At 41.1% G+C, this 144,179-nt stretch overlaps 4 protein-coding genes and 1 long non-coding RNA gene across 8 annotated transcripts; 4 read left to right on the forward strand and 1 right to left on the reverse strand.

Moving 5' to 3' along the window:
- Positions 1 to 13,212: 13,212 nt before the first annotated feature.
- TESPA1 (thymocyte expressed, positive selection associated 1) lies at positions 13,213 to 76,247 on the reverse strand. 3 transcript variants are annotated; one of them, XM_032493043.1, is made up of 11 exons: positions 76,157 to 76,247; positions 39,197 to 39,403; positions 38,242 to 38,284; positions 31,164 to 31,213; positions 30,234 to 30,287; positions 29,455 to 29,491; positions 29,080 to 29,178; positions 27,214 to 27,422; positions 24,654 to 25,477; positions 23,445 to 23,538; positions 13,213 to 14,000 (listed from the first exon to the last, which is right to left on the reverse strand). In XM_032493043.1, the coding sequence occupies exons 2-11, from the start codon at positions 39,357 to 39,359 to the stop codon at positions 13,792 to 13,794; spliced, it is 1,782 nt and encodes a 593-aa protein (XP_032348934.1). In that variant the 5' UTR covers positions 39,360 to 39,403; positions 76,157 to 76,247; the 3' UTR covers positions 13,213 to 13,791. The 3 variants fall into 3 exon arrangements, with proteins under 3 accessions (XP_032348934.1, XP_014412901.1, XP_032348935.1); XM_014557415.2 differs by lacking the exon at positions 76,157 to 76,247 and adding an exon at positions 48,319 to 48,562; XM_032493044.1 differs by lacking the exon at positions 76,157 to 76,247 and adding an exon at positions 48,319 to 48,562 and having other exon boundaries at positions 13,806 to 14,000; positions 23,445 to 23,606.
- On the forward strand, positions 53,014 to 61,412 carry LOC116667607. 2 transcript variants are annotated; one of them, XR_004324522.1, is made up of 3 exons: positions 53,014 to 53,217; positions 56,404 to 56,672; positions 61,269 to 61,412. It is a non-coding gene; the product is annotated as an uncharacterized LOC116667607 (long non-coding RNA). The 2 variants fall into 2 exon arrangements; XR_004324521.1 differs by lacking the exon at positions 61,269 to 61,412 and adding an exon at positions 57,347 to 57,629.
- Positions 76,248 to 83,848: 7,601 nt separating the features above from the next.
- NEUROD4 (neuronal differentiation 4) lies at positions 83,849 to 84,928 on the forward strand. Its single transcript, XM_032493842.1, has one exon. It carries the CDS (start codon positions 83,849 to 83,851, stop codon positions 84,842 to 84,844), a length of 996 nt encoding a protein of 331 aa, XP_032349733.1. The 3' UTR covers positions 84,845 to 84,928.
- A 39,783-nt stretch (positions 84,929 to 124,711) lies between these two features.
- Positions 124,712 to 125,882, forward strand: LOC102507166 (olfactory receptor 9K2). The gene has a single exon (XM_006182474.2). It carries the CDS (start codon positions 124,719 to 124,721, stop codon positions 125,652 to 125,654), a length of 936 nt encoding a protein of 311 aa, XP_006182536.2. The 5' UTR covers positions 124,712 to 124,718; the 3' UTR covers positions 125,655 to 125,882.
- A 13,231-nt stretch (positions 125,883 to 139,113) lies between these two features.
- Positions 139,114 to 141,305, forward strand: LOC102509987 (olfactory receptor 9K2). Its single transcript, XM_006182390.3, has one exon. The coding sequence runs from the start codon at positions 139,570 to 139,572 to the stop codon at positions 140,509 to 140,511; it is 942 nt and encodes a 313-aa protein (XP_006182452.2). The 5' UTR covers positions 139,114 to 139,569; the 3' UTR covers positions 140,512 to 141,305.
- Positions 141,306 to 144,179: the final 2,874 nt, after the last annotated feature.

A 144,179-nucleotide genomic window follows, 5' to 3' on the forward strand; every position in this document is an offset into this window, starting at 1 on the left:
TAGTCAATTCAAGTGACAGATACTTTGAATTGTACCTAGTTCTTCCTTGTGTTATTGTTAATAAATGAACTTCCTACATGGTTATCCGATTTTTTTAAAAACAAGACAGAATCCTTTGGTATACCACTCATGACATCAGCAAAGTCACTCATGACTAGAACTTTCTCTTATGTGAATGCACTAATCAACATTTCCTAGGTACAAATGTTCAGTTTGATTCCACCAGACTCTACTATTACCTGACCCATAATGATTCTCTTATCAGCAGTGACTTAGCAGGTGAGAAAAACAGAAGCATCTCCTGAGGTCTGGGAACCGGCCGGACACACGTGGGCTTCAGAATTGTTAGGGGTTGTCCTAGGCTCGTAGCTTGGAAGTGGTGCTCTCTTGTGGGACACAACTGATCTCACAAAATACCAACATCACTCAAGGCAGTCTGTGACTTTCAAAATTTTGATCAATTCATATTTTTGTTTCAGTGCAGACAAAAACAAGGTTAGTGCGCAAATCATAACAAATCAAATACCCCCTCTCCCAGACAATGAGCGAGTGCAGTTCACCACCTAGTGCAGCGTTAGCATCGCTCTAGTCCCTTCTCCTTCTAGATAAGGTTAGTTAAGCCGCCCATCACAGCATGACTCCTGCTCCCTGACAGCATCCAATCCAGCGCTGACGACTGTTTCCCTAAAGCATCCCGCAAATTGCTTCACACAGGCCAGATCCTGTAACGAGTCCTGTCTCTCAGCCCGGGACGAAGGCACCACGTCTCTGCGATTCCCTGTGGTTTACTTCTCCCCACTGCAGTGGGTACTAAACCCAGCCTTTTCCACTATTGCTGTCTTCCTCGTGGTTTTGGTTGGAGGGCTTTGACACCTGAACACATGATTCGGATGGACATTATATAAGAACAAGGTGTGGTACCTTTGCACTTCTCACTTTGGACATTTGCTAGGTTCAAATTTGCCCAGTTTTGAAAGTCTTGCTCATTGGGAACCTTTAAAATTGCCTGAGTTCTCACCAGCTGTATACAAAGCAGTTCAGAATTCAAGGAGAGCAACATTAATACTCTGATTAAGGAAATGACTGAGGTTGGAATTTGACACTTACTAAATCTTTTTTTTTCCTTTTTTAAAACAATTCTCTTAAATGCCACCTAATCACAGGTAGTGGAGACTATTAAGGCTAAACAAGGAGCGTCCCCCGAATATCTCAGCTGCATTTGATATGACACAGTCTATCTAGGAAGTGCAACAGACCACTACCGAGCCCAAGCTCTCACTGCTCGCTGCACAACAGGCCAGTCAGCGGAGAGATGAGGTGCTGGGGCAAGGAACAGTGGCTTATTCTGAAAGCCAGCGGACCGAGGAGATGGCCAACCGAAGTCCTAAAGAGCCATCTTGTCTGGGTTGTGATGCTAGTTTCTGGAGGGGATGTGTCCAAATTCTTCTTTCCTGCAGCCATTCACAGGTAGGCCAGGTCAGGATGTTTGCTCTGAGCAAAACAATGGAATTTTAGCTTCACGGTCAGGCATGGGGGGGGGGGGCAGGGTTCCCTAAGATGGGCCATGATGCCTGCTTTAAGCTATAGGCAGCCTCCCATTAGTGATTAACTTGCAGCAAAGGCAATTTAATACAAAGGTTAAAGTAAAAGAAACAAAGCCAATGTGAAGTTAGACGCTCTTTCTTATGACAGGATTGGCGAACCCTTACAGATTTAGGTAACACCTTCTTTTCCGTAATACTTTCTCAGTCCACACAGGCACAATTTGAATTTTCCTCGAAGGAATTCTACGTCCATTGCTTTGCCACAGGAATATTTGAGTAATTAGCACATTTCCATAATCTAGTCAGACAAGATTTAAAATTACTAACCATTAAGGGCAAATTAGTACATAGCATGATAATTGCTTCCTCAGAGGAATAACTTCAAAATGATTAAGGCCTTTACTATTCATATGATAACTAGAGGGTAGTGGTTTTCAGCTAATATTCAAGGCCTAATTCCACCTGTGAGATTCCTGGGAACCACGTGTGTTGGAAGAACCAGAGTCACTGCCCAAGCTCTGCAGCGTGTGGTCATGCTTTTTAGATCACGCTAGTAAGCGAGAAGGTCAGAGACCAGCAGGACTGTTCTGGTTTTGGCAAAATCATACTCCTGATCTAGGAATCCTGTTAGCCTCTTCGCACAAAATCACCAGGTAGACATTTGAATTTTATTAGGCCCTAATTAGAAACCTTTCAATTTACTGAGAACCGGTCCCAGGCATGAGCCCATAGGATCTGACTGTTCATGTGATAGAAGTTTCTACATTTCTTTTACTTTTTTTCTTGCCTATTGCACTGACTAAGACCCCCAGAAACATATTAGATAGAATTGATAAGAACAGAAATCCTTACTAAGTCTAATTCCTGATTTTAAGGGAAGGATTTCAGTTCTTCTCTATTATATATACCTTTAGTTGTACTATTTTGTAGATGACATACAGCAGACTGAAAAAATTATCTTCTGTTCCTGGTTTGCTGAGATTTTTTTCTTTTTTTTCAACATGACTAATATTTAAAAATCTTTTTATCGAAGTATTGTCGACTTACAATATTATTTTAGTTTCAGTTAAAGAACATAGTAATTCAATTATTTTTATAGATTATATGCCATGTAAGTTATTATTCAATATTGGGTATATTTCTTGTGCTGTACATTGGGTCCTTGTATCTCAACTTATTTTGTACTTAGTAGTTTGTACCTTTTAATCTTCTTCATCTGTTTTACTCCTTCCCCTACCTTTCTCCCTAATGGTAACCCCTAGTTTGTTCTCTGTTTCTGTGAGCCTTTTTCTGTTTTGTCATATTTTTCATTTATTTTATTTTTTAGATTGCACATTATAAGTGAAAACATACAGTATTTGCCTTGCTTTGACTCATTTCATTAAGCATAATCCCCTCCAGGCCCATCTATGTATTGCAAATGGCAAAATTTCATTCTTTTTATGGTTGAGTAATATTCCATTGCATAAATATAGCACATTTTCTTTATCCATTCAGCTGTTGATGAACACTTAGGTTCTTTCCGTATGTTTGCTACTGTAAATAATACTGCTATGAATATTGGGATACATAAATCTTTTCAAATTAGTATCTTCATTTTCTTCAGATATATACCCAGGAGTGGAATTCCTGGGTCATATGGTAGTTCTGGTTTTCATTTGTTGAGGAACCTCCATGCTGTTTTCCGTAACGGTTGTACCAAGTTACATTCCCACCAACAGTGTGCTATGGTTTCTTTTCTACACATCCTCGCCAACGCCTGTTATTTCTTGTCTTTTTGTCACTAGCTTTTCTCACAAATGCGAAGTGATGTCTCATTGTGGTTTTGATTTGCATTTCCTTGATAATTACTGATGTTGAGCATTTTCTTCATGTGCTTTTTGGCCATTGGTGTGTCTTCTTTGGGAAAATGTGTATCCAAGTCCTCTGCCCATTTTAAATTGAGTTGTTTGGTTTTTTAAATATTGTGTTGTATGAGTTTTCTTCTCAGACGTATAATTTGCAATTATCTTCTCCTATTCAGTAGATTGCCTTTTGTTTTGTTGATGGCTTCCCTCACTGTCCCAAAGCTTTAAGTTCAATTATGCCCCATTTGTTTATTTTTGTTTTTGTTTCCCTTGCAAGATCCAAAATAATACTGCCTATATCTATGTCAAAGAATGTTCTGCCTATGTTTTCTTCTAGGGGTTTTATGGTTAAAATCTTATATTTAGGTCCTTAATCCATTTTGATTTTATTTTTGTATATGGTATTAGAAAATGTTCTAATTTCATTCTTTTACATGTAGCTGTCCAGTTTTCCCAACGCCCTTTATTGAAGAGACTGTCTTTTCTCCATTGTATATTCTTGCCTCCTTTGTTGTAGATTAATTGAATATACATGTGTGGATTTACTTCTGGGATACTTTTGTGATATCTCTGTCTGGTTTGGTATCAGGGTGATGCTGGCTTCATTGGAAGCATTCCCTCCTCTGCAACTTTTTTGGAGTAGTTTGAGAAGGATAGGTGTTATTCGTATCTGAACGTTTGGTAAAATTCACCTGTGAAGCCATCCGTTCTGGATTTTGTTTGTTGGGAGTTTTAAAATTACTGATTCAACTTCATGATAGGTAATTGGTCTGTTCAAGTTCTCTGTTGCTTCCTGGTTCAGTCTTGGGGGGTTGTACATTTCTAAGAATTTGTCTGTTTCTTCTAGGTTGTCTGAATTGTTGAGTGGCAAGTGACCTAGGTTGAATCAATCAGACTGAAGCCCAAAACTTTCGTACTGAAATAGGGGAAAGAGATCTACTCTTCATGTCATATGTACTCGGGGAAGCATTCAGCCCAGGACTGAGTGGTAGCCATTTTTGGATTATGAAAGGCAAAACTCATTGAAAACAGAACCATCATAAAAGAAGCAGAGACAAGAAATGGAAAGAATAAACTGCTTTGGTCCCATCTTTTGAGCTGCAAACTCAAGCCTCACTTGAAGACACTTCTGCCTCTGTACTTTCTGGGCACATGAGACAATACATTTCCATTAATATTTTAGACAGTTTGAGATTTTTTGATACAATTAAAACCCTTTCTATGGTGTACAATGTTGTACAAACATAAGGCATTAAAAAAGCACTTACCAGCCTGTAGAATAGTGACTGGAATGTGGTAGAGGTATCTGTCTTGAAAATGTTTTTCTATTAGTAATAATAGTTAGTTATTATTATGTGTAACAGTAGTAAACATTACCAATGAAAATGATGATCATTTTTGTCTTCAGGTTGTGGATGAATGTGGGTGTGACCTAGGAGCCTGAGCATGGGTTCGAATGAGACTTAGCTGAGCTTTCTCTTTCCTACCTGCCTACAGCGCACCTCTTAATTGCCAGCACCTGCAAACACACATTTCATGTCTCAATGGAAGACCCCCCGGCTTCTTGACTGTGTCCCCTTTGACATTTAAACAACTGATGCTTCTCTCATGCCCCATAAAACCCTCTCTCATATTTCAGCTCCTGCATAGGCATCCTAAAGGGGTACAGCCACACTGAGGGAGCAAAGGGTTTCAATCAATTTCCTTTCTTGGATAAGACCTGGGAAATCAGTCATCTGGCATTAATTACCCCTTTCCACTTCCAATACTTCTCCCCGCCTACAAGCATCTACGATCTTTAAGGACATTTCTTAATTGCCATGAATCCTTAACGTTTCTCTGAGTTCACAGTCCTTTGAATTCTTTGGAGAATTTTTGTTTGTTTTTGTTTGCAAGGAGTTCCAGAGCAGAAGTTTATTGCAGCATCTTGCTAAGTCATCATTGCTATGTTGCTTTGTGGTTATTACTGACAGTTAGCCCCACCTTGGGTTTAGTCTTAACTTCGTTCTGCTGAAATCTTAGCTCATTTCTCTCCTATTCTTCAGCAGGGAAGAACAATTGGTCCCCATTCTCCACAGGTAGCAACGTGGCTTAGACATGTAAGAAATGACTCAGTTCTCACTCAGTCTTCTCTCTCTTCAGCTGAATCATCCTAATGCCCACTGGACACATTGAAACAGTTCAATTTATTTTAAAGGCACTTTTGGCAACAGGCAATTTAGAAAATTCATCTCACTCATCTCTCTGCATCTGCGCAGGATCACTTCCTGCCTTGAAGAACAATATTATTTCCTCCTTCTAAAGTATTAGGATCCTCAAGGAGACTTCCCTCATACTGTATCTTTAGATAGCCGCTAAAGTCCTACTTTCAAATTGTTTACCGTTTTCCTTTGCTTGTAGAGATGAAGAGAAGTTCCCAGTGCCTGTCTTCTGGTAGTTTTAACAGACATTGGGAGCCACTTCTGGTGTTAGAGCTAAGGTAGAATTTATTTGAATGTATGAGATGGGCTTTATATCTATCTAACCTGAACCTTCGTTGCTATTGTTAAGTTCATGAGATTGTAGAAATATTTATTACAGTTCATTTGGGGGAGGATGATACAAAGTGGAATGAAACCAAATGGTGAAATATATCATGACTAAGTCAAAGATTCAACAGTTGAGGTTTGCAGTCATTTAATCTGATCTCCTCTTTCCTCATTTTCTTGTTTATTTAAGAAAGAGTGACTCAGAAATCTGTTGCATTTCTATACACTAACAATGACATAGCAGAAAGATAAATAAAGTGAGCAACTTCATTTACCATCACATCAAAGAGAATAAAATACCTCAGAATAAACCTACCCAAGGAGGCAAAAGACCTGTACTCCAAGAACTATAAGATGCTGATGAAAGAAACTGAAAATGACATAAACAGATGGAAAGATATACCGTGTTCTTGTATTGGAAGAATCAATATTATTAAAATGGTCATACTATCAAAGGCCATATACAGATTCAGTGCAATCCTTATCAAATTACCAATGGCATTTTTCACAGAACTGGAGCAAAGAATTTTAAAATTTGTATGGAAATGCAAAAGACCCCGAATAGCCAAAAGAATCTTGAGAAAGAAGAATGGAGCTGCGGGAATCTTGCTTCCTGACTTCAGACTTTACTACAAAGCTACAGTAATCAGTAATACCCCCACAAAACAGACATGCAAATCAATGGAACAGGATAGAAAGTCCAGAAATAAACCCACGTACTTATGGTCAATTAACCTACAACAAAGGAGGCAAGAATATACAATGGAGAAAAGACAGTCTCTTCAATTAGTTGTGCCAGGAAAACTAGACAACATTTAAAAGAATGAAATTAGAATGTTCTCTAACACCGTATACAAAAATAAACTCAAAATGGATTAAAGACCTACATGTAAGACCAGATATTATAAAACTCCTAGAGGAAAACACAGGCAGAACACTCTTTGACATAAATCACAGCAATATTTTTTTGGATCCATCTCCTAGAGTAATGGAAATAAAAGCCAAAATAAACAAATGGGACCTAATTAAGCTTATAAGCTTTTGCACAGCAAAGGAAACCATAAACAAAATGAAAAGACAACCTATGGAATGGGAGAAAACATTTGCAAATGATGTGACCGATAAGGGATTAATTTCCAAAATATACAAGCAGCTTATTAAGCTCAATTTCAAAAAACAAACAGTGCAGTAAAAATAAATGGGCAGATGATCTAAATAGACATTTCTCCAAAGAAGACTAACAGATGACCAACAGGCACATGAAAACAAGCTCAACATTGTTAATTATGTGAGAAATGCAAATCAAAACTAAAATGAGGTATCACCTCACACCAGTCAGAATGGCCATCATTCAAAAGTCCACAAATGATAAATGCTGGAGAGGCCATGGAGAACAGGGAAAACTTCTACACTGTTGGTGGCAATGCAGTTTCGTGCAGCCATTATGGATAATAGTATGGGGATTCCCCAAAAAACTAAAAATAGATTTACCATATGATCCAGCAATCCCACTTCTGGGTATACATCCAAAGGAAACTCTAATGCAAAAAGATAAATGTACCCCAGTGTTCATAGCAGCACTATATACAATAGCCAAGACATGGAACCAACCTAAATGTCCATTGACAGATGACTGGATAAAGAAGTTGTGGTATATTTATATGATGGAATACTACCCTGCCATAAAAAAGAATAAAATAATGCCATTTGCAGCAACATGGGTGGACCTACAGACCGTCATTCTAAGTGAAGTAAGCCAGAAAGAGAAAGAAAAATACCACATGATATCATTCATATGTGGGATCTGAAAAAAAAAAAAAAAAAGGACATTATGAACTCATCTACAAAACAGAAACAGACTCACAGACATAGTAAACAATCTTATGGTTACTGGGGAAAGGGGGTGGCAGGGGATAAATTTGGGAGTTTGAGATTTACAAATGTTAGCCACTATATATAAAAATAGAATTAAAAAATAATTACAGCTGGAACAGATATAAATCAGGATTGACACAGGCCAAGTTGGCCAAGAAAGTGATGAATTATTGCCTGTTCCAAGTGTTACGAGTAGCATAGAGTTTCAAGAAGTGGTACTAGATGGGAAGAGTAATAAAACCTGTCCAGTAAAAAAAAAAAAACATACATGCACCCCAATGTTCATAAGCACTTTTTACAATAGCCAACACATGGAAGTAAACTCAATGTCCATCGACAGATGACTAGATAAAGAAAATGTGATATATATATATAATCAAACATTATTCGGCCATAGAAAGGAATGAAATAGTCATTGGCAGCAACATGGATGGATCTAGAGATTATCATACTAAGTGAAGTAAGTCAGACAGAGAAAAACAAATACCATACGATACCACTTATATGTGGAATCTAAAAAAATGACACACATGAACTTATTTACAAAACAGAAAGAGACTCACAGACATAGAAAATAAACTCATGATTACCAGAGGGGGAAGGGAGAAGGAGGGATAAATTGGGAGTTTGGGATTATCAGAAACAAACTACTATGTACAGAATAGATAAACAAGGTCTTATGGTATAGCACAGGGAACTATATTCAATGGCTTACAGTAACTGGTAATGAAAAAGAATATGTATATATTTATATACATAACTTAATTACTACGCTGTACACCACAGACTCACACAACATTGTAAATCAATTCTACTTCAATTTTAAAAAATGGGAAAAAATAGAGTGATTCTTATTCATCAGATGGTTTTCTAGACCCAAGGACAGCGCAGTGAATGAAACAGATGAAGTGTCTTCCTGCATGGAGCTTACACGTTGTTAAGGAAAAAGGGGCATTAAACAAATTAACTAAGTAAATATAGAATGCTAAATAGCATAAGTTCTGTACAGAAAAATTATGGCAGGAAAGGGGGATGTGGATTAAAGCGGCTACTACAGCGGTGATAGGAAGTGGATGAGGATTGTGAGCCTGAGAGGGAAAGAAACTTGTCCAGGGTCAGGCAGCAGCATAAACCTAGGATGAGGCACAAACCAAGGTTTCTCACTCTCAGTCCTGGGCCAAGTCCTCTATTCCCCGTGCATGTGCCAAGATCAGAAAATACTCTGATAAAGGTTACCGCGTCCTGACTCACACTGATGAGAGTCAGCAGGGAAAAATGCTGAACAATGCACCTTTCTTTAAATACTATAAATACAGTCACCTTGACTTTGAGTATAGTATAAAAGTTGACTTTACAGCTACATTTGGGAAGTGGTAGGATATAAAAAGGGAATAGCTGTGCCTTAAACTGCAACTTATGGAAAGAACTTAGTATATATATGATTTATAGTTTGCAACTGATGCTTTTAATTTTTCACCTGATCTTCACAACAACAACCTGAGAGGAAAGCAGCCTTCACATGATTCCCATTTTTAACAGATGAAGACATTGCGGTCCATAGAGAGTAAATGGTAAAGTTCACACAGCAGTAAGTAGCCTCTGTGGCTGGGACTAAGGAACTCACCCCTAACCAGTCTGATTGAGGGATGATGTGTGCACAAGGTAATGTGCCCAGGGGAATTGACACCTGCGGCCACGGTGCCCGTCTGCTTTCATGCATAGAAAACATCTGCTTGCATGTGATTGTTAACCAGTGACCAAGAACGGCCATAGTAGCGTGTATGGAGGGAGAAGGTTGTGTTGAGGAATGGTAACTATATCATGCACTAAACATCTGAGAAAGAAATGCTCTTAGATTAAAAGATCTTTACAAAACAGTGTCATTGGAATTTTCTGGAGCCATTTGCTATCCAAGCTCAGGTCTCCCATCATAGCCCTGAACGGAAGCACGTCCTCATGGAGACAGGACTGAGGAAGAATGGATGAAGCAGAGGTCTTCCTAGGATACCCTCATCCTACTATTTCCCATCCTCACACTAACAAAGAGGCGGGACTTGGGGAAATGGTGCCAGTCGGCTGATAACACAGCAGTCATTTTGGCTTTGATCTTAATAAGCACTGAACAATAGTCCTCTGCACCCCTAGAAGATTCACGTCACAAATTTGCTTTGGTTTATAAAGACTGTGGAGTCAGTTTATATTTCCCGAGACCTCAGGGCGTGTGCATGTGTTAGAACAGGCAGCAGAATGTGTGCAGACCCAGGGCAGGACAGTGACTGCAGACTGAGCGTTCACCTTGGGAAACTGCCTAAGTATACAAACCGACGCCAAGACTTATGGTTGTTTCATGAAAAAATTTTGTTTTCCTGTATTAAAGTCAGCATGTCCTAAAGAATGAACAAACCTCAGAAACGGAAGACATCTCAGACATCACTTAGAATAGTAATAATTTCAAACCCTTCTCTCATGAGTAATAAGTGAAGGCACTCTGCTCTGCTCTTACAAAGGAAAACTCATTTGATGCTCACAGCAAGCTTATGAAGTGAGCATTATTACTATTATGGAACAAGACGGCCTTAACGTCCCCTTCAGCTTAGCTAAGCTTTGGGCAGGCTTCTTCCTGACTCTAGGCTCCTGACCTCCACTTGGAGCATTTCCTCTAGAAAACTTGCCGTTGTGAATTATTCCTGTACCCCTTTGAGATGTAAATCTTCTCCCAGTCTCTTAGTTTTACAGCTCAGGGCTGTCTTTCACAAGGACCTGGGAGCCATCTCTTGGGAAAGGCTCATCAAAGCATGGAATCCTCAAAGCAGATTAGCACCCTGCCTGCCAGTAGCCTCAGTGGACACTTAGCCCCAAGTTGAAAACCTATCTCCTGTCACAAAGATGTGAGAGGGATTTTTCCTTTGGATAAAGCCAGTCCGGAAATTCAGATGGCCTATGACCACCTCCTGAGGTCGTCAGGTGCTTTTTCATTACCTCACTCCTCTCCTTAAAAACTGTCGATCCTGTTCCAGCAGTGTTGAGCTCAGGCTTAGTTCTGGCCTCTCTCCCCTATTGCAATGGCTACGAATAAAGTCTTTCTTGCCTGTTTAACTTTGATACAGTTTTTACTTTGACATTACCCACAATTTATTGATTAGGAATCTGAGGCACAGAAAAACTGAGTAACTTGTTTAAGGTCACACAGTGAGCGAGTGGCTAGATTCGAGTCCTGCCTCCTCAGGTTACGGCCATTTTGATGCTATGAGTCAGGGCGTTCTGTCTCATCAGACTCCTTCCTAGAATGAACACTGCTGTGTTAAAAACACTTTGATACCATTACTTTCCTTGCTCCAGTCCAATATACCAGACAGGACAGGTATTAGTATTGTAGCTTTAGAACTGGGAACTTAGGGAGGTTAAACTCCTTCACTACATCACATGGCGGCTGGCTAGCGAGTGGACCTAATAGACGAACGTCCCCGCCCTCGCCGTCGGGGAACCGGAGCTCCAGCCTGGGCTGCCAGTGCGTGATCTTGCTCATACATTCAGCTCCTTTTTCTGGGCCTTTTTTTCTTTACCGTCAGACAACTGGACTCATCCTTTCAAGCTGTGATCTTCTGACTCTCAGGCCTCAGTTTTGTCAGTGGGAATGGAGATCTTAACCCCTTTCCTGCTGGGCTCACAGGGCTGGAGCAGCTTGGCCGTCCTGATGAGGGGGGTGGCTTGTAAAGAGGAGTACAGCTGGGATCTGGGAGCACCACTGGGACTTCGATGGCTGTGCTCCATTAATGACCCACTGAATCACCACGAATTGCTACAAATTCCTTTCTCCTAAGTGCTGCGTTGGCTCTGCCCTCCACATCCCACCCCTCTCACCACTGTTTAGAGGCGACAACTGCAGACCAGCCTAGGGACAACTAGCAGGTCCATCTGGCTGCAACAAGCCTAGAAGTGTGAACCCCCGCTCCGCCCCCCGTCACCATCACGGCAGGGACGGCTTGTGGCTGAGGAGGCTGGGAGAGGGGCCTGATTCTCTTGTTTGCCAAAGGCAGGAGCTGGAGCCCAGGCAGACGCGGGAGAGAGCTAAGGCGTGAGAGGAGCAGGGGAAGCTTTGTTCCTGGGGTTAATAATAGAATCTTCCATAAATGATACTGATTCACCTTCCCAGTTCCTCAGAGTCTGCCTGGGAGGGAAAGGGGACGCTTCTCTTCCTCCCTCCGAGGTGTGGCCTGTGTGGATCTGTCAGTTACTCCAAGCTCTTGGGCCGTGTGGCCTGAGGGACCAGAGCCCCACGTGGCTCCAGGGAACAGAGAGGGTTATCCCATCCATACCCTGCCTCCAGAATCCTGTCCCCATGTCCCTCCAGACGAGCTCTCTAGAAGTCTTCAATTATTCATTCCTGATCCTAATGGCAGCTTCTGGCAAAGATGAATGTGAACATTGCCTTCTTCTGCAGCACCCAAGCCATTTCTTCAAGGAGATGGGGTCAAATATGCTTAGTCTCCTAAGCTCTTTAAATGAAATAATCTCAGATCCTTCAGGTCTCTCTCATAATCAAGGGCCTTACTATTCCCCTCAGCTTGATTAAACTTTGGACAGGTGTCTTCCTTCCTTAGGACCTGACCTCTCTTCTTAGGGCATTTATTTTAGAAAGCTTGTTATTGTAAATCTTTCTCTGTCCCCTTTGGGGTGGAAATCTTCTCCCAGCTTCATTCCACTCTCACAACCACATTCTCTATGACCTAAGAACCATTTCTCTGAAATGTCAGTGTCAAGGAAATTAGCACCCACATCTCCCAGGTTCTGTGGGAGGTAGGAGCCCAACTGAGGGGTGAGGAGGAGGAGGGCTGGCTCCAAGTCACAAAGCTACCTCATGTCAAGAAGATACCAGAAAAGTTTACTTTGCCATTGGGTAGGGCCAATTAGCAAATGTAGACGGCCTAAGATGGCTGCCACTCCAGCTCTTAAAAACTCTCCAGCCCTTTGTTTCCACTTGGCGAGGCAACCAGGCTGGCCTAGGCTCTAAGTGCTACTGCTGGCCACAGCAGCGAAATAAAACAGACCTCTGTTCACTCATCATGCCTGGTATGATGTTTTTCTTTAACACTCATGGCTATGCTTTCCCTCTAGTCCTTCTCTCCTGGTGTTGGCTGTTTTGCAATGTGTTAGGCAAGCAAGTTATACATTCCTGTAAATGTGTGTGTGTGTGCAATGTGTGTGTGTGTGAGAGAGAGAGAGAGACTGAGAGACCGCTCCCCCTCTACTGACATTTTCTTGGGGGTGGCATGTGTATAAGATTCTCTACACCACGTACTGCCTGGTAGAGCACTGTAGAGGCTTAAGCCCCACTGGTTGATGGGGCTTAATATTTTAAAAAATATTTTCCATCTGACCCAAATCACAACTGTTCATTCTCTCTTAAAAATGCCAAGGTTTAAAAACATATTTTTATTTGTATTGTTTTCTGCCAGCAGAAAATACTGTGAACTTTTTGCAGTGGCCAAGAGGAGGGACTGAATCCCATGCATCTATTTCACTGTGAAGATACAACATTTGGGACTGAGGGAGAAGCTGGCTTTAATGGGGGGGGGGTACATGTGAATTTCCTTGGATGAGGCCTCAAGAAGAAAAACAGGACTCTGATGTGGTGGAAGACTTTCTGGAATTTAACGGGAATATGTAGGGATGAGCAGAGGCTCAGAGGGAGTCCCAGGGAGTCCCACTGAGGTTGCACCAAGGTTTCAGAGTCTGAAAGCGGGTTTTGTCCTTTTTCACTTAGCTTGAGCATTTTGAGAATATTCCAGTTCCAAACCTTGTTCCTCAAACTGGATCATCCTTAAATCTTCTAACTGCCCTAGGCAGTGTCAAAGCTGCGGAGAAAATTAAGTCTTTGTTCAGTTTACACCGTCCACATCATGCAGAGCATGGAATCTAATACCCGCATAGTAGAAAAACCAAAGAAAGGAAGTGACTGTTTAAGGTCTGTCTCTGGGCCTGCCGTTCACGACAGCATCAGGACGCAGATTCCCAGTCTCCCACCCTGGTCTTCTGCCCAGTGCGCCACGCTGCTTTTCTCCTACTGAGATCGGGAGTCTGCAGGGCCAGGGAGCCGCAGCTGGATGTTGGAGGCTGTACAACCTCCTGCAAGAAGAGGTGGGAATTAGGCTCTTCTATGAAGCCACTGCTGTCAGAGCAGGTGCTGCTGTGGTGGTGGTGACAGCCTGCAATGGGAATTAGAAAGAACCACATCATGTTTTTTTTTTTTTTTTAATTATTGAAGCATAGTTGGTTTACAATGCTGTGTTAGTCTCTAGTGTACAGCATAGTGATTCAGTTATACATACATATATATTATTTTTCTTATTCTCTTTCATTATAGGTTATTATAAGACATTGAATACAGTGCTGTACAGTAGGACCTTGTTGTCTGTCTATTTTATACATAGTAGTTAGTATCTGCAAATCCCAAACTCCCAATTTATCCCTCCCTCCCCAGTTCCCCCCAGTAACCAAAAATTTGTTTTCTATGTCTGTGAGTCTGTTTTTGTTTTGTAAATAAGTTCATTTGTGTAATTTTTTTAAGATCCCACATGTAAGTGATATATGGTATTTGTCTTTCTCTTTCTGGCTTACTTCACTTAGTATGATAATCTCTAGGTCCATCCATGTTGCTGCAAATGGCATCATTTCATTTTTTATGGCTGAGTAGTATTCCACTGTATACATGTACCACTACTTCTTTACCCAGTCATCTGTTGATGGACATTTAGGTTGCTTCCATGTCTTGGCTATTGTAAATAGTGCTGCTATGAACACTGGGGCGCATGGATCTTTTCAAATTAGTGTTTCCTCCAGATATATGCCCAGGAATGGGATTGCTGGATTATATGGCAAGTCTATTTTTAGTTTTTTAAGGAATCTTCATACTATTTTCCATAGTGGCTGTATCAAACTACTGTGGTAGACTCTTTAATGATTTTCCTTATTCCACTGGCTCCATATTTAGTCCATCTCCCATACTTCTGCTAAAATATTCTTTCTAAAAGATAAATCTAATCATGTCACTTCCTTATAAATTTTTAACTGGTTTCCTATCTTCCTAGACTAAATTAAAACACTTAAAATAACACAGAAGGCTTTGTTTCATATTCTGATTTCTATTTATCTTTCCTATTCTTAATTTTGATCTCCCTTAGATCCCCTTTCTCCCACTAGGCACAAGGTGTAGTTTCTGAGATACAATATTGTGATATTCTGTTCCTCTTTGCCTTTGAACATATTTTCTCTCTACCTGGGATAGCAATGCCCTGTTTCTTCTTCTAAATCCCTCCCACCAGTGCCTTTCCCCTGTTCAACCTTTACTCATCTGTCCAGACTCACCTGGACACATTCTCTGGGAAGTTCATTCTTCTGTCCCCAGGGCATTTAATGAGATTAGATCAAAGTAATTATTGATTTTCCTTTCATGTCTTTCACTAACCTAGGAGCTCTAAGTATCCTGTGAGCATTCCTTCTTAACTGGCACAAAGCTCATCTTGCCAGTGAATTCATAAGAAGGCAAACAAAATTTAGTGGGACAAAGGTAGTCAGGTTATTGGTGCTTAGCTCAAAGGGTTAGGGCACACAGTTAATGATGGTCAGACCCAAGTGCAGGCAATGAGGCTTGCTCTGATCCACAGCTGCAGTCTGAACTTCCGCACACTCAGGGCAGAGTGCTCTGATGAAAAGAGCACTGGTTCAGGAGTCAGGAGACCTAGGCTTTCTTTCTGATTCTGATATTAACTAACTAGTTACATAATCTTGCTAAATAATTTTCCTTCTCTGAGTCTTAAGCATAAAATGGTTTCTGTTATCTGTATGGTTATAAGATGTATATGAGATAGTATCTCTGAAAATGCCATATAATCACTGGAGGTGATATCTACCTGAAGGGCTGGGTAAAATCGTGGGGATGGAGACAGGGACTCTGCTCTGCATATTTCTAGGAGCAATGCTTACCCTACAGTCTACGGGAATGTTGACACCTGAAGCTGTGTGGCTTGACACCCTTGGATATGGCCTTGGTAATCCACTGGAACATTTGAAATTTATAACTCAGAAAATGAACATTATGGGGTGCATATAGAAATTACTTTTCTACTTTCCACAGTGAGTGGAAATGGGCAGTACAGATAAAGGGAAAGCAAAAGAAGAGAGACAAAGATACCAAAAAATATAATGGCAAGTACAAATTCAAAAGAAGAAGTTTAAATTTCCCTGTTGAGAAATAGGCTTCACCTCCACCCCCACACTTTCTAAAGCATGTGTGTGTGTGTGTGTGTGTGTGTGTGTGTGTGTGTGTGTTTAGGGGAGGGTGACGAGAACTCTTAATATTTACTTTCTTAGCAACTTTCAAATTTGCAGTACAATATTATTAACTATAGTACCCATGCTGTACATTATACCCCCATAGCTTATTTATTTTATAAGTGAAGGTTTGTACCTCTTGATCCCCTTCACCCATTGCACTTACGCTCCAATCCCTCCCTACTCTGACCACCACCATCTGTTCTCTGTTTAATCAATTTTGCCTTGTTTTGTTTGCTTTGTTGTTTTGTTTTCAGATTCCACATATAAATGAAATCATATGGTATTTATCTTCTCTGTCAGACTCATTTCACTTAGCATAATAGTCTTGAGATCCATGCATGTTGTTGAAAATGGTAAGATTTCTTTTTTAATGGCTGAATAGTATTCCATTGATATACATATACCACATCTTCTTTATACATTTATTCACTGATGGACACTTACGTTGTTTCCATATCTTGGCTATTGAAAAAAATATTTTTATATATATAAATAATATATATATATATATTTTTAAGTTGATAGTAAGTTAAGTTTGAATGCATTCTAAACCCTAAATTAACCCCCATCCACATATTGTGTATGTATGTATATATGTATGTATGTATGTATGTATGTATGTATGTATTTATTTATTTATTTATTTATTTATTATTTATTTATTATTTTTAGTGGAGGTACTGGGGATTGAATTCAGGACCTTGTGCTTGCTAAGCTCATACTCGCTAAGCTCATACTCTATAGCTCCACTGGGCTATACCTTCTTCTTCAATTTTGTTTCTGATGTCACATTTTACATCTTTTTATTCTGTGTATCTCTTAACTAATTATTTTGACTACTTTTGTCTTTTAAACTTCATACTACCTTTAATACATATTTACCTTTACCAGTGAGATTTTTACTTTCGTCTGTTTTCCTGTTAGTAATTGGTGCCCCTTTTTTCGTCTTAAAGAAATTTCTGTAGCATTTATTGCATGGCCAGTTTAGTGGTGATGAACTCCTTTAGCTTTTGTTTGGCTGGAAAGCTCTTTATCTTTTTTTCAATTCTAAATGATTACCTTGCTGGGTAAAGTATTGCTTGGTTGGAAGTTGATTTCTTGGAGCACATGGACTATATCAAGCCTTCCAGTCTGCAAAGTTTTTGCTGAGAAATTGGCTGATAGTCTTATGGGGCTTGCTTATGCCTAACAAGTTGTTTTTCTCTTGCTACTTTTACTCTCTTCATCTTTAACTTTTGACATTTTTATAATAATCTTGGTGTGTGTCTCTTTGGGTTTGTCTTGTTTGGAACACTCTGGGCTTCCTGGATATGGATGTCTGTTTCCTTCCCCAAGTTAGGGGTAGTTTCAGCCATTATTTCTTCAAATTCTTCTGTATGTTGTCCCACAGATTCTTTAAGCTATCTTCACTTTTTAAAATTCTTTTTTCTTTTTGCTGCTCTGTTTGGGTGAGTTCCACTGTCATGTCTTCCAGCTCACCGATTCTTTCCTCTGCTTCATCTAGTCTGCTGTTGAGCATTGCCAGTGTACTTTTCAGTGCAGTTATTGTATTTATCATATCTGTGACTTCCTTTTTGTACTTTCTTTTTTTATTTATAACTTTGTTAAAGTTCTCATTGTGTTTATCCATTCTTCTCCTGTGTTTGGTGAACACTTAAAGGACCATTGCTTTGAACTCTTTATCAGGTAAATACCTTATCTCCATTTTATTGTTTTTTATCTCTGAGTCTTTATCTTATTCTTTCATTTGAAACATTCCTTTGTCTCCTCATTTTTGCTTGACCCTCTTTGTTTCTATGTATTAGGTGAAATAGCTGTATCTCCCAATCTTGAAGGAACAGCCTTGTGTAGGAGACGAACCTTATCATTTAACCTTGCCCTAGCTCTTGGTTGTGCCTCAAAACTTTGTGCTTGTCTGGATTTATTCTTGTTAGGTCCCAGTTGTTGAGGGTGTACCACAACCTGTGAGTATTCCAGAGGCAGGGATCTCAGTCAACACCTAATTTGGACTCACTGGAAGTTAGACCCTCAGGCCACAGCTTTCAAGATATGCAAATATATACAGTCCTAAAGGACTGCAATTATAGACACTGCTGGCTTCCAGACCAAGAACCTGGAGGTGTTCCCTTAGTGAATGTTGCAAAATTCTGGGCTCCAGATGATTGTGTAAGTACCTTTCTGGGAGGTATCGGTAGGCTGTAGCAAGGCCAAGTGAGAGTACAAAGACCAGGTAAAGTATGTTTCTATAGAAAACTTGTAAATTCTTTGTCTCTTTGAAATGTATGTAAATCTTTTTTAAAGGCCAAATAAAACTCTTATCATCTTTACAATTCAGAGATGTTTTTCTCAAGGATATGGAAGCCATTGCTTTGACATGTAATCATCAGGGATCACAGCATCCCTATCTCCCAGTCTCCATGGGAGGGTAGGGATCTAACTTAGGTGCCTGGCTCCAACTGCAAAACTACCATCTGACATAAAAATATGAGAGGTATTTATTATTTCTTTGATAAAGGCAATTAGCTAACACAGTTGGCCACCCCAGTTACCAGGTGAATCTAGGATGAACTTTGTGTGGAAAATGGTGCTGTCAAGTCCTCTTGCCTGAGGACTGGTTATTGTTTATTTTGACAACATGTATGTCAAGGGTTGTATCTCCTTGGCTACATGAGAGGGGATGATTTCTTCCTGCCTTTGCAGTCTCTTTAGTGAATTGCCTGTGACACACATCGTATTCTGTCTTGCTGCTTATTCAAAACCAAAACGGTTTTCTTTCTTATACCTTTCTGGAGAGGTTTTCTGGGGTGGCAGAAGATTTTGGTTTTAATTGTATTTCCCCAACAGACACAAACAACCTTGTTAAGAATTGTAAATGAGGCAGAAAAATAATCATCACATTCTCATCATGTCCTCTTTCCCTCTCCTCCCCCTCCATTTCCTGTCTCACTTCAGAATTTATTTGGTATAAAAATAGTTGTGCCCAGAGTCATCATCTAGAAAATAGGGAACAATAGAACAACTTACATCACAGGATTAAATGATTTAATTCCCATAAAGTGCTAAGGATAGTGTGGGACATGTAATTACCACTATATATAAGTATTTGTTATGGTTAATATTATCATATGGTAAAATCTTTCATTATAGAGCCAGTGTGTAGCTACCTGGCTCACAGAGGTTCCACTAAGTACAAACAGATAGTGTGTTGAGTTACCCACCATGTGGGATTATCTCAGACTAGTTTTCCTCTTTATCTCATGCTCTGCACCAGCCTCCCCACCTAATCTTTCCCATCTCTTCTCCCACTGCTGCCAATAGAGTTGCCCTCCCACTTCTAGATACGATCACTTCACAAATAGGCTACGTATGGGCCTGTGCCACCTCAGGTCTAGTAAAAGATACAACAGCAAAAAATAAAAGCTTTTTTCTTGGCCCTGCTTCTTATAAATGTGGTAAAGTTCAAATGATTTAAATTTCAGCAACAGGACCCCAATAAAAGGCCTGTGAATTTGAAAATCTTAAGCCTGGTGCACATTATGAGGAATGATGAGAGTCATTCTTTCCCAGGACTTTGGAGGAAGATCAAGACTTCTTCTCTGGCAGAGACTAAAATGATAGAGTGAGAGGGAAGAAAGCTCATAGCTGGGGACCAGATACTCTTCTAACAGAAAAGGAACTCTTGTGCTATTTACAGAAAGGCACTCACTTTTTGTAGATAAATTAGGAAAAAAAGAAAAAAAAAAAAAAGAAACTCCCTTTCAGAAGCCAAAGACCCTTGAGATTTTCGAAGACTGGATTCCAACCTCTATTTTCCTCTTCAGGTGAGGAGTGACTTTGTACATATGAGGACCTTGCAACTAGACGCGGTGGCCGGCTGGGTGATGCGACCACTTTCTGTCTGTGCTTGCACCTCTCCTATACCTGATAACAGGTGATAGGTTAACACCTGGGACTAGACACAGAGACCCCAGGAGACAATGAATCTCTGGGAGATAATTATAGATTCTGGAAGGGGCAGTAGATCTGAAAGACTGTCCCATCTAGTTCTGCCTTTGATGGTGGTGAGTGAGTTTCCCCACCGATGTTTCTCATACAGTCTTTAATCCTGGCCGTACTGAGCTGTTTTCATAGCTATTCCCCACTCCTTGTGATCTCTTAAAGGATGATGGAGGAGTGGATTGAGAGAGGTAGGTAACAGATTTGTGAAAAGATTATTAAACAAACTCATAGAACATTGGAATGATTTGGGAACCACTGTGACCCCCTCTCCCTGCCTCAGCTGAAGGCTGTGCCAGCAAAGAGATCTCATATTTTTCTAAGGAATCAGAAAAGGAAAACCTACAGAATCGCTTCCTCATTTCCCTGAGAGGATAAATGCATCCAATTTCTAAATTATTGTGTTTCATGGAATCTGATAAGCCATTGACTTACAATTATTTTATATTCCACTAAGGAGGCAAATATAAATATATATGTTATGTATACATATACATATATATGCAATTATATTGGCTGACATTGCCAATTGTTATACTAATTCTATTTTACAAATATAAAAATGAACATCTTACAGTAAGTGAAATATAGCATCTCTAACCACAGTAACTCCTGCTGTAATGAAATCCTGACACCCTGGGAGAAAATGGAATCTAGTTACTTATTTGAAATGTATGACTCCTGGAAACTTCCTCCCTGCAACTCAATTTCAGCCTTTCTGTATACTGACATTTAATCAAAGATGGGACAAATTTGTGAAAGGAAATGGTGTTCTGGGTATTACGTGGATTGTCCAGAAAGATATAATCATATGGATCCTGCACAACCTGCTTTGCTGGACATCCTGGCATTTTCTTGTGTGAGGCTGACATCTGCTGGACAAGTAACACTTGAGCAAAGCTTGGCATTTTAGAGTAAATTAAATTTGGGGGGAGGAAAATCTGGCTGTGGAGTATATACTCCACATTTTCCATTTGAATTTGAAGTCTAGCAGTTAATTTCCTTTCAAATTTTGTATGCTGTGGCTGAGTTTTAGTGAGCTTTAGGATGAGAGCTTACCCTCAAGGCATCTTTAATATGTGAGGATAAATCCCTTTAATTAAACTAGTCGTTCTTAACGCCATGGGGCACCAGAATCACTGTCTGTGATAGACTGTTTATAAAGATGGCCACAACAACCCTTCCTTTCCACATATCTTTTCACAGTGTGGCTTTGCCATTCCTATTACAAAAGTAAAGTTTGTTTTCCTTCCTTTTGAATCTGGGTTGGCTTTGTGACTTGATTTGACCAATAACATGTGGTAGAGGAGACATGTGCAACTTGCAGCGCATCCTTAAACAGAAGCATTGTGACTTGAGTTTTTGCTGAACACCCATGTAAGAAAGCCAAGAATGACTTACCACATGGAGAGAGCGCCCAGCTGACAGTCAGCACCAGGGTCAGCACCCGTAGGGGGAGCCCATTTTTGACCTTCTAGTCCAGCCCAGTCAACTAGCCAAAAGCAGCTGCGTAAGTGAACCCACATGAGACAAGTAGAAGAATCTAAGCAAATCTACAAAATAGTGAGGAATAGTAAATAAATTTCCCTTTAAGCCACTACATTTTGGTTGGTTTACTATGCAGCAATAGGAAACTGATGACACTGGGAAAGCTTTTACAGAAGAATAGATGGTAATATCCAAGTCCAAACCCAAGAGAGTTGTATTTAATTCTATTGGGTGGAGTTCAGGAAGTAGCAATTAAAAAAAAAAAAAAAGCTTGCAAGATTGGGAATCACTGATCTAAATATTTTATGCCCATGAATATGCTTTCTAAAGGCAGCAGCAGCAGCATCACAACAGTTATCCCAGTACGTTACATTACCTTCACGTGCTCCCTGGGAGGTTTCACAGGGACAAACAAAAGTGAAGTGATTTCCACAGGATTACTGAGCTAGTATGGGTAGATCATTTGACTTCATATCCTAAACTTTTCAACTACAAATAGTGCTTTGCCGCCTTCTGCTATTTACCTCTTTGGTGAGTGACTGAGACATGCCATCTATGTACTTGAAGATGAGTAAGGTAAGATAGATAAGAGAGAAAGAAGAGTGGTGAGAGCCCTAAAACCACAGATAACTAGAATGAAAGGAGTTAGAATCATAAAGACCTTTGTGATTCTGGACCAGTAACAATGAAATTCTGGTGTTAACCCAAAAGCTGTCAGGCCAGGAAGTACAGTAAATAGTATTAAGACATTTAAAATGGAGGGAACTCCAAGCAAGATGATTTGTTTATTCAAGAGGGATTTCAGTTCTTACTATCTTGCAAAAATTATTGACCCTGACGTCTTCTTCTCTGAGGTCCTGGAGGACAGGTGGTTAAAACACCAGGAGACTAATTTCTGCTTAGTCTAAATAATAAATCTTTAGCTAAAATGTTCAAAAAATAAAGGATACCTCTTAAAGAGTTAATACTCAAAATTCACATCTAGAAGAAAGACATTATAACTGCAGTAACTACCTATGTGAGATTCACTGTGCTTCTCTGAGGAGGGAAGGAGAGCCCTGTACATCAGACCACAGCTGCAGAAAGGAATTCAGAGCCTAAATGAGCATAGCCGGGAGAGACACTGAGACGTCTTCCCGAAGTCCCATGATGTGGGCTGATTAGAAAGTAGCTACAAGCAGGCGCAGGGGTATAAGCCTCCATGGTTGGTCCTCACTTGCTACAAAACTACGTTTCTCAAACTTCAATGTGCAAGTGTGTCACCTAAGGATCTTAATAAAATTATGATTCATCAGGGCAGGGGTGGGGAGGGGCTGGGATTCTGCCTTTCTAACAAAATCCTAAGTGATTGCTAATGTTGCTGGTCTGTAGATTGCATTTTGGAAATTAAAGTTATAGAGAATTTCCCCCAGAACAACAGCTCTCAGACTGTGATCGCCAGACCAGGAGCATGAACATCACCTGGGAACTTTTCAGAAACGCAGACTCTCAGGCCCTGTCCAGACCTCTTCAGGCAGAAACTCTGGGAGTTGTGGCCCAGCCATTTGAAGTTTCATGAGCCCTCCAGGTGATTTTGATACTAAAGTCTGAGAACTACTGATCTAGAGAAGTATTTATCCAGCCATAATAGAATCACCTTAGGAACTTAAAAACAAAATATCAGTCCCTGGTCTCCATGCCATACCAGTTAAAAGGGGGCAAGATGTGGGACTCTTTATTGTGAGTATTTTAAAAAATCTTTCCAGATGCTTATAATGTGCAGCCAGGTTTGAGGAGAGGGAGAGGGAGAGAGACAGAGAGAGAGAGAGAGAGAGAGAGAGAGATGCACTTACTTCTTGAGTCTTTGCCAGCAAAAGTCTGGTAGAGGTGGGGGGACCGGCATCTGCTGGGCCAGTGATTCTCTTCCTCCTCACAGTTGCTGTGCACCTGTAACCAAGACGCCGGCAGAACTCAGTCAGCACCAGTGGTGGGGGAAGGTGCAGGATGGCAGGGAGCTGTAGGAGAAAGAGGCTGAGTGTACTTGAGCGACTTGGCCTCTTCTCTTTGTGGTAGGAACCTGCTAGTGAAAAAGGCAGGAGCAGCTCGACATTCAATGACGGGTGACACACATGCAAATCATATTGCAAATCATCATGCCTGTCTTTGTGGCAAGGATTTGAGAGCTCTTCCTCGAGACACCAGCACTTGGTGGCAGTACTGTCTACAGACCCAGGCAAGAGGACTCCTGAGCTTTAGAGAGTCTGTGAGATAAAGAATTGGTGATGCTAGGGGATGTGTCCTCTTTGATCTTGCACCACCCCTCTAGACCATACCCAGAATCCCCCCAAATGCTATTCAAATGGCCCCAAGACTGCTTCGGGGAGATGTGCTGGCTTTGCCTGGTGTCTGTTCTCTTAAGGGCAGACCTTTCTCCTAGTGTATGCACTCTGAGGCCTGCATGATGACCAACGGATGGTTATTTGTGTGGGTAAGGTGTTACTGGCATTTGGATACACAGGCTGGGGTGTTCACACATGTTTGTGCAAAATCCCTCGTGGTGCAGGACAGATCTGGGCATGGGAAGAGAAGGGGACAGGCCAGGGGATGGGGAGTGGCTCTGCCCACACTGCCACGTTCTAACACTGAAGTCCTCTAAGAGTGAGAATTCTAGACCTGAATCTGCACTTCCAAGTCTCTCTGGTTACACACTTGTCAAGGTGGAAAAGATATTTTATTTAATAATGGTTCACTTCGTGTACAACTGACCTCTATCTGTACTCATGTGGATCGCAAAAATGACAGCGTGCTTGATGAGAAACTTCAGTGAAGATCAGGTTGGATGAGGAGTTAAAAAATAATGCTGGAAACCTGGACCTTCTTAAGAAAATGGGCCCATTTCTCTTTCTCTTTCCTTCTATATTAGCCCAGGCCCAAAGTTTTCTGAATGCAGTTAAAAGAGTTGGTATATCTGGAAGGGAAAGGGAGCCTGGATTTCCTTTACGCAAGGGCAAGAGCCCAGAGCCTTTCTCTGCCAGCCTCTCCCTCACCTCCAACCCACTCACCTCCTCCGAGTCAAGTGCGTCCTGAAGCTGCTGGGTGTAAGATCGGTGCAGTTCTGCTCTCCCTTGGCTCTGTTTCCATTTCTGTTGAATGGTGGACAGATCCAATGACTTAACCTTCCTGCCCAGGGGATTCTTCTGAAAGAGACTCTTTCTTGCTTTGCTCTTTCTTTTCCAGAAGATCTCGTCCTTGGCTGAATGGGCTTCCTTGTTGGTGGCCTGGAGACCCCACAGCTCTCTCTTTACCTGTGCAGAGTCTGTGCTCCACTGCCGATCTGCTCTGGGCAGAGGATGTGTGCAACAGGGTATCTTGAGGTTAGAATCCGGAGTTTCCAGAGTTTCCAGACTTTGTGATGGTGCCCAGGTAGCCATCCCCTGCTGTGTTTCTTCTTCAGGGCAGAGGACACATGGACAGGAAGAAGTGGGCAGTTTTGTACCCCTGAGAGGGGGCACAGGATATCCGTGTGGGCCTGGCCCAAACCCAGGGTCTTGCTGGAGGACCATCTTCTCTCCTCTCACTCTGTCCATCACTTCCCACACCACTTGGTCTAGACTGTTCCTTTTGGGGGTATCGTTGGGTGGTGACAGCCGATCTCGGGGGCATGTGTACAGGCACATTTTGGAGATGGCTTTCCGGAGGCGCTCTCTGGGTGAGTGAGGGTCAGGTTCAGGGGCCAGAATCTTGATGGATGGCACATCAGATGGGTTGCAATTCCAGAACATGTGGGATGGTGTGAACTTCTGGACAGGTGTCTTGGACACATAGGAGTAGAGACAGAAGAAAGCATCTGCAGTGACGGCCAGTGTTTGCACCTGCTTAAACCTGCCTGTATACAAGGGTTGAAGATGGTGAGTCTAGGGGTCATCAGCAAATTATTTCTTGAATCTTTCCCTTCAGTAGCCTCCCTGAAGCTCAACATTCAGAAAGAAGCTGCAGTGTCTCCACAAGTATTTCTCCCATTTAGATTTCTCCCACCCAGGATTCCCTTCCTTGACTTTTTGACTCCCGATCTCAAGTAGTTCAAACATTAATTCTATACAAGACTGAGAAACTTTCCTCTATCTTGGTTTAGCATATCCTTTCTGCTTCCAGTATACAACAGCCTCTCTCATTGTGTTTGCTTTGGGTGACAAACATGCCAAAAAGGGCAAAACTAGCATTATTTTCTTAGAAAGTAAGAGAACTTTAAGGTTACAGGAGCTTCTCATAGCAGCAAATTTGAGGGATGACAATTACTAGGCAATGGACAGGGGTAGAGAAATTTACACGGACTATATCATTTCTACTAGACTTTGCTTCTCAATGTGTGGTCAGTAGTCCAGTAGCATCGGCACCACTTGGGAACTTGCTATAAATGCAGAATCTCAGATTGTGTCCCAAGCATTTTAACGATACCCTTTGGTAATTCTTATGCACATCCATGTTTGAAAAGCACTGTGATAAACCACATGCCCATTAAACTGTAAGCGTCTTAAGGGCAAAAATCATGTTCCTGTTGTTTAGCTGCTGTTTTTTCAGAATGTAACATCTAATCATGTACCTGGCCCATAAAATAAATTCAATAAATCATCCTCAAGCTTTAGTGTGCATAAGATTCATCTAAAGTGCTTGTCAAAATACTCCAACTCAAAATCCTTGTTTCAGCAGGTGAAGCTCAGGAGGGTAGTGTTAACAAACTTTTAAGTTGAACTGATACAAAGAATCTGAAACAACACTGTCAAAAACACCATCATGTTAGGGGGCTGTAAAAGAATATAATTTGAAATATATTCTAACATATAGAATCAAAGAGTCTTTTACCCCCGATCCAGGTAGAGAAGCCTTCCCGTAGCTTTCCTTAGTGTATGGTCTAAGGATGTGGTCTAAGGATTACACATCAGAATCGTGGGTGTGCTTGTTTAAAATAAGTATTCCTGAGCCCCACCTTCTCTGGAAGAAAAGCCTATGAATATGAATGTTTTATAAACTCCTGCACAATTTAACAAACATATTTTTTAATTTTTGAACATTTAACTTATTTTTATTTATTTATTTTTTAAATTTAATTTAATTAAAACAATTTTGTTTGGGGGGAGGTAGTTGGGTTTACTTATTTATTTTAGTGGAGGGACTGGGGATTGAACCCAGGACCTCATGTGTGCTAGGCATGCACTCTACCACTGAGCTATACCCTCCCCAACAACTTAACATGTTTAACTAAGAACCACTGCCCTAAATGGAAATGATTTTAATGTAGTGGCTGTAAGTGGGGGACATTCAGTAATTCCAACTGAGAAACAGCAAATGGGGATAAGATTTAAGGACACTGTTACGATGTGATTCAGCTAAAGGAAAGAAGGCCTAAAAAAAAAGGTAACAGTGGTATGAGAGAGAGTCTTCAAGAGAGATAAGCAGAAATCAAAGTTCTCGGTCTTTACTGAAGACAACATAGGAAGAAATAGACCCGAGAGAAAGGATCGAGTGAAGCTGACCAAGAGGAGGTACGATTTAGAGCCAATGATCCCTCCCGTGAATGACTGGAGGCTGGGAGAGAGGCAGAGTATGGATCGTGGTAACACTCACTGGCCAGCATGAGGCATGGGTCCTCCATCTCAATCCTCCGCACCTGAGCCTTCAAGAAGAGCTGGAAATCAATGCCTTTGGCCTGAGAAGGGGTGGTGAAAAATCGGGCAGGAATCCGAGAAGTGTCTTTGTGGTCCTCGTGGCCAAAGCCCAGACTGAAGAGGACATCTTCTGCATCTTCTTGCACCTTGTCCAGAATCTCTGAGATGCTGAAAAGAGGGAGTTTGAGTAAACAGGGGCAACTTTGACGCACAGGGTAATCCAGAGTATCTAATCAAAGCGTCAGGAGACTGAGATACCTTTCTGGCCATTTCTCTCCCTTCCACTGTGACAGAGAAAAGCTTTTATTTCTCTGAACCTAAACTCTGTCTGAAACATAAGAATTATAATCTAGCCCTGGTTTAAAAATTGAATGAGAGTCTATCACAGTATTTTGAAAACTGATCACAGCGATTCCAGATGAATGAAAATTTGCTATGAGAGGGATCTGAAAAATCAAAAGCAGTATGAGTGCAAATAAATCTTGTGGTTGTATTATTAACCAGACAGTTCCCATTGGCACATACTATGACATGGCTGGCTTTTGCCAAGTGCTTTTGTAACTTGCTACGTAACTTGCACCAGCAGTTGTGTGGAACAATGAGGCCATGAGTGTGTAAGGGACATAAGCCATATGAAGATTAAAAGACAAAAAAATTGTAAAATCAACTATAACTAAAGTAAACAGTTAATGGGCACATATGAAGATGTAAAACATGACATCAAAAACACAGAATGCAGGGGAGGTAAAAAAATACATATTTTTGGAATGTGTTTGAACTTCAATGACTACCAGTTTAAAACAAGGAAATATAGTTATAGGTCAACATATATGAAGCCATGGTAACCACAAACCAAAAAACCTGTAATAGAGACACAGAAACTAGAGAGAAAGGAACACAAGTATACCAGTAAAAAAACAAAAACCAAAAAAAACAAAAAACCATCAAACCAAAAGGGAAGAAACTAAAAGAAGAAGAGAAGTACAGATAAGAACTACAAAAACCACCAGAAAGCAAGCAGCAAAATGGCAACAAGCACATATTTATCGATAATCACTTTAAATGTCAATGGACTAAATTCTCCAATGAAAAGACGTAGGGTGTCTTTTGAATCACCTTGGGGAGCATTAAAAAAATGCAGATATTTGAGTCTCATCTCCATAGGTTCTGTGTTAACTGAACTGAGGTGTGGCCAAGGCTAAGGCTCTGTGAGGACAAACCACTTGAGATAGTTAATAAGCTAATAAGCCTGAGAACAGGTCTCAAATTCAAACTTCGACTCCAAATTCCAAACGATTTTTCTTATATGACACTAGTTTTCATCACTTTCCATCTGGTTTAAAAGTTCTTTCTGTGTGTATTTTGTTCACTTAATAGGATTGTTGAGCTCCCAAGGGCAAGCTCTTTGCTTCACCTTTTCAAATTCCACGTAGTCATTGCCTGGTCTGCATTAGGGGATATAAAATTGATTGCATAAATCAATATTGTATTGTTTCAATCAATCAGTCAATCAATTAATCAATATACTTATTTATTGTTTACTGTGCACTTATTGTAAGTCCAGGAACTGTGATGGTACCAACCAACACTACACTTCCTTGGGTACAAGACTCAGCAGAGGGGACCACCTGTACTTTACATGTGGTATCCAGCTCTGAGCAGTAGATTCCTCTGCATCCCCTACTCTTCTTGAAGCAAATATGGCCATACTTGTCAAATATGTGACTGCATAAAAGCTCTAGTAAGATATCCCAGAAAAAAACCGGCAATGGTCAGTTCCATTCTCTCCTGCCTCTCATCTTCCCCACAATTACTCGATACCTACCTTGAACTAGTTTTGTTGGTCCCACCAGTCATGCTGCTGGAAGCCAAACTGCAGCCAAGATTGAATCGCTGGCCTGGCCGGGCTGTCTCCAGGAAACTCCTGCAGGGATCAGAGGTAAGTCATACTAACCTTGTAAGCAGTGTGCACCCTGGCTCCAAGACATGCCCTGCTGGGCATACGTACTCCCAGCCCGGTACCCTTGAACCATTTACTGTTAAAAACTCAATCTATGGTCTCATTCATGGTTGGAAAATTTCATTCTCTATTGTGACTCTTCAGTTCTCCGTTTTTAATCTCTTTGACCCTGACACCTACCCCAGTTCAGCAGCTCCTGAAGGAGTTATCATTCAGCATGGCTGAACCTACAACACTTACCTGGAGAAGAGTTTGCTGTTGGTGGCCAACAGTGTGGCTGGATAGGGAACAGAAAAGCAAAGGGAACATTAGAAGGGGAAATGAAAATCATCTCTTTCAAACTTAAAACTCAGCCCCTTCAGTTCCCCCCTGCCAGGTTCCTGAACCCCATGAACTCTGTCCTTTATGGATGTAACTAAAGATGATTAAACACAGACCTGGAAGGGGGACAGATATGGCAGAAAAAAACTGGCCCCGAGCCTCTGAACTTCTGAACCATGCCTGGTGTCTTGGTAAGAGTTTCTCTGTTCTGAGGAAGACAGTCGTTCAGCCCTCCAGGCTAGTGTTCCTGCCTCTCCCACCACACAAGTCTGTACAGGTCCCAGGGACACTGGTAGGTTGGGGCACCTCCATTCTTTATTCCAGCCATGATCTTCCTGCAATGCAGTCTCTCTCTTACACCCCGTACTCAGGCTGCTTTGCGCTTCCTCTTCAGAAAACCATTTCAAGGCTCTCTGGGAAGCCAGTGTTGTGGGGATTTTGTATGATATCTTCCTAGGGGCCAAAGGAAAGCTCCAGTGATGGACCCACAGATACTTTGATAGGCTAGTGAGGAAGTATTCCTAGGTAAGTGATGCTTTCTGAGTTTTACATGAGATCATGTGAGATTGCTCTTTCCCTACAGATAAGACGCTGGGGATAGACTGCCTTTCTGCAGTTCTCCCCTTCCAGTCCATCCTTAATTCATCCAATAGATGGCCTCTTCCTTGATCCTCACCTCACAGAGCTGTGCCACTTACCCTCTGCTCCAAGGGTCAAGTCATCTTCAAAGCTGGTTCCGTGGCTGGGGCACCCTGTCCAATAATAAGGCAAAGATCACAGAAAATCAGGCTTGGACACACACACACACACACACACCCATATGCACATCTACAATTGCACAGTCACATCATACATCCACATGTTTGCAAAACTACCCCCAGCTACACCTATACTACCTCAGAAATCACATTCATATTTTGATTCAGAAATAGTCACATAAACACTCATCTATAATTAGCCCATCCCCTATATCACACAGTCGTGGACACAATCCTCTGCCAAAGAATAAGCACAATGTAAATATGTAAACATACACATATAAACACACACTTTTTATTTATATATATATATATTTTTTTCTTCCTAGCTAGATTGAGATATAATAGACATATAACACTGTATAACTTTAAGATGCACCAGCATGATGATTTGCTACATGTATATAATGTGCAATGATGACCACAAAGTAAGGTGAGTTAAGACACCTCTGTCACCTCACGTAACTGTCATGTCTTTTGGCAATGGTAAGAACATTTCAGATCTACTCTCTTGGCAACTGCCAAGAATATAATACAGCGTTGCTAAGTATAGATAAACGCACACATTTTATGAAGCCCTTTTGCCACAGCCGTGGTTGTCAGCTGAGCAGCCACTAACAGAAGATACTCTTTGAGGACTAGTCAGCCTGTAGCTCTGAGCCAACGCTTACTCTATCTTCTGGGCCTCCCGGACTGTCTCATGGCCACGAATAAGGTCTTTTGCAGGAAGTTACAAGACAGTCAGCATCCTTATGCATATATACGTGTGTGCACGTACACACACACACACACACACACACACACACACACGAGTCATATCGCGATCTGAGGTAGAAGAACAATGGAAGAAAGAACAGCGCCTCAACTTACCATTGCAGATCGACTGTCCTGCTTCCTCAAAAAACCCTTCTTCAGAATATCTAAAAACCAAAAATAATGTCATAGGCTTAAATCACTAAATTTCCCAAGGAGCTTTTCTTCAAGTATCTCCCACAAATTCTCATAATTTTTCAGTGAGAGTTGGTAGTCTTTCAATTGCTTTTATGTAGAAGAAAACTAAGTGATGATTTCGACTGACAAGTTCTCAGGTAGTCGGGGGCAGCTGGGACTGGAGTGCACTGTGCTGTAGACGGTGCTGCCTTTGTGCTGACCACACGTCTAAAATCAGCCTAGCAATAAATCTTCAGGAGCTAGATGACAAAGGAAAGAAAAAATATCGAAACAAAATTGGAGAAATATATTTATAAAAGCAGGGGTCTGGGTGCCATAATTTTTACATCACAACTACAAAATATTGAAATTAAAAAAATAAACTTTCAGGAGGTCATCTTATCTATCCACCCCTCCTTCCTTGTCTCTGAGCCACATTCTTGCTGAACATCGTGTCTTTCAGGAAGCAGCAGAAATTGCATCTTGGTTAGAGATTACACTTTTACATTTTGAGATAAGGGCTTATCAAACAGTTACTATATGCTTCAGGAGATCAGGCGGAAATCAGCACAAGTGGTGGTGAGAAACAACTTACACAAGGAAGAAATTCGCTTTCTAAACAGATGAATGACACGGTCTGTGAAGAAGCTTTGAATTGGGGCCAGAGCGCCTGCCTCCCAGTCCTGGCCCCTTGATGCTGCTATGTTCTCAAGCATTAAGTAATGGGATTTAGATGCCTAGGTATTAAATTGTTACCCAAGTTCACTTTAAGCACTGATGTGTTGTGAGTTTTTATACTTTGCTTTCCTGAAAGTTTCAAAAATGGAAGTGGCACTTGATGCTTTTGAGTGTAGTCTCAAATGGAGGTGGGAACAGAGAAGGGATGTTAAAGTGAGTTAACAGGGAGACTGACTAGAGTCCATCCATTGGAGCTGGTCTTAAACGACCCTTCTCCATCAGCCTCCAGCGATCCAGGCAACTCTCACGCTATTGGAGTAGCGCTTCGTGAAATGTTTACTAATGAAAATGGGCTCAATGACTCATCACCTTTAGATCAAGCTGTGTTTAAATTTTACAAAACAAATCACTGCATATATAGACATCTTTTGCTGGTACTTTCCTTTCAATAGTGAAAAAAATTGACCATATTTTCTAAAATCTGGATTTTTACATTTTCTCATGAAAGAAACTGTACATTAATGTATGTTATAAAATGTGAAATGATACTTAAGCTATTTAAGAGTGGGTAACTCTAATAACATGACTAGAACTACAAATATATACTTCTCTTCCTAATGTATAATTAAATAAAATATGTATTATAATACTATGAACATGTGTAAGTAAATATAACATTACAAATACTAGTATAAATCAATATTTCCTATTACTACTAAAAAACACTATGATAGCCGAGACAGTCAACTACTAGATCGCTGAGATCTACTATTGCATTTAATGCTTATGCTGCAGCTACAGTCATGCAACTCCTGAAGCCTACTTGTACTATAAGTACAATAAAACACACTCCTGTTGCACCTCTGGGAAAGCAATCAATGGAAGTGCCTCTATGTTCACCAAAACCAAATAATATTTATAATAACTCAGAATTGGGAGACCCCCCCCAAAACCCTCGTTATTGTAAAATGGATAAATTACATGACCAATAGACGATGCTCCACAACAATGAAAAAGAATGACCTATTGCTGGATGCAAACACATGGATGAATAAATAGCACAAACATAAGACTGAAAAGAAGAAACATACATAAAACAGTGCCTATTGTATGATTATATAAAGTTAAAAAAATACAAAATTTATCTATGATGCAGGTCAGGGTATTGGTTACCCTGGGAAGCAGGGTGGTGAAAGGAAAGGGACAGAAGGGACTTCTGGAGAGCTGGCAGTGCTCCACTTCAGATTTCATCAGTATAGTCCCTTTGAGATAATTTATTGAGCCATATATTTAACACTCTTTCATTTTTCAGTAAATATTTTACACTTCAATACGATTTATAGTGCCATTATTTTAACAGCTTTATTGAAGTATAATTGACATACGAAGAACTGCACATATTTAATGTGTGCAACTTGAGTTTGGACTTATTTAAACACTTACGATACCATCACCAGTCAAGGTAACAGACACATCCAACAACCCCCAGGGTTTCCTTGTTTACCTGTGAGCACTTAACATGAGATTTATCCTCCTAACAGATTTTGGAATTCACGATACCAAATTGCTAACTACAGGCACTGTGCTGTACAGCAGACTGCTGGAACTTACTCATCGAGCATCACTGACACTTACATCCATTGAGTTGTACTACAATTTATATTAAAAAATGCTACTGATATGTATGTGATACTTCAAAACATTTACACTAAAAACTAGCACTGATAAAATTCCTCATTTGTCCAAAGCAGACTTTGGTGCCATTCGTTAGACCGAAGGTTTTGTCAGATGCGCACACTACATTTCTGTTTTCCAGGTGTGCCCCAGCGGGCGTTTCCATAGTCTCTGTATGAGGGAGGACCAGCTCAGGCTGACCCTGGGGACGGTGTGCTTTTCTATGTGTATGTGGGACATACCACAGAAATGTGGACATAGGCCTGGACCTATTGGTGCCTTCACACTGAGTATGATGGTTTGAAACTTCACGGCCCTCACCCAAGCCCCAGGCCTTTCATGGGTTATTGCTTAGGACATAAAATCGATGCCTAGCGACTAGATCCGCAGCTGCTCCTCTCTCTCCACATCGGCACTGAGAGGTCCCTTAGCATCATTTCAAGTCTTACACAGAAGAGCCAAGCTACTGCTCTTCCTGTATACCCAGTTCATAAACCAGAGCAGGGGGGATGATGGGGCTGTGAGAAGCAGCATGTGGCTATTTTTAGCTTCTTCCAGTCCTCTCCATAGATTCTGCCTGCAGAGACTGATGAAATAAAAATTCATATTTTAAGTCAAGATAAACATTTAAACACAAAAATTTTCTCTGCCGTTTTGGCCTGCTCCTTCCCCTCTAGTGTGCATTGTGCATCTGCATTATGAGTTAACCAGGCCTCCCCAGTGGCGGAAATACCCGCTCAACCATGAAGAGCAATTTTTCTCTTCTGGCACCAGTCACGGAACTCCTCAGAGGATGACATTCCTTTATCCAACCTGTAAGAGGTCACGGGGGACCTCCACTTGCCTTGTACGTGCAGACATCTCTGTGAACTTTTCGTACAGTGCCAGAATATCATTTCCCTTAAACACAGCAGTTGGTGCAGAACAGACCTAGGAGATGCTGGGCAGTGCCTAATAGAAGGTCTTAGCTTAAATACTTACTTACGATCTGTTAATGTTACTACTTGTATTCTGCTTCGTTTACAAGATTACTGTTTCTTGCGTCATCAAATGTACGTCTGAGCCTCAGATCAAGTTAATGATGACTAGAGGACTTGAACTGATTGATCTAATATAGAGTTTCTATAAGATCAATGATTGTGATAGTATAACTCTAGATATGGGGAGAAGCAACAAGAGGGAACCATTCCCTGGCCCATAACAGACTAGTAGGACAGGCATTCCAGGGCTTTGGGCTGCTGTTAACAGGGCCCAGGCCAGTAATCGCCCGTTGAGCGGCCTATCAACAAAATCCTTGCCTGGCCTGGGAACTAGCTTTCCTAGTGCCAAGGGACAAATTGATCACGAAAGGCCTCCCAAACCTTGGCTGAAATTAAGACTGAAAGGGAAGGGATTGTAAAATAAAGAGTGTTGCCCACCTTCTAGTCCTACAAGAACCAAGTCATTAGCCAGTGTAGTTGCCGACCTGCCATATACCCTGAAAGGAACTCAGGGCGAAGATCAGCACGAGGCACTTCGTGCTCTGGGAAAACTGACAGAACTGGCCCTCAGATCGTTGGATATTTTTATGAGAAAATTTTATGAAACTGATTCTTGCATCTTCCCATATTTGCGCTTAAAAAAAAAGGGGGGGGGGAAGAAGCGCTAAAGCCATTAACTAAGATGTCCGTTCCTCGTGACTGGCAGTAACTTCTATCACGTCTGCTCCATTCTTGTACCTTCTTCTCCAAAATCACACATCTACTGACTGACCTCCCCCTTTACCTTTTTGGAACAGTCCTCAGAGCTCCCTGAGAGACTGTCATGAGGGTTATAGTTCTCAGACTGGCATGAATTCAATTTTCTGTTTCTCCTTAGATTGACTCTTGATTAATTTTTCGTTGACAAGACTTAAGCTAATGTCCACACATGACTTTTGGGTTCCCAACCTTACTTCTGATGATTCACAAATAGCACATTCATGTTCCAGAAATCTTTTAGGAACCTAATAATTCCCTTCCCAGAGACAAATGTTCAAGAAGGCATGTCAACAGGCTTTCTTGTGGCTTTTTTGATATTTAAATATTGAAAAATTTTCAGGACACAGAAACATAAAGACAACATGACAAATAACCCTTGCACTGCCATTCTAGTTTTACACGTGTAAACATTTTGTCATGTTTGCTTCAGATGTCTGTTAATAAAAAAATATTATAAAATAAAATATTAAGGATATAACTAAAGCCTCATTTTGCTCCCATTCCTTCTAACTTCCTTCCTAGAGGTAGCTCTTAGAGTTGATATGTATCATGTCTGAACACACGTTCCTGATAAATGAAGAGATACAGATAGATAAAGCTAGATAAACAGAAATTTTGCGAGAATTTTAAAGTAGCATAAAGCCCATCCATTACAAACCTCACGTAGGGGGGCAAAATTTACCACCCCCAAATGTCTGTCTGGCATGCAGATTATTTCAAGCTGAAAAGCTGAAAAGACTCAAGGCTCAAAAGACTTAGGAAGAAATTTTGACCTCAACTGTCTAAAGATTTTGGGTAGAGGGCCTGTTATAGGAAGATACCACTGGAGAAGGTGTACTAGGTGTGGTGCGGGAAATTTAGAGAGCTGAGTCCACTCTGTGTCCCTTTGTCTTTACATGGCCCACCAAACATTTACTTACGAAACATTTGTTTTTCCATCTCCATGTGAATTGCCTTCCTCCCCTCTGAAGTCCCCCCCACCCCCGCCCAATATCCTCTTTGGCCATTAGCCGAGGATGATTTTTAAGGTGAGGATGGCATTTTTGTGAGTTACTTCTCCTGGGTCTCACCCATGGATACATGTTATTAAACTTTTGTTTGACTTCCTCCTGTTAAGGCATCTTGTCAATTTAATTCTTAGACCAGCCAGAAGAATCTAGAAGGGTACAGGAAAATTTCTTCCTCCCTGACACTCACTACTCACGTATTACTACAGAGCATAAAACATTTGTGCACATATCACCTCATTTAATCTCACAAAAAACTGTTGAAACTTTTCCCTATAGTTCTCCACTTTACAGATGAGGAGACTGAGAATTTCAATTGTTTGCTTACAGCTGGCTACACAGACAGCATAAGAATTAGGCTCAAATCTTGGAGACTTTTCACTCATCAGACTACTTTTGCATCATAAATTTTGGTTCAGGGTTTATCTTTGTAGAATATAGGTGGGGAAAGGTGATTTCTGGAATTTACAACCTTGGATTTCTGTGAATTTAATCTTTTCAACTAGAATGTGGTATATTTGAGGTCAGGGAGCATATTTGAAACTACCTGGCATTTAGCCAATCAGACAGTTAGCAAATGCACCGTCAATAATAATTGTTGACTTGAATTGATAAGACTCAAGAGTAGTTAATGGGATAAAGATGGTAACAGAGCCCACTGGTTCTCCTGTATGTATCTGGTGAAGCATTTTAAATCCTAGGACATTTCTCTCACACCCAAACCTGCAGACCTTCCCATTAGCACCATCCCTTTCCTTCCCGATGCTTTGATTACCCTTAATTGATTTTGAAGTCAATAAATTTCAGACCAGATTAGGACGATAATGACAATATGTTTTGTAAATAACAAAAACACAAAATAAATCCTTCCTGGCATTACGTTCCAGCGCAGAGTTAAAATGAACAACCTTGGATGCTATTTATTTCCTACCAAATAAGCCAGGATGGGTTTATTTATGTGTTAATAAATGAGTTTAGATTAAAAGCTATATAAAGCTAGACACACTTCTGCAGGAGAAGTAAAGAGCAGGCAGGAGTTATAAATTCTGGGAATTCATTATCACACAAATGATCACACTTAAATAGGTCACGGAAGCTTTCCCTCTGTGGCTGGGTGGCTAGAGCCTAAAATGGTGCAGGCTGATAGGGTCTCAAATTTTAAAGTGTTTCTCAGGAAAGAGATACTACATTTTGCCTTGAAGTGCCTGCTCCAATTTGAATGACTGAGGTAAACCCATAGCCCCTCTTCCTGTGCTCTGCAGTAAAAATAAACAACATGATGATTCATGGTGATGAATTACTCTGATCCGAAGAACAATTATGTTTCTAACTCCTCTTTGTTGCGAAGTGTAAGACTCCAGTCTGAGGGGAAAAGCAATGCAGAAGGCACCTGGAATTTAGCCCACTCATTCCTTCTAGCTACAGATTTCCCTCATTCTTGGTTATAGACCAGGTCCATTCTATGTTTCCAGACCTTCACCCTAAGGTTTTTTTTTGTTTGTTTTTTTGTTTTTTTTGTTTTGTTTTGTTTTGTTTTTAGCAAAGAAAGGCTTATTCCTGGGCAAAGCAAGGAGGACATGTGGCTCAAGCCCCCCAAACCCCAAACTCCCCAAAGGGTTTTAGGTGAGCCTTTTTAAAGGCCAGACGGGGAAGGGTGTCCCAGGGTATGTGATCAGCTGTGCACAATCCTCTGATTGGTTGATGGTGAGCAACCTTAGGCTCCAGAGGATGCATTTGGTTCACTGGCCCAACTCCCACACTCACCCCGAATCTTTATGGTTCCACTCTCTCTCAACCTCACTTCTAATCAGCAGGCCCTATTCAAATTCATTTCCCTGTCTCTGAGTTCCCAAGAGTCGGTGCCTGTTGGCACATCCAACCATCAACCACGTTCTATCCCCTGGCCCGGCCAGCGCTTACCCACAATCCTGCAGCCAGTCTTCAATCTTGTTGATTGGATTCCCTGGAAAAGTCAGACATCAGATCACCGTGAGACCTGAAGGAGATCAGACTTCGTCCCTGAAACTCACCCCATCCCACAATTTTCTCCTTATAGAGGCCACGTCATGAATCCTTTTTTTTCCATCAAACTTTTCTTTAAAACATAAGAGGAATATATCCATGTTTACAAATAGTGGGTATTTCTTCTCTCTCTACCTCCCTGCCCCCCTTCTCCCAGGAACTTGGAAAATACCCCAAAGTTTGTGAACAGGGGTGGATCCTCATCTTGAAAAAAAAAAAAAGAAAAGAAAAAGTTAAAAAACAAAAAGCAAAAAAAAAGCACAGTTTTACTTTTGTGCATTTTGTTTCCTACCAGATAAGCAAGGATAGGTTTATTGCTATAAGATTTATTTTTCAGTTTATCTTTTATATTTTCCTCTTACGTCTGCAGTCTCACTTGAACCTAAAAGAAGCACTGAGAGGCCTGTAGAAAAGGTACTATTACTACTTCAGGTACTAGTAACTCCAACGAGGCAAGTATGTCCTAGAGAGGTGAGTGACTGGCCACAGGTCACGGCACACGGCTGAGTTACAGCCAATCCAGGCACTGAGACCAAACGTAACCTTGTCATACAGACAAAATAGAAATGTTCCAAACATTCGTAGAGAACCCTGACCTCGGATACTCGCAGGCAGCCGCTCAGGACGATGCAGAAGTGTGCCTCTTCCTTTTTCCTAATGCTGATGCTGTCTCTTTTTCACATAATTCGTATCTTACATTACTTTGCTTGTCTTCCCTTCAGTTCCTTTAAACCAGTCAAAATGAGCCTGGCTGAGGACCTCGCTGCCCGCACTGCAGACGGGTGCCTCTGCCACATTTCCTACCATGCATGGCACAATGTGCAAGTCTGTTTGACGTATAATTGCCTCTTACCTTCCTGGAAAACGTCATCCAGACCAGAAGGCTCAGGATCCGGGACGTCCTGCAGGGCAGCTGCAGCCTCCTCTTCCAGGACCTGGGTCTGCCAGTGCCGGCTCTGACGGAGCCAGGCCTGTCGTTTCTCCCAGGACGTGGGGCTCAGCACAGAGCCCTCCATGGCCCTGTTCAGACTTCAGGGCCTCCCGCCACAGCGATGCTGTCCTGAGAGGTGGAACACGGTGATACACCCTCATCCTCTGTTCGGAAACTGTCAACTCTCAGGGTTGCCCCTGGGTCTTCCCAGCTCTGCACAAAGGAGCATCACCCCTCTGCCGGTCAGGAAGAGGGAGGAGATATCTGGTTCTTCCTCCCTCCTCCAAAAATAGAAATGCTCTGAACAATCTAACCACCAGGGCAAGTCTTTCAAATCCGTAAACTTCAAGCATCATCTGACTGAAGGGACATTGAGAAAGCTCTTCTGACTTAAAGAATCATACTTCTCATGCTAAGTGAAATACTATCTTAGAAAACATTTTCCTTAATCTTTAAGAATGTTGTCTCCCAGAATCTTCCATTGAAATTGAAATATCTTTAAATTTTCAATGCCTACATTTCACTTTATTTGATCCTCATAAAGATATATTGAAGAAGTCTCAGATCTCAAAGGTTAAACGGATTTTCTAAGGTCCCACAACCAGGATGTCACTCTTAATGATCGTCACTCTGGTCTTGTTTTGTTTTGTTTCCTGTTTAATACTTTAGGGCTCCACATAAGATCTCTCTCTGGCAGGGGGCATGGGGTAGGGGAAGAATCTCACGATGAAAACAACAAGGAGACTTTGCCTGAAGCAATTAGCCATCTCCACCTTCAGGATCATCACTTTCTTTTTGGTTTGCCTGACTATCTATCTAACTATCTATCTATCTATCTATCTATCTATCTATCTATCTATGTATAGTCGATGTGTTTGAGGATCATCACTTCCTAATTTGTCAGCTTGGGTTTCTTTAGAGCTGTTATTTAATTCCCCAGTTCATTGCTGTGCTAGTATTTCATCTAACACTGCCTCATCAACACCTCTGGATTCTGCCAAAAGAGACATTCTGATGGCCTGAGCCACTTATTCAAAGAGGAAGACAGAGGGGGTGAATGATTGAATTGTCCAAATAGAGCTTATATTTAAAAATAGAGCTCACTGGCGTATACGCCATCTTCCCACCTGTTCCCCGCATCTGTGCTCACAACCCATCACAGCCGCCAGTGCTGGTGGAGGCGGGACTAGTGCTCCTCACTGTCTTAGCCCTCTGGTTCCCTGGAGCTGCAATAAATGCTTCAGCCTCACAGCTATACCATTAACTGCTGGAGTAAGAGAAAATAAAAGGGGGGGAGGGGAGAAAAGAAAAGAAGAGTGCCAGTTTCCAGAGACTTCTGTTTTTCAAACACTTAAACTCATCAGTGAAGCATTCAACAGTTTAGGCACTAAAATAGCTATTTTGGAAAAGAACATCCTGAACATAAAGCACATTCCTAGGGCAGTAAAATTGCTTTGGATGCCGCTGCCTGTTACAAACAAAACATATCCGGAGAGAAGTCATACGTAACTACTGCCGTCTGATCTAAATTCTTTTACTTCAGGTCCAGCCTAGGACATGTTTTTTTTTTTTTTTTTTCCCAAGGAGAGACAGCAGTTGGCATTATGAAACCTTATGAACCCTGGGCATCTGGCCCTTTGTCCACTGCCTGTGCCTTTTAGAGGGGAACTGAATGATTGAATTAATCCTGTGACACACAGTGAAGCCACAAAGAAGGGTGGCAGGGGTGATTTGCTGTCCTTTGGTCAGAGCTGTTGCAAGGTGATAAAACAAGGGTGAAACTGCCACTGTGAAGAATTTAGGAAGAGTCTAAAAAGCCTTGTTAGAGTGTACTTACCTCGTCCTGCACCTGCGGAATATTTAATACTGACCAGCCCGGGGAAGACAATGTCAAAGGCTGACTTGCCTATTGTCTTTAATTTCCAGGGCAAATGGGCCTCATCTAAATTACAAGAACTCTTTAGCTCACAGGAAGAATTTCTTTTAGTGATTAAGGGAATTCATGAAGAAGCCAGGAAGGTGGGGGTGGTGGCGGGGGAGGAAGGAAGAAAAGAGGGAAGGAACGAGAGGAGGAAGGAAGGAAGGAAAGAAGGATCTTCTGACTCCCACACTTTATTCTGCCGCTTGCTAAAAGTATAACCTCGGAAAATTCAATTTCTTTCTCTGGGCTCAGTTTCTTAATGAGGATGTCACAGCACAGTGCCAGAATCTCACTGAGATGAGTGATGGGGCCCCCTGCTCAGGTTTCAGCAATGAATCTACCCTATGTTCCTCCTACGTCTTTGAAAATACATCACACACACAGGGGCTAATTTCCCCCCTGGCTCCCTGAAAATGTGCGTGTCCCGGTGAACCCTAGGCTTCTCTCACGTTCTCCCCCCCTCCCTCCTCCTCTCCCACAGCCTTTGGGTTTCTTAACCTGCAAAGCCCATCCCTTAACCAATTTCTCCCTGAAGTCAGGCCCAGTTCCCACAGCCTACAGACGATTTCCTTCCCTGCTTAATTCTCTTCTTCATTGTTCTTATCCCTACCTACTTTATATTTTATTTGTTAACCTCATTTATTGTTTACTCTTAAAATATAAGCTCCATGAGGACAGACCTTTTTGTCTGGGTCATTCACTGCTGTGTCCTTGCTGCCTAAAACAGGACCTAACTGATTTTTCCGTCTCTGCCACACAAGGGTTATAGAGTCTTGTTCGCGGGGCACTGCATGGGGACACTATAAGTCCGGCAATATTCTGAGGTGGGGAGATACAGACTTGTCCGGTTAGTGGTATAAGGATGCCGTGCTGCTGGGAGATAAGAAACTGGGTATTCTTTGTGGAAATCTGGAGGAAGTGGCAAATGATTGTCGGACAAGCTCATCAGCAGTGAGCGTGTTAGAAAGAATTGAAGGATGGGGGCACACAGCTGTCGAGATGGCACCTTTGAAGGCCTTGGGGGGCGCTTGTGATGGAGAGAAGGTCATGGAGATATTTCCTCCAAACAAGTCATACAAAGACACGCACCTCTGCACCACGGAGTCTGGCGCAGTGAGGACAGCACCGGCGGGGCGTCAGGAGCCTCGGGCCTTCTTCCGACCTTGTGGTCCAATTAACTGACTCCCGACCAGCCAGTTCGGTTTTCTGTTTGGGCACTGATTTCATCCTCTAGAAAATGAACTGGTGGGACTCAGTGTTGTGGAAGTTTGTCTCTAACAGGACTGTTAATGAATTTATCCTAGTTGAGTTTCAAATATCTGCAGAAATAATATCTGTTAAAAAATGCACTTGTGTAATTATTCCCGGAAGAATTAGGAACCAGTCCAGTGGCCTCTGGAGTTCCTGCCCATGTAACAAACTCCCTTGCAAATTAACACTGACTTCCGGGGTTCCTGGGCCTCCAGCGTTCAGTGACCCAGGAGAGTGGGGAGCCTGAACGATGGAGACTGAGAAGGTGCCCGAAGGAGGGTGAGTCAATCAGAAGAGCTCACTGACTGACCCCCCAGCACATCTTGGACTTTTCTGCTTTTTTGCTTTAGCTTATACAGTTTCACTCACTGTCCTCTCTACTAAACAAATTCTACCTACCCTTTGAAGGTGTCCTCAAGTCATCTCCTTTCTCCTACCCACCTGGAGCACCCAGTACATGTACCTAGACCCCACTGGACAAGACACCAGTGGCCCCCTATCTTGCTGTGATCCACCATCACTTGGAACCTCTCCCGTAAATCCTGTCTCCGGGCAGAGCAGGGTACCTTGCACCAGAAGACGTTCTGTAAATACTGTATCTGCACAGCAGCAAGAATCACACTGATGCTGAAAAATTATCCTCTTCTAGGGGATGTCATGGGACAGGTGCTCTGACTTTCCACACGGTCTCAAAGCCTAATGTAAATATTTCGTATACCTTGTAGTGAAGAGGAAAAAGGCTTGGGGCATAGATATACCAATCCTTTATTGATGGAACATGGGACCACACAAGTCTGGCTGAATTTATGAGCCAAAACTATCAAATTCTCCTATCTTAAAAATATTTCCATTGTAAATTTTTATTCCTTGGTCAAAAGTTCCTTCTGGAATTGGAATACCATCTTTCTTGATGCTAGTTTATAGTAAAATATAATATTTTACCTGTCTTCTGTGAGGACAGACGTCTGATGACTGCTGATATATCTTCCCTGACATTTCCACTAGTCACGACCCCCCCCCCCAAAAAAACCAACAAAAATGCCACACTGGCTCTATTGCTACTTGCCTGAATCACCCCAAAGCCTTCTTTCCCCCTCTGCTGTCATTTTCAGTCCTTTTCCCTTTCTTCTTTCTTGCATTTCCCTAGAGGCTTACTCCCCAAATATTTCTCCACAGTCTGCCAAGTGGTCTGGAATCTGCCTACAACCAAGTAGAGCAGGAGAAGATTCTTTTTGTTTTGAGGATGTTATCGTTAAAAGAAGAAAGTGCAGCAGACAGGATTGAAGTTAGACAAGAAATCACCCTTAATGGCTTCAGGCTAGGGAGTTGTTTAAGAGCTTTGACATAAATTTCTTCCAACAAAAGTCATTAGCCGAAGCAGTTACATTAGTAGCAGACACAACATTTAGGAGCATGTTATTACTACACTGAGAACATCACCTACTTTTAGTCTCCATTTTCTTGGAGACTCAGAAATTCATTTTATATTAACATAGGCAAGTCGAAGCAATGGGTACTTAAAATAATTGAGTTCCTTGTATTTACCCATAAAACCTTCCCATAAACCACTTCACTTAATCCTGACAATCTCCTTTGAGCTAATTATTGTTATCTGAAGCTCAGGGAGATGTGTGACTAGTCCAAGGTCATGTATTTAGGATCTCATGGTGCTGAGATTTAAACTCAGGATTGGTCTGACTCTAGTTATATAATCTTTCCACTAGTAACAGAAGAACAAACTTATGGTTACAAGGGGGGGGAGGGGGGAGGGAGGGATAAATTGTGAGTTCAGGATTTGCAGATACTAACTACTGTCTATAAAACAGATAAACAACAAGGTCCTACTGTACAGCACAGGGAACTATATTCAATACCTTGTATTGGCCTATAATGAAAAACAATATGGAAAGGTATATATATAACAGAATCACTGTGCTATACACCAGAAATTAACACAACTTTGTAAATCGACTATACTTCAATTAAAAAAAAGAAACCCAACAACTTATTTTCAGACAAAAAAAAAAAAAAAAGAAAGAAAATAACCTAAGATGACCATCCAGGTGTCAGCAGCAAATGTAATTAGGATAAAATAGAAGGAGAAACTATTTTAGTAATTTAGTATTTCACCCACTACATAAACTCTCCATTTTATAGTCCAGTATAGAGGAGGCAGATAAATCAAAACTAATTCATACTTGACTCTGTGACAATCTTGGTGAAGGAGATGCTGCTTTGTTTGGTTATTAGCATCACTTTCCTTCTTGATTCCAACTGGATGATTATGAAGCAGTTTTGCTGCCCCGGGGCTCACGGCGTGATTTAGCAGCAAGGAGCCAACTAGAGTCTGGTTCAGGGGAGAATGTCTGCCTGGAATTCCCCATTATTTTCTGATCATTGTGGCCTTCAGAACATCTGGCAATGGTTATGGCGCAGCACAGGCAAATCGGAGGGGACACCAGTCACAGTCCTGCAAGTACACGGCTAGCATGGCCCTGAGTTTTTGGTGCCAGTCTGGGGAGTCTCGTGAGAAGAGCTGGGATAGCTGGGTTAGTGATGGGCACTCAGAGGGCTTGGAGCAATGAATATTATTATAATCTGATATGGAAATTTTAATATTTTAACAACCACAATGGGCCTACTGATCTGTACCTGTCAAGTATCAGCTCTACTTACAGATATCTTACTATGGGGACATTTTTAAAGGACCTAGAAAGGATGGTCAACTTTTGAGAAGGGAAACTGTAGAAAGAGTGTGGGCGGTAGAATCAGAGTGAGCTTTGAAATCACCGTAGTGTCTCCTTACTGCACATGCGTCCTCGGTGAGCACATTTATCCCCTCTAAACCTAAGTTTCTTCATACGTAATATAGATAATATGCCAAACTTGTTGGGTTACTGGGGTTTAAAATCAGATAATGCATATTAAGTCCCCAATGTATAAAGGAAGTACTTAATAAATAAGTTGTTATTACTATTATTATGATTATTATTCATTTTCCCTCAGTCTAAACCATTCACTAAATCTGGAATATTTTCAGGAATAAGGAAGGAAGGAGGGGTGAGCAGCAAGGCACAGAAGGGTGTGTAAAATCCAGATGGTGAAAGAGGGATGTTGCTGTTCAGCAGAGATGAAAAACAGGCAATGAATCGGTCCTTCGTTCTTACCTAATACCCGAGGGGATCAGAGAGATCATCTAATCCTGGTCACTCGTTTTGCAGAGACAAGGAGAGGGAGAGGGAGAAAGACACAGGCGGAAAGAGAGAGAGAGAGAGAGGCATATCTGAAATTGCATAGAACATCAATGGTCATCAGCGAGATGCACACTCACAAGTTCTGAGTCCCACGTATGTGCTCTCTTCCTTCATCACACAGCCTTCCTCCTGCACTCTTGGTTTCTAAGACCCAGTCCTGGGTCTTTCTTTAGCACCCTGGGGCTCTTCCCAGGACATGTATCAGACAGACCTCTCTTCTCGTCTGTCTGTATTGTGCCTACACCCCCAAGTAGTGCCTGTGACTTGGGACTGAGAGTGAAAACCAGCGTGGGAGGAGAGAAAAAGGAAACAGAGTTTCCATGATGGGGCCTACAAGACCTTCCGCATCTTATGCATCTTATCCGCGTTCACAGCCAAGCCAGGCATCATCGCCATTGCAAAGGGTTGTGGGAAATTCCAAGACAGCCAGCAGTTGACTGCCCCCCATTCTACATACCCCCAACCTACAACAGGCTCTCACATTCCCTCAGATAGGGAATGTCTTCTTAATCTCTAACCCTCTCTCATATCACAGCTGTTTGGAAGATCATCAAAACAGAAATTACCCCGAGTACAGCGTTTTTGTGTTCTGAGGCTTCTCTGATCTAACAGATTTAATAGTTCAATCTATTCGGGGAGAAAAAGTTGGGGGGCAGATGATACTTGATAAATAACACCAAGAAAAATGCTAATTCGTTTTATAATTCTTTTTCCCTCTCTTATCATCCTCTCCCTTTCACAAATAAGTTTAGCCAAATAAATCCTGAGAGAAGGCCATCTACACTTTTTCTCTCCTTCTTTTTCTTCCTTCCGTCCATCTCTCTGATGTGGATGAGTTTTATGGAAAGCTTGTCAACTCCTACAGGAAATATTAAAGTTTTACATTCAGAAAAAAAGGAATCTTGTGCTCTCCGTGTTGGGAGACACTAAATGTTTTTGTCTGGTTGGGCTATAGCGGCAGCAAGAATGAGAGACATGAGTTCACTGGGCCTGGTTTACAGGCGGTTCCGTCTAGAAACGGGAGAGAGTGAGTAGGTTTCTCCATCACTGAGTTAGTTCTGTGAATGCTTGTCTTCACTTCTTCAGTCCTATTGCCTTGGTAATGAAGCTCTGTCCCTTATGTTTATTCTTCCCTGTTTTACTTTCACTATATCTACATCATCTCGTCCTTTAGGCAGAAAACAGAATAGTTGGCAGTTATCAAGCCTAGATAAATGTCTAATCTTCTTTGCTTACTGTGCGAATCATAATCTGGGCTGGGACCAAACCTCCTCTCCATTTTCTAATAGCTACGAATCATATACCTTGAACTAAAAATGACTGTATTGGGTCTCCACTACATCATGCCTAATCACAGGACTCTGTCTCACCTTCCGTGGGACCAAAGGAGTTATGAGAAAGTGTTATTAATAAAGTTGTTGTAAAGAGTGTCTAAATTCCTTGGGGCATCTGTGCATAAGAAATCATTTGTGAGATCTCTTTCTATCCCTCTTGTCACGTCTTCAGCATGTTATCTCTGACAGCATCCTTGGCAGAGTGAGACAGTAAACCTGGCTTACCCTCTTCCTAATGATGCTTTATGTTACAGGAGAATTACACCAGATCTTTAACTCGAATCACCTAAGCCTAATAATTGTTAAGTCTGAAGTTTGGACACACAAGTCGCAAGCCTGCAATCTCCAACCTCCCATCCTCGGCACTGCCATGGACTATCTAGAAAGTTCCCTTGCCTCTCTATTCAGGGCCATTGGTGGTAGACAGAGTCACTAGTATCTCTTCCAAACCCTCGTGGTCTTATCAAGCCACTTCTGTGGAGCAATTTTATCTTGTCCTTGTTCTGCACAGGGGACCAGCCTCATCTCCTCCACCCACTGATGAGTTCAGTTGCAAGCAGGGATGGGAAAACCCCAGGGTAAAGCATCTTTCCACTCCTCTACCTTCCCCAAAACTCATGCAGGTGGTGACATGCTCAGCCTGGCTACCATCAAGACAAGGTGTCTTGGAGGAGCAGAGCCCACTTCCCCTCAGTGATTACACAGGTTACTACATGGTCAATATATTCATCTATTCATCTCTGAGACTGGAAAATCCACCCTGATGGGTGGTTATTTATCTCGAGGCTGCTAGTTCATTTGGCCTGGTGTCGTCCAATTCTGTAAATTCTCCCTCATCTCTAATCCAGTGTCTGTGGCTGTAGTTTATCTCCTCAACAATTTTCTTCTGCAGCTTTTGAAGAAAGAGGTCATGTCCACAAAAAGCAAAGTTGATTTAGGCTAGGTATTCCCAACAGCCAGAGTTATGGACACTAGCATGAGACCTGCATGAAGCTAAGAGACTTTTCTCCTTGAGAACTTTTCAAAGTTTGAGTCGGATTGAAATGACAGCAAAAGTGGGGACAGCTAGACACAGAGAGGAGTTTCTCTGGTGAGAAAGGTGAATTGTTCAAGGGACCTCCTTGTTCCAAGAGATACAGTGATGAACTTTTGAAGGTTAAAGTTAGAAATGTCTCCTGAATTTTTCCTTTTCCCACAGCCTTTTTCTCGGATTTGTCTCCTTCGGTCTCCCAGCACCATCCTAAGTCAGCACAGCCTTAAAATCGAGGTGGGAGTCGTACTCACCTGTCTGCTAGGAGAGAGCCGAGGTTGAAGCAAAGCTGCCGTCCAAGCTGGACCACGCCCTTCCCGGGTATCGGGTTGGAGGGGAGGACAGTGAGAAAGTATCATATTGCATATTGTACCTTTCTCTCTGTCCTCATTTAACTGCTGTTGCCAGCTTGAAAGGGGAAGCGGAAATGAGAAAACACACACACAGATACACACATCTGTACAGTCCCCGCCTCCTTCCCCAGCCACATCCTCTACTCTGTAGCTCAGATCGGCTGAAGAACAAAATATCTGAAGTCCCTGGAGCTCACCACTAGGGAGCCCTTCCCGTCAGAGAGCTGCCTTGGTCTTTCCAAAACAACAGGAGATCTTTTCCTGTTAAGGGAAGGGTTCAGCTCATTTAAGGATGTGTGTATAGTGCAGTCTTCTAACCATGTAACAGCCTCAACTCACCTCAGTGCCTCAAATCAAGTGTCTGTCCCCAGGAGGAGAGGTGTCTAAAAATAGTAACACTCTCTCCTGAAAATTATCTCACATTTATCTCAGGGAAGATGCTTACAGCCCCATCACACACTTGAGAGTCTCTATTTTCATGACTCTTTCACACTCTGGTAAATTCCCCAGAGGCTTGTTTTCAAATACTGCACCATCGTAAGCCACTGTTTCTCCGGGTTGACTTCTTAATGTTTTAGTTTTTATGCTCAAACCAATTCAAAGTATTTCTCTTTTTAAATAAGTGATTGCTTTCCCAAAGATTTTCAAAAATCTCTCACACCCTGATGATGTCTTCAACTTACTGACTTTTGTTCCAAGAAGACTTACCAGACTTTAGAGTTTTTTTTCCCATTTCTCTATCACTTTTGCCCTGACCAGCTTTCAGCATCCTCAACATCCCTCTCCCCACCTCCCCAATATCTCCTAATACTGTCTTCTTTGTTTGATGTTGTACCATTCAATTATCTCCTCTCTCTCTTTCCTGATGCTATTCTGGGTCCTCCCCAGTGTCATTTACTTATGAATATTTATCACAACACTTATCGTACAAGACACACCTCAAATGTGCTAACTGCGACTGACTTTCACATGTTCATTCTTTCCTTTTGAATTTTATGGCTGTGACTAGTTGGATCTCTTTCTACCGTGTTCTCAAATTCCATTTCTAATTGCCAATAGGATTTCATCGGATATTTACAGTACAGTTATAGCATCATGGAAAGAAGCCTAAATAAAATTTCTGCTCAGTAAATTAATTTCTCTAAATATTATTTTCCTTAAGGATAAATATGATTAAAATAATAATTCTCTCTGTCTGTCTTTCTCTAATACACACACATGATACATTCAGTTATATATAGGGATAAAAATGTCTAACATATTTTCCAGTACATAGTAGGTGCTAAATATAATACTGTTTTTGAGAATTAATTCAAAAATCAACAAGTGAAAAAACCAAACCTAGTGCTCCTTTGATCTCTTTAACACTGGTTTTTTTCCTGCCCCAATTAACTACAAAAACTAATTAATGGAACTCTTAAAATTATTTTTACCCTAAAGTTTCTGAGATTCACCATTTTTCTTAACAGTTATTTTCAACGAGTTGGGGACAGGGAAAGTAGCATCTCTATAGAGCATTTTAATTTTTTAGAGTGATAGGGAGCTGCTTCTGGTATTTAGCACCTGAGGACCAAAGATGGCGAAAGTCTTGGAAGGCGCAGGACCGTGCAGCATCAGGAATGGCTGCTCTGGCCAAAATGCCAAGACTTTGCTAACCATGGGTAGTTTCATGGTTAGACGAATAGGCTTTGGAGTCAGACCCTGATGCTAGGCAGCTCTGTAGTCCTGGACACATTAACCAACATCTCCAGAACTCAGCTTCCCATCTGCAAAATGAGGATAATCCTCCTAAAGGGGTGGTTGCAAAGCTATAGGAATAAAGGGATGCAAAGTATTTAGTCCTGGGCTTAACCTGTGGCAAATGCTCAACAAATTTGGCCATTTAAAAAAGGCTCTTTATTACAATGTTTTTTCAACTTGTCCAGCCTGCTATAGATCTGTCTTTATCAAAATGACTTTAGTCCTTAAAGAAGCCATTTCACAAGTAAATTTCCAGAGATTTTTTTTTGTTAATTAAAAAAAGAAAATTTCTATTTGTGACTTTTTTTTTTTTTTTAAAGAAATGTCTTCTTCTTTACAAGCAGTGGCTGAAGGATCAGGATGAAGGCTCCATGATTCCTAGGAGGACAAGGAAGCCCAGGGCAGTCTTCTATGTTTGTCTTCTTCCCCGACTGCAGAGCAGTTTTCTGTCTCTCTCTCACCTGCCTTCCTCTGTCCTTTGACGACTTGAAGAGCCTCTATGTCTTTGACATCGAGAAGTTCTCTAATCGTATATTCCATGGGCTTCCTGAAAACTTAACCAGTTGTCCTTTTTCTGCTAGATGAGTTCAGGATTTCAAGAGGTTGTTTCGTATGTTTGTTTTTTAATGAGGTTTTGTTCATTTTTTTCCTAGTTAAAAAGAAAACCCCTTAAACTACTGAGATGTTGAGTTAGTTCTCTACTGCCTACGCAATTTGGCGGTTCAACGCCTTATCACCTGGACAGCTTGCCATTCTAGTATGCTTCCCCCTGGCTTTATGAAATTTGTAAAAACACTGACCTAGGAGTAAAAAAAAGTCATCTGACTTTAACACTAGCTATATGACAATTACTTCAGTTTCCTTGGATATCAGTTTCATCGTCTGACAAGGAGAGAAGTATTTTCTAACATTGCTTGGCTCTAGGAATCCACGGTGTGTACACATACTCTTTTTCTCTTCTCTCGTGTAACTGTGTGTGGTTTATTATGGAAAACGAAAATATTACATGACAGATCTTTGCTAAGAAATCATTAGCAAGGTATTATAGAACGCTGTTTGGGGAAAAAAAAAAACAAACTGTTGTCCTTTGCAAAGACAAGTAAAAATTGCTTTTGAATGATATTATCCTCCAGACTCGTCACCTGACGACACAGAGAAGTAAGAACAGTTTCTGAGCACTGAGGTGTCCATCAAACAGATGAGCAGGAGTTGGGCACGGAATTGAGAGCCAGCTGGCAGGCTGCCCAGCCAGACCTGGGGCAGAGCCAGGACAGCCGCCCAGAGAGGCTGTCCGACGGCGGAGAAGCTGCTGTTCACGGCCCTGCCCTGGGCCGAGCAGCTGGGCCCCTCCGCCCAGGCCCAGATGCAGGTGATCTGTTTCCATTCCAATTCTCAGCTCTCTCCTCCTTCACATTCTGGCGTTTGCAAACAGCTGTTTTTCACTGAGTCTGTTTCTTCCAATTCCTAATGTGGGAATTTGAGTGAATGTGTCTCCTTCCTGTACCTCAAGGCTCAAAAGTGGGGAGAGGGCGTGGAAGGAGTCCTGGGGGAGGAGGTGGTAGTTCAATTAATCAAGGATTTTCTGAACTTTCTCCACACAGAAAGGGGTCCACCAAGGTGAGCACGCCCCTTTCTCTGCTTCTGTGTTCTGCAAGTACAGGATTCCAAGAAACGGGGTTTGCTGACTTTTCTAACAGACCCGTTCTCCTGAACCACTCAACCCAACTGCAAGAAAGGTTTTCGTTCTGTTTTGCTGTATCTTCCTACTGGAAGGTCTAGCAGAACTGAAGAGCGGTATGTCATGGGTCTGCAGAGAGTAGTCCTTTAGAGATCTGAAGTTAGAATTCTATGTAAATTGTACTCGCTTGGGTGCCTTCTAAGCTCCAGAGGTAAGCTAGATCCAGGGGAATATACAGAGAGACAGTATCAAATGCTACCCTTCAGAGGGCTTACTCTCTTGGGTGATCAAATAACTTGGGGAGCTACATGGTTAACACAAGCAAAACCTGATTCTTTAAGGCACAGCTCCCTGAAGCTTTGAATAAGCTGCTATGAATTGAAACTCTCTTGGAAGGAGTTCGGGTGAAAGAGTATTTAAGGTGGGTTGAACCTTAGAGAATCGATGGAGCAAGTCCAGCAGGAAGGTGACCTCATGGATTTAGGGAACATTTAAAGCTGAGGTCTTCAGGTTCAGGACTCTAAAATCTTAAAAAGGATAGGTATTAAAGGTCCCAACAGCACGTAGAATTTGGAGGCTGCTGTAGATTTGGTATAAGGGAAAAAAATGTAGGGTTTGAGTGTGGAATTAGGGTTTGGGGGCAGAACATGAGAACTGGGGTTCTCCATAAGCGAGGAGGAGGCAGAAGTAAGCGGATTGGAGGAAGTGGGGGGCAAGGGGCTCTTTTCTAAGCCTACATCCTTCTCTCATCTCTGCTAAAGGGAAGCCCTGAGGCCGTTGCACCAAAGTTAGACAGCTGTCCCCGGCTGCAGTGGACCATCCTGGTAGGCAGAGTGGACACAGGGGCAGGAGAGAGTGAAGCAGAAGACAGAACCCCGTGATGGACTGGGGAACGACTGACCAGGATTTCTGGAAAGATGTTAACATGTTACAGGGTTTCATCAGTGTTGTGTCAGTTAATCAGAGGAAGTGGGATAACCGTCACCTTCTGATCAGAGGGAGAGCTGCCCTGGGGGAGATGGCGTAGCATCGAGCCCAGCTCTCGGTCTGTGCTGGAGTCTTGGCTCGGAGGAGAGTTCTCTTGGTTAGGGTTAGAGACAAAGAAAGAGGAAGAAGTGGAGGAGAGGAAAGAAGAGAAACCGAACCAGAGAGAAGCCCAGAGAGAGACTGTGAAAGGAAGTGATTCACACGCAAGAGAAACTAAAACTGGAGGGTAACCACCCAAACTTCGAAAGGCTCTGGTCGACCTCACGGAGGAAACACTCATCTTTCAAAGGCACCTGCTCCTCCCCCTCCTTCCCTGAGGGCACATTTGCCTCTTCTGGAGCCCCTGCTGCCCTTACCTACTCGGAGCCAGCAGCCGGCCAGGCCTACCTTTGAAGGTAGGCATGAATGAGGGGGTGGGTGTGAATGAGATTTATCCCAAAGTGCTCTACAGTTACATACTGTAATTTTTGCTAAACTCACAATGAACTTGTCTCTTCTGACCTACGTTTGGCACAGGGCTGAGGAGCCAAAAAACCTGTCTTTGAGGCTTTGCTCCGTGTCTCTCCTGGATTTCAGGTTTCTTAACTATAAAATGATTAGATGAAAATAAATGGTCTTTAAGGTTCTTTCCAGTGTAATATTTGACGCTTCTAACAGTACTAGCTACCATTATTATTGAGTGAATGTCTTATCTCTAGTCTCCAAAGCAATCTACAGAGTGGATTTTGTAACTCGCAGATGAATTAAATGAGACATTACGCAGAATCTGCGTGTCCTGCTGCTTCCCATCCTGCAAAAACCCCTGTGCTCACAGATGAACTCTTCAAGCTGTTCTTTTCCTACAGACCACCAGGTGGCAGCCTATACCGGTTCTCTGAGTTCTGCTTGTGGTTCCTTATCTAGGTGGGCTCTGTGACTAGCCCACAGCTTAGAAGGCTGACCTAACCCAAACGAGACTGGATGGATATAGGGGTTAACTGGGTAAATGAGGGTTTCTTCCCCAGGTTAGGTAAAATTTTATTTGGGTCAAAGTTGAATGAGATCTCAAAACGGTAAGGAATAAAATGAAGGCTGTGCTGGCAGGGCTGAGTGAGCATAAATCTCAAGATGGGACATACCGGTTATGTTTGGGAAAACTCAAGTTGTGCAAAGTGAGTTGTATGGCAAAGAATGAGTGGACCACAAGATGGTGAAGACAGGTTGAGGCTAGATTAGAAATCCTTGGATGTCACAGTTCAGGGTTTGAACTTTGTTTTGGTTTGTAAATTTGTCTCTTGAAATAATTTCAAACTTATGGAAAGACTGTAAGAAGAGTAAAGAGAACTCCAGGACATCTGCCACTCTGATTTACGATGGTCAGTATTTTGCTTGACCACACCGTCTTTTTTCCTGAACCATTTGAGAATAGTTTGCGAATGTCATGCCCCTTTACCCTTCACCTAAAGATAACGATTTTCACAAGTCTAGTACAAAATCAGGAAATTTGACATTGATGTAATTTTATCGCCTAACTTAGACCTTATTCAAATTTCATGATTTTCCCCACAATGTGCAGAATCGCACACGGCACACAGATTTCATGTCCCTTTTGTCTGTTTTTATCTGGGACTGCTCCTCAGCTTCCCTTTCTCTTTCGTGACCTTGACACTTTGGGAGAGTACAGTCCTTCTGCTCTGAGGAGGGTCCCTCAGGGTGGTTTGTTTGCAGCTCATGTGATTAACTTTGGGTCAGAAACCCCGTGTGGATCAGGATGAGGCGTGTGATGTGGCATCCTTCTCTGTGCTCCACGTCGGGAAGCATGTGGCATCAATTTCCCCATTATTGGTAAAATAAGATGGCATTCTCTTTTTGTTTTGTTTTGTATTTTACTGTTAAATTTATAATTTTCCTATTTAACTAATAAGTCTGTTAAATATTTTGAACCTATATAAATACCCTATTTATATTCAAACTCTCAAATTTCACCTACTAGTTTTAGTATTATATTTTCTTAATGATGGAGAGTCAAAAATACATCAAAACTACACGGAGTAGGGTAGGGTATAATCAGAGACATGCTTAGAAATATTCTGGAAGTTGAGACTATGCGTGTGTGTGTGTGTGTGACTTTACTATCTCGAACTCCTATACCTTGCCTTCCTTCTGCCTAGAAGTCTGGTACTCAAGTCCTCACCTGCCTTAAGAAATCTTTTAACCTTGAGCCAGCACATGACAACCTTGGTAGGTTAGAGGGGAAAAGACACCCTTCTTCCAGGCCAGTGCTGCATGATGTCAGAGCACGCACCTCGGCTGTGTGTGTTCCCTCGGGCAGACACCCCCGTGCAAGGCACAGCCCGCGCAGCGATAAGCACAGGAGCCTGCAGCTCTGGCTTGGACGTGGGGAGCATTAGAATCTGGAAGAAGACAAACATTGTCAGGCTCTCACTCTCCACCTGCCTCTCCTCTAGATGATTCACTGTACATCCCCTCGCTTCAATCTTGCAGTGACCCTTCAAGGCAGGCAGCATTATTTGCAAGGTGTAGATGAAGAAACTGAGTTCCAGCTGCCTCAAGGGAGGCCAGGATCTCACCCTTGATCTGGCTGATTATGGAACCTGACTCATTTCTGCTGCTTTGTAACTCCGCTCATCGCCATGGTGATACCAGGAGCAAACCCTTGTCATTGCCTCAGTAACTGATGGAACCAGCTTCCTAATACACATTGTCCTCCCAGCTTCGGGGGAAATAAAGGCCAGATGCCGTTTGACTCACTTTATAGGGGAAGATATTGCCCACACAGTTAGTGACAAAACGAACCTCTTTGTCAGGCAAAAGCTTTTTCTCGTTATAACATGAGCCTTCTGAGGAGGTGGGAGAGGATTTGGGGGAAGGAGCAAGAGGATGTGGGGAATACAAGCTGCAGTAGGGGAGGACGTCAGGGGTGGGGAGACCTCTGAAGTCAAGTTGTCTCTTCTGGCTTCCTGGACGTGGGCTCTCGAGCTGCCCTGTGGTACCCGCAGGCTTTGGGATGCAGGACACATCTGCGCCCTCCTTGGCTCCTTTTGCCAGAGCCCAGGAGATTGGCAGGGACCCTAGAGAAGACCCACTCCTGGGTGCAGGGCAGATGCTGAGCAGCTGAGCAAGCAGGACTGGCCAGGCAGGCAGGGCCACCTCCTCCAGCTTAGCCTCCCTCCTTCCCTCCCTCGGGAGGCGAGAGCTGGCTTCTCTCCCCTCTTAATCCCAGTGGCTCTTAAGGCCCCAGTGGGAAGTCTTTGCTGGGAAAAATAGGGCTGAAGGAGTGATGGAACCTCGAAGCACAAAAGGAAAGGAAGAACCAGGCTTCTCCTCTGTTTTTCACTTAAAAGACAAGAGGCCCCAGGGATAGGACAGAGAACAAATTGGCGGTACTTTGCAGGGGAAGGGAAAGGTCAAAAGCCAATGGGAAAATTAACTCCAAGAGTGAAGAAAAAAAAAGATACCTGATAAATACCTGTATGTCTCCCCACTCCCCCAATAACAGGCTGAAACATTAAAGGGACGGGCTTAGGGTTGAAATAAAGGAAGATTTCTGTGGATCTTTGATGTTTTATGTCACTTTTTAGGGGTGGATAAACCTGGCTGGTCCACTGGGAACACGGAAGGACGGATGTGATGATGCCTGAAGGAGTGGAGGGATGGGGATTAAGAGCATGTGGGGCTGTTGGGAATAGAGTCCCCGCTCTGCCATTCCCCGGCTCCTTGAGTTTGGGCAAACCGCGCAGCCTCGAAGCCTTAGTCGTCTCACAGAGCACGGAACAACAATCATGCCCATCTCTAGTGCTGTGGAGCGAAATGAGAGGTGCATAGAGCTTAGAACACCGCCTAGCGCGTGGTAAGTGAGCAGGGAAGTCGGTTGTTTATTATCACACTTTTTACTTACAATGAAAGGAGTGTTGGGTTGAGGGTGAGGAAAACCATTCTTTTATTTCTGCATCTTTCAAGATACCCAGTTCTTTTCCTGGTAAATACATCTTCTTCTTTCCCCACGCGCCCTCTCTGCAAAAAGGCAACTTCGTGAGAGAGCCAAGTTCTGTTTCCGGTTGTGATTCTAACTCATGTTGCTACTGCAAATTACGTCACCACCCTGAGCCTCAGTTTCCCCAAATACAAATGGAGAGGATAACGCCTATCTTGGGTTGTTGGTTAATAGCATAGTGTTTAGTTAGTGGATTTAAATTATACCTTCAACACTTAACTGGCTGTGTGAATGTGTGCACTGTAATTCACATCTTAGCCTCGGTTTCCTCAGTTCTTAAGTGGGGATTATAATACCAAACACCTTGTTGAGCTTTCTAAGGACAACTTAAGACATTAAAGTACGAGCTGCCTGACCCAGAGCTCTGCACAAAGTAGGCACCCTGGAAGTAAAATTAGTAGCTGGTAGCTTTTTGGTCTCAATGAAATTGCCTAAGAAATGCTTTTTTCAATCACATCTCTTTTGCCTAAGACAAAAAGGAGATAATGAGTGTGCAAACTGAAAATCCTTACTCTGCTTTCCCCATTTAGACAGACTCACTGAAAAAGCATCTTCGAAGATTTGCCCTGAATTCAACGGTAACCTGCTCCTACACTCCCTTCCCCTCGCCCCTTCCCCTCCGGAGCAAGCAAGCGCAGTAACCAACAAGGCCCATCCATCAACTCTCAGTCTCACCTTTGTCATGCAGAGTGGACTCGCCGCTAGCTACAAGGACCCCGGCCCCCCCAAAACACACCAACACACGGGCGCACACACACATCCTGCGCACCACACACATAATTTCTCAAAAGCCAAATTAAAGTCACCGTCCATCCACTGACAGAAGCCTCATTCCTATTCCCTTCTCCCAGGGGAATCCGCACTTTCCGTTGACATCACCCTCCCACCCCCATCCTCTAACACAGGCACAAACCGGTCACCATCCCACTTCTCCTCCCCTACTCTATTGCTCAGTAATTATATTCTCCGCCTCCCAGTGTCATGCTAATACAGGCTCCTGGCACAGCTGCCCAGATTAAATTAGAGCCCCAACCAGCAGGCTGACTAATTATATTTTGGGCCAGGAATTCTCTTCCCCCACCTTTGGGGTCCTGGGCCAACGAGGAGTAAATGAGCACTGCCAATATTTGCTGAGGATATTTGACTCTTCTTGCCTGGGTGGTTTTGTCTTCCCCAACCAATCTGGGCCCCTTGAATTAGATTAGACCAGAATGAGAGAAGAGAGTTTTACTCAAAGGACCTTCCTCAATCCATCTATCCTCCTGCCGGCCAGCTCAGCTGTGCCTGGCCGCCCTCCGCAGGCCAAGGAAGAAAGAATGGCACGGAACTCTTTCCCAAGAAGGAGATGCTACGCCTACCGTTGGGAGTCCTTCCCCTTGTCCCCCCTCCAAAGTCTTTTCTCCAAATAGTCTTTGTCACCCGTCAGCAATGATTGCTGCTAAATCCTTTTCCTTCTGTCTCATGGAAAAGGATGCTACGTTCCTTACAGAATACTGATTTGCAGCTTATCCTTCTGATTTGTCTCTCCTCATTCATGGCTGGAGCATAACAAATATTTCAAATTGCCTGGAGACAAAGTCTGCCAGCCTTTCATTTCCTTATTCCATGAACACTTATGTGCACTCACCACACGCCCCATAGTGAGAGGGATGTTAAAGAGGGCAAGGTGTAGCTCCTGCTTTGAAGAAGACCAGGGCCTCATGATCGGTCTAACTGCACATAGATGTGCAGGTAAGTCCTTCAGGAAATCTGTGCCTGATGCAGCGCCGGTGCAGAGGCTGGGGGTAGGCGTCAGCAAAGGCATTACTGCAGGGGGGACCCTTGAGTGAAGTTTTGAAAAGTTGTTCAGAAAAATCATGAAAGTTACGACACTAATTCTGGGAAGAGAAGTCAGAGAATATAGAGGGAAGAAAGGCATTGACATTCGTGACCTGTAAGCGTGAGGAATAAGGCCAAAAACATTGGCTGGAAGGATGAGTCTTGAGAAGTAGAAGAATGTTTTATTTCTGGATCTTTGGGGGCCCCCACTCCACGTCTTCCTAGCTCAGGGGGAACAACACTGCGTTTCATTGACCTGAGGTCCGCTCATTGGGGTCCTTTCCTTTGCCACCAACTTTCTTCCACAAGTTTGCTTGTAATAATTCTCCGTCCCCACCACAAAAAATGTCCTATTCTCGTATGACTATTTCCTTCAGAGATGCGTTTATAAAAAGGAAGCTAAGATTTCTAAAGAACTGCAGGCAAAAATTCTGGCAGGAGAATTGCTAAAAATAAAATAAAACAAGATGAAAACAAAGCAAAAACCTCTGACTGGATCACAGATGTTTTCCCACGTAGTCATCAATCTCTACTTCTCCGTTCATTCATTTGTTCATTTAGCACATACCTTCCCAGGCCCTTCCCTTTATCAAGCACTTTTCCAGAAATGATCGAGCATAGATGAGTAAGACAGTCCTTCCCCTTGAGGAATTCCGTCTAGAGGAAGATAGACTGAAACAGAGATAATTAAAAAGAGAGTGTGGTGAGGGTGCAGAGGGAAAGCGCTGTGCTTGATTCTGAGGGCAGTTGTAACCAAGCACTGAAACTGGGTGGCCTAACACAGCAGGAATGTATCGTCTCACAGTTCTGGAGGCTAGACGTCCAGAATCAAGGTGTCAGCTCAGCCGAGCTCCCCCGAAGCCAGCGGAGGGGTCCTTCTTTTCTGCCCCTACCTTCTGGTGCTTTGCTAGCAACCTCTGGCATTCCTTGGCTTGGATGCGCATCCCTCCCACCCTCCACGCTCACCCCGCGTTCTCCCTGCGCATCTCTGTCTTCACGTGGCCGTCTTCTCATAAGGACACCAGGGGTTCCTTATAAGGGGTAAGGTCCCACCCCCTCCAGTATGACCTCGTTTGAACTTAACTAATTACATCTTCAATGATGCTGATTTCCTAATAAGGTCACATTCTAAGGCACTAAGGGGGTTAAGATATCAACACATTTTTTTCTCAATTATGCATGCTCTCTTTCATTTATATTTCCCTTCTTTTTTTTTTTTTCACTCAACAGTGTTTGTGTGTGTGTGTGTGTTGAAGCTTTTTTTTTTCAACACATCTTTTTTGAAGGGAACACAATTCGACTTGCATCCAGTACCTAACTCTTCCCAGGGGCATCACGAGGTTTCCTAGAGGTGTGATTAAACTGAATTTTGATTTAAGAAAACCAAGTAAGAGTTAGTCAAAAGGGATCTCTGAAGGAAGACGTTCTTATGGAAGAAATAACATTAAAAGGGGCACAAAGATATAGAAAGGGCATGAATGGACCAGGGGAGTGTGCAGAGTTTCCTGCAGCTATAGAATCGAATGTTCGTCAATAAAGCAGTGAATTACGGGCATGAAACGTGCTTGGATCAGGTAGTGACAGGTACTAAGATGTGCTGCTGTGCTTCACTTATGAGGGTTGCTCCTCTGACCACAGAAAAACGGTGGCCTGGGCTGTTAGTAAGTGTGATATGGGGAAAGGAAAGTGGTAAATGGCTATTTCTCTGTGGCCGATATGGCCTCCTACAGCTCTCCTGTGGTAGAGCTGGCATGGGCATCCTCTCTGGACTTTCCAGGGAAATATAATTCCCAAAGGAAAGAGACTCTGTCTTATGCATCTCCATATGCCCAGCTCTCTGCACGACAGCTGATACAGCAGTGTGCATGTGGAACCTGATGGGGTGAATGAATGGAGAGATGGGAAGGTAAGTTTAGTGCATGAAGACTCTGAGCAGGCTCTGTTGGCCAAGTCATGCACCTAGACTCATGCCATTTACTTGTCCCTGAGCCCTCTTCACTGCCCCCTGCTTAACTATCTTTACCATTGCTTCAGGGAGGGTGTTGCAGGTAATAAGGGAAAACTCACAGAAATCCCCCAAGTAAGGATAAGATTGGATCTCTTCACCAAAGTCTGACATGAAGCGTCCCACTGGGGTTCTGCCCCAGGCCCTTCAGAGGGGACTGACGTCCTTCACCCGTAACCGACACAAAGTCTGCCTCTGACCCTTGGTACAATCGGCTCCATTGCTGAGCTTCAATTTTCAGATGAAGCCTGAATTGTAACTTTAGGGAGAATGAGCCACTATTCTCAGAAAGGGACAGTGGGCCGAGCAGACGCTTAAATAAATGCAACGTACAGACTTTATTTAACAAAAGCAATAGGTAAATTTGAACAGGCTTGATATTAAGTCAAACTTACGTTAAGAGAACTGACTAGAAGAAAATTGATCTTAAACACCTTACGGTAACCTGCTTGCAGTTGCCTTTAGCTGAGTTCTGCTGCTGTGAGCGCAGCTCACACACAGGTGTGGATGCACTATTTGCACCTTTCAAGTGTTCTCTGAACACTATCTTCTGCACACGTGTACATTACATTTGAAAAAGATCTAACTGCCCCCACCCAGATGTACTTCTTTTGTTGTTGATCTTTTAGGTGTGGTCTAAAGAGAACACATGGTTCTGGCTCATGAATCATGTGAGGACCCCAAACAGGATTGTCCAGACACCAAGTCTCCTCTGCTCTTCTTCAGACATCAGATGAGTTTGGGGTGCTTGTGTGGGAAGTGCGCTGGGTACCATCGTGACATGCTGGTACTCATAGTGCTGGTCGAAGGACTTGTCCGAGTGGGGCAGGGAGCTGCAGGTCCGCGTGAGATCAAGGCTGCGACTGGACAGCCAGACCCTTGTTTGTAAGGCCCTCCTTCAGCATAAGTGATTGACTGTATCAGAACGAGATGCTGTGGGTCTGAAATTCCATAGCCCTTGAGGATGCTGCCACTTCCTCAGCATGTGTCTTATGTTATAGTCGCCTTTCATACTTCCACACACACACAGGCCTTATCTATCTTCTCACCCTCTCCAGGTGGTTAGAAGATTATGAACTTTGCAGTCAGGTCAGCATGGGTTAGCGGTCCCCATGGTACTGAATAGGTACACGTGTCATTTGGTTATTTACTTTCTTCTTGACTGCTCCGTCCTTATCTACAAAAGATGAAATAATGCTTCTTCATAATTTTTTTTGAAATATTGTAGCAGTCAAGGTTCTCCAGAGAAACAAAACCAATTATATCTATGTATTGATTATAGGAATTGGCTCACGTGATTAGGAAGGTGGAGAAGTCCTACGATCTGCTGACTGCGAGCTGGAGTACCAGGAAAGCTGATGGTGTCATTCGGCCCAAGATGGAAGTCCTGAGAACCAGGGGAGCTGATGATTCAAGTCCAAGTCCAGCTCCAAAGGCCCGGGAAAGGGGAGCGCCTGAGGGCAGGAGAAGATGGATGGCCCCGCTCAGGCTGAGAGAGAATCCGTCCTTCCTCCACCGCTCTGTTCTGTTCTGGTGCTCAGCACTGGGAGGATGTTCACCTGCATGGGGGAGGATGATCTTCTTCCTTCTTTATTCAAATACCAATCTCCTCCAGAAACGCCCTCACAGACATACCCAGAAATGTTTCACAGGTTGTCTGGGCATCTCTTAGCCCAGTCGAATTGACACATAAAATTAACTATCACAAATAAATATTAAAGTAGAAAATGGTGTGAAGTTGCCTAGGGATGTGCTAATTTCCTTTCCATTTCCTTAAGAGCATAGATGATTCATGAGAATTCTTTGTAACCATGTCCCCAGGACCTGAGACAGAGCAGACACCCAACAGTTTGCTTGTAAATAGAGTAAATAAAGGCAGTTCAAATATGTTTCTGCAAGAAACTACCTTACAAAGGGCTGATGAATATTACAGCTACTTACAACAACACCGAGAAACTGCGAAACAATGTGAATGATTAAGTGCTCAGTTAACTGGCAAGGCCTTCAGAATATGACAGGAACATACAATTCATTTCTTCCTAACTCTGAAAATGTTGCAGACCTCTGCAGTTTACTAGACCTGCTGCTTTGTCTGGGCCCCTTTCATCCCTCCACTGCTCTTCTTGGCCACTTCCCCCAACACATATCCACCCGGCCAGAGCATGAGTTATCCAAGAGCACGGTGTGCGGAGGAGTAGAGAGCCTAGGTTCATCTGGATCCTGGCTGTTAGCTCTGCTGCGTCACCTCTTCCAGGAGGCCGGTCTTCACAATTCAGCTCACATTTTTTAAATCTCTTTATTCAGTGTCCTCTCAATGTGATCTTAGCAAGTTAAATCAGAAATGGGAAGTTAGTGATCATACTGTTCATGGTCCTTAATTCACAGATGAGGCCCAGAGAGGTGCTGTGAGGTGTTAGAGGTCATGGGGCGAGTTACTGAAAGTTCAGAACTGAAACCCAAGGCCTTTCAACAAGAACTTCTCACTGGAAAGAAAAATAAGCTTTTTCTCAGAGCAGAAAAAATCTACAACAGGTTGAAACCACGGTAGAGCATCCTGCGTTTAAACATCAGGAGATTATTCCTTAGAACACTTGTGAAATTAAATTTACTAGCTTTTAAAAACGTTCTAGTTTTTATTTAAACAATAATATCATGTTAACTGGAAAGAAACTTGTTAATTCAGTTCTCCACTAGATCCCTAGGCTGGAACAGTGTCTGGCGATCATAGGTGCTTAGTCAAAGTTTATGTAACAATGTCAGGTGGTCCGGCCAATAATGCTGGATTCTTGAGATAAACTCTCATAGTTTCTGTTCAACAAGTGTAATAACTGTACTATGTTTTGTGCCACAGAGATGACACTGAAAAGTCAGACAAGTTTTAAGCAGGAGAAGACCACACATTCTACAGGAGAAATGAACACACAGCACGACTTGTGATAATGCAGCAGATGACGATAGTGCTATGATGGAGATAAAAAGTGTTTCTTTTACCTACTGGAAGGACAGGCCGGTTCAGTCTCAGAAGGAACATCATTAAGGAGGTGGCATGCACTGGGAGAGTGAATGGGTTTTAACAGAGAGTGAGAATGATTTATTGGGAGGCAGAAAAATCTAATCTGAATATAATTCGGATATGAATAAGGGTTGGAGGAGCTGAAGGAGGGAGCATGGGAAGATCAGAGTATTTGAGGAACTGCAAAGAAGCCAGTCATCCTGCAGTAGAGATTGCAAGGCAAAGGGGAACCGAGACCAGGTCAGAGAGGTAACAGGACGGGAGGAGGGAAGTGGGGAGGATGTGTGAGACACTAGAAGGACTTCGTGAGTCAAATGTGAAGCTGTTAGAGGTTTTTGAGCAAATAGTGGACTTGATTCACTTCATTCCTAGGCTGAGAACAGACTAGCAGACTATAACGATCAGGGATGTAAACAGGGCCACCACAGGGGAGACTATGGCAATGACCCAGATAAAGCTGATGATGACTCAGAGCTGGGTAGTAGCAGAACAGGAGGGATTCTGATTACACTTGGAAGATGGGACCAACAGAAATGTGTTGATTGATGAAAGTGTAAAAGAAAGAGAGGACACAGGAATGACCTTAAGCTCTTTGGCTAGAGCGCCTGGAAAGAGGGCTTTTGCCAGTGGTAACTGAAATGTGGAAGTTTGGTGGAGGACGAGATTGAGGGAGAGATAAGGACTCAGCTTTGGACAAGCTAAGTTTGAGATGTCTCTGAGTCGTAACTTGGTGATATTGAGGTGGCAGTCGGATTTGTGGGTCTGGAGTCCAGAGGATGGTCTGGACTGAAGATACATACTTGGACATCACCATGGCAAAGATGGCTTTAGAGAATAATCATGGAGATTAAGACGTAGATTAGTGTTAGTAGAGTTCATATAGAGTCAGAAAAGTAAATTATAAAAGGAAGCTAGAAAGTGTTGGGATTTCAAAGTCTGTATTTTGAACCACCATGTTGGATTCCTTTCAAAATAATCATATGTGCTCCGTGCCCTGATGGTGTGGAACATATCTCAAGAAAATTGGAGGGATGTTATAAGAAATATACATATGACTAATAACTTATTTTAAACTGGTAAACATAACATTTTTACTATAAAAAATAAAGGAAATAAAAATCAAACATAGCCTAAGGGATAACCAAGTTACCTGTTGCATTTCTTTCTTGCCTTTTTTCTTTGAATATTTGAAAATGCTAGATTCCTCTGTTTATAAGGCAAATCTTAACTTTTTTGCTCTCCATGGCAAGGAAGATTACTATCTTGTCAATCTTAAGAGGATTTTGCTTTGTTTTTAGAGGGACACAGGCGTCAGGATATTTATAATTTGGAGGTATAGTTTAAGAAGAGTGTTTCAACATGAGGTGCGAAGATGACCGGATAAAGATTATGGTACAATACTGCAGGATTGAGAAGGAAAGCAAGACAAGGATTATGAGGTGAGAAATTTGGTAAACAGTCACTATATACTATCATTCAATGTTCACTTAGGCATTTTTTTTTTCCCCAGCAAAATTTCTGAAATAAACAGTAAAGTTATTCAAAACAACTGCCCTCCTGGGCAAGAGCTTCCTGAATAGGGAAGTCAAGTCGAAAGGCTTCAGTTCTTAGCATACCTTGCAGGGAACTGAGATCACATTGTGTACATTTTGTATCTTATGTTCTTTTTATTCACTTTCTGCCATTTTTCTATCTCTTCAAAACCTTGAAATACCAGGTAAAACTGCAGTTTTATCTCACAAACTTACCTAAATTGAATTCATTATTCCGCTGAGCCCAATTGAGTTATTTTCTGTTTTAACATATATATATATATATATAACACAGGGAAGAATTTACTTATACACAAGGATATTTCTGATTTGAGATTTTTTTCCCTTAAACAGATGATGGGATCCGAGAATTGTAGTCAGATCTGAATGCTAACGTGGCTGCAAGTGGTTTTTGGTTTTGTTTTGGTTGTTTCCAGATAAGCTCCAGTCATCAGAGTCAAGCGATCTCAGTGGACAACCTCATTCAAGTTCACTCTCCCTACGGGTATTTTATCTTTTCTTTTTTTTCCCCCATGTACAAAATAATTTAGCCTTTCTACCCAAGGGAGGAAAAAATAAGGCAGATATTTAGAGCTCTCTGTAAATATGAGCTTGCTGTTTATTCTCTATGGCTCCAAACTGTCAGAATCTTAAAAGCTATGACAATCATGCAACCCATCTTCCAGGAAAAAGTTACTGAATTATTAACCCCAGTCAAAAATGATAGAATGAGTAAATCTGCTTATTTTCCTCAGCAATCACAAACAAAACAAGTAAAATATTTTAGAGTTTCACCTGAAACAGATAAATCTCCAAGATTTTACTTAGACACAGTGTATAAAACAGATTATGTGGTGCTTTAGGGAAAAATGCACGTAAGTGCCTAGTTCCCATTTGGTGCTACGTTAATCGGAATACACTCAAAAGCCAAGTTTGTCTGTCTCAAGGCACAGCTCAAGTTCCACCTCCTACTGCAACCATTCCCTGATCCACAGGACCCCCTCTCCCAGAGTTCTAGAGCATATTTTGCCCTCAACATCCTTCTTGATTAATGTTATTCACGTGTGAATCGCCTCCATTAGACTATGAATCCTTGGAATCCCTGGAGTGTTCCTGTTTTGTTCATGTTTGTGTCTCTGGCACCTTATAGGATTTGAACAAATAGATATTTGTTGAATGGGATATAATTTTGGATTATCTGCAGTTTGGGATTTTCTGCACCATTGCTCCCTACTGTTGGTGTGCCTAATCCTGAATTTACCGATAACCCAATGTATTGTTGGAGCAGCAAGTCTTAATTATATAGCATCAGGCTTCCCAGTAGGAGAGGGGGCGCAAAGCGACTTCACTGGATCCTATCTTCTCACTGATTTCTGTGACTTCAAAGGCCTTCCTTGAGGGGATGGCAGGAATCAAGTTGAGGGAGGGTGAGGGAGGGCAGGGAAAAGAGAACGCTCAAGTGAAGGCTGAGGTGGGAAGAAATGGGGTAAGAGAAGTTTGCCTGAATCTTTCCCAGCTCCCTGAGAAACTGCCCCTGGGAAGGGGGAGGGGGAGGGGGCGATGGCTGGAGGCCAGGGAGGGGATGGCGAAAGGCTGACAGATGGAGTGCTCCCTTTGAGGGCTCTCTAAGGACCAACCGTTGCAAAGCTACACAATGTACAGAAGTAAATCAAATTGAGGAACATGTGCAAAAAGAAGAGGAAAGATGGGAGGGGGAGGAGGGCACACAGTAGGGAGGGGCTGAGAGAGTGAGAGGGAGACCCTCTTAGAGCCTGAAGGACAGAGAGCGAGCTAGTGAGGGAGAGAAAAAGGGAAAGGAAGCCGCATCTCGGGAGGCTAGTGTTTTTCTGGAAGAGTTGGGGAGTAAGGGGAAAGATGGATGAGGACGGGGTGGGCTGGGGTGTGGTCAGAGCGTCATAATATCCCAAGACCTCAGGGAACTTGAATGAGCATTTCAATGATTCTCAAATCTAGGTGAGATTAAATTTTCAATACCACCAATAGGTAACTGTCTGGGGTGGTGGGTGAGGGGAGAAGCAATACCTAGAGAAGGACTCCATCAGCACCCCTAATAATAGGTGGCAGCTCTCCCCACCAATTATTGTGGGAGGCTCTTAGAGGCCAGCACAGTGGTTTCAGCCTGGCCTCAGCTGGTATCCACAGAAAATATTCAGAGCCTTAATTTAGCCTTTAAAGACATTAAATCCCTTCTAGCCTAGGGGAATAAATGGCTCCCACCCTTAAAGCTGGATTGGGGCTTCTAACTCCCAGATTCAGCTGGGTGAAGGTGGGAGGGGTGGGGGCCGAATATCGAGAGGCTGAGCCTGGGGATATTTTTTCATGGGGTCACTGGATGGAGAAGAGAGAGGTTTCGTCTTTGTCTTTGCTTTTTAACCTCTCCTCCCTCGCTTCACCTTTCCCAGTTCTCATTTTAGTCATCTTTTATTTATAAAGCCCCCACCCTCCAATATCTCTACAACACTCCACCTCCCTGCATGGTGATCTTTTGAGCCTGGGGAAGGGCGGGGAGCCTTGGCCACTTCAATGATGGGGTAAAGGAAAACGAACAGGGAGAACTAAGGTCCTAAAGTCCAGGAAGGCGCAAGTTTGCAGCTTCAATATAGAGTGTGAGTAGGGGGACCAAACAATCTACATCAAAGCTGGGATATTTTTTAATGTGAAAGGGGCTTGCAAAATAATTAACAGGCATTAACTGTTCTATATCAGATGCAAACTGTGGCCGCACTAAGCAAACCAGAACTTATGGTCACCCTGGACATGAATAAATTGGCATGGAACTCTATAGTTGTGTATTGCCTCCATGTGAGTGTGTGTGCACATGCGTGTGTTTGAGGGGAAGGCACAGGAGGATGTAGAAACTGTTCAGCTCATCACAGAGCATCTTTATGGCAACAGCCTAAAACCATTACTTCTCTTTACTTAGCCAATATGACTCCTTGGAGGAGGTGGAGTCTTAATTTATTCCTTTCTCATTCAAATCTATCCTTCTAGTGTTTAAGGATTAAAAGGATAAAATATTAATAAAAATAAAAGGGACATAACAATAAGCAGGCTTTCAGAGCACAGCGTCCATTTCCTGGCTGTGTGATCTTGGGCAGGTTACTTGTCCTTTCTGTTTTGCTCGCTGATATAGCCCAGGGTCTATTGCATGTAAGAAGCAGTCAAATATTTATTGAATGCATGAATTAATGGACCTCATTTTCCTCATTTGTTAAAAAAATGTGATAACAATAGCTCCTATACCAAAGAGTTGCAGCAATTAAATGAAGCAATGTAGGTAAAATTCTCAATTCAATGTGAACATTCAGAAAATGCTGGCTGTGAGAATTTCTATAGGAGATGATATATGCAGACTACTGATTCAACAACTGTATAGTATGGACACTTTGCAATTGTCATTTTCCTCCTTTATCCCTACCTTTTCCCCTACATTATAATTCTGGTGTCTTAAAATACTCACCTTTGAACCCTAAAGGGCTAGCGTAGTTTTGTATTCTCTCTGTTGCCTGATTCCCTGCCTTCCTAGCTTGTACTAGGAATTGAAACATCCAGAAACAAAGGTCACTGTAGATGAGAGAATAGGAGAGGAGGAGGAAGGGGAAAATGTCTGAGAAGTTCAACCAGACCTTTGTGGTTGAAAAATCATTTACTGCAGAAGGAGACACTAGAGTTTGGGAACTGGGCTATGTGGATGTTGCTGGTATTCTTTTGCTATTTTCCCTTAAAATTAGTGGGAGAAAGAGAAAACCCCACCCGGAAGGCAGGTCTCGGGCTGGTGAAGAGGATACAGCCTGGTTCTACCGCTAGAGCCCACAATGGTCTTCTTTCGATACTCTGGTTAGCACAATGGTTTTATTTTCATGAGAGGTTATTCTTTCTGCTCTGGATTCATAAAGTACTGTCTCAGAGCATGAGATCTGGGATAGAGTGGGGCTCAGGGAAGGCCAGGTGAGTGGGGAGTTTCTCTCCTATTGTAGGGGTTTCTAGGGACCAAGATACGACCATCTCCTCATATTGTGTTAACACTTGTAGTGGTAAAAAGTCTCTCCTGAAATTAAATCTCAGCCAGGTGTACTGTGGGAAAAACATGGTTCTTCTGAACATATCCTGGACAGGGTGGAACCAGGAGAGAATGCCATCCTGCCAGGTGCTTCAGGCTGAGACACCAGGGAGGCCACTGTTAGTCATTTTACTTTGTGTCCCTCTTGGAGCATCCAGGGGATAGACTCTGGGTGTATACTTAAAGATCAGTTCTCTGCTTTAGGAAGGCAGTATCGTGTGGTGGAAGTAGACTGTTTGTATCCCAAATTCCAGGACCATATCATTTAGTACACCATCACTTCCTGCATGAACTTGGGCAAGTGATTTAACCTTTCTGTATTTGACCAATTTATTTTACTTTATTTATTTTTTTAAAGGACATTCCTTTTGTTTGTTTGTTTGTTTTTTAGTAGGGGAAGTAATTAGGTTTATTTATTTTTAGAGGAGGCCCTGGGGATTGAACCCAGGTCCTTGTGCACGCTAAGCATGAGCTCTACCACTTAAGCTATACCTGCCCCCCGATCAATTTATTTTTAAAACAACAACAAATAATAATAATAAAACCTATCTCATAAGGCTGCTGTGATGATGAAGATAAATTAACATATGCAAAGCACTTACAAGAGCATCTAACATAAGCTATGTGTTCTATAAGGATTAGCTGTGATAATTACAGTTACTAATTAGTTTCTTCTCATTGACTTCTACCTCACTCAGCAGATGAATGCTTAGGAGAGGTGACATGCTTGGTGCACTGGCCTAACGGAGCAGAACGCTGAAAGCTACTATGGATGCAGGGAGACTGATAACTTCTGTAACAGCACAGTGTCCACTTAGCATAACCAAGCTTTGGCTGTGATCTGAGCATGCCAAGGGCAGTGCTTTGCTTGGTCCTCCCAGAAGGCTTCAGTCTTATTCATCTCATTATTCTAATTCTCTTCAAGGAGTACAAATTAAAGCTGGATTCTTAGGAAACCCTACTGTTTCCACCAGATATTTCTCAGGGCTTAAGAATCACATGACTGAAGCCTCATAAAATCACCCTAAAGTTTGCTACTAAGACTGGACAGGTGCTCCTGGGGCTGAGTATATGAGGGCAGAGTTGGTGGGAGCTGGTGTAGTAATCTTTCCATGGAAGAGTCACAGCACCACATACTCCAGTGTTTGGGGTTAGGAGGGCTATTAGATCCTTCCAAAAATGTTTTTCTATGAGTGCAGGATGGGATTTTAAAGATAGCATATTATATTTTAATATCAATTTTACTTTCATAAGTTATACATTAATATGCTATACTTGTATGAAAAGGAAATAATCTTCTTTGATAACCACCTAATCTTAGTCTACTAGTTAGCAATTTGTGTGTATGTGTGTAATATGTCTATTATTTAATATATGTGTGTACATTTAAAAAATTAAGTGTATCAGGTTGAACCTGTATTTTTAAAAATTGATTTACATTTTCCCCCACAGCATGTTAATACATAAAGTAATCTCTTTTTAATATAAACAGACCAACTCATGCAAATTAAATAGTATTCCATTATTTGGCTAAATCATTGGTTTCTTAATATATTCACAAAGTACTTTTTCACTATAAAAAAAATACTGCAATGAGCATCTCTGCTCCATACACAGTTCCTTGGACACATATGTAATTATGTTCGAAAGAAATGGAGAAGTGGAATTTTTGAAATATAAAATGATATAATTTGGTTTTCTGCCTCTGACACTACACTGAAAGTTGGTTAAGAATGAGAAAACTTAACTAAGAATTGAGAGCCCAGAAATAAGCCCACTCACATTTGGACAATTAGTTTATGACAAATGAACAAGGAACTTATCATGGAGAAAGGATGGTCTCTTCAGTAAATGGTGTTGGGAAAACTGGATAGCCACATGCAAAATAGACCGCTATCTCACACACACACAGAATTTAACTCAGAATGGATTAAAGACCTGAATGTAAGATATGATGTCATAAAACTTCTAGAAGAAAACGTAGGCAATATGACCTTTGACATTGGTCTTAGCAATGTCTTACTAGATATGTCTTCTCAGGCAAGGGAAACAAAAACTAAAATAAACAAATGGGACTACATAAAACTAAAAAACTTCTGCAAAGCAAAGGACGCCATCAACAAAATGAAAAGACAACCTACTGAACGGGAAAATATATTTGCAAATGATATATCTGATAAGAGGTTAATATCCCAAATAGATAAAGAACTTATACAACTCAAGAACAACAACAACAACAAAATACAACTGATTAAAAAAATGGGCAGAAGAGCTGAACAGACATTTTTCCAAAGAAGACATACAATGGCCAACAGGTACATGAAAAGATGCTCAGCATCACTAATTGTTAGGGAAAAGCATAGCAAAACCACAGTGAGATATCACCCTACACCCGTTATCTAAAAGGCAAGAAATGAACAAATGTTGGTGAAGATGAGGAGAAAAGGGAGACCTCACACACTGTTGCTCGGAATGTAACTTGGTATGACTAGGGAAGGCAGCATAGAGGGGTTCCCCCCAAAAGCAAAAATAGAATTACCATATGATCCAGCAATTTCACACCTGGGTATAAATCCAGAAAAGCCAAAAATGCTAATTTGAAAAGATATACACACCCCTATGTTCACTGCAGCATTACTTACAATAGCCAAGATATGGAAACAACCTAAATGCCCATCAGCAGATGAATGGTTAAAGAGGGCAGATACATACACAATAGAATACTACTCAGCCCTTAAAAAAAGAGGAAATTTTGCAATTTGCAGCAAAATAGATAGACCTCGAAGGTATTATGCTAGATAGTATCAGTCAGATGGAGAAAGGCAAACACCATATGACTTCACTCATATGTGGAACATAGACAAGCAAACAAATGAACAAACAAACAAAAAACCCAATAAACGAACAAACCAAACAAAACCGAAACAAACACTAGCAAACATGTAGATACGGACAATGAGTGGTGGTTACCAGAGGGGAAGGAGTGAGGTGGGGGTGGGGTGGGATGGGGTGGGGGAGGGGAGGGTGACGTGGGGTAAAGGGAATCAGCTGCGTGGTGATGAATGAGAACTAAATTTTTGGTGGGGAGCACACTGTCGGGTATACAGAAGTAGAAATACAATGTTGTACACATGAAACATATAATGTTATAAATCGATGTTACCTCAATAAAAAATAAATCTTAAAAAAAAAAGAATGAGAAATCTTACTCAGCTCTGTATTCCCAGAATCTTGTACAGCACCTAAGACTTTATATGCACATAATACACATTTGTTGGATAAATGAACATAGTGTGGTCATTACTATAAAAAAGGGTTACTTGTACTGAGGTAGAAGCGCAGAGATAAGACTTCTATAAAGTAATCTGATATTTACTTTTTCCTTATTTCTAAGTAATTTAAAGCCAGATTTAAATTATTTAAATGGTTAAGACAAAGTACCAATAATAACTACCACTTACTGAGCATTTGCTAAGTACCAGATTCTACATAAGATACTTTGCACACGTTAGCTCATATTGAATGAGATATAAACTCTTCAGAGCAAATTTAATATACTCCTCACAGCAAGTTTACTGGATAAGCATTATTACCTTTAATTTACAAATGAAGAACCCGAGGCTCAGAGAGATAAATAACTTGTCTGAAGTCACATGGTTTGTAAACGGCAATGTTAGGATTCAGCTTCATCCTAGAGGTCTTTGCTCTTAGGAAGTGGGGAGACCAAGAGCAGAGAAGGATGCTGGAGGCAGATGGCACAGAGCTTTCAAAGATGCAGAAGTTTCCCAACAGATTTCAACAAATGCAGGTGCCCTCAAAGCAGAACTGTAACATTTAACTATGTCATCATCGCTGAATGGTAGAGCTGGAAAGAACCCAGGAGGTCATAATCCAACCTGATTATTGACTGATGATGTGAGGCTTAGATCACTCATGGTTACCACACAGTCAGAGGTAGACCAAGGTTTAAGAACCACAGGTTTCCTAATAGTAGGGAGATTCCTTAAAAAACTAAAAACTTACCATATGATCCAGCAATCGCACTCCTGGGCATATATCCGGAGGGAACCCTAATTCAAAAAGATATACACACCCCAATGTTCATAGCAGCACTATTTACAATAGCCAAGACATGGAAGCAACCTAAAAGTCCATCAACAGATGACTGGATAAAGAAGTTGTGGTATATTTATACAATGGAATTCTACTGAGTCATAAAAAGAATAAAATAATGCCATTTGCAGCTACATGGAGGGACTGGGAGATTGTCATTCTAAGTGAAGTAAGCCAGAAAGAGAAAGAAAAATGCCATAAGATAATATTCATATGTGGAATTAAAAAAAAAAGACATAAATGAACTTATTTACAAAACAGAAACAGATTCAGACATAGAAAACAAACTTACAGTTACCAGGGGGTAAAGGGGTGGGAAGGGATAAATTGGGAGTTCAAGATTTGCAGACACTACTAATTATAAAATAAATAAACAAATTTCCACTGTATAGCACAGGGAATTATATTCAATATCTTGTAGTAATCTATAATGAAAAAGAATATAAAAAGGAATATATGTATGTATATATATGGCTGAAACAATATGCTGTACAACCAGAAATTGACACATTGTAAACTGCCTATACTATAATAATAATAATAATAATAATAATAATAATAATAATAATAATAAAACACGAGTTTCCTTACTTCCAAGCTTTTTTCACCCCACTGTGTCACAGAGTTTTGTGAAAGGACGAAGGAGTTTGCTGTTGCAAGGGAGGGTTATTGAATCTCCCAGATGTCAGTTTCCAGATTGTTCAGAAACTCAACTGACACCTCCGTTTCACTCTTGTCTTTACTCAGTAGAGATTCATGTCACAGATCACTTTGCTCCAACCTGTTTCACAACGATTTTTGACCCTGTATCATTTCCCTACCGAGGCACTGAGCTTCTTGAGGTTAGGAATGGTGTTTCTTTACCTTCTGCCCTCATCGCTATCCCACCCCAACCCTGTACTAATCCTTGGAGAACAGCTTTAAGATCTGCCTGCATTATCCTGAATATGGGCAGTCTGAATCCTTGCTCTCTGGAAGTTCACCATCCTACTCTCCAGAGTCCCTAATTTATGGCTCTGGACTCCATTTGTTGGTGGTATTGGTTTTAATTCAGCAAAAGCTAGCGGTCTCCCGAGGGAAGGTGAGAAGGAAGGACATCTGGGGGTCGTTAACAACAGGGTCTGTGACTGGCGGTTCAGCACCCTGGGGCCTAATGTCAGGCATTGGTCCCAGGTCTTCAGTGTCTGGTCAAAGAAGGCGGTTTCCAGCCCCCTTACGGGCCCGCAGGCCAGTCTCCTTTGGGGGTCGGGATTACGGGGAATACTAATTAATTCATTAGTGGGGTTGATGGATTATCAAGCTGTCTCCTGGCAGAGGGGCTTTGGGGGGGAGGGTAACAGATTGCTGCCCATAAATCTGCCTGTTGCCTCCCTTCTCTCTGCTTCAATGGCTCCCGGCGTCAGGCCTGTGGGCCGGCAACTGAGCGCTGGTTGCCTGTTCCCCGCCCAGCAGATGGTTCTAACAGGTTAGCTCAGAGCTTTACAAAAAAGCAGCCGAGAAAGAAGGAAGGACTGGGGATTGGCCCTCTGGCCTAGGAACCCAGTGGGGGAAGGAGACTGAGGGCAACTGCCCAGCATTCAGTCCCCACCCCCTTGCTTCTGCGGATGGCACCCCCTCCCCCACCCCGCCCCCGCCCTTCCTGCTCTCTCGGAGTTGAATAGCCAACTGTATAACCATCGAGAAGTTGTGATGAGGGTGACCCTGATGAAATAGAGTCCATCAGTCCCTCTGAAAAAGGCAGCTCTTAAGGAAAATTCAGTGCCCTCCTCGCCTCCCTACCGAAGCTTCACGCGCAGGCACACACGCAGACCCAATTGAACGTGTTTTGAGAGCTAATCCTATTGTGTCCAGTCCCTTACATCTGACCGAGAAAGCAAGGAGCCCCACAGAATGTTCTGTCCCCACCCTCATCTTTGTCTTAATATGTTCACCTTTCTGCTAATCCACTCCTCCCTGCCCTCTGAACATTTCACAGGCAGGATCCCAACAACACCAATATCATCAACTCTCAAATGTCCAAGGCGGTGACGTCAAAGACACAAACAGGGGAGTCATCCATTCTACCCGTGTTCATTGCAGCTCTATTCTAAACACAAATTACTCCATAGATAAATTTCCTCTGGCTCAGTAGTGGATTCTGATTCGGGTTTTAGAAATCCACCATTCCTAGCATGTGTTATTAAATGACTCTGAAAATGAAGTTTATTTTGCTGAGCGGATATTTTCTGGATAGGGATGCAAAAAAAATTAGTAAGAGCTTAGAGATTCTCCTATGAACAACTTTCTATAAACACTGACAAAAAAGTATTAATTTCTATTTTCTGGTTTTCTGTGGACAAGTCATATGACATTGCAGAATTAGAAAAAAAGTTAATTATTTTAAACCTAAGCTATTCCTTTCAACTTTATTGGCAGTAACACTCTCTTTTGTTTTAACCTTTTGTACTTTTCCTTGCAACAAGGTGTATTTATAATTCTTCATCTCTATTAGACACACGTGCTAGCTACACTGATAGAGTGCATGATTTCCAAAAAGCCTGGAGAATTGCCTTAAGTCAGTTTCAAAAATAGGTTGAGCTTGGACTCAGAATTCTATCTTGCTGCTGATGGAAAAACCTTAAGTGATTGGGTCATTTTACAGATGTGATAATTGATGCTGAAAGTGAAGTTGAACTATTAATGATCAAGCAATCAATTACTTAACCCAATCACCCTTCCCTTTCCTCCTCATAATCACTAGAAGATTGCAAAATCCTTTACACCTTAAAATGAACTCACAAGTATTTATCTGATCTTGGTCAAGTTTCACACAGGGCAGTGTTCCAAATCTGACAACCTCTACAGTGAAGAAGCCACACTTTGACTTGGTAGCCTGGTCCACGGTGCTCTGTAATAAAGCATATACACATATTTTCTTTCAATCTTTTCAGATGTAGTTTTTTTTTTTTCTCTTCTAGCAATTTAATTTTACTTCATAATGCCACTAGAGTTTTAGGAATTATATAGGACCCTTCTTTCCTTCCAGTTCATGACCACTCAGGTGAATTTTTTCTACCTGAATGCTTAATGGTATATTTTTGAAAAACAGTAGTAGACCCCAGATTGTAATTTGAGGAGTTAAACATCCTCAGAATGGAAGATTTCATTCATTTGCTTTTTTTTTAATTTCAAACAAACAGAAACATTGAAAGAATAGTACAATAAATACAGCTATAACGTTGTCTATACTCACTAATTAAAATAAAAGGATTTTAAATGGGAATAAGTTTGACAGGTTGAAAAGAAGAGAGAGGAAGACTCTTATTCCTTCTACTTTTGGAATTTGGAAGTTTTAAAGTCCACATGTGTAAGGCAACAGTCAGTGATGCTGTGTCCTGGGCTTGTATCTTTTTCGTTTTTCGACTCTTCAGATGTGGACCAATATTTTCATTTGCCTTTATTAGCTCTTTCTCCAAGTCTGTCTCCAAGTTTCTTTCTCCATCCTGTCCACATTGATCAGCTCCCATTTCTTACCACTCTAACTACAAAGATTTCCAGTTCTCTTTTTCTTTACCTCTCAACTTCAACAACTCTCCTCCCGTATTCCCCTCTATCAACCTTCATCCCCATTTAAACCAACGAATGAAATGGCTAAGCTGGACCTGACCAGAGGAGCCCTTTGAAGTAGGCGTGTCTTTCGGCTGGGGAGGGGAGGAGTTAGGCTGCGGGCAGCACTACTCCGCCCTGGACAGCTGGGAAAGCAATCAAAACTGCTGCAACTCGGAGACTCCAGCCAGAGCGCAGGAGCTGCCCAGAGGCTGTGGTCCTGAAAGCTCCACTCCGGGGAACTAACCAGAGAGAGGAGGTACTGAAGACCGACCAAACCAGCTGCAACGGGGTATCAGCCCAAAGGCGTCCTGGAGGAGAACACAGAACTCCAAGGAAGGAGCAGAATAAGTAGCAGTCAGAGAAAACATTCCTAAGAGGCAGTGGCCGGTTTAACATGGATCGCTAAAAGCATCTCCTCCTATGATCTGGATGCTCAGGGAGACTTGGCTTCTCTGAGTCTCCTCCAGGACACAGATTCACAGAATTCACGCCAGGGACTGCCACTGACAGAGGTGAGCCAGCGGATGGGGTGGTACGGGGACTCCTAAAGTTTCTGTGGGTAGTTCTCACAGACCTAGAAGAGAAGCTGGGGTGAGGTAAGTCTCTTCTGGGCTAAGTGAGGAGGGAGTAGGATTTACGAAAGTTGAATAGAGAAGTAGAGAGAGTCAGAACACTTAGGGGCAGATATTAAAATTTTAATAATTTCACTAATTCCCAATGCACCCATCACCCAAAGTAAAGCTGAGATACTCTCGATCATTTTTATAAAATAGAGATTACAAATTATATATACCCCTATTCCCGTCAAACCCATTCTCCCACTTTATTAATGCAGAAGAAAATAGCCAAAAAGTTTAACTGCTTTCCCAAGGTGGCTCAGCAAATATGTTGGAAGAATTGAGCCAGTCCACCACTCTGCTCACAGCATTTTAGGCTACACGAGGCGTGAAGGGTGTTGTGTGGCGGGGAGGGAAATGAAAATAGAATAGGGAATGAGAGAAGGTGTTGAAAAACCATGGGGATATATTCTTACCATTGCCCTCATTTGGTCTGCTCAAAATCCTGAGATAGTTGGCATAGGATGAGGGAACATTTCCTTTTCCTCAGCTTTTTCAGATGGGAAATCAGAAGAGAAAGATTGTCCACGTCTATTTTTGCCTCTTCTGCCTCTCATCACTCACCCACCCCACAAAACGTATTCAGAAAAATACTGAAAAATGTAAAATGCCTGCCTCATTTTTAAAAAAAGACATTCTACCTTTTTTTTTTTTTTGCGGTGGGGGAGGTGATTAGGTTTTTTTTTTTTAAAAATTCTTAATCTTTTTAATGGAGGTGCTGGGGATTAAACCTAGGACCTTGTGCATTCTAGGCATGCACTCTACCACTGAGCTATACCCTCCCCCATGCCTCATTTTTTTGGACAGAGGGACCAGAGATGAAATGCTGAAGAAAAAGGAGGGAAAACTGAAGGACTGAGTAACTTCAGTTTACAGAGTTAACCGTTAGGATCTGAGGCTATGAAAATTGAAGGATGATATGTCTATGCTGGATAAGGGGTGTGTGTGTGTGTGTGATCAAGAGGGAAGCAGCAGAGTATATAAGGTTGAACAGGACGAGCACAGAACGGCCCCTGGCTGCTTCCAGGTAGCACAACTTGTAAGCACCTGGGTCTGCATTCTGTCTTTAGTGCACAGACTCCGCAACTCCAAGCAAGATGTTCGTTTGGTCTGTCTGGTCCTTAGGGTCCCTAGAAACTGGGCTGAATAGTCCTCTTCCTGTTGTATATAGGATTTAGCCATAGGCTCAGGAGGTGAAGTTAGTACAATCAGTTTTCACAAGAAAAGACACTGTCTATCACCACAAACACACACACAAGTGCTCCGGACTCACTTATTCACCAGTGGAAACTTCTCTGCAACTCAAAAATTAGGAAAAGTATAGGACGAATTCCAGGACAGCTCCACACCATAGTAATGCCCAGTGACCTCAGCCCCAGTGATGAAAGTATGGGTAGTCATAATCCTTGCCTACACAAGCATTTTTTTTCTAAAACAGATTAAAAATGAAAAAAAAAGGGGAAGGGAATTTCAAATTTGAGAGAATTCGCTAATCTTGAAATTTCACAAAAGGATCCTAAAGAAAGGGAAACATTCTGTTATATTGTATAGATGCATAAGGAAATCCAGGTTCCAAGGTCAAAGAATAAAATGAACTTTATAAGATCAGAATGTGCTTGGGGGGGTGCAGGGGGGGTTGTACTGCGCCTTCAGAGCCAGTATTTATTGATTTTTGTCATACTGGAGTCTGCTTCATGTATATTTTGAGAGCTAATTTCTTTTCTAGGGATTGTGGAAATCTCAACATGATACTTTGTGAAATAGTGCTATAGACTTTGTCATAAAGCATCTATCAAACAATCCGCAACCCTTACCCTTGCATAATAACTCTACAAAGTTCTTGTGTTGCACTGTCTCCTTGTTTTTCATAAACACTTTTAAATAAGATATGAAAGATAAAAATATTATTTCCATTTTGCCCCAAGGGTAAAAGAATTAAAATAATTATTTTTTGTTCATTTAATAAGTGAGTGATGGAACAGGGTTTCAGTTTCATGCTTCTTTCAATACACCTCTGAGCTGGTTCATTAACAGGCTACGGGCCATGGCAGAATTAGGTACCTGTTCTGGAGAGACTCAGGCTGGTTTCCTTGATCAAAGCTCAGAACTGCACCACACACATTTTCAACTCTCAAGTCGAAAACTGGATGTTTGTCTTTTTTCCCCCACTAACCTTTTGATGCATTGAAGGTATTTAGGTGGGAAAAGTCAAAGGAAAGTTCTTTTCTTTATCTTTGAGGAGTTCTGGCTTTTTTTTCTATTTGAGAGACACCACTTCAGACCTCTGGCACTTGATTCTGGTAGGAAAGTCTTATCCCCAATATTGCTTAATGAGCGACAAAATGAAAAATGTTCAAGTGCTGAGGGTCGTCTTCATTCCACCAGAGACTCCATGAACCTGAAAATTCATGCGACTGAGGAAGAGCCTGGCCAACCACTGTCTCCCAATTATGAAACCAAATGAAAGAGGCTAACTTCCTTCTAGAACGTGGCGGAAGGGTTTTAGTCAGTGCAGTAGAGGCAGCAGATAGAGCTCTGCTTCCCCAGCCTTTGTAACAGAATGGGAGCTTTGGTATTTAATTTCACTAGGAGTTTGGGGGGAGTGGGTTTATCAGAGAATTTTTTGAAATGGATATTGAAATAGAGCCATTGGCTTTTGCTGGCATAAAATCAACATTAAGGATAGATTGTAATTATACGTGTTTTGTTCATGTGGCCAGAAAAAATCATGGTGAACTTTAGGAACAATAATACCTAACACCTACATGGCATTTATGATGTCTGGTACTATTCAAAGTCTTCAAATATAGTAGTTTATCTTATAGTCACAATAACCCAATGAGGTAAGACCATTATTATTCCCATTTTAAAGAGGAGGAGACTGAGGCACAGAAAGATTATTGCCTAAGGTCACATAGCTAGTAAGTAATTAAGCTGAAATTTGAACTTAGGTAATCTTACTCCAGGCTCTGTGCTGTCTAGCCACACCTGAGAAAAGAGAAGGTTATTAGGCAATCATCAGATGCTCTTCTGAGCCAGTCAGAGGAGGTTCTGTCCAGGTAATAAGAGGCACAGTAATTAATACAATCTCCTTTTACTATTCACTCATGAGAAATAATTTTTATTTTTGAGTAAGCAAACATGAGAATGGATTAGATAAGAAAACCCAAGAATAAACACGAGACAAATAAATATATGGATAATGTTTTATAGCATTTAAAGTTTACAAAAATCCTTTCTCATATTTTTGTCTTGCAAAAACCATGTAAAATATATCTTATTTCTATTTTATCAAAGAGGAAATGAAAGATCTGAAAGCTTATGTAATGTGTTTGAGATTAACAAGCAGGAATGCAAACAGCTGGGACGAGAGTGTGTGTTATTCCAGCTTCCATGCTTTTGAAACCACTATTACATATTCATGGGATTCTCACAGAGCTAATGGACCAGCACCTACGGGAAAAGAGAACGTTCACCTGGAGCCATCTACATCCTTTCCATAGCTAGTAACAGAACAAAGATGAAAACTGGTTGCCCTTTTTATTATTTTTTGCCAAAGTCATTTGGTTCTTTTCCTTTATACCTGCTGATTTGAAAGCAGCTCTTTGACTCTTACAGAAACCATCAAATTACATTAAAGGCAAAGGGTAGTCTACTCTGTTATAATCCCCCTTTGTGATGGGTGTGAGGATTGACAGAGCTTGGCTAGTGTCCAGAGGTGCGGAGGTAAAGATGATAAAAAAGCTGAAATACAGAGGCCAGGCTGGTGTCCGGTTTCAGGGGCAATTCAGGAGACTCTTCTTTCCTCTCCATGAGTGGAAGTATGACCCAGCGATAGCGATGATGATGAAGAGATGAGAGAAAGAGAAGGAATAGGACAGGGAGAAGGAAACAGAGTAAAAAAAAAAAAAAGAGAGAGAGGAATAAATGGGTGAAAGTAGCAAGAAAAAAATTTGGAAGAGGGAAGAATCTTGGAATATGAGTTAAAAAGCACTGCAGAGAAAACGTACGCTAGCCTCCCTTTGGATAATGATCACTTCCTGGTGACTTAGCACCACTGAGCCCCAGCTCCCAGTGTCAAAGTGCCTTTCTTTTTTCCTATGGCTGTGATGAGAGGAGAAAGGAGAAAGAATGTAAAACCTAGGATTTGAATTCAGAAAAACTGGTTGTGTGTCCTGCTCTATCAGCTCTATGTCTTTGCATTTCCATAACTTAATCTACCTGACCTGCGCTGACCTTGACAATGAAATGAGCATAACACTCCCATCTTCCCAAAGTTTTGCTATAAGGCTGCACAAATGTTATTATAATTGCATGTGGAACGTTAGGTTTCCCAAGCCCACTCCATCGTCTTTGGCCTTGGAGTGCACCTGCCTCTGAAAGGTCAGTGTTACGTTAACAGAAAGTTAATTAGGTCCTTCACCCTCCCTCTGGATATCTGCCTGAGTTAGAAGTGCAGCTCAGCACACAAGCCCCATCATCCATATTAAAAGTGGGATTTTCTGACTTGGCCTGGGCAGCCAGTTGACCAATAGGTTCCAACGTGTGTTTTCAATAAAGCTGCTTACCCAGGAAGCCTTATTAAGTGAGTAAGTCAAGCTGACATGATTTCCGTGCTGATTAACATGAAACCTAGGCTGTTTTTGCAAAGCAGTAACATTAATTATTTATAGGAGGTAAATGAGGTTACAAGGAAAACAAGCTCAGATTACCAGAAACAAATAAAATCCTATATTTATATTTTCAAAAGCTATGTACTAATTCCTGCATTCATTGATTTGTGGCTCAAGCCTCATGGATCAAAAAACATTTATCATGCTCACCCCTTTCTGATATACAAAGGTGATGGGGGTTTAACATTTCAGAGAGTAGCTGGTGAACCTGGATGCCCCCGATGGAGTTTATCAGATACTTTTATTTGGTAAATTATATACCTACAAATCTCTCAACAAATCTCAAAACAATTCAGACTCTTCCAGAATTAAATGCAAAATGTTGACTAAACAACCAGTCTCTTCTGGTTTTCAAATAAGCCAAAACTGCAAATTTTTTGGTAGAAAAATTCTGATTAAACAGTATCTTTAGGCAAGTGAATGAAAGCAGTCAGACTATTTGTGCGTTTGTCTAAAGCAGTCCTTGCTATGTTTGCAGTCACTGTGTTCTGTTAAGTTCAAAACCTATTCCAGACTTTTCATTTTCAGTGAAGTACTATGATAGTAGTTGCATGGAAAGAGTCTTAAGTAGGTTGGGTAGACCTCTGGCTCGTAATTCTAGCTGCTGCCATATACTTGTCTGATGGTGGGTGTGAGATGCATGTTCAATGAAAAGAGTTCTCCCTTTTAACACGTGGGTGAATTTGAAAGATGATCAGCGGCAACTTCTCTCTCTTTTCCTGATTCTTTCTAGACACCACATCACGAACACCTCTAACACCACTAATACTAGACAGAGCACGAGGTGCTTATTGAAAAAACAAAATGCTCTCCTGGTGATGGAGAGAGAAATATTTCACGATCAGGTGGTGTACCAGCCCGTTGTGGCACAGCTCTTTCCTAAGAGATGCCTGAAGCCAACAGTTGGCAGAGTCAGTGGGAAACATGGGATGTAGAGGTTAGATGTATGTGATACGTCCTAATAGAGACTGAGTCATCCTTTGTAGAAGACATACAAAGTAGTCTGAATGATCTCACTAGAGTTTTTCTTTTGTGTGTGTGGTGTAAATATACAACAGTTTAATTATTTTATTGTTTGGTATGCTTTAAAAATTTTTTCAATAATTACAATTATTATTTACATATCATCTAATTATAGCTACATTAGCATATTCTTTCCCTTTCATTAGTTTTTCTATTTGGACAATAATTTATATGCTCATTTTATTTCCCTTTATGATCTGAATTCTAGGAAGAAAGAAAAATATGTTTTGAATGGTATATCAGTTATTTTTGCATAAAATATCCATGAGATAAAGAACCTGAGAATAAAAAGAGTTAGGTACTGGCTCTACAATGAATAATCAAGTCAATTTCCTTTCTCTATAGCTGATTTTCTTATAATATGCCATAGATAAATGAGTGACCTGGGCATTTATTTGAGTCTTAGATTAGTTACTTAGAATGGAGGACTAAGACTAGACACTTATACATTGAATTCCAATGCAAATTCTGTGCTTTATATCAAAGATATAAAAAGAAAGTTTAGTTTTAAATCAAATCAGAAATTAACAGGCACTAACCATTGCTGCTTCCTTTTCCAGGGTTTGGAAATGGCAAAAACTTATGTGAAACCCAAGGAGATGACAGAGTTGGTCAACACAGCATCCTGGATGGACAAGGGTCTGGGGTCTCAGAATGAGATGAAGGAGGAGGAGAGAAGACCAGCTGCTTATGGGCTGCTTGGCAGCTTGGCTGAAGAGCATGACAGTATTGAGGAGGAAGAAGAGGAGGAAGAGGATGGGGAGAAGCCCAAGAGAAGAGGTCCCAAGAAAAAGAAAATGACGAAAGCACGCCTTGAGAGATTCAGGGCTCGAAGAGTCAAGGCTAACGCTAGAGAACGGACCCGGATGCACGGCCTGAACGATGCCCTGGACAACCTGAGGAGGGTCATGCCGTGCTACTCTAAGACCCAAAAGCTCTCCAAGATAGAGACTCTTAGACTGGCCAGGAACTATATTTGGGCTTTGTCTGAGGTCCTGGAAACTGGACAAACACCTGAAGGAAAGGGCTTCGTGGAGATGCTCTGCAAAGGGCTCTCTCAGCCCACAAGCAACCTGGTGGCTGGGTGCCTCCAGCTGGGCTCTCAGTCTGTCCTCCTGGAGAAGCATGAGGAGAAATCTCCTATTTGTGACTCTGCCATCTCTGTCCACAACTTCAACTATCAGTCCCCTGGGCTCCCCAGCCCTCCTTATGGCCACATGGAAACACATCTTATTAATCTCAAACCCCCTGTGTTCAAGAGTTTGGGAGAATCATCCTTTGGAAGCCACCCACCTGACTGCAGTACACCACCTTATGAAGGCCCACTTACTCCACCCCTGAGCATCAGTGGGAACTTCTCCTTGAAGCAAGATGGCTCCCCTGACCTGGATAAATCCTACAGCTTCATGCCACATTACCCTTCTGCAAGTCTAAGCTCAGGGCATGTGCATTCAACCCCCTTTCAGGCTGGTGCCCCCCGCTATGATGTTCCCATAGATATGTCCTATGATTCCTACCCCCACCATGGCATTGGAGCCCAACTCAATACAATCTTCACTGATTAGGGCAGTAAGGCCAACATTTCAAAGCATGATGTGGACACACTGCCCATAACTCAAGTGGTTGAGCTGAAGATTCAGCGACCTTAATGGAACCCTACAGATATACATGAAACACCACAGTCCTAGTCTGTTTAGGCCCTCCAACATCTGGCGCCCTCTTTTCTCATCGCCTTCTCAAATTGCATTGATTCCTTTATTTAGGGTCCTCAAGTAAAGTTATTTGAATGTTTATAATCAGTGAAAATAGAGCAGAAGCCCTGGATCCTAGTATAGTGGTGCCAAAAACTCACTGAATGATCTATGCCAATTTTTTTCATTTCTGGCCTCTGTTTCCTTACTGGTAAAATCAGGCAACAGTTCTACGTTTAGATAATTTCCAAAGTCCTTCACAGTTCTGAAATTCTATGACTTTGGTGATTATTCCTATAAACTTAGTGAAGCTGGAAAGATGGAGGAATAACATGACATGGACACTGCGTGTGGAATGATCAAATGGAGTTGCCAAAGGAGATAAGGTGCGTGTCCCTTGGGGACTTAGTGATGGGACTTCTTTGCATCAACCTAAAAATAGCTTCCAGAGGCTAAAATTCTAATGTGGCTGTCACTGTGAATAATGTTTTTTAAGAGATTGGCTCTATTTCTTGTTGGGCTGAAAGCTGAACTCATCTTCCTTAGTAATTTGAGAACCTTAATAGAGATCTTGTACCAACTTGATTCTCAATAACATTTCAAAAAGCACTTTGCTCAGTACTTGAGGTGGGGCAAGCAAGTCACTGAAACCTCAGACTCCTATGACCAAGGGGACTTAGAGAAGTCATCTGAACCATTTCTTGGCCTCTATAACCAGAGGGCCCTGGAAATTCTGAAGAAGCCAAGGTGCTGCTATTGGAATCAGCAAGCCACCAGGTCACATTCGAGAGCAATACAATGGCTGTTGGATACTAACTAACTATAGTTTGGGGACTCCCTTTAGCTCACACCCCTGATAGGAAAACTGCTGGATTTTCTTTGGCAAGATGAATTTCATTTGGTTAAAGAAAACATGGTTAAAACCACTGCCCTTTGTGACACTAGTATCATATTTTCTAGAAGCACAAGCGCCAATCAATTTATGGACCAAACTTGAATGTTTCCTACATATATCCAACACTTATCTCCTTCCCTGCTGACTGTTACCTCTCCCTCACTTCTGAAATACGTTATTACAAACTGCAGATAACATTTCAAGTGACCAGACTTAGGGATGCAGAAATCCAGTCCAAGGTCAGTGAATGCTTTTACCAAGTTATGTCTTCATCCCAGGTTTATCCTGATTTGCAGGATGTTTATTTTTCTCCATGTAACTCCTCTCTCGTTTATATCAGCAATCATTTTGTCAAGTTTGTTTTTTTCCAGGGAAATATGACCCGAGAAATTTCCCTGTCCTGTTCAACCTGCCAGGACAATTATTTAAAACAAACCAAAAGCCTAAATGGTTTACATGATAGTGGATCATATCCTGCTCCTGCCAGAGAGGATAAGTTTAGGAAGCAGGAAGGGTACACAAATAGGGCCAATGAATAAAATTGATAAGGCAGATTAGTATGTCATTTTCGACAGCTCAGCTATCCCCTAAAACCTGCCAAACTATCTGTGTATCTTGACTTTTTTTTTTACCCTCCTATTTATTGTCTCCTTATAGTCTAAGTCATTTTCTTTCCATATTGCTTGCAGCACTACCCTGTTGTATTTTGCACCCTTGGTTTATAAATCCACTTGAAATTATCCTTGCAGAGAGATCTTAAACCCCCTCAGGCATCAAAGTGGTTCTCCTCACCACGACTTGTCCTAGAGAGGGAACAGACAAGCGAAATGATTTATGAAGCCATCGTGTGTGCTTTCTGAGTATACACTGGCACTTACATTTGTGAAGAGAGTCTACCGGGGCGATCTCTCTTTGAAGCTACCATTTTCCGGCATTTAAGTGTGTAGATAATGAGTGTTGTCTGAGTTATTTATTAGATGTTATTTATTTAATTTATTTCTCCCTTCCTTTCATGCAAATTCCTTGGGTTCTCCACATGTGCTTGCAAACCCTCCCTAAGACTTCATTTGAAAAGTAGCTCATCATTTGGCTTGGAATTCCTGAGTTGTGGGGTGAGGGCAAAGGAGAAAGTGCAGAGTTACTTGTAATGATTTTATAAAAAACAGCAATAACTTGAACGGCTATGCAAGTTAATATTTTTAGATATTTTTCCTTCACTCTAAGACGAGCCAGTTATTTTGGGGGAATCTGTTGTTTATACTTGTGGGGAGTATGGTACCCATGAACCAGCATGGAATTGTTCAGCAACAATTTATAATTGAATGAAATCTGGGAATGCGGTATAACTGGAGAGAATCCACTCTTCAACCCAGGGTGGCCTTATTCTTCTGGGGGACCTTCTCCGATAATGCAAAGCAATTATTTAAACATTTTGTAAAAAAAAAAAAAAAAAAAGTTTTTCCTCCTTTTTTTTCCTAGCAGAAATAAAGCTGTGAGTCTTACGAGACATTGTGTTGCATTGTCAGTCTTCAAAGTTTTTCTGACTCTCATCTATTAATTTTCTTGGACTCTGAGTCCCATAAGCAGCAGCAGAAGACCAGCTGGCCCGTCAGGAGGATTTGCACATCTCATATTTCAACTGATCCTGCCAGAAGATTTGAAAGGCCTAAACCAAGTAGCTAGAGGCCTAGAAACACTGATCTCTGCCACTCACATAATCAACCGTGAAATCTGGAATTGAGAAAAAAAATCTCATTTACAGAAATCTAGGGTTATGGGCATTCTAAATCATCAAACATATTACTTAGATGACTTACAGAGAGGGTGAACCACAGGAAGATGAACTGTTACCCAAAATTTCAGTGGGCCAACCAACTCTTCAAACAACTTTCAAGCATGCTCTTTGGCAACTGCTTCTTAATATCTTTTTCTCTAGGTTTCTTTCTTTCAGATTTCTCTAGTTAAAATTTTCTAGGGACCCTTCTTACATGCATAAACTACTGATGATAAAGAAATAATAATAATGATGATAAAAATTAACTTTAATAAAATAGAATTGGTTAATCAAGGGAGAAAATTGGTTTAAAATATTTAAGAAACAAAAAATCAGAATGAAAGTCACCCTCCCACCCCATCCTCCATCTGTTCAGAACCCACTCTCCAACTAGAAACCACTTTTGAATTTTTAGTTTACTACTTACCAGAGATCTTTTATGCATATATAAGCAAATATTAACATTAGGTACATTAGGTACCAATATTAAGTTACATTATCCTCTTCTTTTTCCTTCTATCACTCTTAGCATAATATAACACAGTTCTGCATACTTTGTTTACCTCAACACATACATTTAGGTATTTTCATATGTCATACAAAGTTTCTTAATTCTTTGTTATAGCTGGTTAAATTCCATGTCAAAAACCATAAATTATGGTATTAAATGACAAAATTTAGATTTTTCTGATCTTTTGCAGTACTGAATGTACATGTCATTTATGTGTATTAAGAGAAACTTTACTTAGCAGAGAACATTCTAGAGGAATAAAGATAAACTGATAGGTACCAACAACAATCATATCTAGCTGTTAAAGAATGCTTACTATGCTCTGCCACTTTTCTAAGTGATTTACATGTCTTACTCAATTCTCACACAATCCTTATAAGAGAGACACTATTATCATTCTCATTTTACAAATTATGAAGCTAAGGTATAGAGTAACCTGTTCAAAGTCACACTGCTGGTGAATCGTGGAGCCAGGATTTGAACTAGTTGGTTTATCCAAAAGGTTTGAAATGAATCTCAGTGGTCGTTTGCCTGGTAGGTACATAACGATGTCACATCTGCACAAGGCTAGAGCTGGTGGAAGTGGAGGTACTTTCCGACACCCCTCAAATTGTCCATATGACATATGACACCCTGTGGTGTGTATGACCCAGTCTGGCCCATACCCAAGTTCTGAATTAGAATCTGAGAGAAGACCCTCTTTCTATTGACAAAAGCTCAACTTTCAATTGTATGTTGCCTACATAGACTATGTAAATACAGGCTAGCTCACAGATCAATGCTTTGTTCCTTAAAAGTGCCCATCGGCCAGAAGGCTTAAATTCATTTCACTGCTGTCATCTCACATAGCTTTAGAGTTTTAGAAAAAAAAATTTAACAAGGAATTATAAATATGAAAATAAAATCTTTTATCAACATAGGAGCATCCTATTTCAAGATTTTTTTCTTTTCTATCTAACTTTGGAGTGTAGTTTGGTGCATTAATGGCAAGCATTGACTTCAGGAGCTAATAAATGATATTTTAGTTATATAATTTACTGGTTGAATAACTTTTGTAAAATTGATTAACCTTGCAAAACCTCAGTTCTCTCAAATTTAAAATGGCAATAATAGTAATGACTTCTCACAGGGTTATGCTGATGAATTAATTGAGATATATGCCCAAAGCATATAGTAAGTATTTGATAAGTGGTATTTATTACCATCCATGTGACTACTCATTGTTATTTGATTACCTTCATGTTGGCTTTTCTCTCTGTCTCCAATATATGTCTGGCAAGTGCTGATGGGGACTGCAGCAGGTTTAGGGAATCCATAGAGTTCTTTAGTTAAGAGAGTTGAGTCGATCAGACTTGGGTTTGAAGCTAACTGGCTGAGTTAGATGCTAACTAGGCAATTTACTCAACATCACAATGTCTCAGTTTTTTTCTTTACAAAAAGTGCATAAAAATTCCACCAAATTCATAGTTGGTATGAGAATTAGAGGCGGTGATAATGCCAGTGAAGGTTTATCTCAGGTTCTGGCACAAGGGAAGAAATTTACTACTGTTATAATTTTTATTACTGAGAGGAGCTGGGAAGAGATGAGGAAATTGAGAACAAGAGAGCAAAGAAGATCCTTTGAATTTATACAGTAAATCATTGACTGGGGCCAATATCAAAATCCAAGGCTTTTGACTAAAACTCCCTCCACTGGAATGTGCTATTTTCTAACTCATCATAAAGGCATCTTACACAGAAACCCTCAAAGGCATACTTCCTGAATTTGGGTAAGAAGCAGCATTGTATTTTTCTTTGTTTTCTAGAAATTGGCATAGAGCTAAAAGAAGGCTTGTGGTATAGCTTTTTGCTGTCATCTGACCTAGGACTATGGAGGAAAAGAATACTATTATCTCCCAAATACATAGTACTACATATTTCTTTTCTTTTTTTTGTTGTTATTTTATTTTATTTTATTTATTTTATTATTTTTAAAAATCTACATTCTTTTTTACTGAAGTATAGTCAGTTTACAATGTTGTGTCAATTGCTGGTGTACAGCGTAATGTTTCAGTCAGACATATACATACACATATTTTTTTCAATTCAATTTTGCAAATAGTTACTGAGCATTTCCTATGGGCCAGGCACTAAGCCAAGTGTTGGGAATTCAGAAATGAATATATGACCGTGCGTTGTAGGTTTATAGTTTGACAGTGTGTAAATTAATAAAGCATCTCTACCCTGTTATCATTCAATATCGACAGCAATGTGGAGCAAGCAGTTCAAATATTACAGACGCTGTTTGGCAGAGGAAGGCGCTGATACTCGAGACATTTACTGATTAGCTTGGTCAAGCAATGAGTTAGAAGTTAAGACAGAGACTATCTGATTACAATGTTCTGTTTCTTGGCTTGTTTCAGATAAGTAAAGTCCTGCTCTGTTTGTGGTTAAATAAAACCCATTTTCTGGAATGAGATTAGTGGATTTTTATGACAATTCTGGATAACTTACTGGTTGACTAACCTTGGTTAAATGAATTACCCCCTCAGAGCCTCAGTCGCTTTGCTAAAATTGCTAAAATTAATTACTACAAGTACTAAATAAAGCAAAGAAAATTGTAGCCAAGGTTAGGTTGAGATGCCTAATAAATAGGGAGGTGGTTGATAAAATCAAAGGAATCCCTTTATGGCTATTGTAATACACGTTAAAATAAAATGTTTGGTCAGTATCCCGTATGTATGTTAATGAATGGATTAACTTGCTAAATGTGAACGGAAATTTTTGAAAACAATGGCTAAAGACTCAAGGAAAGGAAGAAGAAATTGTTTATTGGGCATACAAACCAGGTATACATTGCAAAGCTAGGTTCTCAATATTAAGTCAGTCTTCAAAATAAGCCATTTGAAGGAAGTCCCAGATAAAAACCTGTGTAGAAATATGTAACTAAACATGAACCCATGGCAAGCCATGTAAACCCTCTGAACTTTTTCTCATCTGTAAAATGAGATGATCATGCCATTAGACACCTGAAGTTTCTCTCATCTTAATATTTTCATGAGCAGCAAATGCCCATTTTCTCTGACAGATTATGTATATTTTGAAAAACAGTGAATGAGTGGTGATTGAATAAAAGCTAATAGATGAAGCCAAAGTGGACTACGTAACATTAAAATCAAGCTGGTGTTGGGTGCTTTATGTCTTAAGGAACTGGGTGTTCAATTTATCCATTTAGATGACAATTTTATAGGCAATGAACTTATTCTCTAGAGACAACTACTGCAACATGTCTGGCAACTGAAAGGCCCAGAATCTACCCTGAGCTAAGGTAAATTTATCAACAGTCAAACCGAGAAACTGTGTTATTCTTAGAGTTATCCCCTGCCCCCTCCCCCTTAACTGGGAAAGAGTAGGAAGATGTTGTCATGTTGTTCACTTGATTGCAAATACAGCATGTTCTCTGTTATCCATATGAATAATTCCTGTTGCAGACGACTGATGAAAAATATTTCATATGAAGCCTGTTTCATATATGACGGTTAATATATTCCAAGTTTTAGGGGTGTGTGTGTGTGTGTGTGTGTGTGTGTGTGTGTGTGGTGCCGTGTGTTTATACACACATATTAATGTATCTATATTTAAATAAACATATCAAGATATATATGTATGTATGTGTATATATATTTAAAGGTATATATAGATTTTAATTGAAATATAGTTGATTTGCAATGTTGTGTTAGTTTCAGGTGTACAGTAAATTCAGTTATACATATACATATATACATTCATTTTCAGGTTCTTTTCCATCATAGTTTATTATGGGATATTGAAGATAGTTCCCTGTGCTATACAGTAGGTCCTTGTTGTTTATTTTATATATAGTGATGTGTATCTGTTAGTCCCAAACTCCTAATTTATCCCTCCCCTACCAAAGATATGTATATTTAACACATACATATTGGTACATGTTGAGAACACACACACACATTTGAATGTACTCTAAAGTCAAACAGAAACACTTTTTGGATCGTTTGATTTTTGGCACGTCTGTAGCCTGAGTTCTTTCCTTCATTAACTTCGTGTTACTAACCGAGCTAGAAGGTTAAGCACTGGAGAGAGGAGGGGAGGCAGAGCGGCAGGAAGGAAGAGGGGGAGGGTCTAGTGTCTCTGCCGGGCTGGACCTGGAGGGGCAGCCCGATAAAGGTAAGCGCTCTCTCCTCTGCGAGCTGGCCTCCGAGCCGAGGCAGATCCAGGGCAGGCGGGCACGTGGCTGCCCCGCGGAGGGCCAGGCACAGCCGCAAGCTGCTCAGGGACTCCTGGAGCAGACGCTCCCCTGGCTCCCGCTCAGCCCACTGCTGCCAGCCGGCAGCTTCCCTCCTGCCAGACCCCTGGGCACGCTGATGGGAATGGCACAATTACCTAATCCCTGCCCAGGGAGATCTAGGACACATGCAGACAGATGGAGGACCAGGGGGATTCAGAACTGTTTAGCATTGGAGGAGCAAAGGAGACAAGCGCTGGGAGAGGTCTGGATAATGGGCCAGGCTTAAAAGGAAGTTCTAAAGTCTCCTTTTCTTCAAGCGGCTCCCAGGCAAGCTGTTTTCTCACCTGAACAGAAGCTCTGGGAGAAAGAACCCAGACCCCCCTCACTGCCAGCACATACTCTGAGAAAGGGCACTGACCCAGTGTCTGGGTTTCCACAAGAGGAAGTAAAGATGAGTATGGAAAGAAACAGAATCTGGGAGAGTCAGAGTTCCAGGAAGGCCCACACAGAGAGGGCGACACAGACCCAGAGATAGAGCAAGACAGCACGAGCATGCGCGTACCGGGTCCCCCTTCCTAATTCCTCACTCTCCCATCGCGCATGCCCACCCTCACCGCCGCTCCCCCGGGTCGGGCCCTCAGCATCTGTCTGGACTCGTGCAATAGTGTTCTTTTAAACTCTTTGCACACAATGACTCCTCCTTTCAGAAGTCCATTCCGATAGATAGATTGACTATCTTAGTCATGACTACCATGTCATGTCTTTGGTCAACATCCTGCATTGGTTTCTCAACCACTATAGAATGAAGTTCAGACTTCCCCGCCTAACATTTAAACTCCGTGAACCAAAATTGGTCTTGGTGTGTCTATATATATATATATATATATATATATATATATATATATATACACATCACTAATTCTCCCCTCAGTTCCTCAGAAGCCACCCGTCCCACTCTCCCCACCATCTAGCCACCCCATCTACACATGTGTTGCCTCTCTAGATTACTGTTCCTCTAATCAACACAAAGTGAAATTGCTCCCTTGCCTTGTTCCTTCTCTGGAGGGCTCCCTCCTCCATCTTGACTGAGGGAAATTCTATCTATCCTTCAAAGCCTAGTGGAAACTCCTCTTTGATAAAGCCTTTACTGAATATCCCTATAATAATTATTGCAACTTTCTTTATTTTATTTATTTATTTACTTACTTACTTACTTACTTATTTATTTATTTATTCATCTTTATGTTTATTTTATATTATTGCCTGTTCTTTCTTTATATTTATTTAATTTCTGCCTCCCTCTTTTTGATGTTTAGGGAATCATGATAATTGATTCTACAAGTAAAGTTACTATTTCCACCTATGTCTCCTCTATTGGTTTACAAGCTCCTTGAGAAGAGAGGCCATTTCATCCTCCTGTTACATTAGCACCCCCCAGTGCAGTCCTTTCCACATAGTAAGTAGAAGATAAATCAATTTTTTTTTCCCTTTTGCGGAGCACTTGACCATGTGCTGGGAATTGTGATGTTAGCTTTACATTCCCATGAACTCATACAACTCTGGGGGGAAAAGCATTATTTCTTTACATTTTACAAATGATGGAAAGGAGGTTCAGATATTGTCCAAATCTATTCAACTCATAAGAAGGGAGTGATGGCTTTTTGTCAGTGATTTTTGCACCAATATTTGTGTGAGTGAAAAAGACTGCAAACACTTCATGAGTTTTGTCTGCCCAGTGTCTACTATGCCATGGAACAGAACAAAAACTTGACTATAAAAAAAATTTATAAGGCAAAGCCAGACAGGCCAGTTGAAATAGTATGGAGTGAAATACAGAGATGGATAAAAGTTGCTGAAGGAGGAGAGTTTTAGAGACCAGCAAAACCAGAGGAACAGAAAATAAGCCGTCATAAAGGCTGAGTGAGTCTGAGAAAGAAGGAAGCTGAGGGAGAAAGTCTAAAAGAACAGAATAAAGGCAAGATAAAAGGAGTGAGGGTGCAAATTCTTCCAGTGGCATATCTCAAGTAATTTTGGACATTGTCCAGAGGGCCCAGGGGCTCCATGGCATTGGGGAAGGTGAGGTCCACCTCAGGAAACAGGCAGCTGCTGTCTCTGTGTGTCTCAGGCAGGAGTCGTATGTATTGGTTCCTGACACCCAACACGCTAGGCACCACACTTGCCATCAAACCTCGTTGAAAGTTGTCCCTGGTTATCTGTCTTCAGGGCAACAGAAATATTGCCACTATTACTCATTTTGGAGAATAAGATAGGAAAAGATCTCCCAAGTGCACCCATTCACCAGAAGACTTCTGCCTCAACAGGAGAGTTTCCATTTGGTCACTGGATCTATCTTCTTTAATGATAGCAAACAAAACAAGGGTTACCGATGTTGTGGATGAATCAATTTCTCTAGCTCACACAGCCATGGAGGTCTCATGATCTGTTTTGGGCTTGTGATCTGGACAAACTCCGTGTGAATTCTAGGTTTACCACATATTATCATTGACTTTGGACATGATTCATAAACTCCTAGAACTTCAAAATCTTTATCTGCAAAACGATGTCAGTATCTTGCAGGATTTTTGTGACATTAAATATAATTCTTATAATACACATGCATGAGGCTTGCCACCTTATTAGTGATCCATAAGTGGTACTTTGTCATCATTATCATCAGCAGCATCCTTCCCTGCTGCACAGGTGAGATCTCCATCACACTGGGTGAATGGAAAGAGAGACCAAAGAAGAGGCAGAGAAATGAGAACAGGTGACCCAGGGGGGTACAAGTAGTGTTCATAATGGCTAAAACCATCAGGAGGAACTACTGGGTCGCAGTCTGGAGTGTGTGACTCAGCTGGAGCCTGAGTACAAAGGGTCCCTAAGCAGAAGCATCAGGGACAGACAGGGGGCAGCTGACACTGTGCCCACAGTTGGCACAGTCCAACAAGATTTTCAAGGATAAGTGGAAAAAAAAAATCAGTCCTGGGAGGGAGCACCGCTGAACCATGCTGCCCTGTTTTTGAGCAGCAGCTGCAAGCAGGGAGAGCAGCTGCAGTTGTTCTCAGAAGCCTGGATTCCCAGGGAAAGTGGGCATCAGGCAAAGCAAATGGGAGGGAGAGGCAAGCGTGGGGCGATGCCCTGGGTTCCCAGGCTGGGAGATGCCACTGCACAGAAATGAGGGGTCTGGGGTGGCAAGGAGAGGGCGCTTTCAGTGTGAAATGATGCTCAGCGTCGGGAGCAGGCTGATGGATGAGTAGAGAGAGCTAGATCAGGGGTCAAGAACTTTCTGGCCATTTCCGCTCCTAGATTGTTGCATAAAAAAGGGCAGATAACAATCATGACAGCTGACCCTAAAGGAGTGCTAACCAGGTGCCAGGAAATGGTCTTCATTTTTTACATGCATGAAGTAATGTAAATCTTAGTACAGTACTATGAAACCAATGCTAACATTGTCTGCATTTTACCAATGAAAGTCCGAGGCACAGAGGGGAACGCAGCTCTACCGGGTCATGTAACAAGCAAGTGACAGACCTGAGATTTAACCAGAAAAGTTTGGCATCTGAGCCTGTATTTTCTCTCTCACTCTCTAGCAGAGCTTTCTAATAGAACGGTCTGCAAAGACGGAAATGGTCTATAATATCGAGGACTTGAAATGTGGCTTGTGCAATCGAGGAACTGAATTTTTAATTTTATTTAGTTGTAATTAATCTACATTTACATAGCCTCCTATGGTTTGGTGCTATACAGTGGATAGCACAGCTTTATACTGTCTCTCTAGAGAGACAGAGCTCTATGGTTTTTAGTTATTATTGTTTTTTCCCATCTACAACTTGTGGGTTTGCACACAGGGATGGAGAATGTGTGATGGGATTTCCACCATTTCCTCCATGCCTGTCCATATGGATGCCATTAATCAAGCAGGGCTCTCTTTCCTACTGAGCCTGGACCTTCCTCAGAATCCATCACAACACAGGACACTAGGCAGTCACTGTGAAGGACTCCGGCTCTTCATTTGAGAAGAACGTGGTTTCCATCTCCAGGCTCTAGACAGCACCCAAGGGAAGTACCAGGTTTAGGCACTGGAGGGACAGAAGACATCTCTTCTGGCTCTTTGGCATTCCAGCAGCACTGCTTCCTTTCCTCACCATCAGTGGTACCCCCAAAAGTTGTTCTTCACCCACATAATCTTTCCCATTCCGTAAGTCTAAATCTGGGGGGCCCAACTTTAGCAGTGTACTCAAGGTTTTAACCGGTTTTCTCTAACGGCCAAATCCAAGTTACTTCTGCTGCCCTAGCTGTCTGGTCTCTTGTCAACAAATACGAATGGAGACAAAGGAACCTTTTTTTTCTTTCTAAATGCATTGCTGAAGAAGTCGTCTACCAGCATCCACGGTGCATCTCTGCACACCAGAAAGAGATCAGCAGATCTGAGACGAGGGAGATGCTATTTCCTGCAAACCCAGGGGAAGTAACAGCTCTCCAGGTAATCCTCAAACTAGGGTTTTGTTTTGAGCCTTGAATCATCTGAATCACCTACCTTGGCATCAGCCTAAGCCTCTGGAAACTTCAAGGCCTTATGACATTTTCCTATTTGACATTTCAGTATTTTCCTAGTTGATTCCTAACTAGCTGCTTCTTTCTCGGCAGAATGATCTCCCAGCTCCCCTGCCTTCCCGCAGTCTTTGGCTTGCCAAACTCCTACTTGCCTTTCAAGATTCAGCCTGAATGTCACTTGCCCTGGGAAGCTTTTCTGATCCTGCTCCCAACACACACATTTATCTCCCAGGCTGGGTGAGGGCCCCCTGCTCTGTGAGCCAACAGCTCCTCTGCCCACGCCCACCAAGTGTTTTCCTCCCACCTCTGCGGAGCGTCTAACTCACTCCGCTACTGTGTTCCTAAATCCTTCTCCCTTGACACTGTTGACTCATCAATAGTAGGAAGATAAAATACAAACCTCTGTCCCTGGTACCTTGCAAAGAGCTTGCTATACGGCGAGAGTTTAATACATATTCGTTGGATGGACAGAAGAACAAGTGACTGAGCTAGAGACACAATCAGACTCGTGCGGCAGAGCAGCTCAGTGCTACTGACAGACCAACCCCCAGGCCAGGAGCAAGGGAGCCTGCTCCCCGGCCGCGCTGACCTTTTCTATTTTAAACAGAATAATCAAGGACAGACTCTGGCCTCCTCATTCCCCGACACCCCCACAAAATTCCAGTCATTCTAATTTTATCCTCACAGTTGCCCTTCCTCCACCCCTCCACTGGCCCCCCATCACGCACGGTTCCAAAACACTTGGCTTCTCTCTCCCTCTGCCCCAATTGTTCCTCTTTCTATAGCATCGGAATCTCATTGTCATGCCTGCCCTCTTCCCTCCTGACCTCTCAGCCGCCCATTGTTACGTGTCAGGAGGGCCCGGGTGGCAGCTGGGCCCCAGCAGGGCAGACCTGGTGTCCCGAGGGCATCCCTGGCAGGTGCTGGAATACTCAACAGCCAGGCCTGATGTCACCACTCCCGTCCCCTTCTGTAGGTCCCTGGCCCCCTCCCACAGGCTTCAACCCCCTTTCTCAGGAGCTGTGGAGGCCTGAAAGATCAGCATGGTTGGACAGAGGCTTAAACAGAGAAAACAGTCACATCTTTTCTCTGAAAAACCTTCAGGTCTCTCCTCTGGGCTATTGCAGTGCTGTGTGTACCCTTATCCAGTCAGACCTCCTATGTGCTATTAGCTGAAATCATCTCCAAGTACCAATTCCAATTCTGAACCTTTTGGTCACCTCCCTCTGCAAAACTCTCACTACCACATCATCTGAGACCTTCAAATGTTGGTTCAATCATTCGAAGTTATCCTCAGCGCTACCCACAAAATAGCCTCTCCCAATTCCAGCATCTCTCTTCCCTCTTGCGGCCCCTTCGAGCACTTTGATGCTCTTCCCCCACATCACGGATCCACTGTTTCCTCTCTGCAGACAGTGGTCTGCAGGGTGTAGCCAACAAACCTAGTTCAGGGCTTGACACGTAGGAACTGGATGCTATGTACCACGTATAGTTCAGGAAGTTTACCCTCATAACTTCATTTAGCTTAAGCCCCCCGCTAACCCACTGCGGGGATATTATCATCCCCGTTTTACAGATTAGGAAACTGAGACTCTGTGCTTCTTGCCCAGAATTATACAGCCAACAGGTGGTAGGACCAAGACTTGGCTTTTATGGTTTTACATTATATGATCTGTCTATTAAAATTTATTAAATATTCAATTAAATTTGATTAATGGATTGTTAAGTTCTGATGATAATGCAAGTGCCAGGGACACAGACTGAAAGGGAGAACAAAGAACTTTAGATATTAGGATGAATGTTCCCAGTTTTAAGAGGGAAGGCTTTTCATCTCCCTGGATTCCACGAAAGGAAAAGGGAATCCGTGTTTACCTGGGCTTGGAGTATGTAGAGACCTAAGAAGGTAGAGAGATTTATGAAAAGAACAGTTTTTAGGTTCTTTCATTTCCTCATTTAAATCCTTCACAGCCATGCCTTATCCTCACCTCTGATAACACCCATACCAATGCCGAGTAATAAATGGCCCTCATACTCAGCAAGAGACCTTCACCATTAAATAGAAGTGTTTATGCACTTGATTTTTGTCCTGCCTTCATCTTGCCCTTTACAGCCCGCACTCTGAAGTTCATAGGCCTTCTCACTGGGCAGAGGACATACTCACTAACATGGACTTAGTCCCTGAAGTGGGTCTGGTTTATAAGCTATTCTCTCCAAGCCTCCTCAAGGCACTGATATGTGTGAATAAGATCTTTAGTAAAAATTCAACTCTAAACTTTTAGCCTTGGCTGCAGACTTAGCCATCTTTTCCCTCGCCCCCCTCCCCGCTCCGGCCTCTGTCACCAAGGGATCCTGACCAGTTCATTAAGGTGTGGGGAAAGTGAAAAGAGGGGGTTTCTGCTGGAAATAAAGAAGACAAGGAACTGAGCTCGGTGGTTCACTTCCAGTTCCCAACAGAGTACTGTGGGGGCTCAGTCTCGCCTGCATATTCATGGTGGCTCAAGGAGGCAGCCACGCAATTAATAGGGTAATTCCTCAATAATTTGTTCTCTGGGGAAGGCTGCTGCCTCACTTGGGGCTTACACAATTAAATCTTCAGATTCCACTTTTGCATTTGAATTGTACCCAGAGCTGAGAAATGGACAACTTGTTGGGTCCCTGGGGCAAAAGAATATTTTTTGAAGACAGATAATAGCTGGAAGCTAGGGATTCTGATCAGGAGGACATACGACCTGCTTTCAGCTAGGACCTCCTCCCCTGCCGATGCCTCACCTCTGCCTTCCGTCTCCAAGTCTGGCTCTCTTCCCAGATGCTCCCTGTTCCTGCTCCAGGGTGTTGTAGACAAATGGAGTTTTGTAAACCAAGTTATATTTTCAATAAGCAGTAGTTAATTTGTCACTTGAATGACTAATGTATTGGAAAATTTAAAAGAGGCAGACTCTTCTAAAGGCAGCCTTCTTTATTTCCCTCTTTTTCCTTTCTTAAAAGAGTTAATTGTACACTGGAGTTTCCTTAAAATTAGTCAGACCTGTATATATGTAATTACTCTGACATGACTTCACATTTTTGAAACTTCTGTGATCAATAATTGGTGATATTGGTCGTATCCCACCATTTCCCAATGCCTCGGTTTCCATCTTGGAAAATGGAGGAGGGGGGAAATGAATCTCTGTTCCTCCATACCAAAGCAGACTAGTCCAATAATAACTGAGTGCTTTGCTAGAGTAGGGGAAGGATGACTCACAACTGCTTTCCTAGGCAGTCAGCGGTGGTTATTATCCTAGTGATGGACAGCTAGTTACATCAGGGAAAATGACTAAGGTTCAAAGAAAAGATTGTGGTACTCTTTCCAGCTGCCTTCCTGCTTCCAAACAATCTGCTCACCTATATCAATAATATTCATATCACATTTTGAAGTCATGCAAGAGATGGCTTCGAATGATCCATGTCAGTAAGTATGTAGCAGCAACTAACAACAGTATTTGATAATACCAGCCATCTTCATAGTAACTGATATCTGTTAAGTGTTCAATCATACTTGTCAAATGAATAGATTATAGGCTGAATTTTTAGTTCCATTCAAATACATTTTTCATTGATGTGTGTGTGTGAAATCAAAAGCAGTCTATATATAACGGTCTAATATTGAAGGGAACTTTGCATTACTTCTTTATTTCTAACGATGATTTCAGGGTTCCTTTTGTTTGTTTTTTGGCAGGTCATTTTGTCTTATACATAGCCAAGTTTCTCTTTTCTCTTCTCTTCTCCCCTTTACTGACTATCAATAATTATTTTCCCATAACTCTACCAGTTTCCCTAGTTTAAGATTGCTGATTCAATTTTGGCTGAGGAGTTTGGGATCTCTGACCCATGGTAAGCTTTATTTGGTCTCTAGCTCTTTTTGGCCACTCTTAAGGTCCAATCCTGGATTTCTCCCCTTCTATGGAGAAGCTACTGCCTCACACTGATATGACAATGACTTCAGCTTCCACAGGTTCTGTGGAAGGGTCAGATTTACAAAGTCATAGGTGAAGGAGGATATCCCCTCTCTCTCCACACGGTGCCCATTTTATACACAAGACTCCTTCAGCTTATCTTCAAATCCTACTCTAGCCCCTGAATTCTCTGTGAGGCAAACAACTTGATGTCTATCCAAGACTGAGTTTAACGTTTTTATTTTGTGTGTATGTGTGCTCTGTATTCACCCAACCCTCAGTGAACAGGGTTTAGAACAGCTTGTTGTGTATACAGAGCCTTCCCCATTTAGAATGAAATCAGTTCTACCAGATGGTAATGAAAAGGTTGTTGTAACTCATTTAGCATTTAGTCTCTCTCCTTGGATTAAAGTGAAGGCAGAGATATGATTTATTTTTTTTCATATCTTTATATTTCTCTGGATCTAGTACAAAATCTGGTGCAGAGAAGATGCAATGTGTAGTTTATGAATTCAGTAGATAATTGGTTAAATGGGCTCTTAGGCATTGGTAATGTAGGCTAAGCGGAGAAAATCTTGGTCTAATTTCTAAAGAATCTGTCGTAGATTATACCTGCCATAACGTCATGCAACACTATATTGCAATAGAAAAATACCCAAGTTGGAACTTAGATCAATGCCAAATGCATCCTAGATATTTAATAAATATTTGTTCAGTAAATGAAAAACTTCAATCATAAGTTTGATTTGTACAGCAAATCATAAACTCAAACTAGGGGACATGGAGTGGGTTGTAGCAAATGTGCTGAGGAGGTTGTCAAGGCAACAACTGTATTAGACAAAGTTCATCAGACAAGGAAGATTTTATTCAAGGGTATTGCAGTAGAGGAGAGAGGCCGGATCTCAGTCTGAACTCAACTCTGCTAAAACAAAGAGCGGGAGGGTTTTTAAACATTGGGGTGATCTAGGGGAACAGTACAGGGAGACATTAGCGGGGAAGTCATAAACCATCTGCTCGGTAATTAACTTTATCCAAAGTGAAAACAAGCTTCTCATAGCTCTAAGAAAATACGGTAGTTTTGCAACTTGGAGCAAGCAAGCCTCCCACTGAAGTAAGGCTCCTACCTTCCTCCAAGGACTGGGAAAAAGGGGCATTCTCTTCCTTGATGGCTGCCTTTCAAAGAGATGGCTTCTGGGTCCTTAAGAAAAACAGTATTGGATTGTAAAACTAGGTAAGAGGCTTTTACAAGTATCTGCATCTCAAAGGGCAGAAAAAGAATTTACAATTACAAGTCTTCTAAAAAAAAAAAAAAAAATGGAGGCCAGGGACCCAGGGTCAGCAGATGCCTGTCCAAACTTCAGTCAGGCTGATGGGAATGTTAAGGCTGTCTTGGTCAAGGTCGCAGATAACCCATGACTTAGTTGAACTTGCCCTGCTTTGAGAGTCAGCCCTGCTGGCTTTTCGACACAGCTCCTTTTAAAGTTATTCTGTGGCTCTGGTCATGCCACTTAACCTCTCTGAGCAGGCTTCGGGACAGGCGAGGATACCAGTGACGGTTCCAGCTCCTTGGCAGGTCCACTGTGAGGATCTAGTCGCATCAGATCCAAGAACACTTTGTAAATCACAGCACTGCACTGTTGTACTGGGAGGAGGGGGCTGAAACTTGTCTATTTTCTTCAGATTTGGGAGCTCTGTGGCTCTGTTGCAGACCCTCAGGTACCTTCTGCATTATGGAAACTTCTACGGGAGCCTTTGCCTGGGTCCCTCGTGAATCAGAGCGGTCACCTTGAGATCTTCCAGTCCACCTCATAGTTTTAAATGAGTGGAGACCTAGTTCTTAAACGAGGAAGGAACTTGCCCTTGGCCATACCTCAGTCATAGCAGAACCTAGGGCCCCAGCCTCTATTCACTACACAGTTATGCATAAAATGGTCACCAAAAGAGCAAGCCTTTCCCTCAGGAGCGGCTCTGCAGGCCCCCTCTCTAGGACGCCACCTTTACTCTGGGACTTCTCTTTACATTGCCCTCCGTTTTTGTCTGATTGAGGCTTTGACAGTGGGAAATTTTTCCTGTTGCCAGTTATCCAAGGTTCCCTTTCCCGTGTCTCCGTGTCCCGCTGAGGTCTTGGCTGCCCAGACACAGGGCAGGCTGGCCACGCAGGAACGGGACTGTTTTCTGGGCACGAGTTCATGGATCTCTGTTTGTCTGCCGTGGTTTCTCCCTTCATCTCCCAGACGAGAGTGAAGATTTGATGATTTGGAGGGCCTAGTGACAGACCTGCAGCAATCTGGGCAGGGTGACCCCGAACTTGATCCCTGCAGCCCCGGGCTAATCCCTACCTCTCTTTCCCGGCCCCCCTCTCTGGAGGTCAGGCCATGAGGGTGCTGACGTGGGTGTGGGGGTGGCGGCAGGATTTTGAGCTGCCCTCTCTGTCAGCTGGTGTCTGTTTTCACGACAGATGGTGGGTGGTGACGTGGCTCTATTGTCCTCCCTTCCTGCCCTGGAGGGAGATCCCTTTGCCAGCAAACATGCTTCACTTCCAGAGGAAATCGCATCTGCCTCTAGGGGCAGGTCCAGAAGGCACCCCTGCTCTCTCTCCATCACATCCCTTGGCCCGAAAGCCACCCTTCACTCCTTTAAGGCCCAAAGAGTAACCTGTTGTTCTCAGTCGGCTTTAAGGGCTACAGCGAAGGAACAAGATTAACCTTTCAAAGGAGTCACTAAAATTAGATGTGGAGTGTTTTTGTTTTTTTTTTAATATAAGGATTATTAGATATGACTCAATGAGCTCAAAAATTTTAAATTGGTTCATAATCAAACCAGCTTCTTTACTCCATATTCTTCTTTTCTGATACACTCTCTCCCCATCGTAATGCTGCAATAGTTTCCCCTAAGATTGTTCACTAGAATTTTTAATTTTAGACACTGGAAAGTGGGCCGTACTTCATGGAGAGCTTTCAGAGAGCTCATTGGTGCTTAAATTTCAGCACCCATCAGAATTGCGTGTGTGTGTGTGTGTGGGAAGGGCAGGAGAGCTTGCTAAGATACCGATTTTAGGGCTAAACCCTTAGATTCTTACTTAATAGCCATGACTACTCTGGAGTGTGTGCGTTTTTGGTAAGAACTCCAGTGACAATAAACTTGAAAAATATTTCCTAGGGTTTTAGGCTGAGGCTATTCATTTAGCAGATTCAAAAACATATTGGGGGTGACTAATAGGGGGAAATGTTTGGAAGACTTGTTGCTAATGGAGGGAATAGGAAGGAGGAAAGAGAAGTGCAGTTAAATGAGAGAAGAAAGAAGAGGAATTTGCGAATGAAAGGGCTCAATGACTTGTGGGGGAAAAAAGTCCTGGAAACCTGAAGATGAAGGCTGAGGTGGAGGAATTTGGCAGTCCCCCTCTAGTGCGGAAGTTCTTAGGGTGCAGAACCATTTCCAAATAATACTATTAAATTTCGAGGGGGGGGGGACCAAACTAGAATTAAAATGAAAACAGTCCTGGTTTATGGAAGTTGTTGAGCTGAGAGCCTGAAATTTGGACCTTCAGGACCATGTAGATCGTAGGGGCTTTGAGATGCCTTTGCTCACACCCAACTACTGGAATAACAGTAACGATAACAAGTTGTATTTCTAGAGTGGTATAGTGGTTAGAATATCAGTTTTGTCATTATATCAATACATCCAACGTATTTGTGATTTAAGAGACAAGGTTGCTTTTTCCCTTACAAAGAGTCTAGAAAGTGTGAGCAGAAGCAATAGGGTAACTACTGGGTTATCAGAGACTCAGGATCCTTCCGTCTTGTTTTTCTGCCATCCTAAACAGGCAGCTCTCATTCAGCTCTAAGACGGTTACTCTTTCTCCTCCCATCATAGTCACTTTCCAGCCAGAAGGAAGGACAGCGACGTGGGGAGGAGGTGTGGGAGAGAGAGGAAAAGGTGGGCACCGGGAGTGCGATCTGTCAGTTACAGACACCAGCGACCTGAGCTTGGTCACAGCGCCACCCGCAGCTGTGAGGACACTGAACAACCACATGGTCAACTTCACCTTACAGTCTAGGTCAGAGCAGAAAGGCGGATACTGGTGAGTTTCAATGGTTTTCCCCACCAGCCAGTTATAGTTCCTAAAACCTAGCAGATGAATCCTATCGTATTCTCAGCGTGAGACCCGGAACACTGTCAGTACTAGTTCCCTTTTCAGGTGAGAAACTAGGCAAACGTGACAAGCGGCCAATTTTGACTTTGAAATCAGACGAGTCTTTTGATTACAAGTTTTCTTTCCTTTCCACTCTGCTGGGATGTTTTCCATTAAAACAATGTGAAGACAGCGCTTTCCTGACCTTTCTGATTGTATCCTGTAACGAATTGCAACTTACATCCCTCCAGACACCTTTTAGTTTAGGCAGCCCCCTTTTCCTCTCCTCCCGGCCCCGCCTCACACCCCCATCTCTCTAGACCCAGTTGGAGAGAGATTTCTAGTTCCCTCACTTTGAACTCAACAGCTGCCAGGAACCAGAGGGTTATATTTTGTGGTTATTTTAATACAGGGTTTGGGAGCAGCCTCTCAGTTTAATCCTTGGCAGATAAACTCACAGTAGAGAGATTGGGAGTTATTTACGAAGACTTGCTGGCTGTGGGAGATTGGACAGTTGTTAATCTTTTCAGCTGAGGTTGAGGGAACCCATTTTAATCAGAATTTGTACAGGAATAATCCTTTCTTTAAATTCTGGCCCAATCCCTCCAATAATTGCAATCAGAGCTGTGCTCTTTGGAAGACAGTGTGTTAATACGGAGTTTAAAGGGCTGAAATAGTCCCAGGAAAGAACCCAGCAAGAGCTCTGATCAACATTCTTGAATAACTTAAGGCTGCTGTGGTGGAAGGGGTCTAACAGTCACCTTCCTTCCACCTGTGTCTAGGGAGACATTTGAAATTATACCACGTGCGACCCTGGGAAAAGGGAACAAAATAAAGCCCATCATGACTCTCTAGAGAATTTTACTCCAAGAAAGAACTGATAAAAGCAGGAAGGGTTATTTTTACACAAGCCTATAGAGGGGGACTTCTGATGACAGTGCCACTGAGTAAATACAGAATTGTGTTTGTGTGGGGAAGAGGGCATCGCTCAACTGAAAGCCAAGAGACCAAGTATGTTAAATTTGAAATCTTTCAGAATCAGATGCTGAGATATGATTAGACAAGCCAGGGAGTTGGGGGGGAGAAATGCGTATGAGGGATTGGGGGGAGGGAACAAGGGTGGGAGGAGAAAGCCCTCAGACCATGATACAGGTCTGGTACCTATGAAAGCAGAGAGGAGGGGAGCAGGATCGTGCAAGAAAAGACTCCAACTGCAGCATAGTTCTAACAAAGTTCTGGCTGTGTCAGTGATGAGTCCCTGAGCCCAGGTGGTCTGTGGGAGGAGTCCTGCATGTGGTGGGACCTGGCCTGTGCTTAGTCATTAGCTGGGAGCACCCCAGGGATAGCGCGGCATACATGGTGGTGGATCTAAAGCAATGAAAGCTGGGGCTGTCAGCCAGCTACGCTCCCTGCGGTAGGTTCTTCTGCAGAAGATCCCAGTAGCTTCTTTCCTCGACCACCACACCTGGGTTCTCTGTTGTGTGACTTGAGTAAGTTCCTTCCCTATCTGGGCTTCGGTTTCCTCACGTCTAAAACAAAATGGCCTTGCCTAGGTGACCTTTAGGTCCCACGCATCTCTGTCCATCTCTGATTTTACAGAGTCTCAACCTTTAATCCCTACAGGGTGGATGAGTGCGTGTGTTGGGCAAGGACGGGAGGCGGGGAAGGCTGTAGTGGAGAGAGAATGTGTTAATAGCTGGGAGGAAAGATGGATCATTCTGTCAGGTGCCTTCTTTCTGTCTCAGCCCTCCAGCTTTTCTGTCCTCTGTGCTCCAACCTGGGCGATGGCTGGGCTGGCCACAGCTTCAGCCTAATCTAATCTAATCTATCAGAGAGGTAATGAACTATAAAAGTGTGGATTCAATTACAATTAGAAGGGAGTTTTGTGTTGGCTGGAGTCCTGTGCTAGCCAGAGAATGGAAACTCAGGCTAGGCTGAAAGGCCCCATCTGTGCTAGCAAGGTCTGCCGTTAGGGGCTGGGCCAGAGCTTCTTGAACACAATGAGGAGAGAACAGAACTCATATCAATGATTTTTTTTTTTAAGGGAGAAAAGTATTTTTAGATTTTTGTCTTCTTTCAGGACAAGACCAGAGAGGAAAGAAAGTTTTCTTTGGTTTTCTTACCCTAATTTCTCACATAAAGCCCAGGTATACCCAGAATCTTTATGGCTTCGGCTTTTTCTTCTCTATCAAAGACTCCTGGACCCTCACCTCTCAGCCTCTTCCTAAATGGTAAAGCTTTAAGCAATGGAATAGCCTGTCCTCTGGGTTTTAAGAAAGATCTCATTCACTAAGGATATACGTTAGCAGTCTTTTCCAACCGGATCTCTCATTTAACTTGTTGGTGAAATAATTGGTTACTAGACGTATTGTAAAACCAATAGGTCTTGGTTATACATTAAATGCCAATTGATTGGTAGTCTGAATTATTTCAAGTGTACCTCATCAACAAAAATGTCAGTGGATTCAGCATAAAGGTTTATGGTACTAAATGTCAAGCTAACTGTGAATTTTGTTCTGTATCTTGAGTAAGTTTATAATAACGTCCTCGTGAGCTATCAACAAAACATATGTACTTTAGTGAACTATGGATTTTCTAATTAAATTAAAAAAAAAGAAAGAAAGAAAGATCTCATTCTTTTGGAACCCTTACAAGCCCTGCCCCCAAACCTCAGGGACATTCATTCTTCCTGTATTTTTAGTCCAAAATTATACCTGTCTTTCAAAGTCCAGCTTCCTGCACTTCCGAAGGATGTACCCTCAGAAGACTCTCAGAGATAGAATCTGCTTCTCTCTCCTAAATCTGCATTACACGGTGGAACTCTCCCAGTGTATCTGTCCTATTTTGCCTTGCATTAGAGATATTTGCATACTTGTTTTTACTCATCCTTCTTATCTTCTTTACTGTGCTAAATATCTTTGATTTCAGGGATTTTTTCCCCCACCAATCCCTATATCCTCTGTACTGAGCCCATCTTTAATTAGCATGTAATATTCATTACATACAAGCTTACTGAGAAGAATACTTACTTGAGAAAGATTGTCTTCTCTTTCTCCTTTACCTCTTTGCTGCCCTTCTTCCCTGCTTTGCTTAATTTCCTTTTCCAAAGGGAACACCAAGCAAGCCAGTTAAAAAAACAAAGTGAATTTTACAAAAAATGAAGTCTTTTTTTTCCTTGCATGGAAGGGAAGACCCTTGTCCCTTGACCCAATTATAATTATTCTACTTGAATATTTGAATTATACCTGAATTTGACTTCTACTTGAATTATAACTTGAAATGTTATAATTTAAAGTATAACTTTGGGGAGTCCCAGAGCAATATATGGCTTTTGCTGTATGAACTTAGTTATAAGACTGTCTATGGAATTGTGGCAATATTCTTTATATATGTGTTTTTTTTTTAACCTATCATTAAACAAGTAATAAAAGTATCCTTCATCCCAGCACTCTCTCTTACTAGTAATATGATCTTGGGCAAACAAAATTTCTCAATGCCTCAGTTCCCTTATTTTTAAAACAAGGATAATAGTTGGACCTTCCTCAAAGATCTTTTGTGCAAACATTGTGTGGTAAAGCAAATGATATATAAGTATTTGCTGTGTTTATTATTTTTATTGTCAAATTTAATTAAAAACAAAGAAGCAAAATTAAAAATATATCTATAAGAGTCACTCATAATCTATTACCATGTGTCCAGATTTCTTTGGAGAATTTTTCTTTTTTAAGTGGCTAAAAGTTTTTTTTTTTCTTTCAATGGCTACATTTGTGTCCATATGTGAACCAAGAATATTTTGAGGATTCCTAAAATGTCAAAAAAGAGAGCTGAACTTGTGAGCTTACACGGGTTCTCACATGAGACTGATCTAACTTGCACTGAAGAACACCTGGGGCGTGTAGGGAGTAAGAATTCATCACTCTATTAGGGAGTGGGAACCATGCATGGGAGGGCTTCTATTTTAAAATCAGGCAAATAACATGAAAATCAGATGCAAAATAAAACCCAGATTAGCATATAATCACATTAGCAGACTAATTGAGTCAGGAGCGCAGCACTTTGGGTAATAAGGTTGCACCCTTCAAAGGGAGAATAAGACAAGTCCAAATTGTTTATCCATCCTTCTATTTCCATGCAGAGCAGAGGGTCCTGGGACCAGATGTGGCCAGGGTCCCATCCGGGCACTTAGCACAGTATCACTTCCTCTAGGGGACCCATAAGAGGGGATTAGGGGTCATAGACTGAGTCGGGCAGCCCCCAAAGGCCTGAAGGATTAGCATTTAATGCAGCCAGCTTTGCAGAAAATCGGGCTCAGATGAGGCTCTAACCTCCTTTATTTATCTTTGTTTTTCTAAAGCTCTAAGAATGAGGCAGTTTCTTTTTCTTTTCCTATGGTGAAGTTTTTTTTTTTTTTTTTTTCTATCCTGAGAAGCTGGGGGTGGGGACGGGAACGTTGGATCTACAGGTATTTGGCAGTTCTGAAATAAAGCGTTTCCCTTCAGTCCACACTTCCCCTGTCCCTTCTGGTTTTTGTACTTCCCGGTTACCTTTTATCCATCCTCTCCTCCTAGATGTCTAACCCCGACTATTTCAATTGCAGTTGCTCCTTTACCCCTCTTAAGCCTGAAAGGAAACAGCAAAGTCCGTTCTACTTTCCAGCCCGCTCAGCCTACTTGGAGCAACTGTTAATGCTGATAACTTCCCTTTCAGTCACTCAAACCGTCTCTGTGTAGTGCTTAGGACGTACAGGCCAGGCACTTCCAAGCCCCCCTGGGAAATCATTACGATACATCAGAGAACACTAGAATAAAGCGGACTAGAACCTAATGCGATCATACATCTAGACAGACTACGGATTCTTCTAGTTCAGTTCCTTCAATTTTACTGATAAGTAGGATGGATTTATGAAAGTTCACAGTCCAGAGGCATCGGCTCCTTAAAAGCCTGAGACCTGATCACAGAACTACAGAGGCTTCCCTCCCCCCAGGTACTGAGCAGCCCCCTACAGGGCTCTCTTGGGACAGACCCCTCCCCTGGACCCTCTGCTTTAGCTCCTCTTTGAAGTACCTAGATATCAGTATCTGATGCATATTTCCCGAGTTGTTTTACAGATGCCAAAACCCCCATCAAATGGAAGAAATTACGTACTTGCTGACCATGAGCTTGCAGCCTCCAGACCTCCTGGAGCCTAAAGATTGACAATGTTAACCTTGTAACACCGCCCTGTTGCCTCACCGACAACTAATCAGAAGATTGCACACGAGCCACTCACATACCCTGGGGCTCCTTTCCCTCACCTTGCCTTTAAGAATGCTTCCCTGTAACCCACCCGGGAGTTCAGGTGTTTTGAGGACCAGCTGCCTTGGACTTCTTGCTTGGCGCCCTGCAATAAACCCTGCACTTTCCTTCACCTCAACCCGGTGTCAGTAGATTGGCTTCACTGTGCGTGGGTGAGCAGACCCAAGTTTGGTTCGGTAACACCCACCCCTCACAACCACATTACTAAAGGTCTATTTGCAGCCACTCCTTTTACCCAGCACAACATGTCCGGTTATCAAGAAAGCAATTGCAAGGCATGATGAAAACACAACTTGAAGAGACACAGAAAGCATCCGAGCCAGACGTGGCAGCAGTGTGGGAATTATCAAGTTCACAGGCGCTTTTTTAAAAGTGCCTCCAGGATCTAGCATTAGAATGAAAAGGATAGGATGCTGTTCCATCCTTCAGGGGCATTTGTGTCTAGGGAGAGACAGACTTTACATGACCACAAAAATGTGTGGTATTTGCTAGTATAAAAGTATCAGCCCAGTACTGCATGTCGCAGAGAAAGGAAATTGGTACAGAGAGAAGATGGAGACTGCTATAAAGACATTTAAGGCATTCATTAAGGGGTAAAAATAGAGAGAAGCATTCCAAGCAACAGGAAATGCCAGGGCAAAAGACAAGCTTGAAAGTAATCTAGGTGCCCTGGGAATAAGGAACATTCTAAGGGATCAGCGAGTTGTATCACTGGGTGGTGGTGTGCGTGGAGGGGACGGGTTAAGGATGAGTTCTGGTAAACTATAACCAAGTGGCCAGCCTAAAAGTGTTTGGACTCGGGCCTGCTGGTGATAGAGAGACTGGCATTTTCACACAGAGAAGTGGCAAGATTCCATGTCAGTGGCTGGTCTCCTGGCCCTGGGATTGGTCCACGTTGGAGAAGATGTTCCTAACAAACCGATGTATTCCGGAGGAATTTTTGTTCAGTCTTTAGGATGGTCTGTTTTCTCTGAATCGGATTTAGAGAGACACAGATGACCCAGAGCCTCTTTGATAAATGGGGAGTCGGAGGCAGAGAGGGCCCAGCGATGTTCTGTCCGCAGACCTGGACTCCTCTCCCATCCTTCCGCAGGCTCATGAGAAACTTCTGCAAGGTGCCAGCCTGGTATTCATACCCCATCTGTCATGATCCCTGACTCTCATTAGAGTGGTGGGCAGCCCCTTTCAGGGCTACCTCCACCTCCCTCTCACCCAGCCTCGACACCCAAACCATCAACAATCGGGCCAGAGTCCCCTCAATTGTTTCCTATGGAAATCAGGCGTGTGGAGCCCCTGGGGGAAGAGCTCTGCTCTCTTATATTCATTTTCTTCCAGGGAGGACGGGGATTGGGGAGGGCTAGCCCTTCGCATATGCCTGAGAGAGAAAGAGACAGGAAAAGAGAGGCGAAACCCGAAACCCACAGGGACTGAGAGTGGTTTAGGGTAGAAAAGGCTAAGGCAGTAACAACAGAAGCGCTTGCCTACATCACAGACACTTTCGTTTGGGGAGAAGGTCAGATTTCGAGGGTCCTGAAAACTGAGAAGCAACTTCATATCCAGCCATCCTGACTATTAGCATGTTAATTATATGAAGGTGTCTTAGCATGAATGGGATAAAGAGACACCTCATTTGTTTTACTATTACATCAAGAACCCCCCAAGCGAGCGGAACACCAAGAAAGGTTGCTGGTCATTTGTTTATTTTTGTCCTGCTGGACAGAGATGGATAAAATTATTTTTTTCTTTTAAATTGGTTATTCAGTGATGTTTGCCAGAATGTTAGTGTTGTGCAGACAAGACATCTGCAGGTTCGACAATTGTTTTTAGACTTCATCTGGATATTGGCTCTGAATACTTCAGCATTACTTTCAAACTAAATTAGAATTACTTTGCAATTAGCCACCAATATCTGTATCATATTTATATCTCCTAGGTAATCTTGTTAGACATCCAAAATTTTAAGTGTACCTTGTCCGTAGCCCTTACCTTCTACCTCTCCATTCCAAATTCTTGCAAAGAAAACACACATAAATTACTGTGTAACTATTTTTTTAAAATCCCAGATTGCTGTCTTTATTAGAGAAACTTTTGATGTTATGAAATCAGAGAGATTCCTGCCAAACTGAGACATTTGTATCAGTTGGAGCTGAGATAGACCCAGGGCCCAGGTGTTCTCCCCAAGGGGCAATGTGGGTGGGTGATGGGGGCTGGGAGTGGGACCAGAGGGTTAGCGAATGGACAGATTCAGACAGCTGAGGTTTTTATTTGATTTGATGATTCTATTTGATTTGAGGAATTTGATTCTTAGACACAGAATAACCCTGCCCTTCCTTTAGTTTTTATTTATACCCCAATGCGGGTATAAATACCAGGGACTGTTTTATAGTTTACCTAGTGTTAATTTTTTGACAGCATCTTATTAGAACACTTCCTTTTTAATTTTATTTTTAATTTTTAATTAAAAAAAGGCTTCATTTTTTTTTTCCCTAATGGAGGTACTGGGGATTGAACCCAGGACCTTTGTGCATCCTAAGCATGGGCTTTACCACTGAGCTATACCCTCCCCCTAAAACACTTCCTTTTTTGGAAAGTATAAGGGATTCCCCATTTCTTACTGAATTAAGTAGTAACACTGACAATAGTCTGACATTCAAAGCCTCCACCAAACAGTCTTAATCTACCACTATAATCATTTTTCCAAATACTTTCTGATCATAGACTTTACACTCGTGCCAAACCGGACCATGTGTTTTATTCTCCATCAATATGGACTCTGCTTTTGGACTTGCTTACACAGTGCTTTTGCTCCTGTGCATCCTTGTGCTGGGAATTCGTGTATTCTTCCTCCTTCTCTTCTTGTCTCTACAAACCTGTCATAATCATGCCTGATTTCTTGAAATCAGTCAGATGGGATTGGGTTCCTTCCTTTAAGTCTTCAGGACAGTTCTTACCTCATTGGTGTTATTTACAGCTTTTTAAAAACCATATTTATCAATTTCCCAAGTGTAGCCCAGACTCTCATTAGAGCAGTGGGTGGCTTCCCCTTAACCTTACCCCCATCCTCATCCCACCAGACCCCTATACCTGAAGAATATATCTCTCCTACTAGTTAGGGGAGAGATAATATATACTTCAAATTATATATATTTTGAGAGAGAGTGTGTGTGTTTGTGTGTGTGTACGTGAGTGAATTTCAGTATCTTTGCATCTTCCAGCTTTGGATCTTAATTTATTCAATGTAAAATTAAAGGGGTGTGTTTCAATGATCTTTAACACGTATGACTGATTGACAAAGTATTACAGATTCTACAATCCTTTCTACCTCCTTCACTAAGGGCATAATTTCTGATCGTCAGAGGGCAGGGACTAGCCTTTAAAAAGAGTGTCTTACAGAATCTCTCTTATAACTGTTTGTTTATTTGAATCATAAACAAATGTCTAAAGTCTGCTTTGCTTTGTGAAGTTCAGATCAAGCCTCTTTTCCCTCGATGCCCTCCCCAGTTAGCAGAAGTCCTGCTGTGACCGCGGCATCCCGCCCCAGCCCGGCCCCAGCTTGCTGGGACTCAGCTCTCCGGAGGGGCTGTGGATGCTGGGAGGTGACAGATGGCTCGGCAGCAGCAACAGTTTGAGGAAGGAGTCAGTGAGGGGACTCTGAGAAGGGCCTTCGTAAGAGGTTGAAGAAAAGACCCCAGCGGGGTATAAATATCAGGGATTGTTTTGTAGAGAGGCTTTCCCAGATTTGGACTAAGGACACAAGTATAAAACAGAAAGCTTCTTTCTTGGGCAAACATTGACTTAACTTCCACTTTCCCCACCATCTTCAGAAGCCTCTGCACAGGTTACTTTTCCCTGCTGTCTCTTGCTGGTCAGCCTCCTTGTATAACCTCAGACAGGGTCCGTTCCTGATTCAACAGGTTCTGGGAAGAGGCCAACAGCTCCCTCAAGCCCAGGGCTGAGGCCCTAACCCGCCACCTGAGCTCTGGGGCTAGAGCTCTCGAACGCTGAACTCTCAGGGCCGGACGGATGCTAGGAAGCCGCGGAGACGTGAACGCCTGGCCGGAGGCCCTGGCGTGGCAGGAACGGCCAGGGTGCGGGCTGGACAAGGTTGCTATGATTTCGTTTCCAGTTTCTCTCTGGGCAAGTGATTAAACCCCAGGGTTTAATCACCATGCTGTTGAGTCTGTTCACTCACGTGCAGCCTTGGGGAGAGCCCCTCCCTCTGGGGCCATGAATTCTGCAAATCCTCGACCTTCTGAGCCTGTTACACCAGCACGGCAGGATTAGACGCGGTGTCCGCCTAGTGGCTGCAGAGGAGAACAGCAGCTTGGAAGAGCCGTGTTCCTTAATCACCTTCTCTTCAGGATGTTGGAAGAGAGAACAGGAGGGAGTGATGACAAGAGACGTCATCCCATCTCACTCTCGCCAGGCCAATGTGTTACAACACCTCGTTCAGGCAAGTTCTTCTCAAGGACCCATCACATCACTTCCGTGAAAGGCTAAACCTATTAATTTCATTCAACACACTGGGGATTGATTTAAGCATCTTTTTCTGAGAAAGAGTGATAAAGTCAGTGATTGTGTGGTCAGGGATATTAGACTTGAGTGTGACTTGAGCAAGTACTTAATCGGTTGCACATCCATTTCCAGACTGGTAAAATGAAGATGATATTTTCTGCCTTATGCAATGATTAGAATTAGTGCTTTACAGTTTATGAAAGTGTTTTACAGGAAGTTACAACTTACATCATGTATGGTGCTATGGTAGATGTCACGAGAGATTATTGATACGAAAATGTAAATTAGACTAATAGGAGGAGTTATATAATTAAGGATCTTAATCCTCACATAATTCTCAGGGAGATTTGAGATTTCTACCCACTTTCTAGATGGGAAACCTGAGGCACAACATGCCAAATGACCACAGAACAAGTCAGGGTCAAAATGAAATTAGACTTATCACATTGTTTTTCGATCATTCCAATATACACAGTTGGCCCTCTGTATTGCAGTTTCTGTGTCCGAGGAGTCAGCCCACTGTAGATCAAAAATATTCCAGAAAGATTCCAGAGAGTTCCAAAAAGCAAAACTTGAATTTACCCCTTTCTGGCATCTATTTACATAGTATTTAAGTTGTATTAGGTAATATAAATTACCTAGAGATGATTTAAAGTATACAGGAAGATGTGTGTAGGTTATATGCAAATACGACCACATTTTATACAAGAGATTTGAACATCCATGGATTCTGGTCCTAGAACCAATCCCCTGTGGATTCAGAAGGACAACTGGACTCGTTTATCAAATGATAGTATAGCACTTGTTTCTCAAACATGCCTGAGTCCAAAGTGCCAATTCAATTATCCTTTGACCTCAGAGAAGTAGAGATAGGTTATTCACTCCCCACATCCCCACCCTTTTCATCAATGATGTTTTGTGGGGTTTAAAAGACAAATTATTCCAAGTCCTAAGGGAGGTATGGAGGAAAAGAAATATTATTGTACGTTACTGTGCTCTGTTCACTGATATAACTGTGGGGTACTTTACATTTGTCATTAAAAGTTTAAACCCAACAATAACCCTAAAAGAGAACATAGTGAAGGAACCTGAATTATATTTCAATGGCAGAGACACTGAAGAGCTTTCTGACACAAATTGTCAAACATTGGATGAAGTGCTAAGTGGAGCTTATGCAATTTCCTTCCCAAACACTGTAGATCTTCAAGGAGCAAATGGAACATGTTTAGTGATTATTCGTGCTGAATATTTTATATATCTAATTAATACACAACAGTGGTCTGGTATAATTATATTCCTTATTTTATATGTGATTCAACTGAATCTTAGATTTAAAGCAAAAAAACGTTACTCTAGTTCACACAGCCAGTGGCTGACTCCAAGGTCCTTTCTCCTCTCATCACCCCACAGGCACACCTTGTGTTGCTGTACTTCACTTTATTGTGCTTTGCAGACATTGCATTTTTCACAAATTGACAGTCTGTGGCAACCCTGAGTCAAGCAAGTCTATTTGCACCATTTTCCAGCAGCATATGCTCACTTTGTGTCTCTGTGTCACATTTTGGTAATTCTCACAATATTTCAAACTTTTTCATGATTAGTATGTTTGAGGGCACCACGGATCACGTTCATCTAAGATGGTGAACTTGACTGATAGATGAAATGATAATAAAGGATTTACAACTTGCCATAAACTTAGTTGATAAAGCAGTGGTAGGATTTGAGAGGACTGACTACAATTTTGAAAGATTCTACCATGGGTAAAATGCTATCAAGTAACATTGCATGCTACAGAGAAGTCATTTCTGAAAGGAAGAGTCAATCTGTATGGAAAAATTTACTGTTGTCTTATTTTAAGAAATTGCCACAGCCACTCCACCCTTCAGCCACCACCACCCTGATCAACCAAGTGTCGATGTCGAAGCAGCCATCAACATTGAGACAAGACCCTCCACCAGCAAAAAGATTATGACTTGCTGACTCTCAGATGATGTCAGCATGTTTAAGCAGTATGTAAACATTTAGGTATATACATTTGGTTTTTGGACATGATGCTGTTGCACACTTAATAGACTCCACCATAGTGTAAACATAATTTTACATCATTTTTAATTTTTACTAGGAAACCAAAAAATTTGTGTGACTTGCTTCATTGTGGTATTTGAATTATACTGTGGTGGTCTGGAGCTGAACCTGCACTACCCCCGAGATGTGCCTGTATGTTGATGTAACACATCTAGACCTCTGCTGTCCAACACAGTAGCCATTAGCCACAGGCGGATGTTAAAATGAAGTAAAATAAAATTTCTGTTTTTCAGTCACATAAGCCATATTTCAGCTGTTCAATAGTCACATGTGGTCAGTGGCTACTCTACTGGACAGAGCAGATACACAACACTTCATTAATGCAGTAAGCTCTAGAGGGAACGAGATTCCCTCTGGATGAGAAATGGATGGTGACAAGGATGAGGGAATATGCTCCAAGAACCAACAGATCTGGGTTGAAATCTAGCTTTCCCACTATGAATTGTATAATCTTGAGTAAGTTACGTATCTTCTTTAAGCCTCAAGTCACCGGTCTGAAGCATGAGAACAATAAAAGATTTTTCTGTCAAAGGGTTATTATGAGTCAAACAGCAGAATTCCATGAAATTGGCAAGCACTTGGGGAAAAGAATTAGTTCTATTACACACATTCTAGGTTTAAGAAAGTGACTAGGTTTTGTTAGGAATAAGCATAAAAATGGTGCATACATGTTTTGTTTACTGGAGCAATATTTTATAACTGGAGCTATATTTATGGTGTGGGAGCTTCCCTGAAGTGAATACAGTAAAAAGGTTATCTAGGAATCTTATCTGTGTGCATATTTGCTGCCTCATTCAAGGTCTATCGCCTGCGGATTCCTGTGGCTTTGGCACCATGCCTCCCATCCAGGAGTTCTATGTACCTGGGCTGGACGGAAGTGGGAGACCGCAGGAGAGGGAAAAGGGGGTGGTGGGGTGCATCGTGTTTCTTCTAGCCCATCCCATTGTTCACAGTACCACAAACCCCAGTTCCATGTAAAGGAGCCAGAGTGACCAGCCCTATTCGTTTTCCCTGTGCAAGACTTGCCCCGTTTTAGAACTAGAAGTCCTGCTTCCTGGGAAACCCCTCAGGCCCAGGCAAACCAGGAAGTTTAGTCATTTGACTGCATTTAGCCTGAGGAAGAATCTGACTGTAAAGTCTGCTTACAGGTTACCATAAAAAAGAATAAAATAATGCTATTTGCAGCAACATGGATGGACTTGGAGATCAGCACACTAAGTAAGAGAAAGAAAAATATGATATCACTTATATGTGGAATCTAAGAGAAAAAAAAAAGACACATATGAACTTATTTACAAAACAGAGAGACTCACAGACAGAAAACAAAGTTATGGTTACCGGGAGGAAAGGGGGTGAGAAGGGATAAATTGTGAGTTCGGGATTTGGAGATACACACTACTATATATAAAATAGATACACAACAAAGTCCTAATATATAGCACAGGGAACTATATTCAATATCTTGTAATAGCTTCTAATGAGAAAGAATATGATAAGGAATATATGTGTGTGTGTGTGTGTGTGTGTGTGTAAATGAATCGCTATACTGTACACCAGAAAATAACACAACATTGTAAATTGACTCTATTTCAATAAAAAAAATTATCTGTTTCTATAGCCCAATATTTCTTTACCATGAGCAACATTCATTTTACAGTTAAGTAAACAAATGAGGTTCAGCCAGAAAATGAATAAGCCAATTGACATTTGATTCTCTCCCATCTCGTTGCAGGGAGGCGTTAGAAAGTGGGAAGGTACTGAAAGGAGATGCGTGGGTCAGGGAGAGCTGGGACTAGGGAAAGAGAAGGACCCAAGAAAACACTGCTTGCTACCTCAGTTTACATATTTTATTATATATAATCACTTCTCCTAGCTGGACACATCGTCTAGAGGCTTTAGGGTAGAGAAAGGACATGATAAAGGCTTTCACAGGGTTAGGGAGTGCGCCCTGGGAGCCAGAAGATAAGTTTCTGATCCCAGTTCCATCCACTGCTTGTTTGATTTTGGGAAAATGCCATAATTAAAAAAAAATTCGGTTTCCTCTTTGGAAGGTGAAGGGAAACTTGGGCTAAACCGATCCTGAAGTTTTTCCTGAATCTAACACTTAGGATTTAATGGGGACATCTCACTCAAGGTTTTCTTTCTGACAACTGACGGGTCACTGTGTAAGCAGGGATATCGCGGGGACGTGCTGCCACCTCATGGTGTTTTGGGTTGTCTGCATGCACTCGTTTGGAAAATTTATGATTTATTTTAACACTGTATTTTAATATTGGTTTCTCCTAAAAGAATGCATCTATTTGCTTAACATTTGGAAACTTTAGGACACAATACTCTACACATGAACTTGTTTCTACTGACTTACTCTGTAAGTAATCACACACCATATCTATAAACGTGTTTTTTTTGAAATTAAAAAAGATTAATCCATTTTGTGAACTTATGAGATTTAAAGTCAGTTATTTGTTAAATTTAGAATACAAAGTATTTCTGTTACACACATAAGCCGATTTTTTTCCTGACTAGTTTTTGGAAAATACACTGTTCAGCACCATGTCACACACATACAGAGAGCTACTCCAGCATGGGGCCTTGCCACTAGTGGGCACTCAATCAGTATTTATTGTCTTAACTTTTTCCTCTACCTATTGTATTTCTTGTGAACTGGAAATTAGATCCAAAGGCTCAATTCAATGTAAATCCTTTTGCCAAGAGCACTTCAGAGGCATTTTTGTGTTACATCAGTTTAGAGATGTGTCATGTCGTGCATACTCCAATAGTGATGCTAGATTCTGTCACTGAATTCGGGTGATATCAGCTGATCTTGCTATTGCGAAATCATGTGAGGGTTTCTTCCTCCCAGTTACAACAGTGAATAATTTATGTGTGATTCTTTGACACCATGTGAATACCTCATTCCCCTTCATTCTTTCACCTACTGGCTTTGGTATCACTGATGATTTTTGTTGAGTAAATTATTTCTTTAGAATCTTCTACAGTTATTAGCTGCCCTATTTTGGTGGGACAGTTTGGTTTTCCTGAAACAGAGTCCCTTTCAGAAAGACAGGATAAATGTTTAAAACTTTCCTCTTTAACTATTAATTTTCATAATAATAATCAACATAACACATGTCCTATGTGTTATGAAGCTGAGAAAACTTTCCCAGCGATAGTGTAAATTTCCTTCTTACGTTTTGTTGGACAGAATTACAGCATCTACTGAGACATAAACTAGTTACTGGCAAGTGAAATTAAATTATCCCGATTGGTTTACAATAATGGAATTTTACCCCCACGGCCTCTGGGAAGCTGAGGGTGCTGTGGAAGGGCAGGTAAAGGGCATGGCTTCCCAGCAACTGAACAAAGGAAGAAAGTTAGGAAGAGCAGTTGAGCAGGCAGCAGAGAGTCGGGGGTGGGCCACTCAGTTCGGGCAGAACCAGGGCGGGCTGCCCATTTTAATTTTAATTAAATTCCCAAGCTAATCATTTATAAACACATATATTCATAATTAAAATCAGAATTGAAAAATAACCCTCATGTTGATAGGACTTTCTACTGAAATGGTTACGATGTTCCTTGACAGTCACTTCTGCGTTCTATTTATTCTCTGCCTCTGGTAACGTATTTTTGAGGCCTAGGTGACAGAATCAATGATAGTATAATAAAAAACAGTATAATGACATCCTTATGAGGCTGTAATTTGACATAGGAGGATTATTCACCAAGGGGTTTTTCTAAGGATAATTGTTAAGGTTTAAAGAAAGACAACTTGGACCATGTAAACGCTAAATGGCAATCTGCTGGACACCCACTCTTGAGTCCGAAAGATGGAATACTTCATATCATAGGCCGTCCTGCTCACCACTGTGTAGCCTGGAGAGCAGATGGAAGGATTAATGTGTTTACCCCACGTCAGTCCATGACATGAACAAATAAATAAATCTTTCTTGTGATGAAAAAAAAGAACGTACTTTCTCCTCTCCTTCTTATCTTCACTTTAGCTGATCTGAAACCTGTTTCTATTGATACCTAAATTAGAAGTTTTAAAAAATGCTGAAATGGTATGCTGTTTGTTCATGCCCCCCCTTTTTTGGTTCAAAGATAATTTAATGCTAGCATATTAAAAAGGCTATTTCCAACGGCTTATGGGAACAATATACTGACAGACTAAAATGTCCTGTTTATCTCATGGCTGAATAACTGAGGTTCCATTTAGCTACTGGTTTTACACTGAAAATTAATATAAAATTACAACATTGAACATGGCCAAAAAAATCATCAAACCTGATATGTTCACATGGCAGAAAGACAAAAGGATTTAAAAAGTTACCCCCAAATTAATTAATTTGAATTTTATTCAAAAATAATTACTAACCCCAAATAACCTGAGTGTAATAAATCCCAATGGGAAGGCCCTTGGCTTGTCCGTCGGGGCTACCTTCCCTGTGAATGCAGTGTGGATTACGTCTATTAAGTTACTTGAGCAATGCTTCTGATTTATAGGCTATAATATTGTATATATATATTTTTTCTCAGCTGAAGAATGAGTTCTTCAGCTAAGATTTCTTTAGGATCCCATTCAATATATATAATCCACAAATGAAAAAGTGAAAGTTGTCTTTCTTCCTTTTATATTTAAAAATCCAGTAACTTTAGCTTCCAGTCAAGATAAAGTAACAAGAGCCTGTCACCTGAAACACCCAAAATACCTAGAGAAAATCTTTGACACAATACTTCTGAATGTGTCCCTGGCAGGGAGTGTTACAAGACTGCCCCAGATTACTGGTTTGAGAGAGCTTTAGCCCACGGTGCAGGGAGAAGGTAACATGGTCTGTAATATATTTCATGGTGTAACACGCAAACTAGAAATCATCCAGCAGAGAGTAGGATCCCAGGAGAAAGCAGGGACAATGAACGTGGAGAACAGGACCGTGAGCTGTCATGTAACAGCGTCAAGAGATAAAGTCCGTGTGGCTGAGACAGCAGAACAAACTGAGGAATGGAACGACGTGAAATACATTATCTCAACCCCAGAACAAGTCTTCCTAATGAGAAGTCATGTCCAAAAATACCCAGAGATGGTTCAAGGTGAGCTGTAAGAAATTCTATTCTTTCCTCTTGTTTCTCCCTATGTGGTCCTCATGGGATGGACCTAGAACTCAACATTGTTACCACCCCATAATTGACTTATTTTTAGCCTCTCTGAGGGACCTCTTTGCCCCCGATCATGCCGTAATTACCTGAAATCGTTGCAACAGAGGTAACTAAGGGCGCAGGGACGCCTCCTGCTGCGTCCCCCGGGGTCGCCAGGACTGCTCCTCCTCACTGCGATTTTATCTTTGCCCTGCTTAAATTCCATCTGGCCTCATCCTTCTCATCCCAAGTCCTGTAAGGTAAGTCCTAAGGCAGCAGAGGCCTGTGCATGCAGTGTGATTCTTCAGGTTTGGGCGTGTTTTCTTTTCAGTTTCTGTAAAGAAATGCTCACAGGGCTGGAGAGGCCTCACCAGATCACCTCTTTCTAGGAAAAGACAAGAGGTGTATAATTACAGGGGATTTTCAGGCAAAACCGCAACTAAGGAAATGAAAAAGACATTCTTAATTGAAGAATGGTATGGTATTAATCTGTGAGCAGACCTAAAAATGGAGAATAAAATTATGTATTTCAAAATAAAATTTTTATAACTCATGCAAAATTTGGTTCTTAAAATGTGCTTAATTTGGGCATTGTCTTTAATTTTCTTTCTATGGTTTTACAACCTTTTTATCCACTTCCAGGAGTAAACACAGTAACTTTTGTATCCTTGCATGCACCGTTACCAAACTGCTCAAGAGAAGTAGAGTAAGAAACAGTCAGGTAAGAGATAAAATAAATTTATGTTTATTTCAGTCAAGTAATTAGTCATCCATGAGTATTTCTGTGAGCCCTAATGTATAAAAATTATTTTATGATTGGTAAAATTTTTGTTACAAATGATAAAATACATTAGTATGTACCTTAGAAATCATATTCCATTTCCTGAAGGGCAAACCACAACATCCTGGTTTTTTCATAAAAAACTGAAGGTAGGCAAAGCAGAAAATGCAATGTATCTGAACTCTGGGAAGAAAGTTCTTTCCTAATACTTGTATATGTCCTTATTCTGGGTGGTATACAGTAGGTGGCCCACAGCGTTCAGTGACTTAATGAATGATTGGATGAATTCATATTTTTCTTGAAAAAAAAAATTTCTCAAATAATTACTTCCTGGTCACTGCATACTGGCTGATACAGTTTCATACAGTACAATGTAATTTAGTTAATAAAACTGGGAACTACAAATGAAACAAAACTTCTGCTGAAATACTGCCAGCTATTTAGCTGTAGTATACAAATTTGGTATATTTGACAAGGCCCTTTTGCTTTCTCTAAAAATCTCTAATCTCTTTTCTATTCTGTTACACTTCTATCTGATGCCCGAAATTCCACTGTTAAATCTTCATGCCTTTAGCTCTAATTTTACAATAATATTTATGTGCAAACATCCTTAGTGAAGTTAACATGGGCACCCAGTGTCCTCCTCAAAAATAAGTGAAACTAAGTTGCTGACTTTTTAAGAAAAGTTGGTGTTGGGTGGAGAAGAGAAGGATCCGGTGAAGAGATGATGAGAACAAAAGGGGTGGGGGGACTCCGGGGAGGATGAAGAAGACAGATGGTCACATGTCTCAGGGAGGTTGAGGCCAGACCGTGGGGAGCCTGCTCCAAATGACAAACCAAAAAAACGAATGCTTGTTAGATCACTTGCTGCTTTTGATAGTTACCCAATCTCTCGAGCCCTGCTGGGTGAGTTTAAGTAACAATTGATTTTAAAGTGAGTAAAAGAAAGAAACGGCTGTGTCACTTCATTGAAGAAAATAGAAAGTTTCCAAATTTATAGGACAAACAAATCAGGCTGCTGAACTGAGTCAAAGCAATTATTTTGAAATTTTTAATACGTTTATGGATATCACTTTAAATGTAGACATCATAAAATTTGTTTTTAAAATGGATATTTTTCTTTCCTAACCCCTAACTTTAGTCAACACATTGTTGTGAAGTTTCCTTTTTTTTTCCTACTTGCACAGATGTTTAAGATCAAATTGACTTCTTGACAGATTTGTACAGAAATTTGTAGGATCCGTGGATTTTTCTGATAGCGTGTCGGAGCTTTGTCCACTTCAAGAAACTGAAGACGCGTTCATTTCTCAAGGTTTTCATTTTGGATACCCCAATAAATCTCTCGCTAACCTACTTTAAACACTCACAAACTGTTTCATTATTGACCTGTATTAATCTCTAAGGCATATTCATGGAGTTTTAAATCACTCTTTAATTTGATCCTTCTATTGTAAAGTGGAAGTATTATTGAGAATAAAATGAATTTGAAATTGCAAATTAAAAATGAGACCAAATACATATCATCTCTCAAAACCTTCAGCTGTATTAGACTTATGGTGTAAATCAAGTGAGAAACCAACCGGTGTAAAGACACAATGCTTCAGGTGTGAAAGGCACCTGTGTTATAATGGAAAGAGCACTGGAGTTGGAGAATCTCATTAGCAAACTGAGTTAGGCACCTTGTGTGCTGTGTACTGATGGGCAATTACAGCACGGCTCAGAGTCAGCGCCTGTAAAAGGGTGCAGCGAATCATACCCAACACAACAGGATGGGACAAAGAAGACCACAGCACAAACTCCAATGTCTTCTTCAAGAGAAAAGGATATCTGTGACACCAGAAAATAGGCAGAAGCTTCCATTTTTAACCTTGTCTTGTGCCTTTTAGCAGGTTCTTGCCATGGGTGGAGCAGGCAACCACTCAGATGTAACTGACTTCATTCTTGTAGGCTTCAGGGTCCGTCCAGAGCTCCACCTTCTCCTCTTCCTCCTCTTCCTGCTGATCTACGGCATGGTCCTTTTGGGGAACCTAAGCATGATTGGCATCATTGTGACCGACTCCCAGCTGAACACACCAATGTATTTCTTTCTAGGCAATCTCTCCTTCATTGACCTCTCCTACTCCACTGTCATTGTGCCTAAGGCCATGGTCGACTTCCTGTCTGAGAAAAAGACTGTCTCCTTTGCAGGGTGTGCTGCCCAGTTCTTCCTTTTTGCTCTCTTCATTGTAACGGAAGGGTTTGTCCGGGCAGCCATGGCCTACGGCCGCTTCATTGCCATCTGCAACCCTCTTCTTTACAGTGTCCACATGTCAAGACGCCTTTGCACTCAGCTGGTGGCTGGTTCCTATTTCTGTGGCTGCGTCAGTTCCATCCTCCAAGTTAGCGTCACATTCTCAGTGTCCTTCTGTGCCTCTCGAGTCATTGACCACTTCTACTGTGATTCTTACCAAATTGAGAAGATTTCTTGTTCTAATCTCTTGGTCAATAAGATGGTATCTCTTAGCTTGGCCGCCTTCATTATTTTGCCCACAATAGTTGTGATTGTTGTATCTTACATATATATTGTAACCACAGTCTTGAGGATCCCCTCCAGTGAAGGGAGGAAGAAAGCCTTCTCCACCTGCAGCTCCCATCTGGGGGTGGTCAGCTTGCTCTATGGGACCGTCTCCTTCGTGTATCTCACATCTCCAAGCAATCCTGAACTTCGTAAAGTGGCTTCAGTGTTTTACATACTGGTCACACCCATGTTAAACCCTCTGATCTACTCTCTAAGAAACAAGGATGTCAAACAAGCTTTGGGAAAAATTCTGCGGACGAAAAAAGCTTTATCCTGATTCTGTTTTCTTGTGATTTTCTCATTAACGGGCTGGGCCCACTGAGAGTTTAATCCTGATTTGCTTTCAATACAGGGTCAACTTGAGTCCCTTGAAGATCCTGTAAATTGATCATCCCACAGATGAGTTAGTTTCAGTGAAGGAATGGTACCAATCCATCATTCACTCTTCCCTAAGTGCAGTGTTATATCTTGTGCATCAGTAACATTTACAGTCATTCTATAAACAGAAATACACTCTTTCTAGGTATAACTTTATGACAGTGAGAAAAAGAGGATTTAATTTTATTATTTTTTTCCTTTGGGTCCTGTTTAAACAGTGGGCAGAAAAATTGCTTTGGTAGGATGTTAAGTTCAGAATGTATAATCTTTTATGTTTGGAAGAAGTGTCAACCCAAGGCAGGATGATTCTGACTTGTACATATTTAATTCTTTTATAAAATTTACTCACAGTGACTTGATTTTGGGCCCACAGGCTTTGAATAAAAATCATGGTATAAGATTTTTTTTGTCAGTGCCATTGTGAGTTTGCAGAACAACTCAATAAATCACTGATGTTTAATTGTATCTTATCGTTATTTATTTTAAATATTGTTATTGATTTATTATCATATCAAAGAGATGGAGAAAGAAATTCTGTATCCAACCTTCTAAAAACAGGAACTACAAATCCATAAAGGAAAGTCTTTGGTACTGATGTGCTATCTTGAGGGGTCAAAAACTGCATTAGATGTTTCAAACCACTTTCACTAGTTTACTGGATTATTTTGTTCTTTTTGATAATGGCTATTTAGATGTATACAATTTTTGCTTGCTTTGTATTTGCTATTTTAATTATATGTGGTCTTTTTGTCTTCTTAATATTTGTTTCATTGGTGGTGTACATTAATGAAGCTATTTCCATCTTAAAAGTAGTATCTTTGTTGTTGCATTGTTACAATTTTCCTGATTCAGGTTGTGCTTTCAGATGCAAACTGTAGGGTATTCAATTCTCCAAATGTGATAAAACCAATAGAAAATGTTGCTGAAGAAAGCGCCAAGGTTTGGCTCCTATTGTATCTCTTTCACTTGGGTGAATTATGTGATAAAATTGTTGACGGGAAGATGCAGAAGGCAGAAGGGAGGGGACGTTGTATAAGATGTACTGTTTGATGTGTGTTTGCCTAGTTCTGCAATTTCAGAATGTATCAATAAAGCCAATAATTTTGACAGAGCCCCGCGCCTGGTCTTAGACAGAACACAACCCCTTGCAGAGGTTAGAAAAGAAGGGGCAGAACAGGGAGGAATGGGGACTGGCGGAGCAGAGTACCCTGGTATTTAACGTATTACTAATAAAAATAGGCTTCTTTTCTAATTCTTAGGTACCCTCAACTTAGAAAAATTCCTTAACCAAAGTCTACATCAGTGTTTTTTTTCCCCACAAGACAAAGGTGTTTTTGTAATCTTCTGAATATGGTTCTAGAATTCAAAAATAATTCTTTTACTCCTTACTAATATTTCCAATAAATCAAATATTATTTCACCATCTTCCACACTTCAACTACATACATCCATTTTTTATTTGCTTAATTGAGTGTATACTAGTTAGGTTTATTTGAAAATTACTTTGGCTAACATAAGCAAGGGGAACTTATTAGAAGGGTATGTGGAATAGAAAAGATAGGGAGCGAGCCTTTGTAATTGGGTAGGAACCAAGGCATCCCCAGAAAAGAGGAAACAAGAGCTACAGAACAGTCTGCTGGCCAAAATCAGGCTCGCTTAATGCTACACCTGGAACACGTAAACTCCAAGCATCTTCAAAGTTTTCTCCCCTTCCTGTAAATTTAAATTCTGATACAACGTACTATACAGGCCAGGTTTTGGGTATACGTCTGCCCCTTTACTAGAGGGTGGCTGGACCCTTAACTATGACTATTTAATTAGAAAAACCCTAAATCTTCAAAACATAATGGCACACCTATTAAAATGGCTTAAATCCAAAAACCTGACAATACTAAATACTGGTGAGCATGCAGAGCAACACACGGACTCTCATGAGGATGGAAAATGGTCCAGCAGACAGTTTGGCAGCTCCTTATAACGTTAAAAGTAGACTAACTGTACAAACCTGACTTTGTGCTCCTAGGTATTAACCCACCTGATTTAAAAACTTAACGTCCACATAAAAACTGCTCATGAAAATCCAGGGGATTTTCAGAGCAGTGAAACTAACCTCATACAGTGCTGCTGGGGTGGACACATGACATTATCATTTGTCAAAGCCCGTAGACCTTCATGGCACAAAGAGTGAAAACTTACATATAGAAATTTAAAAAAATTAACTAGGAGGTAAGGGGGTCCCCAGATGAAATGCAGACTGTGATAAAAGAATCACACTGCATTACAAATATATGACATAATATCACTGAAAAGGCTGGTGGTGGGTCCCAAACAGCTTTGGGACTGGAAACCATGAGACTAAATACAAAGGGAACAGAGCATAAACACTCTAGCCTCATTGGTAATATTGCTTCTCACAGGGGTACAGGTTGACAACTGTGAAAATTGTATGGATATACACTGGGATTTACCAAATTAAAGTGAACGGACAGTGAATGGTGGAGATCACCAGACTGTTCATCATTGGAATGGGGGTGGGGGGTGACGGATTAGCAAAGGAAAAGACTAGAATGAACAAACTGGTTTGAGATTTGAGTTGGGGACATCAGTGTCAACTCCTCTTTAGCTTAATGTAGATGCAGATGGGTACATGCAGTAATAATTATAGATATGGGTATACACACAGATAAATTTACACATATACATTTACATACATATTCCAGCTGTTTGTTGAGAGATTCTAGGAGTAATAATACCTCAGTAGTAACAAGCACACCTAGCAAGTCAATCCCGGTTACTAAAACCATTCTCTAACAAAAGGAATTAGAAATCATTGGAGAAACAGCAGATTCTAGGGCTGGGGCAAGGGCCATCCAAGATGAGCCTGAAGAATCTTCTAGTATCAGAAAGTAAGAGAATCCTTTAAAAAAAAAAGAGAGAGAGCATTTAAAAAGGACACAGGAATCAATATGAAAGAACTCCAAATGACTAAAGCTAGAAAAAATTGAGCAAAACATAGAGAACATAGTATTGGATTATAGCTCAAAGTATAAAACAAGTATACGGTGCTTATAAAAACAATGGTTGAAGAAATGAGTAAATCAGAGAGAAGAGAAAAATTTTCTTTACAGACGAATTTCTAGTAATTTATATGTATACCTTCCAACTTCAAGGGGGTGGAACTTCTACTCCATCGAGTATGAGGTGCTCTTAGTGGATTGCTTACAGAGAGTTAAGTATGGAAAGTGTTGGGGGTAACTTCATAATGGAGAAATCTGAAAAACATAGCAAGGTGATCAGAGTTTATATCATCAATGATGTCATGTTGTGAGTATGCACTTGCTCATGTGATGTGAACGTCTCTGTGATCTCTCCTCTCAAAATGCACGGTCAGTTTATCCAGGACAAAAACATCAGACAAAACAAAATGGAAGGATTTTCTATAAAATACTTGATCAATGTTTCTCAAAACAGTTAGGGTCATCCAAAAGAAGAAAAGTCTGAGAAACTATCAGAGTCAAGAGATGTCTAGAAGACCTGAGAATTAATTCGGTGTGCTGGATGGAATCCTGGAACGTAAGAAAGACATTAGGGGAAAAAGAGTTAATGAAATCTGAATCAAGTGTGGAGTTCCTTTAGTAGTAATATACCATTATTGCTTCCTTAGTAGTAACAAATACGCCACAGTAATGTAAGATATTGTCAATATGGGAAACTTGGCAAGAAATATGTAGAAACTCTCTGTTCTCTCTCTGCAATTTTTCTGTAAATATCAAATTATTTTAAGGAAAAAGTTTATTTAAATGAGCATATTTTTAGGAAGTGGAAATTAACACCAGGCAGACTAAATTAAAGCAAAAATCCACTATAGTTCAACACTGTGAGAGCCAAGCTCAACGTGCCCATTCTCAAACATATATTTCTGTATCTGACATCTGAGCAAGCAATTATTAGTACTAGCAACTTTTTCTCAAAATAGTATTTGATTTTTGAGGGAGATAAAACTTTGCTTCAAACTTAAGGTTCTTTTTATTTGAAATCTTATCGGGGCACACATCATTGGCTCATGGAGCCTATCGATAGGCTACAAGCAGCTGTAGCTCCTTTGGATATACTAGACCAGAGGAGCCCAGTAACAAAGTCTGAAGAATGTGGTTGGCTTATTTAAAAACATATTTAGTGGGTGAAATGCTTTTTCTTTGTAGCTCTTAGTAAGGACCAGAAACAGTTTGCTTTCAGCTGAAATGGCCAGCAATGTATCTTCAATATTCTGTCTATCTCAGAAGTATATCAGCTGTCCAGCTCTATGCCATAATTTAGCTGGCAGAGATCTTGATCAGCTTTCTTTTCCATGAGGTATCACACTGGTCCATTACACTGACAACGTCATGCTGACTGGATGTAGAAAGAAGTAGCAACTGCCCTTGACTTCAACATTTGTGTGCTAGAAGGTGGGAGTTAAAACCAACAAAAATTCAAATACCAGTCTGAGAAACAGTTTCTAGTATTAATAATTGCTTGCTCAGATGTCAGAAACAGAAATACACGTTGGAGAATGGGCATATTGAGGCTGCCCTTCTACTGCAGTGAAATTTCTAGGGTGTGGGGCATATCTAGACATTCCTTCTAAGGTGAAGGATGCGCTGCTGCCTCAGGCCCCTCCTGCAACCAACAAAGTGGCACAAAGCCTAGTGGGCCTTTTGTTTTGATTTTAGAGACAACATATTCTTCATCTGGATGTGCGACTGTGGTCCATTTACTGAGTGACCCGGAAAGCTGCTAGTTTTGTGTGGGGCCCAGAGCAGAAGGCTCTGTAGCAGGTTCAGGCTGCTTGTATCAGCTGCTCTACTGCTTGGCCCACAGGATCCAGCAGACCCTATGATGCCTGACAGCTCAGGGTGTCAGGGTCAGACACTGAGGCTGTTTGGAGCTTTGGGCCCCTACAGGTGAAATACAGTATATAGGTTCCCTTAAGATCATCTCTTGTTTCCTTCTAAAGGGTTTTAGAAATTTCTATGTATTATGGATCTTCTTAAATTTTACTTTGTATGTATCTGTGTTTTTCTCCTTAAGTATTATGTTAGTCTTCTGTGAGCCTTTCTCTTTTTTTGTTTCAAATTGTTTATATATGTAGTTCTGGTAAATTCTTAATCAACATAGCTGTTCTTAAGCATTTTTGCATCCATGCCTAGCCTGAGGATAAAAAATAATGAGATAATGTTGTGCTCTCTAAGCTCAAAAGAAACATCTCTTTATTTAAAGATTGTGTGATTCTTCCCCCTCCCCAGTTACATCGTGGAAAAGAAAACAACATGAAAAAGTTACTGGCAGTCAGAGAAGTCGTTCTAAAAAAATGTTTACTTAATCATGGTCTTTGACTCTTTGCTTCCACTTTCATAATGACAATTAAGAAACAACAGTTATAACAATAACAACAAAATCACCAAAACTTGACTAGGCCTGCAAGGCACTATACCAAACGGAGCAGAAAAAAGTTTCTCAGAACTTCATTAAATTTAAATCTATTGCCAACTAGTCTCTGCCTGAAAACAACATGAGCATAATAAATCCCAGGGGGAGAGTCTAGGTCTGTTTGATAGGACCGATAATGAAGGCAGTTTTTGTGCTGTAGTTACAGACAGTAAAACTTCAGGAAGAGAAGTTGGAAGAGCACGGTGATTGGGAGGATGCTTCTTCTGTACGTGTAGTTTCAACTCAGACGTCACAAAGGATTGGAGACTATCACACAGGCATCGAGGGCCTCTTTGGGGGCTAACTCATCTCCTCTCGCTTCTGAAACTGAAAAAGCTCCTGGACAATCTCTTTTGACACCAAAACTACTTAATGAATATATTGCACAACTGTTTGTTTTAGCCACCTATTCTGATATTATTTCTAAAGAATTTATTATCAATGTAGATAACAGACCCCAGATTCAAAGTGTAGAATTATTTCTTCTTCATAATTAGAGAAAGAAATCCCATCATTTCTTAAGATAATTTCTAAGGTTCACTATCTTTCTTAATTTAAAAATGTGGGTTAAATTAAGACTCTTAATTTCATGAATTACACAAGGAAAGTATATGTACTCCGTATAACCAGTGTTGCAGGACGTGGAAGTTGACTTTCAGGTGAAACACCATTAGAATATTGTATCCCAAAGGCAGTTCTGGCACACGCTGCAGACCTCAAAAAGGAGGTGGCTAAAACTTAGTGGTACAGCTCTTAACCCCTCATCTGTGATGAGGCTATAAAACAGCCAAGAGATAAAACATTCAGAGGGCATTGGAAAGGAGAACGCTGCATCGTGCACCCCTCCCTCAGTCCACAAGGGTTTGAAGTGTGATGTGCTTCCATCTTCAACTAAAGTCAAGATTGAGTTTGGTCCTACTGACTTGGACAGCGCAGTATGTGTCTCCTAATACGTCTCCCTCACATGTTAGGATACAGTGTACCAGTTTCTGACTCCACCTATCATTTGAAGGGCAAGAAATCAGCAAGCTAAATACTTTGTGGTGGAGGAAGCTGATGTGACTAGATGGGCAGCTTTTGCCTCCATGATTTTTCAGGGCAAGGTATACAGGCTTTTCCTGTAGACTAGATGTGAGGTGCTATTCAATACAGCTTCTTGGGGGAGAGGGACCCAGATTTCAGGGGAGAGAAGCTGGTGATATCATAGGATTTCCAAATTGAAGCTCAGCCCTATTCTGCTACTGCAGGAGTCTTCTGTTGGGCAAACTCTCTATATCTGATGTGTTATAAGTCACGAGACAGATGTTTACCCACTTCTTTTGTGAATTTTACCTCATGGTATAACATACTTTGATATGTGGCTTACATCATGTGGGTACTTCCAGCTAAAATATTTATTACACTAGCTTCAGATCAAACTCCTTTCTTTTAATCTACAGATCTGTATTTACCTATAGACAATACAATATCATGGAGATATCTTCCAAGGAGGGTCTAAGTCTACAATTTTCCTTGCCTTTTTATTTATTATTTATTTATTAGTTTGAAAATATGTATTTTTAATTTATTATGAACATAAATAGTGAATTAGTCAATGTAAATGAATATTTCATTACTGGCACAGAGTTGTGACACAGTGTAAAGGAAGGCATTTTCATTAGGGCTTAGCCTTCAGATGCTTCTTGTTTGTTTAATTTTTTAATTAAAAAAATTTTTTTTTGAGTTATAGTCATTTTACAATGTTGTGTCAAACAAATTCCAGTGTAGAGCACAATTTTTCAGTTATACATGAACATACATATGTTCATTGTCACATTTTTTTCGATGTGAGCTACCACAGGATCTCGTATATATTTCCCTGTGCTACACAGTATAATCTTGTTTATCTATTCTGCATATGCTTATCAGTATCTACAAATTTTGAACTCCCAGTCTATTCGTTACCTTTTTAAATAATTAGTATTTTTAATTGTAACAATTAAATGAATAGTATACTGTGTAAAAGCTATTCCTATTCAAAACATAAAGCACATATTACACAAATAAGCTTATTTTCCAGAGATATTTACTGTTAACATTAATGTTTCTGTATTATATCTATATAAATACTATTCTTTAGTATTTAAGGGGGATTACACAGCATAAATAGGTTTTAAATTCAATTTTCACCTGTTTATTAGCTTTATTTATTAGTTGTTATTTTTTATGGTCAGTTTTCTATGACTTTTCATCGATCTTTTACTTCAGGTGTGCGTCAGGCTGCATGACCTCAACATATTTAAAAAAAATTTTTTAACTATGTAAACACTTGCTGAACATCTATGTGCCAGAGATGGTGTTTATGCTGTTACAAAGTCTTCATTTTGTATTTTATATTAACTACAATTCAGGGTCCTTTGTCACATCAGATTTTAATCTTAAACATAATCGAACATAATTATTTTATTTCTTTTAAATTTAAGTTAATGTCACCCATTCTGTCATCTGCAGATATTTTTTTTTTGGTAACTAACATTCAAGGAGGCATTTAGAAATGCGTGCTGCTCAGAAAGGTAGATATACCAGAGGAAGGAACCGGTAACATGAACTTGTAAAGTTTCCAAGTTCAAAAAACGTCTACTAGATTTTGCTCTGAAACTTTGTAGTCAATCTAAAACTTGGTTATATTTTGGAACAGATCCAAAACTAATGATAAAACTTCTGTTTTTTTTCCCCCTGAAGCTATCTCAAGCCCTATTCCAATGTAGCAGTGAAAATAAAAGAAAACAAGATAAATCTGAGGATTATTTTTAGTATTAGATTAAAAACATTTTCTTAGATAAAAGATCATATAATTTATCACAAAAATTTGACAACTAGGACAAGAACTCATCAAAAGTTGTCACCATGAGCCAGTGCAGATTGTGTGTGTGTGTGTGTGTGTGTGTGTGTGTGTGTGTGTGTGTGTGTATGATAAGAGGGAGGCAGAGAACAGGAAGCTAGAACTATTTGTGTGATAGCCGAGAGAGTAAGCACATAAGAATAAAACGTTTTCAACTTTTGGACAAGTTTATTTATCTCAACACTGGTATTTCAATCAAGATGATTTCTTGGTTTTACTCTAAAAATAGCTTTTTTTCCCCATGATTTTCCCAATGGTCACCATGTCAGTAGGATGCCTTACATTGATGAAAATCCTTTACTTTGGGAGAAGCAATTATTTTCAGTGTTTCCTTCTCTTTCCTATTCATTTCTACATCATTAAGTCAGAATTGAAAGAGGAGTTGGCATGTTTGTTTGGTGTGATAATAGGACATCCCAGTGGGCATCTGAGTTTTAAATTCTATATACAAAATGAGTATTAAGGGTGATATTTTAAGTTATAATGCTAAATTAACACATGAAGGAAGAGGTTAGAGGTATTTATGATGGTATTAACAAGTAATTTCAGCACAAAAGTGAGAACACAGGGGTAGGAAAGAAATTCAGGTCAATAAGAAAAGCATGAGTTAACAACAGGGAGCCGTGAAACTTCAGGGTCTTTTCAGGCAATGGGAGGAGTATAACGGAGGCTGAGGATACACACAGTAAGGATGCTTGAAGCTGGAAATACACTTGTGGAGCCAGACTGTGAACGCTTATATGTGAGTTGTCTGGATTCTCAGCTTTACGAATTAGAGCCATGACATTTAACTCACACATAAGAACAGTTTCTGAGGTGACAATGAGTCTACCCATAGACAAAATGACTCATACATAAAAGCTTAACACAAAAAAGGGGTTAAATATAAAATGTTGCCAACTGGGGAGGAACGGTTCGAGAGATACATATACAATGTCTAAATTTTGTTTATATTTAATTTGATTTATCTTTTAATTATTTTATTTATGTTTGATATAAAGTATGTAATATACACTTACACATTAATTTTGTACTTATGTATATATATCAGCAAGGCTTGGAATATATCTAACAATTTGCCCCGATATCTTCTTAGACTTCACAAATTGAAACTCTTCTGGTTAAGGTAATAGTAATTCAGAAGATTATCTCATAAGACATCTTTATCTGAACGAACTATTTTAGTCTTTGTGAGAGTGAGGCTCAATTACAGTGCTTTAACTACTGTACATTTCTTAAATTAATTAATGGATCTTTGTAAACCTTTCGGGAGGCTTTATCAAGCAATCTTGAATGCTTCATGTTCAAATATTATTTCAGTGAACACTTAGAAGGCTATAAAATATAACTCCCACGTGTCCCAAACCATGAAGCACTCACTAATATCACAGAGTCTTCAAATATATTTAAACTGATTTTCACAACTCAGAAATATAGGATAGAGGCAACATCAAAAATGCAAAAAGAGCTTAAATATGAAATACTACAAATTGGGAAGAAAAAGTTGGAGGGATAGAGGACGTAGGAGAAATCCACAGAATAAGAACAGGGAACATTTGGTTTAGTAGCAATTCACATATGGCCAAAACAAAACAAAACAAAAACAAAAGCAACACTAAAGGTTCCTTTTGACTGTAATATTAATAAGATGCAACATGCAAAATAACTTTCAGTCTTAAAAGAAGAATAAACCACAAGCAATTAGGCAGTGATATTTCAAGGGGATAGTTTATATCCAGCCTGATGCCAAATATTGGCAATGGCAATGGATTTTTTGAAAGGGACACTAGCAAGATAGAAATCATTCAATTGCTGCTAAAAGGAGGTCCTAATTGAAAATAAGGACACCGAATCCAGAAATGAGAAAACTATGGGGCAATAATGTATTTGTCTTTAACATTTTGAAAGGATGTCATTTAGAGGATCAAATAGAGATACTCAGCATAGCTTCAGAAAGCAGAAATTTGGAAAGAGGCTCTGAAAATCAGATGGGTGGAAGTTTGCTACAGAGAAACAAACTTTAGTTTAAAGAAAAAACCTTTCTGCCAAGGAGTACTGTTCAAAATTACTGTGATTATCCCAAGAGTATTCCAGAAGTGAAGACATCACACTGAGTGTTCCTCTTGAAGTCCTCACGGGATAGCCCTGGAGTTTGCCTTTGTTACAAAATTATAATTGACTTGTCAGTCTTCTCACTGAGGGACTTCTTCCTGCAAAACTGAAAAACTTTATGCTGCAATTCTCTGAATCAGTTTCATGGGACTGGGAGGAACTCTGACTACCATAGATTCTGGCTGCTTCTATTTTCATTGGTCCCAAGGGACCAGGGAGTCTTGTGGCTTGTCTTAAATTCCCATTTTGCTCTCATCTTCATTCTAAGGCCTGCAAAATGCATCAGCATGGAGGCAAGAGATTTTCATGCAGTTTGATTCCATAGATTCATAGGCACCTATTTCAATTTGGTAGCAAAATATCCATAATTCTCTAAGAAAACCTAAAAAGGTTCCTAGCCCATCATTTTCACTCTGTGACCAGGATGACAGATGCAACAGGTTTTCACACAAAATTATGTTAAAGAAAGAGCAAACGTTATTAATAGGTAATGGAAAATTATGGGCCTGTAGACTACGGCACTAATGAAGAACTTGGTCCCGCCTTGCTTAAGAGGGTGTTATTTTATTGGGGATTAAACATTAAAAATGTTTTAATTTTTGATATTGTCATTGATAATTTTTATTCTTCAATACATCTTTTTACTTAGACTGAAATAAAAAGAATTTGGATCTCTGCAGTTTCACAGGAAAAAGTTCACAAGATAGAAAAGAAACATAAATTCAGGTAAGAATAATTACAAAATAATCACACCTATTTTAGTCACATAATAAAGACAGCCAAGAACATTTTCTATATGATAAACATGTATTTTTTTCTTAAATCTCACAATGTGCTGTGCCATGAATGAAAGAATATCAAGATGAAAATAAACTTTGATAATTCATATTCCATTGTTTGAAGGAAGATCATGCTTAAATCAGACTGGTAATATGATACCTGATGTTTAAAATATAATACTAATTATGTGTAGTTTATTATCTCTTTTTTATCTCTTGTTCCACTTCTTAGAAGAAATCAAAATTATAAAAACTCCATTATCTCTATTTTGATTATTTCTTGCCTAATATGGACTCTTTCTAATTCTTCTATGAACAGAGGTGAACCTTTTCACAGTCCATATTCTATAATTTTGTATAAAAGCAATATAAATAATGTTACTCTACTATATTCTATTATTCTAGGTTAGGTTATCCTGGAAATAGTAACATGTTACTTTTATTGATATTGCATCAAGAAAGTAACATTTGACTTGGTTTAAGAACTAAATTTATTCTTCTAAATCTTCTATTCCTTCTTCTTCCTCTTTTCCTCCTCCTCCTTTTTCAATAGGAACAAAGTACAAGGCCTGTTAATCTTGTGAGTCTACAGAAAGCAGTTACATGGGAAATGATTTTAGTGTGTTTTAAAAGTACTTCCTATTCTAAGTCTTCTTTTTCCAGCTGCAAAGCAATGCATGATGACTGATGTTCGAAACTGCTCCATTCAGCTTTGTGCCTAAAAAGTTTCATTTTGTTAGGTCTAGAATAAATATAACTGTCTTCATGTATGTTATGTCATGTATGCAAACTTAATTCATTCCCTAATCCCCTAATAAAACCATAAAAATTCATAAAAATTATTATTATTTGAATGGATTTCAAATTTACTGTGGAGGGAGGATAGAGATTGTGGATAATACTATTATTTTGTTGTCATGTTTTCCCCTTGATTTGAATTTATATGAATTAATTGCATGTCCTTTTTTGAGGAACTTGTTAGGAGAAGCAACAAATGAAACAGGCAAAGAAGGTCATGAAGGCTTTCGGATCTAAGGGTTTTTTGTAGACCATAGAAAAATAAAAATTAAAATCTCTTATAATTGAGGGAATTTTGAGAGTCAAACAGAAACTCTGCATACTCTCTAATTTTGACAATTACAAAATCAGTCATTTTGATTTTGGTAAAGACATTCTATGGATCATTTGCTGGTTTTTGTTCTCCATACCACTCTGTGGAAGGATGTATGACACTTGGTTTAAATGCCACCAAAGAAGAAAAGACGTGTAAAGTTATCCTTAATTGCTAGACAACTTAACTGACAACGAGTTTGTTGCTTCGTAGAGAAATAACAGAAATATTTCAAATTAACCAAAGTTGTCTTGATTGCTTAACAGGTCACTCAAATTCAAATAGGTTAACTTGGATGCTTCCAGAAAATCAATACTTACTTGTTTTAAAAACTACTGAGTACTAACCATCAGGTTATGGGTTCAATAGAATTTGTGAACTAATATAATATATTTTTTTACACAGTCACATTTTGACTGGTTCCTAACTTTGAAGCTTCTAATTTTTTCTCTTATGTAGAAAATTTGAGATAACATGGATATCTTCACAGATTTATGTAGAGAAAAACCAGGATCAATAAACTTCACAGGATTAAAAAACATAAAGGTATTACTCACATTTTACTTTTGTATTTAAACAAAGTTAGACTAGTTCCAGAAGTTGAAGACCGATTTCATTGTAAAAGCTCTATAAATGAGACAATTAGTCCTTTAGTAATTTACTTGCAATTGTAAGAGCTCTTTTTGGTAGAAAAGTTCATATTATTTTGGAATGTACCTTTAGCTTTCCTTTCTTTCCTTTCCTTTCCTTCTTCCTTCTTTCTTTCTTTCTTTCTTTCTTCTTTCTTTCTTCTTTCTTTATTTCTTTCTTCCTTTCCTTCCTTCTTTTTCTTTCTTTCTTTCTTTCTTTCTTTCTTTCTTTCTTTCTTTCTCTTCTTCCTTCCTTCCTTTCTTCTTTCTTTCCTTTCTTTCTTTCTTTCTTTCTTTCTTTCTTTCTTTCTTTCTTTCTTTCTTTCTTTCTTTCTCTTTCTCTCTCTCCCCCCTCCCTCCCTCCCTTCCTTCCTTTTTCTTTTTTTACTGCACTGAAGCAAAGTATTATTACAGAGAAAAAAATGAGTATTAAACCATAAATTAAAATTTAAAGTGTCTTTTTCTTAGGAAGAGTTTATCAGACTTTAATATTTTGAAATCACACATGATATCTCATGAAACATCTCATTTGACAAGATAGAGAGATATAAAGAAGTATCAAACTATGTTGTGCTGAAATTAACAGTAGACTTGAATTCAAAATATTTCCCCTTGAGTCCAAATTTCATTTTTAATCAGTTATGTTACCTTGGGCAAGTCAAACTATCTCTTACCTTTCTTTGCACATGTGTGTAAGCTTAATGGGATAATGGGTATGGAAGTATTATGTCAACTATAAAGCCTTTTAAAATGTGAAGTGTTATTTGTGATAGCAGAGAGAGTAGAAGCTTTATTTGTTGACTTTCTCTTATGTCTTTCAGCAGAAATTTGCCATGGGGGACAAGGGAGGAGACAACCATTCAGAAGTGACGGACTTCATTCTTGCAGGCATCAGGGTCTGCCCAGAGCTCCACATTCTCCTCTTCCTGCTGTTCCTGACTGTTTATGGGATGGTCCTTCTGGGGAACCTTAGCATGATTGGCATCATTGTGACTGATCCCCGGCTGAACACACCAATGTATTTCTTCCTAGGCAACCTCTCTGTCATTGACCTCTCCTACTCCACTGTCATTGTACCCAAGGCCATGGTCAACATCCTGTCTCAGAAAAAGACCATATCCTTTGCAGGTTGTGTTGCTCAGCTGTTCCTTTATGCACTTTTCATGGTAACAGAGGCCTTTGTCCTGGCAGCCATGGCCTATGACCGCTTCATTGCCATCTGCAATCCTCTACTCTATACTGTCCGCATGTCAAGAAGCCTCTGTATCCAGCTGGTGGCTGGTTCCTACCTCTGTGGCTGGGTCAGTTCCATTCTTCAAATCAGTGTAACATTCTCAATGTCCTTCTGTGCCTCTCGAGTCATTGATCACTTCTACTGTGATTCAAACCCAATTGAGAAGATCTCCTGTTCCAATATCTTTATCAATAAGATGGTGTCACTTAGTTTGGCCGTCCTCATTATTTTGCCCACGATAGTTGTGATTGCTGTATCTTACATGTACATTGTGTCCACAGTTTTAAAGATTCGCTCCAGTGAAGGGAGAAAGAAAGCCTTCTCCACCTGCAGCTCCCATCTGGGGGTTGTAACTCTGCTTTATGGGACTGTCTCCTTTGTGTATCTCACGCCTCCAAATAACCCGGAACTTCGTAAAGTGGCTTCAGTGTGTTACATTTTATTCACACCTATGCTGAACCCTTTAATCTACTCTCTAAGAAACAAGGATGTTAAAGATGCCATGAGAAAAGTCCTCTGGAAGAAAAAAGTTTTACTCTAAATGTGCTTCTACTTGTTTACTGTTTCTTGCATCATTTGTTCTTGTCCTCTGAATCTCCTAGACTTAGGCATTTAAAGCTCAGGTGTTTTTTTTGGGGGGGGGGAAGCAAAACCAAAAACCTTAACTGTTTTATTCAACGGCATTCATAATATCCTATAAAGAAAGCTGCAGATTCACTTTTCACTATTTACTTTTCCCTTTTCCTCAAGGCAATGTTAAAATTAAAGGTCTGGACACCCATGAAAATTTTCTATATTTCTCACCCTCCAGGTATGTAACTGCAGAAGTATAATGTTTTACTGTTTCTCTTCCCTGTAAGTAAAATTTAGAAAACACTTAGCATAAGGATTAACTTGGAAACCGTGTGACCTAACTGGCTTATACGCAAATGACAGTCAGTATAAATGCCAGTGTTGTGTTTTGTTTTTGATGTCATGCCAAATGTGAGAACGTGTGCATATGATGAACAGGAAAAGGAAAGGTAAAGTAACCAGTGGCTTTTGTGAATTAAAAGGGCCAAAGAAGAAGAAACATGAGAAGACTGCATTGATTTGGTTAAAGTTACGACATTTTGTTTGGTTCTCCTTGAATGGCATGATCCTCCTACTATGCTCTCGTATGATGAGAACGTTTGATGATATTTATGATGATTGCAGCTCATGTCCTTTATCTTTGGGGTAATACAATTTATTGGTCTGCAATTAATGAAATCACTATATTGAAATGAAGTGAATTTGAAAATTGCAGTTAAAAACTTCACAAGGCTTTACAGTAACCGCTATGGATAGCTGGACTACATGTCAAAGTACATGTTTGTGTGCATGCACGTGTGTGTTTGTCTGTGGATGAGTGTGTTTGCATTATTTAAATACGTGGTAATCTTATAATGTGATTAGTCCTAAATGTCAGATGTCAATTGAGAAGGAAAGAGTGGTTACGCGGTATCCCCCAGATTTGACAGGTATTAAAGGAAACCAAATTCCAGAGAAAGTTGTGCCAGAGTTCACCATTTTTTTTCAACTGAAATAAGTAATGCTTTAGCTAAACAATTAAAATGCCTAAGTCTAGACAACATTAAATTCTAGACCACAACTAAAGCTAAGGAATAAAATATAATTACCATTATACTGCCCATTAAACTTGGCACTGTGAAAACCTAAAATATGGAACTTTGATTAGGTCTTCTATTTTTCTGTTTTTGTTTAGCTAGCAAAGCCTCCTTCCATGAATGCACAATAACATGTATCTTTATGGATTAATGTTTATTAGGGTAAGAGGTTTGAGAAATAATTATTCTTATTTAATAGATATAGAGAGAGAAGCTAAGTGACTTAATAAACCAAGGTTATACTTATCTCCTCCCTAAAGGTGTAATCTACCATTTTTCTTGGTGCTAAGATGTTAACATTTTTCTTGATATTCAGAAAAATACCATTTGAGAGCAAAATAGGAATCCAAATCAGCTTGGGAAACTGATCTTTGGCACTGATTACTACAAGTCTGGAAAATACCCTTTTTAGGTCCGGGTTTTACTTAACTCTTTTGCATGCCCATTAGCCTTAAAATCTCACTCTGATGTATTTGACAAGCATGGGTTATTTAGGACTATTGGGAAAAGGCAATATAATATTAAATAAGAATACACCCTAGATTCATTCATTTTACTTTTTAGTGTGGTGAATTATATTCTGTTTTGCAGCCGTAACAGATTACAATATTCCTAACCTCAAAAGTAGCATTGCATAGACCACTCCAAATGTTGGAAGGAATCTGGGAAAGGAATCTGCTTTCAAAGGTGTTAAATTAAGCTCTCTCCTATTTTCCTTTAATTGCCATAAACACTTTTCTTGTTAAAAATTTTTTTCTGGGTTCACAGGCCTCTGTATGAAAACTAGTGCCTCATTTATCTCATTATGTGTGGGATCAGGATTCCATCAGAAGAAGCCAATGTCTGACCAGCCTTTCACTGGCTTTTATTCAGAAAGTATTTTCTTTTTCAATAATATTGGGTTATTTATGAAACATTGTCACATTCCAAGCAGTTTGAAGATTGTGTTCTGCATCACATATAAGTTGTTACTTTCAGGGGACTTTAGAACTGTGTACAAAAATCCACCTGGAGAAGTCTTTCAACAGTGATATGGTCTTGAGAAGCTGAAGGTTGCATCAGACATCTCAAACACTCTTAACTTGTTTGTACTGCATTGTTTTAATGACCGTGGCTATAAATTTTTAGACATGGACATGTATTTATTGTCCCATGACATCATGTGCTGCATTTTGTCTTTAAATTTAATGTGTTGTTAATGTTTTACCTGATGTTTAGCGTATTGATGCAGAACCTTGGTGAGGGCATTTATAATATTTTCTATTGCCAGAATGCCAAGATTCTCTGACTCAGATAATTGCAAATGATAAGTCAAAAACTTGATTTTAAGTGTAAGTTAAAATTACCAAATTAAACATCTATGGACAAGGACCCAGAGCTTGTTCCATTTGTTCTCCTTTAAGACAGTTTTAGTGTATTATAAGATTGAAATTGTTGTGGGGATTAGAGGAGGTGAACTGAGTAGATGTTGCAAAAATGTTGACATTTGAATTGATATTGGACTGTTGTTCTTACTCTTGTGAAGTGAGTATGTGATGTCACCTTGCCCTATCCCATAATACCAGTGTAAGTCAGAAAATCAATAAAAACGTTTGGGTGTGTATCTACCATTATCTTAGTGATCTCAGGGAGGACACAGCTGCTTACTGCTGAGGCAGAGGGAGGGGAGGGAGAGGGAAAGGATGGGATAAGAAAAGAACAAGGAATCCTGCAACTGAAAGCAACGTGACAAAGGAATCCATTTCAACATCATTTCTTAATTATTCTAATTTTGTAAAACAATATAAAAAATAAAAAAGGACAACCCCCTCGAAAATACTTAAACCAAAGACTGATTTTCATATTTCTTAGTTTTACAGAATATGACTTCTAGATTTTTTAAATAGCTTCTTCTTCCCTTATCTACTTTTAAACAATCATTCATTTATTCACATTGTTTGACACTGATGATCAGCATCAGTTTCCTCAATTGAATGTCTTACAGTTAGGTTTCTTTTGTGGAAACCTGCATAAATAAACTTTGGATGACTTAAGGAGAAGATACTTAGATCTATACATTTTGTTTTGCTCTGGCTGCACATACACGACGGAAATGCTGCAGAGGGTGAGTCACTAGGCAACATTCCAGGAAGTCAGGAAGTGAAAAATAGACAAGGAACTTTCAAATATGATCCAAACTATTGGAAATATTTACTTCAAAAAATTTCAGGCTCTTTGTCCCCCTGATGGATAGTTCTGAGACAGGATCTAAATACCCCTAAAAGTCCACAAAAACGATTGGGTATTTAGTTTTCTTGTGTTTGGTCACCCTAAAATTAGTCACCAAAATATTTAAAGAAGGCTTATTCGAAGCATTTTAGTTCACATCTTACTCAAGAGTGTCCAGCTATTTTCATGCCAGTGACTCTGTGAGAACCAACTCAGGTCTAAGAATTGGGAGATGGGCATAATCTGAATCATGGTGGCTCAAGTCAGGTCTCTGTTGATTAGATCTTATCTATCTATCCATCCATCCATTTATTTACCTATCTCTCTCTCTCTCTATCTCTATGTCAGTCTC

This window comes from Camelus ferus, chromosome 12 (assembly GCF_009834535.1).
Source record: "Camelus ferus isolate YT-003-E chromosome 12, BCGSAC_Cfer_1.0, whole genome shotgun sequence".
In the NCBI taxonomy this organism is placed as follows: Eukaryota; Metazoa; Chordata; class Mammalia; order Artiodactyla; family Camelidae; genus Camelus; species Camelus ferus.

Bases quoted from the DNA above. Each gene is read 5' to 3' on its own strand.
- TESPA1 (XM_032493043.1), bottom strand. From the start codon at position 39,359: ATGGAGGGCTCTGTGCTGAGCCCCACGTCCTGGGAGAAACGACAGGCC. The intron at 38,285-39,196 runs GTAAGAGGCAAT...TGACTTTTCCAG, and splicing joins GGATGACGTTTTCCAGGAAG to GGAATCCAATCAACAAGATT. The intron at 31,214-38,241 runs GTAAGCGCTGGC...TTTGGTTTTTAG, and splicing joins GACTGGCTGCAGGATTGTGG to ATATTCTGAAGAAGGGTTTT.
- NEUROD4 (XM_032493842.1), top strand. From the start codon at position 83,849: ATGGCAAAAACTTATGTGAAACCCAAGGAGATGACAGAGTTGGTCAAC.
- LOC102507166 (XM_006182474.2), top strand. From the start codon at position 124,719: ATGGGTGGAGCAGGCAACCACTCAGATGTAACTGACTTCATTCTTGTA.
- LOC102509987 (XM_006182390.3), top strand. From the start codon at position 139,570: ATGGGGGACAAGGGAGGAGACAACCATTCAGAAGTGACGGACTTCATT.